We start from the raw sequence: 106,306 nt of genomic DNA, 5'->3' as shown, positions 1-106,306 counted from the left end.
CGGGTTGTTGCGACGCCTGTTAATCGAAGCTCGACAGACATTACTATTGGGCCGTGTGGCGTTGTCGGCGGGCTGCAGGCATACGGTAGACCATGGTAACCAGGCAAGGACGAGACGATTTCTAGTGCGTAACTTTCACTGTTTACTCAAGAGTTGGTGAAAGATGAGAAGAAGAGAATGAAGTGAAAAGGTACAATCTGGAATTGGCATTTTCTCTCCCGCTCTAAACTGGTCATTTGCAATCAGGATTCCGGACTTTTATTCCGTATTTTTGGCTGAATTTCTAGCTGTGGTCCTAGCCTTACGCAAACTAAATTTGTCAACATCGGCGGTAGTAATTATAACAGATTCTTTATCCTTATGTTCCTCGCTCACAGCAAATGGTGTCTCTAACCTTTTACGTACATTTCATTTTCTAGTGCCTGCCCACATAAATTTAATTAGATTGCTTTGGGTGCCTGGGCATAAAGGATTAGTCATGAACGAAATGGCTGACAGTCTAGCGAGAGCGGCCCTCAGTGGCCCTGTATTACCATTACTTCCTACAATAGCTTACCTGACGACTACTAGATTCAGGAGATATACAATTACTCAAGACTTTTTGAACCCAGCTGTAGCAAATTTTTCAGAATATCGACACCTCCTATTCCCTTGGCCTAAAAATTCTTTTCACACCAGAAAAACTGAAGTCATCTTTACCCGATTACGTTGTCGAATACCAAAATTAAACTTCTATCGTCACAGGGCTGGTCTGGTGCCCTCCCCTCTGTGCCCAGTCTGCGGAGAAGATGAAACAATAGAGCATTTTTTCTTATTCTGCCGCCGTTTCACTTCTTTAAGAAAAAATCTAGAATCAAGATTTACACAGCTTGGTTTGAGCTTTTCAATTATAAATATCCTTTCTCTAGGAGCCTCCTCTCTTGGACAGTGCCACAGGGATATTTGCTCAACCGTGGAGGATTTTATAATTGCTACAAAGAGGTTGTCTTGAATTCTTAAACATTTTATTTTTATTCATTTCCTCCAGTCAGCTTTACCATTTTCAGTTTTTAATAAAGATAGCCTAATTTCATCCAAATCTTGGGCAATCCCCCTCAGTGGGTGTGCGCCATCGCATAAGGAATACCATACCATACCATACCATTGCGGGGCCCTTTAAAGGGACACTAAAGGTTACCAGAAACTCAAGTTCAAGTGGTAGAGCAATGTTCTAGAACGTCTAAGGCGTCAATATAATCGTGAACAGAGCTTTAGTAACCGAGAAATTGAGGTAAATGCATGACACGATTTGAGACCCCCCAGCGACATTCCGGTACTAGCCCGATGACGAAAGGACTCCTCATAATTTGCGTTACTAATACTCAACTACTCGTATTAAAAATATCATTTCATTCGATTATAAGACGGAAAAAAATGCTACTTGTCTAAGTCTATTCGATTCTAAGAAAAAATAACATTTTGACGTTGCCCTTCAGTAATATGGGTATTCGAAAGGTTTCGTTTTCGCTCGACTCTGCGCGCTCGACTCTGCGCCGCGCACGCTTTGGAGTTTCAGTAGTTTCGTTATCGAGGGTTCTGCTGGCTCGCGAAACTTTCATTTGGAACAAGCAGCGAGAATGCCACGTCCATGTGATGTCGTGGGAAGCCCTCGTTGCTTTCCCGCTCCGGAGACCCGGTGTCGAGGCCGCCGTCGTAGTACGCAACGACGCCGGCAGCGCGAGCCCTCAGCAGCAGGTCGCGCTCGTCGGTGCTCAAATCGCTGAAGTTGAGCCCACCATCGCGAGCCAATCTGTCGGTGTCAGGGTCCATTGCGACGAGCGTCGAAGTTAGCGTCATAGAATGAAGTACCAGCTTATGGGCGTCTTGCGCGGGAGGATGGATGGATGGATGTTATGAGCGTCCCCTTTGGAACGGGGCGGTGGCTTGCGCCACCAAGCTCTTGCTACTATGCTGCCTAATATCCTACCTAGGTTAACCAATTAGAAACAAAAAAAAAAGACACTATGAACTACCACGTCCAAATTTTCTGATCCCCTATTGCGAACTGTGCTTTTGTACGTCTCCGTCTTTTGTCGTTTCCCTACTTTTCTTCCACCAATCCTCCAATCGCCTCTTACTGATGTCTATTGCGGACCTGTTTGCTTTACCATTGCTCCCGCTGAACCCAAGGGCTTCAAGGAGGCCAGTGGTGCCTAAATCGACCGCTGGATAGACGTCTTCACATTCTAATAAAATATGCTCCGTCGTTTCCCTAGCTTTACCGCAGCAAGCACATGCTTCTTCTTCCTTCTTATATCTCGCTTTATAGGTGCGTGTTCTAAGGCATCCCGATCTCGCTTCGAAAAGTAATGAGCTTCCCTTTGAGTTATCATAAATGGTTTCTTTCCTAATTTCGTTTTTTCCCCTTAAGTAGTTACTCATGGCAGGTTTCTTTTCCATTGCCGCCACCCATGAGATTAATTCAGCCTCTCTGACTTTCCGCTTGACCTTCTTTGTTGTTGTGTTGCCCACCCCACAGGCCGCATACTTGCTGGTAAGCTTCCTAGTTCTTTTCCTCCACTGTGAATCAATGTTTTGCCTGTACAGATACCTGAACACTCTCCCAGCCCATTTACTTTCCTCCATATTCCTCAGCCGTCCTTCATACTCAATTTTACTGCGAGCTTCCCTCACTTCAAAACTAGTCCAGCCCATATCCCCTTGCACAGCTTCATTTGTAGTCTTCCCGTGAGCGCCCAATGCGAGGCGACCCACTGACCTTTGGTTCCCGTCGAGTCCTGATTGTACCCCTGATTTAAAGCAAACAACCGCATTTCCAAAAGTGAGTCCTGGAACCATTACCCCTTTCCACATACCTCGGAGGACCTCGTACCTATTGTATCCCCATAGCGCTCTGTGCTTCATTATGGCTGCATTTCTCTTCCCCTTGACTGTTATGGTTTTTTCCTGTGTTTCCATATATCCGTTGCCTTCGTTTATCCACATACCAAGGTACTTATATTCTGTTACCCGAGGTATTTCTTGGCCCTGTATCTCCACTGTCTGTTCACTGTTTTCATTGAATACAATAACACCTGATTTTCTAACACTAAATTTCAAACCTAAATTGTTGCCTTCCTGTCCACAGATATTAGCCAGACGTTGCAAATCACTTTGCTTGTTTGCGAGCAACACAATGTCGTCCGCATAAAATAAACCTGGGAGTTGCTGCTCTATTACTGTACCTGCCTGTTTGTATGATAGATTAAACCCGATATTACTTCCTTCTAGCGCCCTCTCCATCCTCACCATGTACATCATAAACAGCAGCGGGGATAAAGGGCACCCCTGCCTCAGTCCCTTGTTGATATGAACTTTCTCCGCGCTCCTCATCCCTTCCCATTCAACGCAAACAGTATTTTCTAGGTAAATCTCTCTCAAAAGCTGTATACAATCGTTACCTAAGCCTTCCCCTTCCAGAATATCCCACAAAATGCTGCGGTCTACGTTGTCGTATGCTCCTGTAATGTCCAAAAAGGCCACATACAACGGTCTGCTTTCTGCTTTTGATATTTCAATACACTGAGTAAGAACAAACAAGTTATCATCCAAACGCCTACCTATTCTAAAGCCATTCTGAAGCTCTCCCAAAATGCCATTATTTTCTGCCCATGCTTGAAGCTTTAATTTGATTGCCTGCATTGCTAGCCTGTATATTACCGATGTAATGGTCAACGGTCTATACGAGTGAATTCTGTCTTTCTCCCCCTTACCTTTATAAATTAAATTCATTCTACTTTGTCGCCAACTGTCTGGTATTCGTCTATCTTTTAAAGTTTTTTCAACTGCTTTCACGAGAGCTTCCTTACTTTTTGGTCCCAGTTCATTTATCAGCCTAACGGGAACCTCGTCTAGCCCTGTGGCTGTGCGCTTAGGAATTTTCTCTTCCGCTTTCTTCCAGTTTAAATTTGTAAGCACTAGCTCCTTTCCCCCATGGGTCTCTTTCATGCTCTTTTTTTTCTTCAAATACAACCTCGTCCTTGCCTTTGAAAGATTCGGCTGTTACTTTTTGGATGTAATTTATTGCTGCTTCTCCTTCCAGTCTGTTTTCATCTTCGTCTAGGATATGTTGTTGTATTGTTGTTGACTTCCTGCCTAATAATTTTATGTGATTCCAAAATATTCTAGGTGCGGCCTTCTTTTTCTCACGTATTTCTGACAACCAACTTTCACTTTCACCTTTTAATTTTGCTTGCACCAGTATTTGAACCACAGACTTTTTCTCCCGGTATATTTCCCATTTACTGGTTACTTCATCCTGTGGCAACTGCGCCTTCTTTGCCTGCCTGTGCTCTCGAGATGCCTTCTGTCGTTCGGCGATCGCTTCTCGTATCTCCTTGTTCCACCAGCTTTTCGGTTTCTTTTTTCCTTTCCAATGAACATGTTTCTCTTTCCGTATTTCTGTCGTTACTACACTTAGAAGCTCACCATATTCACACCCCTTACTTGGCAACTTGCCAATTTCTTCCTCCACTCTAGTGACTATATTTGCTATTTGTTCAGCGTTCAAATTTGGACTGGCCATTTTGCTTTCGTTGCTCTCTTTCCCAACTACATATCCCATTTTCAAAATGATGCGTTTATGGTCACTCCCTATGCTACTAAACCCTTCCTCATCGATGACCATTTCTCTCAACTTATCATGAATTCCTTCTGTCATCAGACAGTAATCAATGGTCGATTGCCGGTTTCCCACTTCCCACGTTATCTGTCCTTCACACTTAGGCCCTGTATTCACGATCACGAGGTTATGTTGCTCGCGAAGGTCTAGCATTGATTTCCCGTTATTGTCGGTATAGCCATCTAAATCCTGTATGTGGGCATTCATGTCACCTAATAGGACTATCTCAGCACCATTCCCGAAACCCCTAATATCAGCGCTTATGCATTCCACTAACTCTTTATTCTTCTCTGTGCAATTTATTCCGGTCCACAAATACGTAACTCCAAGCCAAGTTTCTTTCCCACTCATTGTACCTGATAACCAAAGATGCTCTTGACATTGTGAATTTACTCTTTTCCATTTGGCTCCCTGATGGATGAGCGTTCCGACTCCCCCTCCCTTTCTTTCCGAGTTAGTTCTATTGCACCCTTCCCATACATAATTCTCAATAACTGGCGGCTCTTCTGAGTCTCTAAGGTGCGTTTCTGTAACCGCATACACCCCTATTTGTTCTCTATGTAACTGCTCCTCAATCTCTGCCCACTTTTCCTTTCTTCTACCGCCCTGCATGTTTATGTAGCCTATTGCATGGCGAGCTCTTGTTCTTGCTTTCCTCCTTTTTCTGTTTTCGACGGCGATGCTCTTCTGATGTTCCCCTAGGGGACCTTCTTTATTACTACCTACTCTGACCTCCTGAGCGCCCGCGGGCCGCCTAAAAAAGCAACAGCGCGACCCCCAAGTCGCCAGCCCACTTCTCGTGCTAGCCTGTAATTGAAGTGGATCCCATCTCGTTTAAAACCACCACAACTTCTCACTTCCCTGTTTACTTCGACAACCTCGAAGCCTTTCTCTCGGCTCATTTTCCATATTGTCTCATTGGCAGCCATTACGGCTCTTTGTACGTTACTGTCACGCACAGGCACCTCCGGCACCGTGCACACCACGATCTGCACCTGAGGGGATAGCTCGCGCAAGTCGTCCACCCCCTTCGCCAAGCGCTGGGCTAGTCCTGGCCCTTTCCTGTTCAGGACGTCATTTAGCCCACCTGCTACTACGACAAGGTTGCGCACGTGGGCATTTTCCGTGAGCTTTTCTTTTGCTCGCTCCATGACAGAACCCAGTGTCTGTCCTGGAAATGTCCCTACCGCCACTCTTTTGTCGCCTTTCACCCTCTCCACAATTGCTTTTGAGCACCCAGCCATGTTTGAGTCGCCAGCGATAATCACCCTTTCGCTCTCTCCTACCTCTCCCTGCTTCCCGGCTTCCTGTGGCTGCAGCGTCGCCTCACTCGGGGCGTGTTGCGCTGCTTCGCTATAGCTACGCCGATTCACCGGCGGCGAGCTGGCGACCGCTTGCTTTGGCTCCCTGCCTCCCACTTCGCCCTCGCTTTGGTGTCCTGACCCGACATCCGCTGCCCGAGTCTCAAGAGCGTCGAGCCGCCTTTACAGTTCGGCGCTCCTTTCCTTCGCCTCCCCAAGCTCGGCCACAGTCCTCACCAACTGCGCGGCCTGGGCCGCCTCCACCTTGACGAAATTTTCAACCTTCGCCTGCAGTGCTACCCGCTTCTCCTGCTCCTCCCTCAGGTTTGCCTTAAGCTCTTCAAACTTAGCCGCCCAATTCTCTTCCAGTTTTTGGACGGCTTCCCTGACGCCCTCGCACGACCTGCACGTGAAGCTAGACCCCACCGCGTCTGCTAAATTCTGAAATTTAGTCTCGTCGAGGAAGCACCAGCGCAGGCACTCGTCGCACTGCACTTGCTCCCCGTCCCCCGCGGCCTTCACGTTTTTCGATTTCATCGCTAGGCCTACGTCCCTAGGCCCAACGAGCAAGTTCGCCAAATCACTAACGCAAACCCGACCTCGACCGCTATCCCAAACAAAAACAAAGAATTATCACTCCCTACTCCATGTGAGAATCCGAAGAGCTAGCTGAAAGAACTACCCCCTATAGGCCTAACGGGGGAGCCGCCAGACCTAGACAAAGCCGGTACGTTTCCTACTCCTACCAAAAATTCAAAATTTGCGCCCCTACTCCATGCAAAAGAAAACACTTCAAAACACTAGCTAATAAAGATAAAAGAGTACTTAGCTACGAACGAAGTCGCTGAAGCCTCGTCCACAGGAGCGTCCGCGAGCCACGACCGTTCCCAACGCGCACCAAGACCAACCCAACCAAGACCAAGACCAAGAAGAGTTTGAGGTATAGTAGCGGCGCCTGGTGGCGGTGCGGGAAACGACATCTGGGTCGTGCCAGCTTGGGTCGTATTGAGCCCTGGCTGTGGCGAAGCACGTTTCTAGGCCGAGTTTTGCGTCGATTCGCACATTTTTATGCCCTGTTGCGAGTGCGAAAAGGCTCGTCGCTTCTCATAGACCACGCCGACCACGCTGCGAGCTCGCCGCAGCCTATAGTTTAACGAAAACGGACTCTCCGTGTGCCGTGGGAAGTAATGTGGGACGTAATTCGTTTCTCCTTCCGCTAGCCACCATACTCCCGCTTTCGCTCTGCTGTCGGCTCTGTCTTGGCTCTGTTTCTGGCCGCGCGTTCGCGTTTTGCGCAGAAAAGCCGTAGCGTCTGCGGACGCCGTTCTACTCACCGATGGCGCAACGTCACTATGAGACGATGATGTCAGTACTCCTCGATCGGAGGGCGGGCGATTTGAACTGCACTAGAGGTACGCGGACGCTTCAGAACGCATTTTCTCTTAAAATAAGTCTCTCCTTGGCACGAAACAAGCGTTTCGAGGTTTCTGTGATGGTATTTCAACAGTCCACGTTGACTTAATAGTAACCTTTAGTGTCCCTTTAAAATAGGCCCGCTAAAGTCGTAGGCGGAATCTTGCTCACGTCAACGTCACGTGATATGCACTGAGTTCCACGGTGCTTGGCGACGGCACCCACTTACCCGGCGACCTTTCACGAGCCCGCCTCTGCAGGTGGCAAACAGCAGGTCCGGGATCGTAGGCGCTTGTCCTTTCTTCTAGGCGACGTTGGTTCACGGAAGTTCTCCTGTGAGCTTGACAGTTCGTGGAAAGGGCGTCTGGTTGTGGATAGGCAGCTGATCCATTGTCCCAGTTGACGTCCTCGTAAGCGTGCCTCCGCTGGCGGCAGCCCGGGGGCCCTGCCTCGTTCGCGGAAAGGGTTTTCACGCACACACACAAAGGGGCCTGTGAACACTGCGGGGCGTCCGCCAGACCGGTCATCCATTCGAGACAACCACGGCAAATTAGGAATCCATCCTTCGTTTCGATGAGGCATGGTGGTAGAGCATCCTCTTTGCCCGGGGTGTTACACGCCAACTGTAACAGCATCTCCGGCGGGGGAGGAAGATCCCGACGCGTAGGAGCCAGCAACCACTGTGCGAGGGATCGGCGTTTCAGTCGCAGAATTCCCCTCAGGGCTGACAAACCCTTGGTTCGTGGCTGGTAGATTCCCGGGAGTCATGCATCAGTCCTCGTGGGGCTCTTGTGTCTTTTCTCCCTGGTCCGGTGCGGTGAAACTGGACTTGTAAACAGGTCTCGCAACTTTTTGTCTCCTGTTTGGGCAAGCAATCACCCTAGAACAGTGCCGGACCCACAACCACAAAGCAGCGAGCACAAGGCCACCCTCACCCAAAACACACCAGGCTTTACAATAAAAAAAAAAAGAAGAAAACCCGCGACGGCTTTCCCATTCCTCTCGCGCGTCCCCCCTCCCCAACACCCCCCCCCCCCCGAACACTAAAACAGCCGTTTCTTGAAAGCGTTAAGACGTGGTTACTAAAATCAGCTAACAATCGACTACAACTTCGCGATAATAAAAAAAACGTACGAAAAAAATACAAACGAAAACATGCCACCGAAACCCGAGTGAGCATGAGGCTTTCGTTACTCTAGGGGCAACGACTCAGACCGTCGGCATTGCAGTTAAGCTTACCCTTCTTGTAGCGAATATCGAAGGTGGACTGTTGAGCCAAGTTCCAGCGCAAAAGACGACCGTTTTTCGTAGACATGGACGGCAGCCATGTGAGGGGACAGTGGTCAGTCTCTATTGTGAACCTTGAACCAGCGATATAGCAAGCTAGCTTCTGCACCGCCCATACTACGCAGGCGCATTCCTTTTCTGATGCACTGTATGCTTCCTCCCTAACTGAAACTCTCTACTGGCGTACAGTACAGGGTGTTCGTTTTCGTCATCTCTCTTTGACAAAGCACGACCACCGTACCCCTGTCGCTGGCATCACACTGAAGAATGAATGGCTTAGAGTAGTCGGGCGCGTTCAACACTGGCTGACTCGTTAGTGCTTTCTTCAGGATACTAAAAGCCTTTTCTTTTTGCGTCGTACCACTTTACCGTTTGCGGTTCTGTTTTTCGGAGAGCATCTGTTAAAGAACTTGCAATCTCAGAATAACGCGGGATGTATCTTTGCCAAGCCAAGGAATGGCCTGATGTCCCGCTTGGTGCGTGGTTGCGGGAAGTTGTCTATTGCGGTCAGTTTAACCTCGGAAGTCCGACGATGGCCTTGTCCTAATACGTGACCTAGATAAGCTACCTCCGCGCGCCCTAATTGGCATTTGGGAGCCTTGACAGTTAAGTTGACCTCTCGTAGACGACACAACACGGTTCGCAAGTGTTGCATATGGTCCGTCCATGATGAAGAAAAGATTGCTATGTCATCGAGATACGGAAATGCAAAGTCCTCCATCCCTTGTAGCACCGGGTCCGTAAGGCTAGAGAAACAATAGGGAGCATTCTTCTATCCAAAGCTCAGGACTTTCGGCCGGAAGGTTAACATCGGGGAAATAAACGCCGCAGGCCTGCTTGCCCTCTCGGTCAACGGAACATTTATTTATTTATTTATTTATTTATTTATTTATTTATTTATTTATTTATTCAAAATACCCCCAAAGGCCCTCATTACGAGGGTATTACATGGGGGGGGGGGGGGAGGACAACGAGCTACCAGCCAGTACCCTCTGACTAAATCGAGCGTGGAGATGAAATTAGCACTGCTAATTACCTCTCTCAAGCCTTTCCTCGCGATATGCGGTATTGGGTAAGTCTGATTCTTCGTGATTAAGTTGAGCCTGCGGTAGTCGATACACGGTCGCGGCTCCTTTCCTGGGACCTCAACCAAGATAAGAGGCGAGGTATAATCACTCTCTCCTGGCTCGATTACACCTAGCTCTAACATCTTGTTTATTTCAGCGGCCATGACCTGACGTTGACGAGGTGAAACGCGATAAGCTTTCGAACTGGGTCCGGCGAGGTTAACTCGATATCGTGAACAATCGCAGTGGTCCTGCCAGGTGTGTCTGAAAATGTTTTTAAATTCAAACACGAGTTCCCTCAGTTCGGCCCTTTGATTGGGATTCAACTCCGCCTGCTCTACTAGCCTGTCACTGGTCTCGTGAATGTCTTTTGCCCCCGTTACTGATGTTAACTCCAGGAAGTCAACAGGCATCTCCTCAGGTTGGTTAAGGGACATGTTCACACTGGCCTCCCTCTGCCGGTAGGGTTTAAGTAGATTGCTGTGGTGCACTTATGGTGTCCTTCGTTTCCCCGGTACCGTGATTACGTAGTTTGTTTCAAATAATTTCTGAATTATGTCAGCCGGTCCTTCCCATTGAAACTGTAGTTTGTTTTTTAATCAGGGTTTCAGGATCATTACCTTTTCCACAACTTCAAAGCGTCGCGTCCGACACTGTCATAGTAATGCTTAGCATTGCTATTGGCCTTGCGCATTTCCTGCTCAGCAATCATTGTGGCAGGGCTTACAGTCAACTTTTTTCTGCATTCTGCCTCTCGAGACATTTCAGGCTCCGGTGCTTTCCTAGCCTCATTAGATGTAGTGTACCTACCGCAATATCCCCTATAGGGCTGTCCTGTTTAGTGCTGGTTGACGAATCCTCCGTCAAACCTGCTTCCTCCACCACTGGCCATTCGTACACTGTCTTAGCCGCGAGCTCCCTTGCCTTGGAACGGGTTAGAGCTTGCACTATTCTCTCACTAAACCCGATTTCCTTGCGTCGTAGCAAATCCTCGGATTTGTTAGAAAACAAATGTGGATACTGCGGCGGGAGATGTGCTGAGACGGCGGCTTCAGTGTCCAGTACTCTAAAAGGGCCTTCGATGCGAATCTTTGCCACCGGGACATTAACACTGGAGGCCTCTACGGCTTGCCTTATCGAAGCACATTCTCCCACGAACTGGCCTGCATCTACGTACGACGGGTGCACCACGTCAATTGTGGCTGCCGAGTCGCGAAGCACCCGACACGGTTTGCCATTTACCATAAGGTCTCGAATGTGCGGTTCTAGCAAGTTTAGATTTTCCTCGTTACTACTTAGTGACATCAGCACTAGTTTGGGATTGCTGCACCCCACGGAGATATGCCCCGTTTGCTGGCAGTTGTAGCAAACTACTGGTTTCTTTGCCTCGAAAGTTCTTTTCTTTTGCCTTTCTGCCCTCTGCTCAGGTGACTGCTCCCTTCCTTTACTGTTCTCATCACTAATTTCCACTGAATCTGACCTTTCCTTGGATTTATACTGACTCGACTTTGACCATCGCTCTGGCCTGCCGGGTCTGTATTTATTCATCTCCTTCTTAGGAGCTTCGTTGCCTTCGAGCGCACGGCGAGTTACGTACTCCTCAGCGAGATTGGCCGCTCTCGTGATAGTGCCTACGCCTGGCCTATCCTGAACCCAATACATGTTTCCTGACAGCCGGCGGTAGAACTGTCCTAAAGCAACGCACTGCATTGTCTTTTCGGCGTCGCCGAGTACACCTTCTTCTCTGAGCCATTCCTTCAGGTTTACCTCCAAGGTGTATGCAAAATCTGAGTATGACTCACTTTTGGTCTTCTCGACCTCCCTGAATTTTCGCCTGAATGCTTCTGCTGATAATCTATATTTTTTAAGCGGACTCGCTTTGACTTCTTCGAAGTCCTCTGCTTCTTCATTTTCCATGCGAGCAATGATATCAGCTACTTCCCGTGGCAGTAACGTAAACAAGCGTAGCGCCCACGTGTTTGTCGCGAACACACACGCGCTCACACACGCGCTCAAACTGCAAATAAAAAAATAAAGACCTATGTACCCTCTTATTGCGTAGGGTGCGATCAAGTCTGTCATTCTGCGCTCGCTTTCACGTGCCTCTGTGCTAGGTCTTTCAGTATTTTGAGTTTTCAGAAGCTCAATCTCTAGGCGCTTCATTTCGAGTGCATTGCGTGCAACACGCTCGCGCCCTTCTTTTTCTCCTATGCGCTTACGCTCTTCTTTTTCTTCTTTTCTTCTAGGCGCTTACGCTCTTCCGCCTTATCCGCAATGCTCTATAGGCATTCCTTCAGTTCATCTTCGTCTGCCCCGGTCGCTTCGATCGCCACCATGATCTCCGGCTTCCTCATTGATTTGGCAATTTGGAGGCCTAACTCTCTGGCCAAGCTAAACAATGCCGGCTTCTTTAGTGTCTTCAAGTTCATGGCTGCCCTTAGTGCTACTAAACCTTCACTCTATACAACCTTGACGTACTCAATCTTCCGTCAACGGATTAAAGAAAAATCACTGCTATGTACTTTCCAAAAAATACGTAAAAGCCAAGTGATATCTCAGTGAAGAAAAGCCGTGCACTCACCATATGCAGTCATGATCCGGACACCTTCTTTCCGAACGTTGTTGCCAGGACGAAGAGGCTACGATCTCGTAGTTGTCGTCCAAGTTCCAGGATTCCGTATCCCAATTGCTGCCAACCAGTTGTTGCGTTCTCCAGGGTAGCGCACCCCACCGCTGCCGAGTTGTTGCGACGCCTGTTTATCGAAGTTCGACCAACGTTACTATTGGGTAGCGTGGCTTTGGCGGGCTGCAGGCATACGGTAGACCATGGCGACCAGGCAAGGACGAGACGATTTCTATATATATAGCGAACCTTGCACGGTTTATTCAAGGGTTGGTGAAAGATGAGAAGAGAATGAAGCGAAAAGGCACATTGCGGGGCCCTTTAAATAGGCCCACTAAAGTCGTACGCATAGTTGCCTATGACTTGCTCACGTCAACGTCACGTGATATGCACTGAGTTCCACAGTGCTTGGCGGCGGCACCCACTCATCCGGCGACCTTTCACGAGCCCGCCTCCGCAGGTGGCAAACAGCAGGTCCGCGATCGTAGGCGCTTATCCTTTCTTCTAGGCGACGTTGGTTCGCGGAGGTTCTCCTGCAGAGCTTGACAGTTCGTTGAAAGGCGTCTGGTTGTGGATAGGCGCGTGATCTATTGTCGCAGTTGACGTCTAGCTTCGCGAGCATGCCTCTGCTGGCGGCAGCCCGGGGGCCGTCTGGTTCGCGAAAGGGTTTTCACGCACACACACAAAGCGGCCTGTGAACACTGCGGGGCGTCCGCCAGACCGGCATCTACTCGAGACAATTACTGCAAATTAGGCGTCCATCCGTCGTTCCGCTTAGGCATGCACACACACGAAGGGGCCTGTAAGCACTGCGGGGCCCTGCCAGACCAGTCATCCACTCGAGACAACCATGGCAAATTAGGAATCCATCCTTCGTTTCGATGAGGCGTGGTGGTGGAGCATCCTTTTTGCCCGGGGTTTTACACGCCAAGCGTAACAGATGGCACAGACTGGAGGCCGCTGGGCTTCTCAAATCGCCTCAAACCTACAAAGCTCGCTACAGCACCTTCGGGAGGGAGATGTTGGCCATCTATTGTGCACTTCCTTTTTTTTTTTCTTGAAGGCTGTAGCTTTTATATTCTGACCGACCACAAGCCGTTAACGTTCTTTTCAAGAACAACAGTTCCTCGTACTCTAGACGTGGCTTCGGCAACTTTCCTATATCTCCGAATTTTCTACGGAGATCCGCTATTTCTCCAGGACCGAAAATAAGCAACTGACGAACTGTCGCGGATCGGCGCTGTGCCTGCTGGCCCTGTGGATTTCCAAGCTCTAGCCTCCGCCCAGAAAAACGACGTACCACGAGCTGCACCAATTGCGGGAAAAAAATTGGAGGACGCTTAAGCTTCGCCTTCAAGAGTGGAACGCGACAGCGTTCCCGTCGACCCGCCAAGGGGTGTAAGACAACGGGCTACGGCGCAGCGACTACGCGCCCCGCATCAGACGCGGTGGGCGTCGAGCAACGCAGCATTCGGCGCGACAACGAAATGTGCGCCTGAGCAAGCGACGCACGCCTGAGCCTTAGAAACAGCTCGTTTCTAAGGCAACACCGCGTTCACTAGAGGCGCTTTTGTACCGCTTTGAAGCATCGAAAAAAAAAAACTCGTGGCTCAGTGGTAACGTCTCCGTCTCACACTCCGGAGACCCTGATTCGATTCCCACCCAGCCCATCTTGGAAGTTGCTTTTTATTTATGAAGTGCCTGCCGTGATTTATCGCTCACGGCCAACGCCGCGGACGCTGACACCGACGCCGACGACAGCGGCTTTTCTGCGACACGAGCTCCTTAACGCTATCGCGTTAAAAGGCTCGTCGCTCCAGCTTGCGGAGGTGCCGCTTTCCTACACAACATTGATCACGTTCAACCCATAGCAGGCAGCCGGCAGCTCCTCGCCGGTTCGTTCCCCGTCAGATTCGGCGGCCAATATTCGGCACACGCCCGGCACAAGCGTTCTGTGGTGCTGACCATCAGAGACCTGTTTCGATCACATTTATTTAGACTTGTTGGGGCCTCTTCCACCCTGCACACATTTCAGGGACCTCCTCATGTGTGTCGACCGGTACTTTAGGTAGTGTGAAGTGACGTCGCCATAAGACATCAAGGCCGAAACAGCGGCGGAAGCATTTGCTGTTACGTGGGTGTCGCAGTACGGTTGCCCTTCGCGCACAACTACTGACCGCGGCCGACAATTCCAAAGTTCGCTTTTTCCCACCCTGGCGAGACTGCTTGGCACACGCCTCCATAACGCCAGGGCTTACCATCCACAGAGCAACGGCATGGTCAAGCGTCTCCAGCGACAACTGAAGACGTCATTGACGGCCACGCTCGACAGACAGCACTGCGTGGAAAGGCTACCCCTACTACTACTGGGGCTGCGAACAATCAAGGATGACTTCGGAGTCGGCACAGCCGAGATGCTCTATGAGTCAGCAATCCGCGTTCCAGGCGTTTTTCGGCAACCATCAAGGCACTTCGCCAGCGGCCGCGCAGCACTTAATTAGGCTACATTCGATCCTGGCTCGACCAGCTTCGACCTACATCCCCACGTATCGCCCGCGGGTAGCCTGCGTTTCCCCGACAATGGACATAACCATGCACGTCTTTCTGCGGCGAGACTATCATGCCACCATTGACTCCTTCCTATGAAGGCCGCCTTCGAGTGGTTTCGCGTTCAGAGAAAACCTTGAAGATTGACGTTCGCGGCAAAGAAGAGACAGTGTCGTGCGACCACGTGAAACCAGTTGCCTATCTTGAACATAACTCTTAATTCCTTCCGCCATTCACACCTAAGCCTCAGGAATTCTAGGGGGGGCGGGTGGCGGTGCCCTTGTAGCGCCCGTCCGTCAATTGGTAGTCCCCGCCGTGGGGGTCATTACAAACGAGTTTTGCGCCAAAACCACACATACAAGAAAGGAGACAACACGGGGTCATTGCCTCTTGCTCTTTCTTAGAACCGAAGAGCGTCTGCCCGACTGGGGTGCCACCACTGCCACTCAGCAAACCTGGTTTTACTTTTGAATAAAGCCAGTCGAATCTCTGTTCTGAAGCTGTCAAAACGTTTATTCTTTGCCTCCGCGAAACCGAACTCCCAACGCTCGCAATTTTACACAATACGGTTCTTTCAGTATCTACCTGCAGGTGACCATCTCTGCCGCAGTAGCTACACGGTATTCTACGCATTCTATACTTCTGGTGGCCCGAAAACATTTCTTTGTTACAAATACAGTTGACGTGCATTCAAAAGACAGCAACCTTTAGATAGAGCTAGCTTCTTAATTAATCGTTGAGGAGCTAGTTAACCCCTTAGTTTCAGAGCGCAGCTCACAGGCGCCCGTTCCTGTGGCATGCGTCGGCATTGTGTCTCGTAAACGAGCGAACGAGCACAGCGAAGGATGAAAGAGCGGACGCGGAGCGCAGACGAAAGATGGCGAGACCAAAGGGAGCGCGAGGAGGAAAGCGGTGGCGGAAGGGGTAGCCGAAGCATGAGGAGGAGTGTGGCGAAAGGATGAGGAGGAAAGCGGAGTGCCGGCGGCGAGCGCGAAACAAAGCGCTATAGTGGCTTTGGACCTACTGCGCATGTGCTACTTCACCTGCGGAGTTCTGCGCTCCGGCGAATGCGCTCCGCGCAAGCCACGCATTCCTAAAGCCCCTAAATAAAGATCATTTAGGGGCTTTACGCGTTCTCGTGTTCATGCTTTCCTTCTGAACAATGAGTGACGCAACCGGTGGAAATGCTTCTTCTGCCGCTGCTGCTAAACGAACTGCCAGAGCAGAGGCTCAGCGCCGCCGCTGAGAGGGCCCTGTCGTTCAGTATCAAATTCCTTGCCACAATATATCGCGAATTCAAAACACCTAAACAGGTGCGCTGGAATCCATAAGAAAGCACAATTGTAATTTTTAGCCCTACAACAAGCCACACGACTCCTCCTGCTTGAGAAACACATGCGGACGCCTTCACATTTACAAAGACATCGCAATTTGCATCATCGATGGCTGCAGAACTCGCCGCCCTCCGTGCTACTCTAGAATTCGTAATTGAAGAACGGTCCCAGACATGGTCAGTCTTCTCCGACTCCAAAGCCGCTCTCTAGTTCCTTACGTCGCCATTTCGTCATGGACCGAATGAACCATTAGTCGCTGACATAAGACTTCTTCACCACCACGCAATAGAGAAAAACACAACATAGTTTATTAGTGGATACTGGGCCATTGCGGTATCTATGGGAACGACCGTGCCGATGAGGTGGACCTATCTGCTCATGATGGCCTCCACTGCATAGCTATACCGTTATCCAGAACAGACGCAGCTACAGGGCTTCGTTCGCTCGCACGTGAACTAACACTTGCACAGTGAAACTCGACGGAATTTACCAATGCTCGTCTCCACAACTTGGATCCGAATCTACGGCTATAAGTCTTCTGTCAGGACTGTAGAGCTGAGGGGACGCTTCTTTGCCGCTTGTGGCTTGTCGTGGCCTTCACGACTGCTTACTGATTTCGGATCGGAATGGCCAACAGCCCTACATGCGATAACTGTAAGTGAGAGGAAACAATCGCCCCTCTTCTCTGCAGTGTCCCCGCTTCAGCGCGCCCGCAGAACTTTCAAGAGTGTTAGATAGTCTTGACAAATGCCCTTTGTCGGAGGAAAGGGTCTTGGCCTCTGGGACACTGGCCAAGACCGTTCTCAGCGCAGAAAGCTTTGAAAGCGTTGTTGCGCTCCTTGCGGAGAGACAGACTTTAAGTAATGACATATTCCCCTTTCCTTTTCACCTTTCTTTATTGCTCTTAATTCCTTTTTTTTTTGCAACATGCATCTCTTTTCTGTTATCTTTATTTCCCTCCTTACCTCCTTTCCCAAGCACAGGGTAGCCAGCCGGTCTGGGAACTGGCTAACCTTCCTGTCTTTCCGTCTATTGCTGCTTGCTCCTGCTCCTAATGCATACTTTTCTGGATGCTTTATTTCGTAATATAGCAGATTCCCATATGCAGCTGCTATCAAGAAGGGTGTTTGGGTCAGTGCGCTTTTTTCTCACTGTTACTGCGTATATTTAGTTATGAAATTTATCTAACATGCTAGCGCTATTTAACAATAGTGCTGTCCTGTGTCTGTCACGTCCCTGTTGAAGGAAAAAAACCAGTCAAAAACACAAAGGACAAGAGAAGAGGTTCCCACCACAACAACCGGTTCACACGACGAGTCGTTGTGGTGTGAATCTCTCCTCTTGTCCTTTGTGTTTTTTTACTGTTTTTTTTCCTTCAACTACGTACCAACTGGCCTGGATTTCAACCCTTCTGCAAGTCCCTGTCTTTTTGATATGTGCTAAACGCTTTGCCTTATGAGGCTAAAGGCCATTATGAGGCTGAAGTAAGCGAAAACCTGCTTTCAAATTTCGATAATAATTACTTACTTCCGGAAGAAGCCGTCTATCGCCTGCTCGTGCACGCTCGGCCACAGCCACCCGTATAGGAATTAAACTTTGGCCACCCTGCTAATTTCGACTGGTTTTGTACACTCAACTATAGCCTCGAACCAGTCAGACCACACACACGCTGGCCGGCGTGCGCTCACTCCTGGCCAAGCCTGGTCAGACGCTTCGGCAGACTTATTGATAGCTGCTTCAAAATCGCAAGTTGGATGTGGCTACCAGCCGTCGCTCAAGCTGATGAAGGACAAAGCCGGTCCGCACCACACAGCATGGCCAGACTGGAGCATATGAGCGCGAGCACGCACTCAAGCTCTATCGTGAACAAAGCAAACATTGTGCATACACACTTAGTTCCATGTAGCTGCGGTCTGCTAAGCGTAGATGCCGCGACGAGTCCACGGGCTAGGCGCACTGCGGCTCACTGAGGACAACCGCGTTTGGTGTACATTTGGCGCGTCGTATAGGCGCCAAAATCAAAAGTATAGTGGCGTCTGCTTTAACATTCAAAATCAAACTTGAGCTGCACACCCCGGTGGCCTTCAGTCCTGCATTAAGTAGATGTAAAGCCCCTCCATCGAAAGTTCTTAGATAAAACAAGCTTACAAGGTGGTGGCCACGAGTCCACGACCAACATGGTAGCAACACTCACTGTTCTTTGCGTGTTCTCCTCGCTCTCGCGCTTACTCTTTTTTGCTTCATTCGAGTCTGTGATAGCTGAACTCCTTGTATGTGATGTCCTAAATGGCTAGAAGTGATATTTATTATACTGCAGACGGTTCAAAACTAGTGTGCATGCGCCAATGCTCTGGTCGGTTTTTTGCCAGAAGGCGTAGTCGTAGCCAAGACATAGGACGGGGTTACAGTGTACTGTAAGGGTGTTTTATAATTTATCACGGCAGCTGGCATGAAAAAAATAAGGCCTCGGCGAGCCCCAACCCACGGACCAGTCCGGGTTCCAGCTTTGGTGTCTCCGCTGCCACTTTGGTGTCCTGGAGGCGCCGCGAATAATGCGAAATAATGACACGTTGTTTTAGTTAGTGAAAAACACGATTGAATAAATATAGTTACGTCCTACCATCAACTAGCGACGCTAAGTTCAGCACTACCGCGCCCCGTGACTTCTGCCGGCACGCCTATGGATAAACACCTACAACATGAGCTAAGAAACTCCTCCGTAACGCCTGGGCAGAGTCGTATATTCAAGGAGCTAACGTCCCCATATTTCCTCTCTCGCACCCGCTCTTCCTCGCGCATGCGCACACACATCCGGCGTCTCTGCAATAGCCACGCCCCGCTGTACCTACTAGCAATTGTAAATACGTTTCCCGGTCTCTATGGCATCAGCGCCAAACTACTTAACTTAACCTGCCATAATTCAGCTAACCTGCTCGCATCAATCTTCCATTAATCCCTTGATTCTGACTGTATACCGGACGACTGGAAATCTGCTTATGTGGCATCTATATTCAAATCTGGCAGCAGCAATCATCCTAAGAACAACAGGCCGATTTAACTTACGGGCATTTCGTGTAAAATACTAGAGCACATTATATATTCACAGGTGATGGGTCATCTCAGCCGTAACAATTTACTTCTTAACACCTAGCATGGTTTTCGTGAAAAATTATCATGTCAGACACAACTTTTCGAACTTGTGACAGATCTGCACACAACACTACATATGCCCGTCTACCTCAATGCCATTTTCATTGATTTTGCAAAAGCTTTGGACCGTGTTCCACATAATCGACTAATGTTAAAAATACGTAATCTGCGTCTCAACCTGAGAACGGCTACTTGGATCGAAGAATTTCTAAACAGTCAGTGTTGGTCAGTTAAACTTAACGATTACGTATCTAATCCGAAACATGTAACATCTGGGGTAGCTCAAGGGTGTATGCTGGGTCCTCTTCATTTTTTAGTACACATTACTGACATAGCATCTAACATAAGTTCGTCGATCCGTCTTTTCGCTGGCGATTGTGTTATTTATAAAAAAATAACTTGCATGGCCGACGTCGCAGAACTACAATCTTATCTCTCAAGGTTAAAGGAATGGTGCAATAATTGGCAAATGGAAATTAATCTCGAAACAACCAAGCACTTATAATTTACTAATATTTCTCCTGCATGCTAAATCTCTTATAAAAGAACTGTCGGAAGCAGTAAAGAAAGCCTTGGGAGCTATGCAAAGGGGGAAGGCCGCTGGGGAGGATCAGGTAACAGCAGATTTGTTGAAGGATGGTGGGCAGATTGTTCTAGAAGAACTGGCCACCCTGTACACGCAATGCCTCATGACTTTGCGCGTACCGGAATCTTGGAAGATTGCTAACATAATCCTAATCCATAAGAAAGGGGACGCCAAAGACTTGAAAAATTATAGACCGATCAGCTTACTGTCCGTTGCCTACAAAGTATTTACTACGGTAATCGCAAATAATCAGGAACACCTTAGACTTCTCTACACCAAAGGACCAGGCAGGATTCCATAAAGGCTGCTCAACAATAGACCATATTTACACTATCAATCAGGTGATAGAGAATTGTGCCGAATATAACCAACCCTTATATATAACTTTCATTGATTACGAGAAAGCGTTTGATTCAGTCGAAACCTCAGGAGTCACGGAGGCATTACGGAATCAGGGTGTAGACGAGCCGTATGTAAAAATACTGAAAGATATCTATAGCGGCTCCACAGCCACCGTAGTCCTCCATAAAGAAAGCAACAAAATACCAATAAAGAAAGGTGTCAAGCAGGGAGATACAATCTCTCCAATGCTATTCACAGCGTGCTTACAGATATTCAGAGACCTGGATTGGGAAGAATTGGGGATAAGAGTTAATGGAGAATACCTTAGTAACTTGCGATTCGCTGATGATATTGCCTTGTTTAGTAACTCAGAGGACCAACTGCAATGCATGCTCACGGACCTGGAGAGGCAAAGCAGAAGGGTGGGTCCAAAAATTAATCTGCAGAAAATTAGAGTAATGTTTAACAGTATCGGAAGAGAATGGCAGTTTACGATAGGTAGCGAGGCACTGGAAGTGGTAAGCGAATACATCTACTTAGGACAGGCAGTGACCACGGATTTGGATCATGAGACTGAAATAATCAGAAGAATAAGAATGGGCTAGGGTGCGTTTGGCAGGCATTCTCATGTCATGAAGAGCAGGTTGCCATTACCCCTCAAGAGAAAAATGTATAACAGCTGTGTCTTACCAGTACTCACGTACGGGGCAGAAAACCTGGAGGCTTACAAAAAGGGTTCTACTTAAATTGAGGACGACGCAACGAGCTATGGAAAGAAGAATGATGGGGGTAATATTAAGGGATAAGAAAAGTGCAGATTGGGTGAGGGAGCAAACGCGAGGTAATGACATCTTAGTTGAAATCAAGAAAAAGAAATGGGGGCACAGGCAGAACATGTAATGAGGAGGGAAGATAACCGATAGCCATTAAGGGTTATGGACTGGATTCCAAGGGAAGGGAAGCGTAGCAGGAGGCGACGTAGCAAGGGGCGGCAAGTTAGGCGGGCGGATGTGATTAAGAAGTTTGCAGGGACAACATGGCCACAATTAGTACATGACCGGGGTAGTTGGAGAAGTATGGGAGAAGCCTTTGCCCTGCAGTGGGCGTAACCAGGCTGATGGTGATGAAGACATGTCGTATGTGCGAGTGAAAACATGCGAGGGTGAGCCAGCGAAGGCAGTTCAATCTTGCGTGCACGAGCGAGGAATATGGGCCGGCAGCGTGCCCTCTCTATCACATGGGAGGTATGGCGGTCGGGCGAGGGAAGGCATTCTTCTCTGGCAGCTGCTGGGGTGTCTCGATGTCCTCCTCGCCTGGCACTCCGTACAGAGTGGAGACATCCGTGGTGTTTACTACAGCATTGGGCATGCGAATGGTGGACACCATAGTAGACACCTTTGGTGGACGCTGCAGGGACGTGTTGCCAGCACTTGTGTGTCTTGAAAGTGATTTGCGACATGGCAGAAGTGGGCACCCGTGTGGGCCTCACCTTCAAAGTGATCTGCGATGTTTGCAGAGTGCACTTAGTGCCGGAAGCTTCGTATGCGCTCTGCTTTCAACATTTAGTTCGCGTTGAAGTGAGAGATGCATGAAGGTCAATTTGCTTGCTGCTGCCGCGATTCCTCACTCCAGGATTTTCACAGGGAGTTTCCACACTCATCAAGCGACATGTGTTCATGTTTACCTGTGCACATGTGACACCGTGCTGGTTAATTTAGTTAAAACACATTGGCGGGCTGGTTGGTTAGAATACATAATAGAATGCGTAAGCGTGACTGAACAAGGACGCAGAAAGAAGCAGACACACAGACATCGCTGTCTCAGTGTGTCTGTTTCTTTCTGCATCTTCGTTCGTTCATGCTTACACATTCTATCATTGTCAATTTGGTTAGCAAGCGAATGTTTACAAGTTTATATGGTTTATAGTTTATAGTTATATGGTTTATAGTTTTATATTATACTACTATCCTTACTTCGTACAGCTATCTACTACTTTGCTATCGTAATCAGTGCTTCGCCTTCCACACAGAACTGCACATTTTTTAATGAAAGAAGAGTCTAGGTGCGCACAAATGCAAATGGTTTATTCATGCACTAAAAAATGTGCAAAAGAGCACTTGGATGATCTAAAAAAAAAATGGGCCCAAAAGGAGCCTCCACTTGCTTCTTTGAAGTACAATTGTGCTGCACGATTTTAGACAACCAACTTAGCTCGCTGCTCTCATGAGTACTGACCAATATGGTCGACTCAATGAATCTGCTTCTGGTTCCTTGAAGTAATATGGTATGTAAAGCATCCACAAAATTCAATTAAAATAGTGCCTAACCGGGAAACAACGTTAGCACAAGATATCAACAACAAGCAGTCAGTGAATATCCAACTCAGTCAATCTCTAGCTCCTTCAGTGACAAAAGACCAGTAAATTCCTTCTCCTTGAGCAGGCTGTCCAGCAGCTTCAGAACTTTGGCAGTTGAGTTATCCGAGAACTCCTGGTATATTCTTGCAACATTATCACGGGATTTGTTTAAGAGCTCTGAAAACAAAACAAAACAAATTAAATGGAACCTGCAAATTGGATGGGATGCACCTTTGCAGCCTATCTATCAACAGCTGTAGTAACAGTTATGTATCTAAAAAAAAAAGCAATTACCTTCTTATACCATAAAAAATTAATGCATATTCTACACATTGTGGTGGGAATCTTTGTTAAGCAAAGCTTTGGTTAGCCAACAAGATTATAAGGCACAGCACAATAAGAGACACAGTGTTGTTTTGTCATATCTCGTACAGCATATATATTTCATCAACAAAAGCATCCAGCAACTGCCTTCAGCTGCGGCAGTAGACTCTACAGATGCTTTTGAAGAAACGAAACTCAATGCCACACACAGCAAGTAAACCTTTGGATGCCAAAATGAAGACTTAACTAAACAAAGCCTCCTAATCGCAGAAAGTTTTGTTCCGCTGAAACGATAGAGTTCTGGTTCAGCAAATGTAGTTGCAAATGAATGATGGTGTGCCTGCATAGGCTTTTTTTTTCAGGAGCAAAATTTTCTATCTTTATAGTCAGCTAACAGAGTGCTGACTAGCTATTGCTTGCTAGCAGTGGAACGACCCCACGCTGAGCCTATCGGACAATACAAAGATGAAAAGCCAAACCCATATATAAGTAAAAAAAGCTTCACTTTAAACAAAAGCATCAACTGCATCCAGTCTGAACAGTTTAACACAATGAGTCAACAGGAACTATCCAAATGTGGCCATGCCATCCTGGCAACCTGAGGTGGAGGTGACCTGTGTGACAGCTAAAGCACACATTCTTTGAGTGAAGCTTCAAGAGCTTGGCTGACGGGGTCTGACATCTCAAAGAGCCATCTGGAGCATGAGAGATGCTGCCGTGAAGGGCTTTGGATTAATTTTAACCAGCTGCTGTTCTTTACAGCAAACTGTAATGCAAGCACAAAAGTCGTTTTGTATTCTACTTGCAATAAAATATTATTGCCAAGTTATTGAGCCTTTTTTTACAAAATCTTGCATGGTATATTGAACGCATACTGGTAGCAAAAATATTTTGCTTACTGCTGCTGAAATGGCTGAAAATGGTGCCACTTTACATTCTCTGGGGGCTTGCTTGGATTTATGGCATGACAGAAACGCTTGTGTCTTTCATTTAAAATGAAAAAGTGGTTAGGTATTTATGCTCTAATTTTCATCCTAAGAATGTAGGAAAAAAAATTTTCACACTTACCGTATTTACTAGATTGTAACGCGACGTTTTTTCACAAATTTCGTTGCCTGAACTCGACCTTCATATTACATTCGAATAATGGCAAAATTTAAGATTTTAAAACAAGTATTCCAACTTCTGCCGATTTCAATGTTTTGTTGACAACCAGTACGCTTACGTCCCGACTCCATCGATAAAGTCAACCAAAATCAAAACTTTGTTTGAATTGACACCATTTTCACTATACTTGTGACTGGTGTTATGGTTACAGTGCTGCATTACCCTGTGGCCTTTCACGCTTTTACTACGTTCATTCACAATGTTATGGCAATGCAGAGCGTTCAGTAAGACAGTTGCTTTGACAGACGAGTAAGTTTGATGGCCAAGGAGCTGAGAAACTCCGCCATGGCTTGGCGGCTCAATGTCAATGAGTCGAAGATTCTTGGATGGTAGCACCAATGGGAGGCCCTTTGTAAATGCGCAGCCAGTTGAAAGGGCTTCGTAGTGGCCTGGTACTTTCCCTGAATAAAATGGTTTTGCGGTCTTTTAAGAAGTATTTAATCTCAAACGAGCTCGACCGCACGGATAACTTGATTCTCAGGCGATCACTATCGGTAATAGTTTCACTTTTGCAGGACATGACTCGCTTCAGCACCGAACCCCACAATGTATACGGCCAACAGCGCTCTTGGCACTGATAAGAAGCTTGGCAAAGCGCCAAAAACACATGTCGGGGACACTTTCAGTGCTGAGTGGCGTAATATTTTGCGAAAGTAAAACTATTTCCCAATGTGACCACCTAAGAGTACCATCCAAGGAAGGCTTCATCCCCTTCTCAGATAACGACGACAAGTGAAGAGAACTCGTGTCCGAATTGACTCCTTAAATAAAGGTACCATTTCTCTTTCTGTTCATCCCATGTTACACTCGCAGTTTTATTTTTTTCTATTTCGCGGACTGAAAAGTTGACCCTTGCGTTACAATCATGGTTGCGTTACATTCAAGCAAATACGGTAACTGCAGATGAATTTTAAGGCAGGTAAAGCACAAATAAAACACGGACAGTGGAAAGAACAACATACAGAGCACTGTGAAGATGAATGTCTAGAGAATAATGACTTTGGATATTAACTTAAATACGAATATATATACTGTATATATATTTTTCAATTTCTAATATGTAGAAGAAACTTGGCAAAAACAGTTAACCAGTATAGAGATTGGAAGTGCATGGTTGGAAAGGCAAACTGAAGTTAACACACTATACATTATGCGAGTGATGAAAACACATTGTTCAGCTCTGTGAAGAAAACACTCATTTCGGTCGAGTTCCAGAAAATCCCATTCTCAATAACACTGCAAAGCATATTCTGGCATTGAAGATACCATCATGTAGTACAAGTGCCTCTTGCTACCTGCCATGTATGCGGGACTGTGGGCCCTGTAAAGCCCACTTGAAGCTTTTCATCCATGGTCCTCAACACAATTGATGTTAGTTAAATATAAAACATGTGCTTTGGACCTATATTAAATACAGTGGCATTATAAGCAATAAAGGGGCTTCTGGTGGAATACATCATTCAGTATCTACTAAGGGGTACCAGATATTGAAATTGCCATAAAAAAAGATGCAAAAAGTGTGTGCGCTGTTCACTGACATGAACATGTCAATCAGTTCACCAGTCCAAGCTAGGACAGAAATGTAGTAAGGGATCAATACAGATAACTACCATTACTATAATCAGTTCCCAATCAAAAAATATAATTCTTCAAAGAGATATAGGTGATGCTTCAACCTATCGAGGCCACTTCACAGGTTAAAAAGAATGCCTTCAGAGGCACTTTTAAGGGACATTAAATGAGGGCACTCAATCAAGCTAGACTGGTAGATTACAATTATATAACAGTATTTTTGTTACTTTCAGGAGATAGTGGCGTGATAAATAAAATAAAATGATATAGATAAGACAGGTGAATATTTAAAAAAAAATTTTAGGGCAGTTTCCTTTGGCACAAAGGCTGTAAAAATTATTGGTTGAGACTAGACAATTGTCAGTTGCAATAAAATAAAATAATAATAATAGATATCACTACATTCGAAAACAAAAGAGTTTGGCCTGGCAACCACTGTAGACTTTTCAAGCACAAAAGACTCCCCCCAAACAGAAGTAAAGATAAAGACAACATCTGCGCCATCAAAACGACTTCATATGTGCTATGGTTTGTGAATGACAGATATGAACAATGATAGGTCTAACTTTCAAACGAAGTTTTCTTTCCTGATGAAGTCATTTACATCTTTCAGGCAAATGCTCAGAAAATCGCAAGAGGATCAACTACCGCTTTAACAACAATTGAATGTTTGGCTTCAACCTGCATGCAGTAATAGTGCTGTCGCAAGGAGCCTACCTAGAAGTGATGACTTTCCTTGTGTCCTCTTAAAGGCACTGGATATATTGCACTCATGTTCCAATGCAGCCCGTGCCATATCGGTTAGATCTTCAGATTTTGCCAGGGACAGGAGGTGGCATATTGTGGCACACAACTAGAAAGAATAAATAAAGAATGGCTGGCTGAAGATGCACACACGCACAAAATTTTAACTGCAATGACCACCTTCACCTGAACCCCCCCCCTCTTCCCCCCTCCGCCAGCCCCCTCTCAAGAAAAAGAAGCAGGAAAAAAAAAAGGAAAAGAAGAAAGAGGGAGGGGACATCTGAAATAGCACATTTGTTACAACTGAAAATGAAAGCATCTGAAGGCTGCTTTTTCTTAAAATCCTAAATTTAGTGTGCACATTACAATCCTGGGCTAACATCAGATTTTAACTAATATGAAATATTCTCCTGCCTCCGTATAATGTACCACAAAGAAATGGGATTCGCAATGTAGTTATCCTCTTATGTTTCAATTTTGTTTACAATGAATACCATGGTGGGAACACAAATTCAACTGTGGATAGTACTCATTAATTCCAATGTGCAGCAGTTCCTATGCATATGGGTTTGCAGCCACTCCTTTGTACGACAACCACTTGATAATCACATAGAAAATGTTTATCCTAAATCAATATTGGCTTCGAAATCAAGATCGACTAATCACACAATGCCTAGTGAATGCCCATATGTAAAACGATTCCAATGACATCACGAATCAGAAGTTCAGTTTCCACATGTGGGGCTTGTGAAACACTTAGCATCCGCAATGACAATTTGAAGGCCCACAACGCCTAGCAATAAGGCAAGATTGTAGTGCATGCACAAAAACAGAAAAACAAACTAAAGAAGAAATAATTAGCCCAAATGAAAGAAGACACTCAGTCAGTGCTTCGATTTACGCACATTGGCAAGAAAATGCAGAAAGATGGGAACACAGGGCAGACTCAAAATACAACAACCTGTATTTTTCGTCCTTTTTATATTAAACGTGAGAGCATTCCTTTGGCTACCCCACCCCACCTTGGTTGGTATACGTTGCCTTGATGCAATTATTGTGTAAAAAAAAAAACAAAACAAAAAAAAAAAAACAGCCCCTATGAGGAATCAAACCCAGGCCTGCTGCATGGCAAGCGAGTAATTATCCTTGGTGCCATGCCAACAGTTGAGAAGGGGTGCACAATACATACTGCAGTACAGCAGAAGAGCACAGCCACTGATGTGCTGCCACAATAGCAACGTGCATGCATGGCTCATTGCGTGGAGGGTTAGCAGGTCTCCAGAGTTGTGGAATGCATTTGGCAGCAAAGGTTACAAAGCCAAACGGGTGCATCGTCACACTCCACTCAATTTGCCGCAATGAAAGTTGAATAAAGTATGTGTGTAGTGCAAACGCTCTCGCATAATTTAGACAATCATTGCAGGTGGGTTCCGACAGAATATTTTTGTTGTGGAATCCCAGACATACGAGTGCCCAAGTGCTCAGGAATTGAGTTGGGAACCCGCACCACATATGAGTGCTCAGGTGTTCAGGAATTGAGTTGGGAACCTGTATCCCACAGGAAAAACTCACCTGCTCCCTCAGTTGTTCCTGGTGCTGCAGTTCTCGATAGTCAACTGATTGCTTGGTGCCTTCGAGAGCGGTCAGTGTACCACACCACACAGTTTGCATGTGGTCGCCATAGGTGTTGCGTACTTTCGGCACTTGCAGAGCTGCTGCCGCTTGTATGCGCACCTTGAAATTGCTACAGGTGTTGAGGCTTGAAAGTAGGGCCCCGAATACAGAAGCCTGGAAGACACACATAAGCAGCAAAATGCTACATGCTATTTTCTTTTATCTCACAAGAGGTCTGGGCACCAGAACAAAGATTCAGTATTTTTCATGACGAGCTTGAAGCAGCACCTTGGACCTGGAGAAGACTTTAAACAGTACACTCTTAAGAAAAATTGGCACCCTTTGGGGTTTATCTTGTTCCCAAACAATTATTATCATCTATCTTGTCTACATTTGATGAAGATAGTCACAAATGACAGTCACAAATTGATGAATGTCAGAAATGTCTATAAAACTAACTGTCAATGAAGGATTTAAAAAGAGTGCTGCTTGAAATGTCCTAAGGGTTACTCTACACAAGTGTGGCTCATTATTAGCTTTGAAATCTCAACAACAATCTAATACAGTGTATTAGTGTTAAAAATTGTGACCTCTTTATGCTATTTCTTTAAAATATTTGAACTACTGACTCTTGTTTGTGGGAACAAATAGGCAGTAAGTTAGGTAATCTGCAAAGGCACCTCAAAACATTGCCCATAAGCACATTGTTCTAGGAACAAATAGGCAGTAGGGTTACATGACATGTAAAGGCACCCCAAAACAATGCCCATAAGCACATTGTTCTAGGAAGTTCTGAGGTCTATTTAGCTTACGTTAAAATTTTCTAAAATGCTATATTTGACTAGAGCCCTAACAAAGCCGTGGATATAGATACTTGTGGAATTTAAGTGTTCCAAAGCTGTAGACATGGAAAGGCAGAGCTACTTCCAAGAGTCATAGCATTTAATCTCTTGCACCGGCTTTGCCAAGAGATATGGTGACAGCTCTCGAAGGTTGCACAACGACTTCATAATTTTCATTTGCGCATTTGCCTTTTGTTACCTGGGATTTTTGACACAATCGAGTAAGAAGTAAAAACACTGTGGCATTCTGATGTGGATGGAATGCAATATAATGTCGAAGCAGTGAGGTTTTTGTACACATTATAAGCCAGAGTTACCAAAATTAATCTATGAGTCTCCTACATTCATATAGCTGAAGCCTAGTTTGAGGACCTGAAACGCCCATCAATACGTACCACATCAACATGGTCTGCAGAGACAATGTCAGTGCTTCCCAACAGACAGCCCAAAGAGTAGCAAGCGTTCCAGCGTACTTTCATTAGGCCTGCGTTGAGGCTCTGGATCAAACATGATGTTGAACTAATGGCAAGATTTCTGATGCTTTCGTTTTCTGAATGGGAAGGTTTGGAAGAAAGAAAAGGATAATCAACAAGGTGAATGCTCGCAGCAAGTCACCCCAGTGAGACAGCCATCAACAAAGTATTGACTCTTGCAATTCCACAATTTCACAGATGAGGCAACTTCACATGTACATCGTAATTCTCCCAGCATTAACAAAAAATTTTGTTCTCCTATTTTTTTAAGCGTGTGTAACGCAGTGTCCTTCCATATACAGTGAAACCTCATTAAACCGTAGTTGGCCGGAGCTCAGAAAAGGTAGGTACTAAATGGCAATACTGCTTAACTGAAATAGCATAAGATTGCCCATTTACCTGTCTAAAACAGAACTCATAGAGTATGATGAAAGGGCAAAAGTATGGCAGTATTTATTCACTTCGTGCGACAAAAGTGTTCTTTTCGTTTGATGCTGCAGTGGCCTAGCAGCGACAACAGCGACCTCAAACTTACTGAAGCTACGAGCCAGCTTTTTAGTTAGCCCCCATTTCTTGGCAAACACTCGCATGGCAGATTCCTCGTTGGCATTGCATATTCTCCGTGCACGGGCACAGTAGCGCTGCTAAAGTTGCGGGGCGCCTTTCTCATTGCGGATTGCTGGTCTCATCGTGACAAATGCATTCATTAGGCTAACGTAATGCGCAGCTTCTGCCACTGTCGGGCCTGGATCACCTGTACTGCCGCTTTCCATGCTGTCCTCATCACTGTCGTTAGGTGACACTCTGGCAACAACAGAGGCAATGATGGCAAAAAGTTGAACCTCGTAGCTGACATCTCTTCGAGGTTGTAGCAGCATTGCCGAGCAACTTCTTCCGATTCCAAATGCCACACACCGTAGTCAACAGTAGATCTCCAGCTGTCGCATGCCAGAACCGACTTCTTTGTGCCACGTTCGATAGCATGAACGATGTCCAATTTTTCTTCTATGCTGAGCACCTGGTGTCTTTCATCCGAGCTTCGGCATGACACCACAATGCTCTCTGGCATGGCGCCCAACGCAAGGTATATGTAAACTGGTAGCAAAGCTTCCACAAAAGCCCACTTGTCAAGAAAATGGCGACTCATTGCAACCGTCACCCCCTATGTATTGCAGGGACAACTAACAGCAAGCAAAAAATAAAAAAGTCATGTCACAACTGGAAATGGCAATGCCGTCATTATCCTATACTGCTTGGCACGAATGTTTGAATTTCTTCAGCGTCTGGCATTTCGACCGCTATGCCAGCACTTATTTTTCTTTAGAGGCAGAGGCAAGCTTGTGACTCGCCTCAGCTGAAACGCCTTTAACTATACTGAAACCTTTAACTAAAAACCTTTAACTAAAAACCTTTAACTATAGGACTGGCATATGCCTTAATGTGAACATAATTAGGCTGTTATTGGTGGCAATTGCTCCAGTAGCTTCCTTAGGAATGTGAGTGAATAGGATGGAAATAAATGACATTGCCACCGAGGTTTCAAAAGAAACTTCACTTTTATTGGTCTAGAATAATGCAACCAATATAACTGACCAAACAAAACATGTTTCAATGGATGAAAAGTACGATGGCCAGCAGACAGCCGTAATGTAAAGCAACATATGAGGATTCTTTTCCCAGAATCATCCGTAATTCCTTGTGACACAATGTATTCATATGCAACAGTTATCAGACAAGACAACATTGCCCCACATGATCATTTAGAAAACATTCAATTTACTAATTTTGCTGCCCGTCATACAATCAGAGCTTGTGTTATGGAAAGTGAGCGAACATAGCGCGGCGTTTCTTCACAGAGCGTTCCGCATTTATCGTCACGAGACGAGCACGTCAGATTCCACAGTGTGAGCCTGCACGATAACAAAAAACTTGCACACACACCTTTGGCCAATGAATGGCATGCTCTAGGTCACACAAAATTTGAACTGAAGCGCACGCCACACTTTGAACAAACACGCAAGGAAATAAAAAAAAAATGCAAATGAAACTGCTGCTTTCAAGTGAGCAACGCCACTCTGCACGACATAATAGCTTGCTTACACAGCCTTGCCAAGTCTTGCGCCATAATCACTGGTTAGTAGGGGTCATCAAGAAAAAACTAATAAATTGTGAAATAGAAAAAAAATTAACATTTGTTGTTTTAGTACAGCAGGAATATTTGAAAAGGAATATTTCCTCGTATAATAGTATTCTGGTTAAAAGGTTGCGAACATATTTTTTCACATAAATTTTCTAGTTTCAGTGTTTGTCCCCCCTCACATAGTCACACTTAAATCATGCACCACTAACTGTTATCTTTGGCAATAAGTTTTGGCACACTTTTCGTTCCAAGCTTTGCAACCTATTTAGATGGACCTTGCACAATGTTCTTAAACATACTTCAGTCTCACAACTCCACTTGCGAGGTGGCTGAAGTGGTGGTCACGTGAATGAGTGGTGCTGCGATAGCGTCTTTCATCACTTGTACCACTTCTGGTTTCACTTGTTTTCATTTTGGTGGTGCTGCTTTGTCTGTCGCTACTGTGGTCATGTTTTTGGTGTCACGTGATGTGCAGCAATTTCTTCCAGTGAAAAGTTTCACGCAGACACGTGTCGCTCTCTCATCACAGGAAGAAGCTTCTTGTGCAATTCTGCTTTTCCCACAGCTGCGTAAGTGGCCAGATGCAACGTGATGCTGATGGTCACTATACTTTTCGCACCGCGATGACGATAGAGAGTCTTATATATGGAAACACATGCTGCGCCGAGATAAAAAATGTCCCACAGATAACTCCTACACGTGTGAATGTCATGTTGAGGACAACAATCTATATTTTAATTCTTGGGAACAAATATATATTGATTGTTCACTGGAAACATAGATGCTTGTTCACGGCGCGATTCCACAACTTAGTTATTCCCGGTCTTCACGAACACATCTTGAAGCCAAGAAATGTGATGCAAAAGCGAACTTCACCAACAGAAGTAGCTCGAGAGTTGACAGGCACTTCGACGGAAGCTTGCAGAGATGCACTTCATGCAGGGTTCAAACAAAATGTGCTTGGAATATTGTTGTGCATGGCTTCGAAATATGCACTAATGACTGCAATCTGCATCAATGCATCAAATATGCATCAATGACTGCAAGGGGACGACGCACAGCCGTGATTGCGCGACAAAAAGTGGAAACACTACGTGTTAATCGATATGTATGCAATAAGCTAGTACAGTTTATCCGGATACACAATGCGTTATGTTCAATGGCTGCTGAGTCAGGGATTTGACTTCAGTACTTCCAAAAAGAAACTACGGTTTGAGTGAGTACAGTTTAATGAGGTTTTACTGTATTTTAGAAACATGTCTAGCCCTTACATGTATAACGGCTAGACTACAAATACAACTACACATAGTTACCACAAACATTTGTCACAGCTCTAAATAGGCCTATAGTCAGATACAACTTAAGTCTGCAGTGAAGCCCCGCCCATGCCCTCATAACCACCAGCCATTATTCCTCCGCGATGCTGCAAATAGTTCGTACTTCAAACTTTCCCCGCTATGCAAAAAAATGCCTTAGCCACAAAAATAAAATTACAAGCAGTTGATTTTATATGGTTTCACTCATCTATTATAGTGGAACGGCAGAAGCCTAATTCTTCATTGAACTGAAATAAAATGCTTGCTCTGCTGCAAGTTATTGTCAAGTTTCACTTCAGTTGGCAGTGTAGTTTCACGAGCTAAATGGGCTTAGCAGTGAAATGAACTGTACCGCGAACTTTTGAAGAGTGAAATTCTCAGACTCCGTAAACTTCGTCCATGTCTGTTGCACACCTCATCGCTTCTGCCGATGAGGTATCAAGTACAACGCCATTTTGAAAAGGTCGCATGACGATGATTTCGTTTGCTTCTGTGATTGGCTGGCAAATTAACACAATCCCGCTCGGTCTGTATGCCTTGGATGCCAATGCTGTTTAAGTTGTATCCCACTATAAATTAAAGCATCTTTCCCAGGTTCAAGCAAAAAAAAGCTCAATCAAGGAGCACTAATCTGAAAAGCTTGTGAGGCATAGAATTTTATGCAGCAATAGTGGATAGCTGTAAATTACCTATCGAGGTTCAGCTGGAAATAATGCAGTGCAAGAGGTCACTGTAGAGCGACAGTTTAGGCTATCTGCACTAAAAAGACAGTTACCTAAATTCTTCACTGAGACGAACTGTAGTAGGCAACCGAGTGCTCTGACCGCATTTGCCTGCATTTGGTTTTTGTCTGGCCGGACATGGATTGCTGCATTCCCGAGAAGACAGATGAAAGTATCTGGCACTTCAGATGCAACCTCTGACTCGCTCTTCCTGCAGCCAAAGGCACAAATGCACATATTACAGTCAGTCATGGTGGAAGTAAGGCCGAGTTGGTCATAGCACTGAAAGACAAGGACAGACATAGGAAATACAGTGCAGAACCTCAGTTTCTGTCAAGATGGATGAGCCAGGGCAGCTCATGGAACCGTGAGTCATTTCTTAAGTTTTTGTTGTTCAGCAGTAAAGATACTGAAGTCACAATCGGACCAGGGGATGATGGACAGCCACGAGTTATCAAACATATTTCCATTTTTTCTTTCACTTCTTTGTCACTGCCATACTTTCCCTCTCCTGCTGACTGTTATTACTAATTTGATTATGTTTTGAATACGTCCTACCTGGTCAAACCTATGAACAGGTTTGTGCATTAAGAACTGCCTATAACGAACTTACATAAACACATGTGATGCATTTGTTAAATATATGAATTTGTTATCTTCGTTGGAAAAAAGAAGCAAGAAAGAAGTCCACTTATTGAAAACAATATACAAATAGTAGGCAGTAATTATTGCCACTGTCTTAACCTCAGTGTCAATAGGAATGGTGTTCTCAATGAGTGAGATTGTCTATGCACTACTGGTGCAGCACACCCACCGCAAAAGTGTATCATGAAGTGCTGAGGGGAGGTGGCTCCTCAACTGGCAGAGGTTGCCCAGAGTTCGATATATCCAATGCCCAATTCTTTATGAGGGAGTTATTTCACATGAATATCGATCAGTAAGATTAGCGTGTTAAAGAGACATTCGTTTTATCTGGGTTCATTATATTTGAATTCGATCGTATTACTTTTTTCCACATTCCTGCAGAGTGGACCATATTCATGACATTTGTTACTTTGTAGTTTTCATACATGCCAAATTATTTAATGTATTATTGCTCCATGCATATTGCTGACATTCTGTACACTACTGAAACTCTTAATTTACAATTTTCACTGATGTGTACCACATGCGTTTCATTAGATATTTGTACTTTGCAACATAACCCTTTCTTTGTACATGCTTCATGTAAAGTTTAGCATATGGGGCATTCAAGTTTCAAGTTTATTCATCAAAAATGTCAGTTTCATATAGCATTGTACACAAAATTAGTACTACACAAGGAGCCCCAAAGTTAGAAACTGCCAGGGGGACTCCCACACATGAAAAAAATCGAAAATACGAGATATACATCAAGAGTGGTTACGGTAACTTTACAGACAATTTGAAAAAGTAAAGAACAATGCAAAAAACAAGAAAATATAAAGCTCTTTAGTAAGAGAAAATTGGCAAAGAAAGCTTCTGTAATAAACAAGCAATGACAGTTAACAATACAATAAAATGGGAGCCATATAACATGTAGTATTATTACATCAATTAATATTATTACAGTCACATAAGTCAGTTGTTAGGAGGAACAGAGATGTTGCATAAACTACTTCTTAAATTGGTTCTTGAATACATGCTCTGTGGGTGATAATTTAATGGTATGTGAAACAGATTTCCAAAGTTTGATTTCTGCATACAGTATGTGGTAGTGAACTTACTATAGTTTGCGTGCACTTTAGGTAAAAAGATGGTTATTGAGTTAGGAGAACCTAGTAGTGATGTTAGGATTTACAAAAACTTCAACGACAAACATATGTATATGTGCAATGTTACGAAATAACTTATATATCCCAATTGATAACTTAAACTGAAAGAGCTGATGAAGAGGATGAATGTTTAAATTGCAATAAAGTGGCATTGCATTGGATGAGAAATGGCTGAAAGTCATGAGACGAAGCGCTTGATGTTGCAGGCGTTGAAGTTGGCTGAGGTGTGTGAATATAAAGATAAAAGAGAAGAAAGGGGGTTATCATATGATTATTAAAAATAGAGCCCCTCAGTTAACCCCCTTTCTTCTTGTTTATTGTATAATGGAGTGATATGATTATTAAAAATTGGGATCCTTGGTTAACCCACCTTCTTCTCGTTTATTACATAATGAGGGTCTCGAATCCGGCAACATTGATGTCTTCCGATAGCCTATGTGGGTTTATTGACCAGCTGCCTTCACCCCCCCCGCGCCCCCCCCGCACGCGTAATGTGAAGATGTGGGATTGTTCCCCAACTGCAGCAAGGTGTTTTTTTCATCCACTTTCATTTCCATTAATTTATCCATTCTTCAATTCAATAACTAGGTACAAGTAATTTCTTCTATGTTTTCCTTGGTGTAATTGTCTGTTGGCCTGTTATTATATGATTATTAAAAATTGGGCCCCTCGGTTAACCCGCTTTCTCTTCAGCACTAGTAGGTCACAAGTAGAAAGAATGAAGATGACGGGGCAATGTCGGTAATGGCAGATCTACTTGAAAATCACAAGTACTATTACAATGTACTAGAATAGGGGCAGTGTGTTCACAAAGCACTCTCTGCTGAGGCGCTTCATGTAGATAGCATGAGATGGCGCTGTAGGAACATGGGCTGTACGGAACCGATGGCGCAGTGTCAGTGCTGCATGTTAATATTTTGATAATCATTTTCTGTCGCAGTCAAATAGACGTGCAAATGCTCGGCGGATGTTAACATGCATGCCTGAAACTCACTTCATATAAGAGATGAATTATATGTGCACTCCTAGCGCATCTCAACGCCCATTAGATGCGGATTTATTAACCTGACAGCAAAGGTTTTGCGGACACCGAAGTATTGGTGTAAAGCCGTTAGAAATCTGTTTTGAGCCACGCTGCCACGTAACCAGAAATTATTCGGAAGAAAAAAGAAAACTGATTGATTAATGGGTTTAATATCCACAAGCAACACTCGGCTGGAAATAACACCGTAGTAAAGGACATCGAATTGATTTAAAACAACTTGGATTCCACGTGCGCACATTTTCTTTTGCGGTTCGCATTCATAAATAAGTGCCCCCGGCATCCACAACCCAACGTCAAGCACTTAGTTCCTCAGCCACTGTTGTAGAAGAGAAGGCAAAACAATATGTACATACATAGCCCAAAGCCAAAGACATTCCCTGCTTGGCATTTGCCTTCTTTCGCGATAAACATTTATCCCTCGTTCTTTCATTCTGTTTTGTGAATCCCCCGCAACTACATTGGCACAGTTTATTCATTAATTATTTTTATTTACATAATGAAGTGCTCCCGAACGTCAGGCTCATGTGCGAGTATGAGACAACTTTTTCTGCTGCATTCAAAAAGCTAATTTTATTAATATAGTTAAGAAATGAATTAAGGAGGCCACTTACACATATTAATTCTGCTATAGGTCTCAATTGCTTGGGATGGAATGTACCCGTACTGTTTTTCTGTGTTTTGGCATACTGTATGCAGTTTTGCAGAGATCCCTTTTACTTGGCGTCTTTCTTACCTGTTTTGTTCCTTTCATAGAAATGTAGGATGTCGGTGTAAACCGACATCCCACACTGATATGTAGGACTCTATAATATGGCTAAACTCTATGATATGGATAAGCGAAGGCAATAGGTATATGGAATAAAACAGGTACGACAGATGCCAAGTAAAAGGGATCTCTGCAAAACTACACACAGTATGCCAAAACACAGAAAAACAGTATGAGTACATTCCATACCAAACAACTGAGAACTATGGTGGAATTAATATGAGCAAGTGGATTCCTTAATTCATTTCTCCATTATATTCACAAAATTAGCTTTTTGAACGCACCTGAAAAAGTTGTGCATTTAGATAAAAAACAAGAAGGGTCAGTATACATATGTTGTGCCAGCCTGTTAAGAACAGCAGCTAACCTTAAAGTGCAATTTCCTTTTCGTCATGCTTCTGTTCACTGATTAAGACCTTTAACATAAAGTGCAGCCTTGTTAGGACATAAGAATGCACAACTGCTGATGTGAAATCATCAGCATTTAATTTGCAGCCTATGAAATAGCCAAATTTAAAGCTTTAATTAGAACCATGACATCGACTATGCTGTCGCTGCAAAGCTCCTCTTTGCTTGAAGGTTGTAAATATATTCCCTCAAGTTTCTTTACTGCTTCAAAAAGCAACTTGGAGGGATATAGCAATCCTCCCCTGTCACAAATTCCATGAATTTTGGGACTCTGCTACTGACACTAGAGTTCTGCAAAAGAAAAGAGCGGCAGCTCTCACATTTGTTGCAAGTAAAAAATGTCTGCGCAACATACCCTGTTATAAAATGAACAAGGCGGTCATTGCTCCTTTCCTCCACATAAGTCCGGTGCTATACTGGAGTACTGTTTAGCCTTTGCTGTACCAGCGTCAGATTTCCAGCTTCAAATAACTCATCAAGTGATGCAACGTCCCCTTCCTAGTCCGAATTATCAGGTAAGTAGCGATACCGAATCTTCACTGACCTCTGTGTTCCCTGTTTTCATTGCCTTCGCCAAGTTATAAAAAGACAGGCAATTCACAACATTAAAAAATTGAGACGACGTTTGGTGATCAATGGATCCGCATGACTACCTCACAAGAAGTACTCCAACTTATATTGGCTTAGTCTAGATGTCAATATGTATTTAAAACCCTCCCCTTCCAAGTATTCTAACAGAACCAAAGTGTATTCTAACAGAACCAAAGTGCTGCACAATGTCGCACGGAGCCCATCTGCCGTCGACTCGCTCAAAAAGCCGTAAAGCCCTTTTGCATGTGACTCCCAATGAGATTAAAAGACAGAAACTCAAGGGATTCCTCCACAGTCCTTAAGAGCAAGCACGCTGCAACCGGCCACAATACATGGAGAACGCGTCTGTACAGCCTGTGTGACTGCGGCGCCGCCGCATACATCCGGGACCTGCCTACGCTCCCGGCTTCAAAGCGGTGCGTGGCACGCTCCACCGTCTGAACATACTGCCCCTATTCTAGTGCACCGTAGTACTACTAAACTACTCACTGAAGGAATTTGCGATATCAGTTGGATAGCAGTATGTTTGTGTCTCAGTTGTTATTATTTTACTATATTTGTTAAATGCTCATGACATTTGTTATTTAAAGATTTGTTGATAACCTGCCAGTTGTGCCTCGTATTATTGCCATTATTCAAAATGTTGTTCTGAAAGTAATCTCGTTTGGCACACTCAAGTGTGACTGCAAGTGTGTTGGAATATTTCTTGAAATGAGCTTTAAGTTTACAGTTAAGTGGCTCACAAATGACAAAATTACCCTTTGTGGAGCTGATTTGTTTTAAAGATACATAGAAATAGCTCCCTCGTGATCCAAGGTTTTCTAGGTGAACTAAAGATACGAGTTATGATAAATGCAGTTGTGCATTCATGAATGCAGTGTGTAACTTCAGCCAAAAACAACTTACAAGCCTTTTCAGCCCAGAATTCATGTACTACGAAGGTTCAGCCAGTTGACTATCATAGAAATAAACCTTTGAGAGTCAAAATATAACTTCTCTTTGTTTTCAGTAGATTTAGAATTTCTGTACCTCAGGTCAGGAATATAGGTTGGTGGTCTGTTATGCTGTGCTCAATGACTCCAGCTGTATTATCTGTGGTAAAGTTGGTTAATATGTGATGCATTAACGAATTAGATCCTGCCATCACACATCTAGCTGGAGTGGTGATTAAAGAAGCAAGGTCGTAGCTAAGAAAACACCCAGGATAATCAGAACATGACTGATAATTAGAGTCAATATTGTTAATGTTGATGTTTCCACAGATAATGACATTTTTGTTTTTGTTCGTAACAGTGTGCAACAACTTTTCAAACTGTAGACGATGATCATGAACGATAAATGCATGCTAACACTGCATTCCGGCTATGAATTGAAAAAAAAAAAAAAATGTTCTGATTAACTTCTAACCATGTAGACTGGCAGAGCAAATAAGAAAAGGCAAGGTCGTTGCAGTGTTTGTATAACAATGACGGTTTCATAAATATGGCAGATCTTCCGCAAGGTAGTGTAGCACGATAGCAGTACTCTGCATTCTACTCAGATAGTGCATACAAATTTCTATTGTTCGGTGACAACCGTGTCTCAGATGGAAAGAAAAAAGAGAAGTGATTAATTACAGAAATAAATGCAATGAGGCTGTCGTAGTAATCTAATTGGAGTGGTGACTAAAGAAGCAAGGCCGTAGCTAAGAAAACACCCGAGATAATTAGAACATGACTGATTATTCAGGTCGATAATGTTTGTTTATGTAATTTGAGCTATATGATTGTGAATCTATTGTAAGTAAGCAAACAAACAAATGAGCAAATAAATAAATAAATAAATAAATAAATAGAAAGAATAAATAAACAAATAAAGTAAGCCCCACACACTTTTATACTCTTCCCTTCATTGGCAAAACAGTTTTCATAGAAATATTCATACATTGATGTCAATTACCAACACACAATAACAAGCAGTAATAGAAACACTTTGAGCGCAAAACAAACAGGAACGAAGAAAAGGAGCAACACAAGGACGAGTGGATGAGGAAAGCGCTGATCCTTGTGTTGCTCCTTTTCTTCATCCCTCTTTGTTTTGGACTTGAAGTGTTTTTAAAAATGAATTTGTTCCAGCTAGGCCGACTCGCAGTTAAGCAGTAATAACTATAGAAATCATCATCAATGAAGAAAATGGAAGCGTCACCCACAATTTTATGCTATGTACAATTATTTCACAAGCACTTGAAGAACAATATGGGCAGCAGTCATGACACGTAGAGAAGTAAGGCATGGATCCCTAAAAAGCTTAAAGGAGCTCTGAACCACTTTTTACCAAAGTTGAGAAGTGCATTTAAAGTTAAATTAGACTATTTCAGAAATATCTTGCTGCAAAAAGTGCTTCAATGTGTTCAGTAGAAGCGGAGTTATTGGCAATCAAAGATTGCATTAGTGGTGCTTCCATTCCTTCTTCAATGACTTGCACTGTGAAAGCTATGGCGGAGTGGGGTGTGCCCACAGTGCTCTGCATTGTGATCTGGAAAGGCGGTGGTCCCTGGTTCGAGTCCCGGACCAGGATGAATTTTTTCAGCTATGAGGCTTTTCTTTCGAGGAACCCCCATTGGTTTCCTTTGTAGCAATTGCTATGAACGCGTGGATGTCTGACTTTCTCTTTATTAAATGCTCTGCATACTGAACGCCACCATGGCGCGCAATTCAAATTTTATTCTGGATGTTCCTGTAGATGCCACTATTTTCAATTTTGGTGTCTATGATGTGCCAAACGCAGTGGTCCTCAGCAAGCCTCGGTGCACTCAGCCAGTGAACTTATCGCGGCACCCTGTGGCAGCCACAGTATCTAAGCTACGTGGTAAACCACAGCTACATGCAACTGCAGTGCGCATGCGCAGCATTTGCTTTGTGCATGACAGGGCTCGAGTGCCAGCTTGTGCTCATATTTTCCAGTCTGGACATGCTACACGGTGCAGATTGACTTCATCCTGCATCAGCTTGACTGATGGATAGTAGCCACATCAAACTTGCTCATTTTGAAGCGCTATCAATAGCTCAATATGAAGCGAAGTCTGCCAAGGCGTCTAACCAGGAGCGATCAGGAATGAATGTGTGCTGGCGAGCGTGCGTGTGGTCTGACCTTAAGGTTCCTGTGGTTATAGGCTAGTTGAGTGCTGAAAACTAGTCGAAATTAGCAAGACTTGATGGCTACGACAACAATGAGCAGGGTGGCCAAAGTTTAATTCCCACGCGGGTGGCCACGGCCAAGGGTGAGCAGATGATAGTTGACTTCTTCCGGAAGTGCGTAATCATTACCAAACTTCAAAAGCAGATTTTCACTTACTTCAGCTTGTTTATTAAACTGCGTCAAAAAATATACAGAGTAGCAGTAAGAAGAAGCGCACTGATCCAAACACCTCCTTGACTGATGTCAGCTATTGGCCAATAGCAGCTGCGTATGGGAATACGCTATATTACGAAATAAAGCCTCCAGAAAAAAGTGTGTAGTAGGCTTCTGTTGGAAAGAGAGCATTTGAGAGAAAGGTGACTTTGCACTCTGCTTGCGAGCTCTGTGCAAAGTGCATGACAGCAAAGCTTGGCTGAGATCTTCACAGCAGTGTACGCTATCCACACACTGTGTTTTTTCGCCAAGACCAAGGGTTGTTAGGACCCCGTTAAAAACAAACATTGCCTGACATCTTAGAATTTCTTGGACACAATACTAAAATGTTAAGGCGGTTATGAAGTACACAACCACCTTACAGTGGTGCTAGCGACATAGCAAAAAGTAAAATGCTGTCTTCCCACACTGCCATGCCATTGTAAGAATGTGTGATAATGCAGTGTTTGCAGAAGGTGGCTTAATTTTTAATGCTTACCTTAACTCTGAGAGCATTTCAGTCACGTTGCTGAGAGCCCATGATGCATTCATTCGAACACTGACATCTTCAAGTGCTTCTACAGCAATTTCACCAACATCCATCAGGAACAAAAGATCCTATGATTGGAAGACAAAACATGCAAAAACGCAACAGCTATGAGTCTTGTAACTCATGTATGACTCCTAACTCAGTTTCATACATAGCGGGCAACGCTGCGAAGGCTAGCGAGGCTTTTACACTGCAGAAAAAGAGTGCATCAGATTAGAAAGAAATACATACACTTGAACTTCGTTACAATGAAATGGAATATAAGGAAATAACGGATATAACAAAACAAGTGAATTTGCCCTTGAAATCTCCATAGAGATTCACGTATTGAAAACCTTGATTTAACAAAGCGAAATTTTTCTGCCAATTTAATGAACTAGATTTGTCTCCAAAAAGAAAAAATACCCAAATGTTGCATGCTGAGTATATCTCTTTCCACGGGGTTCGGCATGCGTTAGCCATGGCAGTCCCGCATCAAATACGTTGTTGAGCAACAGTGGTCTTTCTTACAGTCGCACGTAGCTGCACACCTGCGCACCTGTGCACAAGCAGCAGCTCACTATCACACTTCTCCACTGATCTCTCGCTCTTGTGCATGCCTGGCTGCACGAGAGACACAGCAGTGCAAAAGATTAGTGCATTCACTTCTACTGCACGGCGCACAGCGCAGGCAGGTGCAGCTCTGAATGGCCTTTGAGATCGCACTGGGGCGATCTCGAGGGATCCTGCCCAGGCCATGCATTCACTTATCCCTCTCCCTGCGGTGCGTCGTGCGGGCTGGCAGCTGGGCATGGCGTCTGAGGTCGCATTGGCATCAGTGCGATCTCAAAGGCCATGAGCCAACAGAGTCAAGGCGGTGCGGCGAAGTTCACTTGCATCCTCGATCGCACAGCACAGCACTGTGTTGATTGCCACGTGCTGCTCGACCACAACGAGCCAAGTGGAAAGCGGATGCAAAAGACCATCACAATGAAACAGAAGGCCAGTATCTAAAGCCTGTTTTGTCAGTAGCTAAGTTGCATGTTGCACACGCTGAAGATTGTTTTGTTTATTCAAATTTCATTGCATGCTTGGCTGTGTAGTGATTTCGCGGGCTGTAAAGCAGACTCCTTATTTCTATGTTTACAATTGTGCACCCATTGGGCATATATGGCATTACATGGCAATAATGGATATAATGAAATAATATATATAATGAAGTAATTTCAACTCCCCCTTCAACTTTGTTAAAACGAGGTTCAAGTCTATAGGTATAAATCATGCAACTCGATGTGACATTAAGTCTCATATTTTTAGTGGCAAAATGTGATGTAATTGTCACATGGACAGCGTCACGGATGTAAACCTACCTGCATTTCCACCTAGCGAGTGGAGTGACACATTTCTGTTAGCAGCGGCGACCATTTGCTCTCACGACCAAAACACAGTACTGCACCACATGTTGACAGCACAAAGGTGCACAAATAATAAGCGATGTGACATAACCTTATATCCCCAAGTTGTAGTCGTAACATATGAAGTAGTTGTTTCGTGAAACTACTTCAACAGTGAAATGCGTGGAGGGAGACTTCTACGCCGACACTACTTTTTCTCTTAATTTTTTAAAATTCGGTGAACATATGTACTTGGCAAGGCATATGTACCCCCCCCCCCCCAAAAAAAAAAAAGGAAAGAAGAGAGAGCGGAAGGGGTCAAATAAATGCATACAGCCGAGCCATGTTTGATGCAGGCATTGGATGGCACTACTTGCATGTCTTTCACAGTGTTGCCTTCTAAGTATGAAATGGAGTACAGGGGTGTATTCCCCAAGTGTCCACCTAGTGTACTGTCCATTTTGGCTGCTTCCGAAGTGCTTATTGGCTGGGCTAGGGTATGGTGACAAGGAGGCAGGCACCCTCAGCCTGTATCCTTCTCGTTCATACAACTTCAGCCAATCAGCGCCAGCCAAAATGGACAGTCCTCTAGGTGGACACTGTGGGGTTTCTGGCTCTCGCGGAGTTTTTCGGGCTCTCGCGGTGGTTGTGTGGAGCCATTGCGTTGTGTTGCCGGGGGCTCCGTGTCCCTCCCCTCCTTGCCTGGACGGGGTGGCAGCGGGTCATAAAACACTGTCACTCTGCTGTCATCCCGCCCACGGGAAGGTCAACAGGCTTTCCCCATTGGCCGACATTTTGGCGGGATTCAGGCCCTGCTTGCGTGCACTCCGGGTAAGCGCGCGCAAGACAGGCGCCCGGGGAGACCACATCGGGGCGTCTGAAGGTGCGTATGTGTTCCTCTCTGCCGGCGGCGGACAAAGGGGGCCGCCGCCGGCCGATGCTTACTTTGGCTCGTCGGGGTCCCGGCCTCGGCGCGCGCGCGCGCACTATTCCATCGTCTCGATGTCCTGAGGCAGCGTCTGCCGATCATGCCCCCGTCTGTTCGTCTGTCGTTTCTTTCTATTTGCCTTTTCTCTGCTGCGGGGCGCGCGATGGCAGGCACTGACCGAAGGATAGGCAGCCTCTCTTACTGCTGGGGTTCTTTGTTCTCTCTCTGTCGCGGTGTGCCATTAGCGGCCACCGGCGACCATTCGGCCATGTTTTGTGTAATTAGCTTCAGATTCGGACGTAATCGTAAAACGTGTGTCTGTATTGAGTCCGGGGTTCTTTGTTCTTTGTTCCTCGTTTCTTTGTTCTCTCTCCGTCGCGGTGCGCCGTTAGCGGCCACCGGCGACCATTTGGCCATGTTTTGTGTATTAATTAGCTTCAGATTCGGACGGGATGTTAAAACGTGTGTCTGTATTGAGTCCCAGTTTAATAAATGTCCTTTGTGGCTTCTCGAGAGCTTTGCCTAGGGTCTCCCTTGCTGCGCGCGCGGTCTCGCCTTCCCCTAAGCTGGGGCCGGTGGGGCGCGCACGCGCGCAGCTGTGCGTCGGCACACGGAGCGGACCGGAGCAGGCGCGGATGTGGTGCCCTGCACGCAGGGCGGCTCGGAGTGCTCGAACCCGTGGTGGTCGTCCGGAGCGCGCGGAATCGGAGCGTGCGCGCCGCGTGAGCGTCGCGGAGGAGACCACAACACTTACAGAATACTCCCCCAGATACATTGCTTCTGTTGAGTAATAATAAGTGCAGTCATTTTCATCCTATCCTGTTTGAGTGCTATAATCATGTCTCGGCTGCCATTTTGTGTTTCACCTTGATAATTGTGAAACTATCCAAGAAAACAGACAACAACGTGGAACCAAATTGGCATGGTGAATTTTCTGGGGCTAAATTATTATAAGGGCTGGACTTATTTATGCTTTAGGAAGAATTTGATTAACAGCACTGCTGCAGACATGGTCTCTTGTTAAATTTTTGAAGAGAGCTTTATCTAGGGTCATTATATATGACTGTGGGGATTTGTAGGCTGGAAGGCATGGCCTGCCTGGGAGCAGCTCTGTGACAGGCAGCTGTTGACAACACCACACTGGGCTCTACTAGGTACAAGCTACTTTCTCTTATTTTAGGATAGCTGCGTATATACATATACAATTGATCCCAGATATATCAAGCTTGAATATATGGAATTATTGTCTATACCGAACAGTTGTAAAATCTCTTTGAATATCCCACGCAAAAGTGTAGCAATTACCTACGCATACGTAGAACTTGCACTCACCACCACATTCATTACATCAAATGCCACGCCTCATCCCTGCAAGTGCACTTCTCCTAATTGAAGATGCAATTGCTTTTTAATGACGACAAATTAGAAACGGCACTATTTTGACAGACGCTGTCAAACAAGATATCGAATCTGAAGGGCAGTGCAGGCCATGGAGAAAGAATGAGCAGGGTGCTTTCAGTTTTGCTTGCTGTGCATTTGGATGGCTTGCACAAACTGTGGCACGAGCCAAATTTTAGCATTTTGGAAGCAGCTACAATAAATTCAACGCCAACTTCCACTAGGACGAATCTTTACATTACAGTTTGAATTTAACAAAACTAACGCATGCCACATCTGCAATTCGCGGAAAGAACTGCCTATGCAGCAGCGGCACACAGGACTTATCACTGCGATTCATAGGTCCGCCCTGAAGGCATTTCATTTGTGCTCACATGGTTACATGTGAGTGGGAATGGACTCGGACATTCTGCAAGTTGAAAGTCGCTTTCGAAATTAATAGCATTTGTGTAGTGTTGGCGGTCACTAATGCAGGAGCTAAAGGGGAAGGGTCGACAATGAAGGGATGTAGCAGCTGCGAGGTGTCGGAATGCTAAGTGGCATGCAAAAAGAGGTGCGTAGACTTCTTGGGGCAGTTTAGAAGCGAGGGCGACTGGTCCCAACAAAAAGTCAGTTCCAAAGCCAGGCACAACATCTGTCTGCCTTGTTGCCCACGTATGACAATCAGCCGTTTAAACAGTAAAATGTTGGTATTGTAATGAACATATGGCCGGGCACGTTCACATGTAATTCGCAGTACAAATGCGCGGCTGGTGGCATGACACATATCTATACAGGTTAGTTGGCTTCCGCGGTGTGTCCCCCCATTTCTACCTTATCTTCAATAAAAATATGCAACATGCACTTCGATGTGCGTGAGGCACACCACGATCTCATGCACGGGCTAAGCGGGATTTTAGGGTTAGCGTTGCAATCAGTATACCAAATACCATGCCACGGCATGAGTGAGTTGCAGCATTCGTAAGCCAAAAATAAGTCAAGTTTTGTTTATTCGAAATCGCCTTGGAGAAGTAAATAGTTAAGTTCGCGCTTTCCATGATCTCGGAAAACTGTTCTGGACATGGGAAGGACTCGGTTGAGCTTCAAATAGGCATATTTTATATTTCGAATTATCGATATATCAAACTATTTCAAAATCCTCTTTGAGTTTGACATATCCAGGATCAATGTATGTACAAAACACAGGGGTGTCACCATAGTGCAATAATGGTGACAGCAACAGTTTAATGACTAAGCACTTGAAGTACAGTCAAACCAGGATATATCCAACCCACACAGAACAAATTATTGTGTATAACAAATAGCTGTAAAATCCCCTTAAAAATCTTTGTGTAGAATTGTTATTTTATATATTGAATTAGTAATTTATTGAACTTTTTTTGTGATCCCCTTCAGATTCACTATAGCTGGGTTCGACTGTATCACTGTTCACTGGAGAGTAACTTAAGTTATCTGAATCATAGGCGCTGACTACGGTGGGGGGAGGGGGGAGGGGCTCCATGGCCCGAGCCACCTCTAGAGTTTTCCGAGGGGGGGGGGGGGGCTGAGCCTCCCCTGGCAATGCTGAAGCCTACTTCCCCCCCACCTAACATGTAATTGCCAGAGTTTTGTTACCCCCATCATTTGAGGTTTCTTTTGTCTTGCCTCGACTTTCTCATTTAAAATTGTATTGTGGCTAATAGCTTACTGCATCATTGTTCACGTGGATGTGCACGGATTTTAATTCATACCTTGCTTTATTTCTGCAAATCCTGACAATAGAAGAAGTGCATTAGAAGTACCAGTGCTGGCTGCCTCATATGTATTTTCTCACTTCAGCATTGTTTTAAATTTACACTGTAAACACCATGCACATACAAAATATATTTAAATGTATACACAGGTCAAAGTTCATTATATTTTTAAAAAGGAGGAGGTAGCCAATTAAGAATTAGTTCTAAAGCTATGTATAGCTTATGCCTAGAGAATGACAATGTTGCTGTATTTTCACCTCGCTTCAAAATGCTTTGCATGCTTTTTTGATGCTGAAAAAGCCTGTAGACTTTAGTGACCTCTTCGGCAGAGTCTTTTATCAATGGCGTGTGAAATGCACATGAATGATATGTGTCTCATTATCGCTTCTATTTCCACTAAGCAAAGCTAACGACTCATTAAAAAACACTTCTAATAATTTACAACATTTTTCAGGGATGGAAACATCGTCACTTGCATGCAGAGGTCATAAATATATGACGGGTGTCTTAATTAACTATCATGCACAAAGATTTAAAAGAAAAGCAATGAATGACTCGAAGGAAATCTAATGCGTATTGTTTCCAGTACAGTGGAGTAGCTGGCAGTAATCTTTTTCATTACTGAGATTTAATTAAACAATTGCAATTAATTACCTAACTTGAGATGAACTATCATAATTATCAAAGTGTCAATGAGGCATTTGTAGGCACAGCCAAGGGACATCTAGCTGTGGTATTTTCAGCAAGGTACTAATTGCATACAAATTTTTTCCAATTGAAAAATAAACACTGCGAAATGTGGCAAATATCACATGACTGCGCTCCCACCCGCATCATAAAGCAGTGCCCTCGAACAGGCTCTTTCTGAGTTAGCCAGAACGAAATGAAGGAAATAAAGAAAGAAATCACCGCCCAAGTACTCTGTACAGATGGTTAACCAGCGATGCTACAACGCAGACCCGGTGTTTATAACTGGGTTAATCCCGATGGTTCATTAAATGGCGGCTTGGTAGGTTGCCGGATCCTCAGTACGCAGTTGCTGCTTACGCTCGGCTGCACAAGCCTGTTCTTGCGCCCGGGCTGCAGCATCGGGACGGTGTAGAAGAGCTCATTCCTGGTTCTGCTTGTGGCGTTGCTGATTGAAAGCTGCCTGCTCCTCAGGAGTACGTATGATGCATAGCCTACCTATTTGGGAGCCGGAGAGAAACTGATTGTATGCGACTTTTCATGCGCAACAGATTGGAAGGCACAGACCTGTAAATTGGCCGGCTAGTTCACCTGACCACACTCCACTCAATTTCTTTCTTTGGGGTTATATGAAAGATTGTGCTTACATGATCGAGACAGACGTCAGTTTAGCTGAAGACAAGGATGACAGATGGCTGCCGTAAAATTCGAGCGTCGGTCATCAAGAAAGCGACTGAGGATGTGATAAAGCAGACTCAGTACTACATAGCTGCAGAAGGAGACTTATACGAACACGACCTCTAGGCAGCAGCTGGTGTTCAACGGCGCTTATGAATTCATGGATAATAAGCGCACACTGAAATCTGATGTATTTTTCTTTTTTGTGCAAGCATCCCAATTGCCAATTTGGCTCATTTAGAAGTGGTTATTTACTTTCTTGAATGCATCGGTTATGCCTTTTCTGAACACATAGGTCGCTTCCCGGTGTGTTTATTTCACTTTTATTTTATGCCATGAACTTATTTTTGCAGGACGTATACACTCTCATGAAAACTAAGACCGTCACTTTAATTTGGCTTTGGTCTGAAGCAAGTTTTTTCCACGAAATATTGCTGCGCGCGAAACATGCTACAGTCGAACCCAATTATAGTAATCTTCAGGTGCCACGAAAATTCCACTGTTAAAACTGGGTTGCATGAAAAAAATCTAAATATAGGGATGGCAGAGCTGTTGTGAGAAAACTATAATGGCGGGTAGGCCAGTGCCCTTCCCCACCACCTTCCTCCATCCAGCTGCTGATTGTGTTCACTCGTTTAACTGCTTCCTGGGCGCTCCGATTGTGTGTAACAAGCCGCGGCTGTTGGCATTAAAGAATGACACTGCTATAACAACTGCAAAGAGGTGTCACGGGTGACAAGCGATATGCGACTACCGCCGAGGCATTGCTTTGGTGGCCCCAAAAGGGGCCTTCTAAAAATTGCGAGAATGCTGCCGCAGCAGCCTGTCAGCTTGAGAAATCCAGAAGAAATGTTGAGATGGGATCGCCACAAGCATCTCGACAGGTACTTCTCACTGGCTTGCACGAGAAAACTCTATGTCCCACACTCTTGCATGCTTTACGCGAAGCTTGCCGACATCCTCCTCCAAGGCATCCAGGTGTTCCACGTAGTGCAGCGGAAGGTTCCTCGCAAAAACGAAGCTCCGGAGTGACTGAATAATCTGCCGGGCCTCCTGTGAGGACAACGTTGAGGCAGCCTGCCCTACCGCGTCATCGCTGTCATTGTTGCTATCTGATGCAAGCACGCTCGCGACAATTGCCTCATCGGGTAGCCTGCCCTACCGCGTGATGGTTGCCGTTGCTATCTGATGCAAGCACGGTGGCGACGATCGCCTCGTTGATTAGAAGCACTCAGTTTCTAAACCTACAGCCGTGTGCTCTCTTTTCACCGGCAACGTCGTGCATTGTCGATGATCAGCGTGCGAATCAGCCATCTTCCATTTCGGCGGCAAGCAACCGCGTGGCCAGGAACTATTTCGACGCAAACAACGAAGACCAACACGAGCGATTAAGCTGTTTGCAGAACTACGCTGAATGAAGAGCCAGCGAGCAACCTGCGAACAGCGTGGCTGGCGTGGTCCATTCGTGTTTCGGAGGGTGGGGCAGCATAGAGCTGTGGGCGCAGCTAAGCTGAGCGTGCAGCCCATTCGTGTTAAGAGGGGGGGGGAGGGGTGAGGAGAAGGGCGACGGGAGAGAGGCGGCGGGGATAGCTAGAAAATGAGTGTGTGATGGCTGTTGGAGCAGCGGCCCATTGTGCAGAGGTTCGAATTTCTCTTCTTTTTTTCTTTTCAAGGATTTCGCATTTCACTACTGTTCGGCTCGGACACCCAACAGTCAAACTTCATCGTTATAGCAGGTAATGCGGCAACAGGGCATTGTAGTAAGCGGGTTATTTCACCATGGAAAACATACAAAAGTTGATGGTGCAGCAGCTTCTCATTGTTATAACCGATATATTGTTAAAACCAGTATCGTTATAAGTGGGTTTGACTGTATGCCTATTACATCGTTTTTCGTATTTCGTGCGTAGTGAGAGTGATGCTTTGGCCGCGCTCTCAAGGGGCTTTTGTTATTGTGATCAGTCGACCTTGAGAGACAGTGGTAATAATTGTGAAGTAGTGAGGAAGGAATAGCTGCAAAGCCGCGAAACGTGCTGGTGGTGCTCCATCCGTACCATTATCAAGGCGATGCGCTGTCTCTTCGGGTTTGGGACAGGCAATGCAGTCTTTCAATCAGCTTATTTGAGGGCGCTGCTGTATGATGCGGATGGGAGCGCAGACACGTGGTATTTTTCATATTTCGTGAGGTTTGTTTGCCACACGGAAAAAAATTGCACGTAATTAGTACATCGCTAAAAACACAGCAGTTAGATGTCATTTGGGGGTGCCTGGGGGTGCCTACAAATGCCTCACTGACAGTTTGATAATTAGGACAGTACTTCTCGAATTAGATAATTAATTGGAATTGTCGAATTAAATTTCAGGAACGAAATAATTACCAGCAGCTACTCCACTGTACTCGAAACAACATGCACTAGGTTTTCTTCGAGTAATGCAAATGCTCCTTTTTAAAGTCTTGGTGCATGATAGTTAGGGCACCTTGAATAATTCACTCAGTAACTGAAATGAGGCCAAGCTGGATTCACTCAAAATCAGAACCAACAGCAGTCATGCACAGGGGTACTTATACTCGGACTCACAGAAAAATAAAAGACAGAGAGAGGCTGCTGTTTTGCCGAAAAGGCAAAGCAGTATTAGTGATAGCAAGGTATACGACAATTACACGAAGGAATTTTGCACCACCGAGAGACACCAGATTCTTAGTGGTGGGAGAGGATTCAGGCTGTGAAACTGAGCTGTCTCCTACTTACGAGGTCTTGTAAATTCTCATATAAGGCCAACACTTCAGTGAACAATTCTTCGAGGTCACACGAAGTTTCTTCAAGTGCAAGAAACCACACACACACACACACACACAAACATGCGCGCACGCACGCACGCACACACACACACACGCACACACACACACATGGGGTTTGGAAAGCCGGTTGGGCCCGAACCTGCCCCCCCCCCCCTCCCGGAAAAATGAAAACTATCTGCCTATGATCAAAACATACTTAGTGCCAATTGCTCACACACTTACAGTTGCTCGCACACAAATTACAGTTAACAACTCGAGTTCCCATTCTTGGGTGTGCCTACTGTGCCCCTTCGTTGAGCCCTGATTGTACGGATGCACTGTACCCATATGTGCGACGTCTTGCATCTAGTGCCAGAGTTAATCTAGTGGGGGATGTTGATCTGCCTGATTTGAACTGGGAATCGATGCAGTACCACAGCGCCAGCTCATAAGTCATTTTCGACCTAATGCTTTCCTTTAACGTTATTTATATAGTGACCCAGCCTACAGGCATACGGGACACAGCTTGAGTATGCTTGATTTACTATTTCTCACTGATAACTTTCCGATACCTGATGCAAAGATAGAAATACTGGATGGCATATCAGATAGATAGATAGATAGGTAAATAAATAAATAAATAATGTCCTCCTCACCTCCCGTAGTGATGTGTACATACAGAAGATGCTGAGGCACCTGATGGCAGCATTACGCACAAAGGCATCTTCTGTCCGTTCCACAACATTACCATTGCTGTCGGGTGACCGTGCAAGTCCAAGTAGCACCGTGATGCACAGCACTTTACGGTCATCCTGAGGAGAGGAGTATAAAAAGTTAGGCTGAAAATGGCTGCTGGATTGTGCCCAAAGACAAGCTTTCGAGCGGGCGGGGGGGGGGGGGGGGGGACGTAGTTGGTTCCATAAACTGCTGACTAAGGTGCAAGGGAGTACACTATAAAGCATTATGGGGAATTATAGCAGCGGTATATTGACAGACATAATACTTGGAGCACACTTTGTATAAAAGCATAGAACCGGTGCATACAGCTGTACTTAGTGTTACTCGTGATAACAAGCAATGAACCAACAATGAAGGTGCAATTCTGCTAGAAATATCTAGGGCTGAGTCCTTTATGTACAGTACGGTACACTGCTAAAGAAAACAAATAACTGGTAATAAAGCCAACATTTGGGTTTTCTAATGTCAATAATTGTTGCTGTCATGGTATCTTTGATTGTGCCTATAATTGCGGTGTTTTTTGTGCTACTGTCTTTACACACATTGCATTTTTTCTTGTTTTATTGTTGTGTAATGCATTTTAAGTGCTTCAAGGCCCCCTTAAAGCCCCATTGGGTCTTTCAGAGCAAATAAATTGTGATTATGATGATAACTAGGAACATTGCTGTTACTAGAAGGAAGTGGCTGATCAGATTCATAGTGTACACTTTAACATAAGATATTGGTACATGTACTTTTATGTCATATCTTAGAGATAATCAAAAGCAGTATACTAAGTGCATGTTTCCTTTAACAGTGGGCCATACTGTACTATCAGTATGTATAAACTACTACTACACTGTGTTCCATTTCCAGGTTCACATGCACATTTAACAGTGGCTTAATCCAGTTATTCAGCAATGTATAAGCCTCACCAGTTCTTCTAATCTCACTAAGGCCGATTATATCCCAAACAATGTCTGATAGTTTCTCAAAGAGTTCTGCTAAGCTAGCCTCACTTGACAAAGTTTGGCAATTAAAGGTTGACAGGGTCAGTTTCCATTGGCAGCCTATCTGGACCCAGAGATTGAGTACTTACAGGCAAAGAATCCCACATAACCGTCCCAATTGTGGAGAGGCAATTGCAACTCTCTGTTTGTAGCATTGGTTCAGAAAAATCTTGTAGAAAAGACTGTAGTGTTCCGTTCAGCAGGCAGTCCAACCAAAGATGGCGCCCCTGAAAAAAAAAAAAGAAGAAATACATATAGAAGTGTACCAAATACTGATTGTACCAAGTACTCATTGCCCGAGGCAATGCTCGAAAGATGAATTATACAAGCATAAAAAGAACCTTATGGTATTCTAAACAGAGCTGTCCCAAGTCAAGCAAGCATTGGAAAGTGACAGCTTCTCCAAAACTTTATTGTGCTTGAAACTATGATTTTCACAAGATTTGCTAAGTTCTATGCACATTTATATATAGGCAGAAAAAGGAGAAGTAATATTGCTTATACCTGATACGTGTAGTCACAGCTGAACAAATGATTGCACGGCTGAATCAGAGTGCAAGAGAATAAAATCTACTTAAGGCTATGTACACACTTCGTCTCGGAGCAGGCGGAAGCAGCAAAAACTTGACAAAATCCACCTGCGTAGGCAGCGAAACAGACAGAAAACCAGGCAGCGAGCCCGATCACTCTCGGACTGTTTTTTCCGTCACAGAGAAGTGGAAAGCTGTTCTGCTTCACCAGAAGCTGCACTATCACGTAAACTTCTGGTAGTAAACCTCTCCCATTTTTTATTGTCCATATTTAGGAAAAACAACTAGCTAAAGGTATTAAAATTAAACTTTTTCTGCTTCCATGGTAGACGAAAGTAAAAGACGACATGTACAGTTGGGCGAAAGGATAGCTTTTAATAACGGATGGGCCAATAAATGAACATACTGCTTGAAATGGTGTGATGAACAGCACCAGCACGTGGACAAACGTACGCAGACTAGATGGATGTGGGCGAAAGTGGATGTGGTTTCTGCTGCAGTGGGAAAACAGATGTGAACATCTTGGTCATGCGTGGAAAAGATTTTCCACCTGATTTGGCCTTTCCGGCCGCTTGCCGCATCCCAAGTGTGAACGTAGCCTAAAAGCTTATTTTACGCAGCCTCTAGTGCAAACAATAAGCTTTTTGGCGTGTCTTAATGTGGCAGTTAGAAAATGATAACCAAGTGTTTTTCAAACTGTGGTTCACAACCATCAGGGTAGTTATACAGGCTCAACAGAGGGCCACGCAGTGGCTCAGAGCTTTATTCATGAGAAGGAAAATTAGTAGAGGCTGCTGTTCGTCAAACATGGAAAGGGAGTACCACACATTCTTTAGTACCAAACCCACATGTCTTCGTCATTATTATCACTATGTACTGTAGCGTAAACCTGGCTCTTCAGTACAGTGCCATGAAAATACAGTTTGCCGTTCAACACACAGAAAGGACTTATGGTGCTGTCAAGAACTATGCCCTCTTTTTGGGTAGCTGCGGCATAATGAACAAGATCACTTCAGCCATTTCTGCTAAATTTTTTTTTTCTGTCTTTTCTAGCACAGTGACCCAACCCTGACCATATTAACCTTCAGTAGAAATATCAATTTTATATATTGCAGATCCGGCACAGAAACCTTGAAGCTTGCTGTCTTGCGGAAAACCAAAGGGGACAAAAGGCATCAGAAACAGGACAAAAGAACACAGATGACACACATGTTTGCCGCCTCTATCATGATATACCAAGCCCAAAGTGCAACATTAACCAAAGGGGAGGTAAAGTGCCTCAATATTATTTTTGCACATCACAAAGTACATAGCTGCAACATTAAAATTCATAAAGCTTAGCCGAGAGATAGAGAGAGATAGACAAACTTCAATGAAGAAAACAAAACTTGAGGTCCTGTGATTGGGGCCCCTAGTCCAGGGCTTCATTGGCACGAGTGGCTTGCTGGGCTTGGTCCATAAGAGCCAGTTTGCTATCATAATTTTCATCCACAAGCCGCACTTCCCATTGCTTGTAAAAATCTTGTGTTCTTAGTTTTGTAGAATTGATATGGGTCAGTCTTTTTGGGCACATCCGTGTGATGTGCAATAATATTGGCATGTACTTGCACTACGAGCATTCGTCAGTGTGTCGTGTGTGGTGAATGCGGCTAAGTGTATGTATGTAGGTTTGGGTACGCTTGTGTTTAAAGTCGGCGCCAAATTCTTGCCTGTTTAACTTTGGTTGCAGCGTCCAAATTGTCTCTGCTCCTCTCTTTCGTGTTCGAGGATGTCATGCACTGTAGAGGGGGAGGGGGGGGTCATCACTTCGTTGGTCCGCAGCTAATATGCTTAGTACACGAGCTAGCCGGTCCACCCTTGTGTTACCCTCCATGCCCTTGAGCACGGGGCACCAAGTGAGATTGCAAAATCTGGTCATTTGGTTCCCTAGAATTTTGAGTATACTAAGCGCAGCGCTAACCCGGAGAGATGCAGGTGACAGGTGATTTGTGAGTCCATGAGTATGGCTGCAGATGTGTCTCTATTCTCCACGTTCCTAATAGCAAGTGCAATCGCTGTGGCTTCTGCCGTGATGACAGATTTTGCCCTGACAGATGCCCCTATCACGAGAGTTAGGTTTGTGGCTATCACCGCATACTTGTCCTTGCCAGTCTGACTAGCGTCCGTGGAGTACATGTCCGCTTGTGCTCTAAATGTCTTGTGCAAGACTCTTGCTCAGCCTTTCGGCGCCCCACGCAATACCTTGGACTTATATTTTTTGGCATTGAATACACCACTATGTGCTGTCTGACTTCTCGGGTGATCTGCACTGTCTCTTCTGCAGTGAACTGCAGAGTGCAAAGCCGAGTTTGTTTAGTATGGCCCCACCCTGCGTTGTTGCGCACAGCCATTCCCTTTGCGTGATGAGGGTGGCCACCACACACCGAAGGGTATTGTGGATTCCCAATCCCTCAAAGCATTCTGTACTAGTATATTCAGGGAGCCCTAGAGCAGCTTTAAAAACCCTCAGAATGATGACTTCAATCTGTTTGAGCTTCTGATTGGTAATGCTTTGGAAGGGGAGTCCGTATGTTATCCTACTGATGACGGAGGTGTGTACGAGTCAGATAGTTAACCCTTCCAAGAAGCCTTCGCAGGTTCACGTAACACTACGAATCAGCTCAGCTATGTATTGGGTGGTACCTTTGAGGTGGCGGATTGTGTGTGCTACTTTGGCCATGTTGGATCCATAAGCACAGAATGCAATGTTTATCTACCTCCCTTATGCACTCCCTATACAAGAATGTAGTCCGAAACTCTGGCAATTTTCTCATCTCGCATACTTTGCCCTTGTTCGAATAAGCTCAGACTTCTCTGGGGCACATGTCATGCCAGCTCCTTGCGTGAAGGTCTCGACCTGTTGGATTGCACACTGGAGAAGCTCCTGCTTATCTTCCTAGGATCCCCAATTTGTCCAAGGCGTAAATCATCAGCGTAAATGGCGCTCCCTAGGGTTTGCTTTGCCCCTAGTTACAATGCGGGTTTACACATTCCAACATTAAATAGGAGCAAGGCACGTATAGACCCTTGTGGGGTTTCTCGATCAGGAACTACAAAGGGTTTCTACCTAGTTGAGCCTGGACCGATGGTGGCCGTACGGTTTTTCAGATAGCTGCATACGTACTGGTAAATGCATGTCCCGCAGCCTACCGCTTCTAGTCCTCCCAGTATTGCATTGCAGACATGACAAAGAGGAAGGGGGGGGGGGGGGTAGCAACACACATTTTTTACAATGTTTGTCCTATGAACACAACTTTTGTGGGATAAATACACTCTTTATTAATGATTTACCTTTAAACGCAGCTGTCAAGCAGCAGCAAACTTGGAACAACAGAGACTGACAAGCAACCATGTGTTTGAGATAAAAGTGGCTGTCACCAAGTTTGCTGTTGATGAATTGGCCTGCTCTAAAAACTTGTGAAAATAAATTTGTTCAAGCCAACCAGCCTTCGGGCATAATGGCGGCTTGAGTTGCCGCGAAAATGACGGTGCAGGTATCATCACAATTTCTCTTTTGCACACAATTTTTCCAATATTGCACTACCGCATTTTCAACAAGTCATCTTTTGCAAAATTGGACATAATGATCGTAAAATTGTAGAAGTAGCCTAAATTTGTTAATTACTGCAGAGCCGGCAGGTGTGATAGTACTATCTTGGAGAACACTGCCACAATAAATGCAAGAATCAAGCTGCTTACTCGAGGCACAAGAAATAATTAACACAAAAAATTACATGAGTGCCTTTGCTGTGACTGCCAGTTCAATATCTAATTTGGGCCTGAGGTTGACATGTACCAGCCGAGTACGTGTCAATCAAAACAAGATTAGACACTGAGCCTTACCAAGTCTAAGCAGCGTTGTACGTCAGCATTATCCTCATCCTGCTTCACGCTGACAGCTTCCCCCAATTTCTTACTGAATGCGCCAAGAAGCTGTAAACAATAGAATAGAGCGCACAGTAAGCAAAGTTTCTTTAACATGATGGAATGACTGTGAACATTGTAATCAACATGATGTGACTATGAAGAAAGATGACAAGGTTTTATTAATTTATTCATATAGCCTAATAACACAAGATACTGCTGGAATAAAAGAGAAACAGCATGACACAGGCTGAGCAAGTAAAGAGCACAGGACAGAGTGCTGAGACTAACAACCAAATGCTTTAGTTGCAGAAGCAGCATATAAAGACATCATTGAAGATGACATAAAAGAAAGAAAATGAAGGATAAGCGTTAGCCACAGAGATAATCCAGTTCTTTTGTCGATAGTGTGAGGGACGCAGAACTGACGCATGCGTCGCCACTTATGAATATGCAAAAGGCCTCAAAGATTTCCTGCGTGCACTGTTCACTATATCTTCCAACTATTTAGCACTATTGTAACATGTAGTCAACAGTGCGTGCAGGAAATCTTTGAGGCCTTTTGCATATTCACAGGCGGTGTCACCTTCAGTGGTGTCTCTATATACTGCTTCTGCAAATAAAGCATCTGGTTGCTGGTCAGTGCTCTGTCCTGTGCTCTTTACTCCCTCATCTTGTGTCATGCTGTTTCTGTTTTATTCCAATGATGAACCAACTAGCCCCTTTGAACACAGTGCTAACAAGATACTGTGCCAAAGCCCTTGCAGGTATTGTGCAAAACATAAAGGAGTAACAACAAAATAAAGGTACCTATGCACAGCAGTTAATTTCACAAGGCAAAAGAAGACACATACAAAACCGGTGATAAATTCAGAAAGCAGTTTTCTCAAACTGAACTTTGTGGGGTTTCCGGTTCTCGCGGGGGTTGTGTAAAGCCGTTGCGTTGTGTTGCCGGGGGCTCCGTGTCCCTCTCCTCCTTGCCTGGACGGGGTGGCAGCGGGTCATAAAACACTGTCACTCTGCTGTCATCCCGCCCACGGGAAGGTCAACAGGCTTTCCCCATTGGCCGACATTTTGGCGGGATTCGGGCCCTGCTTGCGTGCGCTCCGGGTAAGCGCGCGCAAGACGGGACCCGAGGGACCACATCGGGGCGTCGGAAGGTGCGTACGTGTTCCTCTCTGCCGGCGGCGGCCCCCTTTGTCCGCCGCCGGCCGATGGTTACTTCGGCTCGTCGGGGTCCCGGCCTCGGCGGGCGCACGGGCACTCTTCCGTCGTCTCGATGTCCTGAGGCAGCGTCTGCCGATCGTGCCCCCGTCTGTTCGTCTGTCGTTTCTCTCTATTTCCCTTTTCTCTGCTGGGGGGGCGCACGATGGCAGGCGCTGACCGAAGGATAGGCAAATTCTTACTGGTCGGGTTCTTTGTTCTTTGTTCCTCGTTTCTCTATTCTCTCTTTGTCGCGGTGCGCCATTAGCGGCCACTGGCGACCATTCGGGCATGTTTTGTGTAATTAGATTCATATTCGGACGTTGACGTTAAAACGCGTGTTTGTATTGACTCCCAGCTCAATAAATGTTCTTTGTTTCTTCTCGAGAGATTTGCTTAGGGTCTCCCTTGCTGCGCGCGCGGTCTCGCCTTCCCCTAAGCTGTGGGGCCGGCGGAGCGCATACGCGCGCAGCTGCGCGTCGGCACACGGAGCGGACCGGAGCGTGCGCGGACGCGCGGTGCCCTGCACGCATGGCGGCTCGGAGTGCTCGAACCCGCGGTGGTCGTCCGGCGCGCGCGGAATCGGAGCGTGCGCGCCGTGAGCGTTGCTAGTGAAGACCACAACTTCAAAGTATGTACATTAGTTTTTGAATGAATGAGCGAAGTACATTGTGCATACATGTTGCGAGCAAAAAGAAAAGCCTCAATGAGAAAATGTTCTCGTGCAGAAATGCTTTCTCATGTAAAAGAAATAGGCACAATAAAGCTTGTTGTTGGGTGAGTTGGTTCATAATGCTTAAGGAAAGATACTGCGCCAAACACAGACAAGCACAAAAGGATATCGACACAGACAAGTGCTAGTTTGTGTTGATACCTATAGTGCTTGTTCGACTTTGGTGCAGTATCTCTTCTTAACCCTTTGAGGGTCAATGACGTAAATATACAGCGCCACGAACAAACTCCAAAATGGTCGATGTCGTATATTTACGGTGCCATTTGTATATTTAAAAAGCGCGCCAATTTCCTAACTTCTTCTTTTCTGTCATGTGCTGCCACTACGTGGGAATACAGAAAATTTTTTTCACGCGCCTCCCTCACTCGGTTTTCGTTGCGTGGTTTGTTTTAGCGCTAGTTCCCTCCTGCACGTCTATATAGTACCGCTCACGCATTGGTGCGCGCGGGCGAGCGGCGGCATGTGTTTTGTTCCACGGTCGGTTTCGGCGTCTTATGCTTGCAAAATTGATGGCTATCTCGTTACTAATCGTTCAAAAGGCTTGTTTCTTTCTTGCTTGTTTAGTGCTTACAGGTGCGCGCATAGGAAGGATGCCGCCATGCATGCGTTTCCGCTACTTTTTTTTTACTCGTGAAAACTAATTGCCTCTGGTTGGCGATAAGATGAAGATTAGCGGAAGTTTGTCACACATTTTGCTTTTTCGACGGGCACATAGCCACGCAGTTTTCTTGAGTGCACGCTCCTACGCAGTTCGCTTACGCTATGGATGTACACATTAGTGTAAGAGCAGGAACATTTGAGTCTTGCGAAATATTCTTGTGTGCGCGTTTTCAAAGCCTTGAACTATAAAAATGCATAAAATTTTCAATTCTTACAAGTTTATTTAATTTTTTATTGTTGTTATTCATGAATGAAGAGTACATATATGCCAATGCAAAATATTTTTTTTTTTCACTTTATGGTCATCCTAGAAAAATTACGGTAAATTTTTTGCGAAATAACTTCCTAAGAAGAATTGGAATCTGCAATAAAAAAAAAATTGACCCTGGGCGGTCACACCTGGCAAAAAAAATCGACCCTCTAAGAGTTAAGCAGAACTAGGTCCATCATCATAGAAATTTTGCAGAATAATTTAGTACTAGACTCACCTTCAATGTGTGCATTTTGATGGTTGAATTGGTGTCCTGAAGGCATGCTTCTACTGCCGATACCACACAATCTGATGACTTCCTGAAAAAGAAGACAAGCTAAATTACACAGTCAAGATACAAAGTTTTTCTAAGAGTGGCAAAGTTACAAGCGCGCAACCTTCTCTACTGTGGTTCATAAAGCTTCCTGCTTTTCAAAGTATACAGTATCGTTAAATAATCTTTGCGTGACAACAACCTCTGCTACTGCATTTTTACACCGAGACTGTACCTGTCATGACAGATGACATAACATGGAGTTTTACATACCAGTACAATTTGCGAAGAGCCATTTTTAAATCATCCTACAATGTGAAATCATACATTGAGAACGTCCTCCTGCCATTAGCCTAGGGACAGACATTCAAAATAATTGAGTGGTTAACATGCTTTTACATTATACAAAGCAAACTGTCACTTAAAAAAAAAGAGGGTAAAAAGAATACTCTACTCTTACTGGAATAAAGATCTTTTTACTACATACTCATAACGTATCAAGTGAACAGATGTTATTTGTGTTAGTCGTTTATATAAGCATAACCTGTATTGTAGCAACATACATGAGCTGTGCAAAGTATCCCTGGCACATGTTGGTCAGGACCTGGAGTGCTTCAACACGCACGGCTGTTGTAGCTATCCGAACAGACTCGGTCATGTCGGCCAGCAGCTTGTCAGCACAAGCTGCAGCAAGCCAGCAAGAGCCAGGAAAGTTGCTGCTGCTCTCTGTGCTCTCAGTGCCATTGCTTCTCAACCCAGGAGTGCTGCTCGGCTCCAGTGCTACAGCAACTTCCTTTGGCCACGGAGTTACATTCACTACTGCACCCAGCACAGTCAAGGCAGCGACCTGCACCTGGACACCTGTGGAATGCAAGCAGAATGAGGGCTCAACATTCCTTACATCATGCTGAAACCGAACATATGTGAACCTAAATTATTTTTAATAAACATTGTTAATACTACACTCACTGCTAGCTGAGCAGTTCAAGGCACCTCATAAACAAGAGCAGTGTGTAAAAAATTAGCATGAAGGCCAAATTCCTGCCACGGTGGATCAGTAGCTATGGCTTAAGAAGAACTTGTTGTTCGCCTAGTTGGTATTCGTTGTGAGAAATAATAGCAGTTTTTTTTTTTAAAGGATGTGCACAAATTACAGACACAAAAGAGAACAATCATGAAAGAATTACAGACATGAAAGTGAACAGCTGCCCATGTGGTCGTAATTGTTTTTGTGTGCTTCTTAGAGGCAAGCATGTCTCACAGTCACTATGACACTCTCCCCAGAACACGAGGTAACAGGTCTGGTTGTTGGCTGTGGCAGCTGCATTCTTATTAAAGAAGAATGCTAAAACGCCTGTGTACCAAGCTTTGAGTGTTCACTACAGGACCCTGGGTGGTTTGAACAAATTTGGTGACAACCACTGTGGCATGTCTCACAGCTAAATTGTGACTTCAGTTTATATAAGATCCCATCATAATTTATTTTATTGTATTATAGGGACCAAATATTATTGTCCAACACAGTGCAAGGTCCACAGATCTTTCAGAAGAAAGTCAGTGCTCTCTCTTCAGCAGTGGGGCTCGATTAATCCTCTGTCGCATAAGGACGTGTGGGACAAACGCAGCCTGTAATGATGGCATACACAACTGCAGACTGCAAGAGTAAAGGCGTTTTTATAGTCGCTCGATGCCGGGCGTGTCGGAGTGCGTTGGCCGTGTCCGGTTATGTTGGCTGCGCCAGTGCGTGGAACCATCGGTCGAACTATACAGTCGAACACGGATATATTGAACCCGCATATTTCGAATTATTGGCTATATCGAACACACAGATTACCCCGTTGAAAATACTATGTAAAAGTATAGGACAATTGTGTAGTATATCGAATTCCATTTTCGTCGCACATTCGATATATAGAACGCCGCGCCCCTGGAAGTTGCGCTTTTCCCAAAGACATTCGTGTCCGGTCCTCAGGACAAAACATTTCCGCAGAGACAGTCAGCAGGCTCCTCCTCTGCACATGCGCAGCCGTCGCCTAGCGACGGAGACGCAGAGCCTTTCCTCCGTTCTTGCGCCCCACCCGCGCTAGCTCTCTCGCTCCTCCTCTACCGCCGGCGTCTGCATTGGGCAAGGGCATAGGAGCTCAGCGAAGAGAGTGCGCGGCATGGAGACGCGGCGACGTTTCCAAGCCACGCTTCCTGGGAAAAGGGAGAGAGAGAGTGAGGGGTCGGCACGGTCGCTCATGGGCCAGGGGAGACAAGAGAGCCAGAGAGGGCTCAAAAAACGAACACAGCGCCTTCGACGGCATATTCCACCGATCTTTTTCCCCGCTCTCTTCTTTCTTTTCCCTTTGTCGTTCCTTTGTAGCCCCGTTGACTGCCGCTCGAACAGGCTTCGCTGAGACTGCTCCATCTGCGCATCGCGTATTTTGTTGTGCGTACCTCTGTTTCAACGTGCCGTGTGTAGCGTGTGTGATTGCGGTCATCTGGTGAGCTATGGCATCTGCGGACATAAAAAGAGGAAGAATCTGGACTTTGCAAGAAAGCTTGAAGTAATCTGGCGTGTTGAGAATGGAGAAAAGAAGTCCTCCGTGGCAGACGCATTTGACATTCCGCAGAGTACTTTAAGTACGTTGTTAAAAAAACAAGCAGGACATCAAGCTTAAAGCAGGTGAGAAAAGTCGCTCGGGAGCGTGTTGTGTGCGCCCTGCTGCTTTTGACAAAGTGGAGAAGGCACTCTATACATGGTTTCTTGAAATCCGAGCGAAAAATATTCCCGTGGATGGCCCGATGTTAATCGAAAAGGCCAAATGGTTTGCTATGGCTCTTGGCGAAGAGAACTTTTGCGGTGGCACTGGATGGCTGCAACGGTTTAAAAACCGCCACGGTATTGTAGGAAAGGCCATTTCAGGCGAAAGTGGGGCTGTCAGCAGCCAGGAGATGCAGCATTGGCTTTCTGAGGAGTGGCCGAAGATCACTGAGAAATTTTTGCCTGCAGAAATCTTCAATGCAGACGAAACTGGTCTCTTTTGGCAAATGTTGCCGAATAAGACACTTGCTCCTCGTGGAACCTCATGCCATGGCGGTAAAATGAGCAAAATGCGTGCGTCGGTGCTGCTTGCAGCCAACATGGACGGCTCGTGCAAGCTACGGCCATTCGTGATTGGGAAGAGCAAGTCACTGCGCTGCTTCAAGAACTGTAAACAGCTTCCCGTCTGCTACAGCTGTAATAGGAAGGCCTAGATGACACGTCAACTTTTTGCTGAATGGCTGCAGGCTTGGGACGCTGAGTTGGACAAGTCGGGCCGCCGAGTTTGCCTTCTGGTAGACAACTGTTCAGCCCATCAAACGACTTGCAAGCTGCAGCACATCGAATTGAAGTTTCTCCCGCCGAACACCACAGCGAGACTGCAGCCCCTCGACCAGGGTATCATAAAGGCATTCAAGGTAGGCTATCACCAGCCCTCATTCACCAGCTCCTCATATTCACCAGCTCCTCATAAACCTCCGCATGGGAACCGATCTCAATATTGACCTGCTCGGCGCGATCCAGATGATTGCCCGCGTTTGGGGCGATGTGAAGCAGGCCACAGTAGCCAACTGTTTCGGCAAAGCAGGCCTTGAAGTGGCCGGAGATGAATGTCCGGAAGCTTTAGATGACGATGAGTGCTTGGAGGACGCGTTCCAGGACTTGTCCAATTTTCCCGGTGCCGTCCCCTCCGAAGTTACTGTTGATGACTTCATTAATGCTGAAAGCGAAGTTCAAGCGGTAGCCGACCTCGCTGATGAGGATATTGCGGCCGGAATATGTAGGCTGGCGTTCAAGACGGCGATTCCAGCGACGACGAAGGCAACTGTGTTTTCGAAGAAACGCGTCCGTGCACAGCCACTGAACTGGCGCCAGCGTTTAGCCTGATTCGGCGCTGTTGCGGCGAAATGGAAGGCACTGGGCTCTCGCACCTGGACAGTCTCGAGAAGATTGAGACTAGTGTTTTAAACTTCTTTCTCAGAGGAAAAAGCAGCCCAAAATTAGTGATTTTTTTTCCGTGAAATAAAGCGCTTTCATATTGTGTGCACATACTATGTGATTCGCGGCTGTTCCAATCGGTAAGCCACAATTTTTTATGATCGTGAGTGCTTTTTTGGCCTATATCTGTATATCGAATTTTCGCTATATCTAACTATTTTCCGATCCCCGTCGAATTCGATATATCCAGGTTCGACTGTAGGCGCTGTCGCTCTCGCTAACGTGAAGTAACATGTGCGCATGCTCACGCTAAGTCAGACTATGTTTAGCCCTTAAGGTGTGCCACAATATAGTATTATAGATTATATGTAACGACGTTAAGAAGATGCAGTGCTTCTATGGTTTTCACATTCTTCAAACTTTTGCACTTGATAGCACAATCAGAAAAAAAAAATCTTTATTTGCATCAATCAATGCACTAGGCATAGCCTCAGTTTAAAGAACTGCACCTCAAATGGCACTGGAATACATGCTTATGGACAGCCCCAAAAGCCAGACAATGGATTCAGCACAACAAACCTTTGTTGTCCATAAAGGCAGCCACGTCATTAATGACGCGACTAAGAAGTCCTTGTTGTAAACGATGATATGGAGATCCTGTGACTACAGCTGCTAGGCACTGTTTCAGCAATAGGGATTGGGGGAAGTTGTGAGAGAAAAAGAGGGAAGGACAAGTTTGAGGTCAACAAACTATTCTGTTCACTTTATGGTACACTCTCATACACACAAAAGGCTTTAGTGAATGCTACGTTACTTGACTTGTGCAAGTTCTTCATAACAGATGATGTAAATAAAAAATATGCTAAAAGCAACTAAGTATGACATCAAATGATATGTACACCCACTCAAACTTCATGCAGTTGATTCACAAAACCAGAACATAGTAGCTGAGTGCTGCAAATGACATAATTTGGCCAGCAACTCATAATATCCCAGTCAGACGAGGAATTTTCGATTGCAAGCTAGCCCAATCCAGATCGAATTTCTCAATCCTGATTGGCCACCCTCTACATCTTGTGCAAAGGCACTATTTGGGATTGAGAAATTATATCCTGATCAGGGGGGGCTCAATCATGATTGAAAGTGTCCCCTGTGACATCAGTACAGTACAGTGGCTTGGCGCTCTTTGGCCATACCTGGCCCTTGCGCCAATAAAAACCAAACATTCATTCATTCATTCATCAGTACAAGACTGCACGGGGTGTTGATATCCTCTGAAGGTGTGGTGAAATGTAATGCCATGCTGTATTGAAGAGAGTTCTTTCATGGAGTGCAGTATTTGTTTTGATTTCCTATTTTGTTTGTTTCTTTGTTTCTTTGTTCAAAACATGTACAATCCTTTCTTCAAAGTGTGTTGTAAGGTTACTTAGAAGAAATGGTTCAGACTGCGCAGGTCACATTTACATGATTTCCTAATAAATCAAGCCATTTACCAAGGATATCTTGACAAGACTGAAATTAGTTTCATTCAACTTCAACTCTATTATGGAGGTACTTCTTGGAAAATAGAAAAATTGCCTGCTTCTAGAAATTCTTCATGTAAAATGTAGTCCACTTATCATCAAAATACATAGTCAAGATCAGGCAGCCAACAACATTTATGGAACTAGTCACACACGCTTGCTTAGGTATGCAAAATGTACTGAGCACTCAGCAGGGTATACAGACCTTGAGAAGCTGGATAATCTGAGCTGGATTGTTCTCTGCAATAATGGCTAGATGAAGGCACCGATGCACTTCTCCTAGGATAGCAGCCACAGTTTCGGACAAAGTCGTGAATGCTGTTCTCTTTGAGCCGCTACGATAAATCAGAAGAAAATAAATATTAGCATCATCAACACAGACACTGGAGTCATTTCCCATGCGAAGTAAAAAAAAAAAAATTTAACCAGGCAGTTAGGTAAGTAGTGGCAAAATTTGCAGGTTAATTTTTTGCGTCAACTGTCCATGATGGTACTGCCCCTGAATATGTTTCTTATGAGTTATCATTTATTTTATATACAACTCCTAAACAGGCTGCTAATGTGGGTTTCTATTTATGTAATGCATGTCTTAAGAAAATTAAATGGCATTCAAATCATATGAAAAGTAGCCAACATTTAAAAGTAAAGTGCAGAAAAAAAAGGTCAGTGCAATATCAAAATGAAGTCTATTTATTTACTGGTTATTCAAAGGTGCAGATGTTTCTACATCTAGAGGATGTATAGCGGATGAATGAATAGATGCAAAACATTAATGAAGGTCCTGAGGTACGCGACTCAGCGCGCTACGGGCCGCTCCCACATTGGGACAGTCAGGACAATACAGAAATAAAGCCACCAAGTTCGACAATGACCTAAATCAACAAAGTCCAGTACATCAAAGTTGTCATTGCCTATAAGGGGAGACACGCGTCTTAGAGACCGAAAAATCGGGGAAAAATAACTGTTTTGAAGAGTTATTTATGGATTTTGCAGTATCTGATGCATTATCTCAGAAATTTTCACCCATCTTGGACCAATATTATGGTCGTAATGGCGCTTTATATCACATCGGCAAGCTGTATTTTTATTGATGAACGCACAAAAATAGGTCTTTTTCCGTGACGCGCAGTTGCCGTTCTAATTTTCCGATCGCAGCCATCTTAGTCTTGTTTGAAACAGGCACACTTCTCATTTAGTTTTTGGGCCACCGCTACTCCATGCGATGAATGGTTATGAAGAAAAAGCCCACAAAAGAAAGTCCCGCTGCGCAATTCCGTTCGTCGACTGAGGCACGTGACCGCAAGCACACCATGCCATTGGCAGATTTTCGCCGCCGTCTGCTCGGACGTGCGAAACTCGGCATGAAACAATGTCAAATTCAGCTTGCTACAAGCCATAAACTCAGCGACTAGAAGAAGAAATGAGGGGCATTAAATTTTCAAAGTGCGCATTTAAAAAGATGCCAGCAATAGCTTGCTACCCATGACAAGTGCCGCCGAAGCCTCCCCCCACGACAGCGGAATAGGCTTAGCAGATGAAAGCGGTTCGGGCAGCGACCGGTGTTCATGCAGCATTCCAGCAAGACTACTGCAACCCGATGATTTGGAGAAAGTGAAGAAGGCTCAAGAAAAACTGCAAGACTTTTTGTTTCCGCATCAGCTACCAAGCGAAAATGGGATTTTCTCACTCACCCTGATAGAGCCGCGGCTGGCATGGATGCGATAGAGACACACTTCATTATTGTAAGCTGTGATTCTATGAATGCTCTGCTGTCTTGTGGGAAAAGGTGAACGTGACTGCAGTCTTTCCACAGAGATAGTCATCTCGTGTGCAATCTGCGGCGATGTCGCGTCGGCGCAGAGTTCGCTATGCGTGCATGGCGGCCAAACGTGCACTCTGTTGCTCGTGAATAATCTTTTTTTGCACGAAATTCAGAGCACTGGTAATTGGCAAATGGCATTAAATGATATTTTTTACGATTAAAGATATTCATCTTGCGCGCAATCTGCGGTAATGCAGCATCGACAGGACGTGCAACCCATTCCTTGTGAACGATCTCGCTATGCTCGAAATGCGGAGCACCGGCATCTGCAAACGACACAATATATATATTTTTTTCAATAAGAAGCGTTTCAGGCTGCATGTTTCAGGCTGCAGTATACATGCTGGGCATGTGCCAGGGCCTGTTACAGCTTGTAGCCTGTTACAACTTGTAACATGTAAACACTTGATATATTTGCTAATAAATCCAGTTGTTCGTTTTTCTCAAGACAAACTTTTCACTCAGCATACTTGTTTGTGGCAACAATATCTCAAGATCTAGGACAGTTACAACTGTAACTTTCCTTGCCCTATGAAGCTAAATGCATAAAGCTTGAAGTGCTGAAATAAGATTACTGCAGGGCTTACTAGTCAATTCCGTATATAAATATGTAAATAGCTTCTACTGTATAACACTGAGTAACGTTTACTTTCTCTAATTTTTCTCAAAACATGATTTTTAGTCACCTTGCTTGTTTGCTGCATAAGTATCTTTGGACCTACAAAAGCTACAGCTATTATTTTTTGTAGCACAAGGCTAAATGTGTTGGGAAGGCAATGCGGAGAGCACATTTTTTATTTCCACCTTCAAAATCTTTTTATTTACATCTACATTTGCTCTTATTATTGACACTGTGGACACAGAACTTCAGTGGGCTGTAAAATGACAAATAATTGTCCAATTTCGAATCTGTTTCTAGTATTGCAATCCTTATGCACGGTAGTATCGAACTATATGTTGTTTGCAACTTTCCCTTTAGCAGGTAAATTTTAATTGTTTCAGCAAATAATAGAAGGTAATTATTAGTTATCTCGGCAACTACTATGTATATGCAATATATAATTGGATATTTAAAGTAAGCAGTAAACACTAAATGTGCATGTGCAGTTTTATCAGATTTGATCAAGAAACAACAAGGTTATCTCAATAACCCACGTCCCCCCATTGAGGCAATTCAAAATACCCAAAGGAGAAACATGTCCTACATTACCTATAGGCTGCAAGCCCTAGGAACGGCTTGTACTTCGTCACAAAGCCAGTCAACAAATCGAGCGCTGCTACCCGAACCTACAAAAAAAAAAAAAAAAAAAAAGTCAGCTGCACATTAAGCCCAGTCAAATATCTGTGCTGTGATGAATCGCTGAAAATTTTAAATCTCTACTTGCTAGCAAGGAGCTCCAGAGGAGATGTAATCTCTGCTATATAATACTGATTACATAGAGCGTAACGTGCAAGGACAATGGCAAGATGCAAATGATACACACATGGCACTAACTCAACTACTAACAAGGAAGGGTAAAAAGCACTGCATGTGTCACCTGTGTCTTGCTGGTATCCTTGTCTATTATGGGCTACGGAATTTGTACTAATGGCACACCAGCAGGCCAAAATAGCAACCTTTATATAAAGTACTCACGGACAGTGTCAGAATGCAAATCGAGTTTGCAAAGGACAATATGTAATTCTATGTGATACCACTTCAGTAAATGAACACAAAATGAAGACTATGAAGACTCCTTGCAATTATCTAGACTATTAATAAAGTGTTTTCAAGCCATAACTTAGACTAATTGTGAGAATGTCAAGCACTGGAAGTGTACACATAACTGCACCTGTGGGTTTGGGTCCTTGAGAATGGTCAAAAGAACTGTCTGTGTCTGAGGTGCACCAATGGTAACCGGTATATCAGGAAGGAAGTGAAGCCAGTAGCCAAACATCTCTCGGCTATCAACGACCTGAAATGCCAAATATAGCATTGTGCCAGAAGAGACTTCACCCATTTACCCAGACGGCATGATGTACTGTAGCTTAAACATGACTTGGTGAACGTGTTGGACAATACAAATATGTGATCAACCATGTTATCAGTAATTTGGTGGTGTGTGCGATGCCTGCTACAAACTGTACATGAAGGCTACTGCAGAATTTGCCTAGCAAGGGAGCGTAACAAAGCAAACAACTTTCCTCCCAACTTTTCTTCTTCAGACGTATGTGTATAAATAAGAAGCAGATCACACACACAATTTATTTAGATTGGAATACTATGAGCAAACAATTTGAAGGAATAAAAATTAAATTCTGCCTATCGCTTTAGGCACTTCAGAATAAGGAGTTAATTAACAGAGATGAAGATGTTAATTATCCAGCTTTCCAAGAAAAATTATTTACTAAATAAGTCTACTACATTAAGGTTCCCTCAAATTTCTTTTTTGGGGGCCCCAGCATCAATACAAGATAATGTACAACCTGCTGGACAATCTTCCTGTCAAAAAGGACAGCTAATAAAAACTCATCAACACATAAGTTAAGAAAATATGTTACTAAAGAAATAGAGGTGGAGGGAGACGACGGAGAAAGAAAAGTTATGGACACAATTCTCACCTTTGTAATGTAAGCGAGAGTGAAGTAGACATTGCGACGGACACTTGCTTGCAAATGCCGTTGCCTCATCACCTGACTTCCTTCAGAATCAGAAAACTCAGACTCTGAACTTGATGTCTTTTTCCAAAACTGAAGAGGAGTCTTCATGCCCTCTGCAGAAATTACAGCAATATAGGATGCAGGTATGGAAAATTAAGAATCCCTCTTAACACACACAAAAAAGAAGAGTAACATTGCAAATGCCAGAAATACTGCCACATTCTGAGTCAAATGGCAAATAAAGAGATAGCCATCCTCGCTGCCATGACAACAGATCAGCACATTACAGCAGTCTTACATTCTGCCTCATGAGATGCCACTCGCCCATATTTCCACCTGTGTGTCTTTGGGTCTTTTTTTTTTCATTTCTTTTTATGTGGCTCCCAGTTGCCCACTTACTCTGAAGCCAATGCATTTTCTTTTTCTAAATTTTCCTTTCTCCAGATGCACAGCCCACAAGTCTCACTACAGAGTAGTTCTACCACTTTGCTGGAGTATTAAAATGGGGTCCTAACTAGCAACATAAATGTCACTATCATGTGACACTGTGTTCAATCAGAAAGTGCTGGAGCATTCTTCAGTTGTCTGACACTTCTTTGCAAGATGATGCACAACATGAGGAAGCCTATATTGCTGCAGAAACCTTTATGCTAGCATACAAGAGAAAACAGCTGCATTATGCATCAATCTACATGGTTAACTGAACCAATTGCCACAAGATGTTGCCACTACTGTTGTCCTACATGGCTCTCTTTAGGTATTCTGGTAAAATTGCACTATTAATATGTATAGACTAAGGCAGGGCTGCACAATATACAACCCAAAGGTTGCATGTGGCCTGTGATCAGACTTTTAGCAAGCCACAGCCATGTTTAGACTTCTATAATATGCTGGTGCTGCAACCAGAGCACGGCCATATGACGAGGAAAACAATTTCGTCACCAAACATAATGCACAACGTGAATTGTTGGCAGCATCAGAAACATTAAAACAAAAGGAGTGTGGAAGCAAGGATCTCTAGTTGGGAGGAGATATAAAAGATGCACAATCACCGAACGTATTCGTTAAGTTACTAACATCAAGACCACATTATTGGCACAGACTTTTCTGAAATAATTCCTAACATGCGCTTTTCCAATATGTTTTGACTGAATGACAATAACCAGACTGCCTTTTTGCAAACAAAAGACACACCGTTTCCTGCTAAAGTGCAGCCTGTGTGGCTCCCATAAAAGTTGGTATTGGTCCTTGCTGGTTTGGAGTTGTGCAGCCCTGCATTAACTGACTGATGCATTTTTTATATTTTGCAGGGGTCATACCTGAATAAGTTGGAAAATGCATACAGCATCAATAATTGATTAGCACAAATATGGATCCATGACTTTATCAGTTTCTATAGCTCCAATGTACGATGGCCTGTCAAACACATGGCCATGATATCGGCAGTTTAACATACCTTCTTCAGACTGCTCTGGAGTGTCCTCCTTCAGACATCCATTCCCTTTCTTGACCTTCTTCTTACGATTCCTTCGCCTCGGTGTTGCTAGCTTCAAGTGGAGTAACAACAGATGACCAGGAATGAAAGTGTGAACAAAGCAAGCTCCCAGCAAATCCATCAGAAATCGCATATAAACAAAATATTCTTGCATAAAAGGAATCACCCTTAATTTAAGTGTTTTTTACCGCTCCATGAGTGATGCTGAAAGTGAATGCAGATGAAGACATACTTATACACGAACACAGAGACATGAAATTAACAAGATTCATCTTCAGAATATTCAGCATGATGTAAGAAAGAAATAAAGAAAGGAGGCTTCTCAAGGCCGTTGTTTTTTGTCCTGCTGGGTCTTCTAGAGATGAGTAGGTGCCAATTCACCTAACACTTAGCTTAGTGAATGTTCAATTAATTTCGAATGAGTCGACACGCTTCTGTGCTTTAGTTCAAAGACTAGTCAGTGAAATTCAGTGGTTTTTTGATGAGAAAGAAAAAGATATGTTGAACTTATGTGTGCTCCAATGCCTCATGCCAAGCAATTTTTGCTTTTTTCTTATTTGCTTCTGTTTTGCCTGTAGCTGCACAATGAAAATGAGAAGTGGGGACCATATGCAGAGGGGTTCAGGGATACATGGTGCAGGCTTTTGCAGTTCTTGCACTGCGGCAACTACCACCACTGTGGTGGATCAAATGGGCAAGCTCACTAACAATAAAGCGAGGTCATATCTACTTCGTCATTTCTTTTTTTGCTAATTATTTGTAGAAGCTCTGTACCTGCATAATATTATAAGTAAGGTATCATTCTATTTGTGCTTGAATGCGAAATGCATTTCCTGCGTATAGACACGTCACCATATGGATCCAGTTACATCCTTGCTATTTAGACAGCTTCTCGAAAGCTTGTGTACTGGACGCAACTACGGCGTTGAGAAAGATGTGCAGTTATACAGATTGTTTCAGTATGCACAAAATTAGTGAACCAGATATTTACTAGAAGAACAAACCAAAACTAAGCAGTAAGCTTAAAGCAAAAAATTTTCCATTAAAAGAGTTGGTTAAAGTTCAACTAGAAAAATATATCCAGCGAAAAACGCCCAATTTTGGGGCGGAAATAAAAACCGAGAAGAGTGTGCCCAATTTTTAGAAAAAAAAAAACCAAGAATGCTGAAACCTAATCACACCCTCTTATGTTATTAGCAGACATCAAACAAGGGATGTCTCAAAGTGGAGCCAATATTTTGAGAACGGGACTTGTCTGTTAGTACCCTTGTTGAAACGTTGGTTCTACTTCGAAGCATCTCTTCTTTAACTACTGTTTCACAATTCAAGTATCTCTCTTGGCATGAACCTCTGTCTTGTGTTGATTTATGCCCCCTTATGCCCCCCACAGCATCGGGAACGTTATTATTTGATCAGCTAACAAAAGAAAAAGAACTCTTCACAGATTTATGCCAATCTGACAACTGATAACTCAAAGACAGCGAAGCTGTATAAGCAAGTTGTCACATCCTTTGGAAGTACTAGGGGTCTGTTTGCTGGCTTATAGCCATGCTCGAACGCAGCAGTTGCTGCGCTCGAGCACGACTGTGGCTGACTGTTCTTAGTGACAGTTCCCATGCAGGCTGCATCGCAGCATGACGGTGTCTGCTTTTACCGCCACAGCTGTACAAACTCATGGTTGACCTCCAATGTGGAGGTAACATGAGAAATAAAATTGTGTATTACTGGCCAAAAAAAGAGCGCATATCAGTTATAGATTCAAATGAGATATATGAAAGGTAACTTTAATTTTATAATCATTAATTGTTCCCTTTGAAAGCAAATTCGGGGCTCCGCCACACGTTGTGTTGCATCTACATTTGATATCAGCCACACCGGCAACGCCCCTGCATGGGAACTGTTGTGGAACTCCCCTTTACAGCTTCGTTGTAATGAACAACGAAGCAGCAGTAAAGCTACAGTCACACATTGCCATTATGTAAAGGAGTCGAGCACAGAAACGTTGGTAGGAATAATTTAACGATTCTATTTCAATTTTTTTTCACACTTCATAAGCAAGCATCTTTTGGAGCACAGATAAATGAAACGAAAGATTTGTTAAGAAAATAACATGCACAAGTCATCAATGATGATTATCTAAGTAAGTGAATAGGCTAGCCTGCCATCGATAAGCATTCATCACATTTGTTTGCTGTAGACAATGTTCTCTTTCTTCAGCATTCTGTGCAGTGTTGTGTAGGAAAAAACGGCACGTTTCAACAAAAGACACAATGAACTACAGTGACGATAATGCTCAGCAAGGCCAGGTGGCACAGAAACGCAACACAGCACTACCACTAACCACAGCATGCATCTAAACCTTTGGACAGTACAAAGCACACGAGACACATTTGCCCTCAAGGAGCTAAGTACAGTTGGCGTTTGGCAAGAAATGTGCCCTGCAACCCTCTTGCTTTCTCACCGCTTCCCTCTCCCACCTCCAACTCTGGTGCCCACTTTTCTGAGTGTGACAGTGCATAGGGACAATCAGCGAGCACTCTCTCCTCTTCCGACCTCTAGCGCTCACATGTGCTGACCTTTCCCTCTGCCAAAGATGACGGGGCACCGGCACTCTACCATGCAAAACGGTAGCCAAAGAAAGCTATTTACTCTAAATCATCAAGTTCCAACGTATCACTGCGGCCCCTATTTGGCAGCTTTATTTATAATGATGTCTAGCTTACATTTTGAAGGAGCTTTGTAGACTTACCTTTGATGGACTCTGAGATTCATCACTGGTTGCAACTGATGGCAAATGTGTGCACAATGGGCTTGGATTAAGGATGAGGTACTGCCTGTTTTTTTGTCCAGGGAAACCGAAAAAGGAGAGGCTCTAGCAAAAAAAAAAAAGAAGAAAAGAAAGGGAAGGAAAGAACAGATTAGTTTATTTATCGGAGAGAGCAGAATAAAAAAAATTAAAATAGTGGATATGCACTGTGAGTATTTACTCAAATTTAAAAAATACATGGCTATGCAGTCCAATTCACTTATATTTATAATCAGGAAAACCCCAAGAATCTGGTTGCTATGACTGGTCATCCTTATTTCAAGACTGATTTAGCTGAAAAGCACTGCCCAGCGTTAAGGAATATCTCTACCATTATGAGTAATGTGAGGGGGAACACACGAGCTCAGCATGAATGGCCTCAAAGAAAACTTTGCGGTCATATGCAGGCAAAAGGGCAGCACAACTAGGTTAACTGGTGGCCTTCACACTGCACCTACGTTTCTACAATGTGGGGTATCCCACCGCATCTGGAACTTCATATATATTCAGGTATCACAATGACTGGAAATACACTTGAGTGTAGCAGTGAATACCACTACTGTGATAATGGCCAATTCCTATGACAAGGTGAGTGCTATATACAAGGGGGCAAGAGGAGGTTTGACTGGAGCGGCTTTATCACTATCAGCACAGACCTGCCAATATTATAATTTGAAAAACACTTCACTGCAAGCCTAAAAATAATAAAATGTGGAGGATAACACTAACTCGGCTCTATATGATCGTAGCAACAATCCCTGCTCTAAACAAGCAGAGATGACTATGAAGTTTAAAAATGAAATATTCATGGAACGGCTGTCAATGATTCAGTTGCCCTTATAGCGAAAGAACTGGTGCCCCAGACGTGAAGGAGAGACGTTTATTTTGCCAACATGGAGGCAAACTTCCCGATCCTCGCACGCATGTGAGCCCTTGTGCCTCGATTTAGCCTTAGCTGTCTCTTCCCCCAGTGACGCTGGCATGGTCTTTGTTGCTATGTTGCATTTTTTTTTCCTCTAGAGCCCTTATACATTGGTTTTGCCTGTTTATGCCACTACCATGTGGGCTTGTCTGTATAATTGACAGGTCTGAAAAAATGGGCCATAAGATATCACCCATCGACTGCTTTGGTTATCGTTTAAAATTAGTTTTGCCTTAACAATCAGCACATAAAAATCAGAAAATATTTTTGGCAATAGGACAATTGTAGACAAGTGCTAAAAATCAAGCATTTTATAATACAATCATAAAAGTTGGCAGGCATGAGTGCAGAAGCTGTAGAACGTGCCTTTGTACTCGCACGTAAAAGTCCAGAGCACAGGTGCTCTCCTCCTTTCCAACACACCTTCCTTCCCCTCATTTAACATTTAACAATAATTAATACTTGTAAATGTAAATAATACAAGGAGTAATTAATAGTGAATAAAAGTACCAACTAATACGATCAATATAGCAACAGTAGATAAAGTGATGTGGATCAACTTCGTTAAAGGGACACTAAAGCGAAACAATAAATAAGTTTAGGCTAATGAAGCATTGCTTGAGAACCCTGCAGGCAGTCATTTCAAAAAAATAGTTTGATTATTAGATGAGAAAATGAAGGTCCAAGTATCCGTATTTGAATTTCGCGCCCAGCGCCGGTACGTCAACGTGACGTCACGGATTCCAAAGTATGTTTTCGCATTTGGGCCGCGTTGGCTGAATAAAGGTTCCCAAAACTTGCCATATTTAATAGTTGGTTCCTTTAGAACACAATGCAGTAAATCTGTACCGCTATATATAATTAGTAGGTCCTAGAAGATGCCATAAAAATCCAAGATGTCACAGCCCCCAGGTGCGGTAACTTAAGTAGGCGTTGCCACCAGTATTTCGTTCTTGCGCTTTTTCTGGCTTACCAAACGTCTTATTGTTGTAAGAGTGGTGTTTTTGGTATTGTAGAACGGTAATTTACTTATGCAGAAGAAATCATTTTTCACTTTGGTGTCCCTTTAAACAACGCTGATGCAATAACCTGCCAAATAAGCATGCAAACCAGAGACCAGCAATAAATAGCAGTTAAAATTGAAGATTCCAAAGAGAAACACAACTGTGTGTCATAATGCTGCTGTAGCTTACACTTAAACCCTATACTTAATGTTGGTTATAAGTCCTGTTTTTGAGACCGAATCAAATACGAATCGATTAGTGCCAGAAGCAAACCACATCAAATGGAATATCGGACAGCTTTTGACTAGTTTTCAAATAATGAATAGTCGTTATCACAATTATTAAATACAAAATGATGTTCACATCCCGGTATTCTTAAAGTTAGTAAGTTTCTTTCATTACATAGTACATTATGAAGCGTGTTTATTAAAAGTACAAATGGAGCATTAGGAGCAAACAAATAGTTTCTTTGCATGCGCAGGGCTCTTCAGAGAGTGTGAATCATCACTGTACAACCTGTAAGTATGGCGATCTAAGTGACGCAACTGGCTCTACTACGCAAGATCTCATGTTTTATCTCTATACTATGCCCTCGGGGGTAAAAATTTACCGTACTTTTGCTCAAATTTTATGTTTATCTGGGCACAGTTGACGCTTCGGGGTATTTGAAAAGTATGCGAAAGGTATTCACATTTTAGAACAGTGACAATTCGATTCGAAGACCAAATCGAATAGGACGCTATCTTTAAAATTTTGTATGTCTGTATAAAAGGCCACCATAATCACCATAATCGTGGCAACTTCATCACTTGACAAATGCAAATAACATGCAAGGTTTTTTACACCTGTTCCGACCAACTGTGTACAACTCACTTTGAGAATGCCCAAAAGATTTCCTAGGTGCTCACTGGGAAAATTCCATTTTGTAGAAAAAATATTCTGCAAACACCTCAGGGCACTGATCACCAAAGTCTGTGAAGAAATCAGGAGAAAAAAAAGTGCATAGACACCAATGATAGACTATGCACACAATACGAAAACACTGAAAATTTTTCAGCTCTCAAGAAAAAGCTTTAAAAAACAAAATAAAGAGGTTAATGTTGCATGAAAAGGGTTAAAGATCTGAGTCCATTTACCACCGAATGCATAGAGTGAGAAGTCTTAGCTACCAGTGGCCACAGTGCTATGTTTGATAACGTGACCAAAGCAAAGCACATTGAGTATTAGAGGCACAAAGGTGCACAAATAATGTGATGTTATGCAATCTTACGTAAACAAGTTTTCGTTGTACTATATGAAGTAGTTATACAGTAAGAAGTGCTGCAAATAAAATTCATGTAGAATCTCGTCTGGGAGTTTATGTATGCATAGGCATTGTGCCACTAGCTCACCTCCACACAGCCAGGTATCATTATCAATCTTACCAAATTTGACTCGACCAGTATAAGCACTTATCAACGCTTATCGGTTGTCATCAACCTAAGTGGACTACATCCAATCCTTATGAACTTTTATCGATTGCTATCAACCTTATCAGACTTGATCTGACCCTTATCGAACTTATTGTTCATTATCAACTTTATCGAAATTGATGCGATCATTATCATCCCAAATCTATCCTTAAAAACCTTATCAAACATTATACAACCCTTATCAACTCTTAGCGGACTTGATCCGACCCTTGTCAACTTTCATCGGCCCTTGTCAAACTTATCAGAATTGCTTCAACCATTATAAGGCTTATCACTCTTTCGCACCTTATCCATCCACGTTCGACCATTACCAACCATGATGAGACCCATTAACCCTTCATTACTCCTTATAGTACTTATCAAACAGACATAAACCACATCACTAGTAATGCTAACCGCACGCTTGCTTACCTCCGTCGCAATTTCTCTATGGCCCCCGCTAACTTAGAGCTACTTCAGTACAAAACACTAATACGTCCTAAGCTTGAATATGCCTCTTTCTGTCTGGGACCCCGACTCAGATTACTTAACAAATGCAATAGAATCTACACAAAATCGCAGCATACGTTTCATTCTTACAAATTATTCTCGGACGTCAAGCGCAACATCTATGAAGGCTGCTTTAAACCTCCCTCTCCTCTCATGCCATAAGAAGTTAGCACGCTTATCACTGCTGCACAAAATTTATTACTACAATCTGGAATTAAACAGTGAACTTTTGTCCGAACCTGCATACATATCATCTTGTACTGACCATCGCCATAAATTGAGTGTTCAGCATGGTCGCATGAACCTATATTTTATTCATTTATTCCTAAAACTACCTATGAATGGAATCATCTGCCAGCCTCAATTGTTAACATAACTGATACATCTGCTTTTAGAACTAGTATTGAAGAATGCTTTTGTTAATCTGCATTTTTAAATTTTATTATTATAACCTGCCATCTGTACATGCTCTGCATTTCGTTCCACTTGCTTCTGTAAAGCCTTCGGGCCTTGAAGGTGCAATAAATAAATAAATAAATAAATAAATAAATAAATAAATAAATAAATAAATAAATAAACTCCTTGACTGCTTATCTGTCTGTGTTGTGTAACACAAAGTGCGTGAGTCCTTAGAGATCAGTGGTATTTCGGTCAGTGAAGGAACACCCCAAAGGAAAACGCATCCTGCGATCACCGAAATGCATTGGAGATGTGGCATGTTTGACATTAAATTTTCACAAAATTAGAATTTTCCTGATGTCTACAAGGCTCCAAGTCAGCTCTACAAATGGTCCCAGAGATTGCTTTTATTCCACAATCACCAAATCTTTCAACAAAGACTTCATAGAGACTGTTATCCTTTTACTTTTGTTTTGTACCGCAAGTACAACGCATTCATATGGTTCAGATACATTCACCTTCAGCGATTCTAGGTGTTCAGCCCAGTGGGTAAGACACTTGGCTTCCGAGCGTGGGTCGTAGGTTTGAAACTCCCCACCACCAACGTTTCTCCTTTCGAATTTATTTTGTTTTATACATTAATTTATTTATAGCAATTCATCTCACATGACAGATGGATTGACAGTCGGACAGGTTTCCTCCTTGGGTACACACAGATATGCTTATGCATTTGAAGAACAACTGCCTTGCAAAACACATGGAGCGATACCTTTATGACCAGACTACCTGTGTAGCTTCCATAGTACTTCCTGCTCAGTATAAAATGAAGTAATAGTGTTTCTACTAAACTTATGCTTCTTTCTTTGATGTGAACATATTCAGCAATGGCAAATAAGTGAGAAATCAGAATGTGAGAAGGACTATAATACAGCATTGCAGTACTGCAGAGTAAAAAAAGGGAAAATATGAAGAAAAAGAAAGAAAGATGGGATTGCACTTGCCTGTGCTTGCACTGTGCTGTCATTAAAGCATGGTCCACTGAGCACACCTAGAAGTATTTCCACCATTCGAATGACGTAAGCATCTGGCATGTATGGTTCTCCAGGATTCCTGTTTTGAATAAAGTGCATAAGCAATCAGCTCACTGAAAATACTGAAGTTTTTTTAAAGCTATCAGAGAGTTTGAGGTTCTCCGTAAACTGTCGGCCCCTGCGTGGGAGACACATGCTGTGTGCTGACGTGCGTCCTGCAGGACCTTTATTCAAGTTTGCCTAATCCAATCTAATCCGTAAACTTATTACCATTTACGGAATACTGGAATAGCGGAGACACAGATGCATGACAGAAAAGCGCCATCTTGTGACACAGAGTTTAACCAGAGGTTGGTAACCTGTTGGTATGAAGTGTTGGTAGCAGCATAATCGTTGACGTGCAGTTTTTTTTATTATTTTACCTCGACAAGAACACTCATGCAATATGAGAACGTTTCAAATGCATTAAAGTTGGACAAAGCATCACAAGATGTTTCTACAAGCTTTGCTAATTCTGTCTACAGTTTCTCGAACTCAATAATCTGCAAATGGTCAGAAGTTCGGAAAAACTATAACTGAGACTATTTATACATTGAATGTGTATAAAACATTTCTTCAACCTATTTTGGAATATGTTTGCGTGGTATGAAGTCCAGACCAAAAATTTCTGTAAGGTAAAATAGAGAAAAATTCAGAGGCAGGCGTCCAGTTTTATATGCTCTAAATACTGACGAACTTGTCCAGCTACAGATATGCTAAGTGAACGTGCTCTAGAGCTGTCGGAGTGCCGCAAGAAGAAGCATCGATTAAAGTTTATTTTCCGGATTTTGCAACAAGTGGTTGGGATAAATAGAGACAAGTATATTTGACAGCCAGAAAAGAGAAGTGTGAGAACAAATATTAGGATAGCCATTGAGCCTTATTTATTGCATACTCATGGGTTTAATTACTCATTTTTATTCAACATAATGGAAATGTGGTCAGCACTACCTAACTCTGTTGTTGATAAAGACTATATCCACAAATGCATTAGGTGTGCATTTTAGTACTGCGTAACTTGATGTGTTTCTGTACTTGAATGTGTACTTGGACTGTGTATGATTGAGCATGGTTTTAACTTTCCCTGTAATGGCCTTACACAGGTGTTGACACTACCAATAAAATAAGTATAAAAATAACTGTAGACATTTAAACTTCAGGGAATACCGACAAAAAATACAAACAAGGAGGTGGTGACGCCAGAATATTTTCAGGAAAACAGAGATGTGAGGGGAGGGGATGAGCGGAAAAAGCTATTCCTTGGCAAAAAAAAAAAAAAAAAAAAAACATTACTCAGACGCAGTTCTTTTTTTCTTGTAGAAACTTTCTGAGTAAATCTCGGAAAGACTTTCTGCTTGCACTTTCTCACTGGGTGTGGCGAAGGAAGGGCACTCAGAGGGAGGAATGCACTGTAGTCTGTTAACGAAAGTGATGATCCAGTCAAGTATCAGATATGCTAACCTCCTGGTGCCACAGGCAGTGATGACAGCTAGATGCGGAGAAACAATGTCCCCAGTTATTTACTTAACAGAGTTGCGTCCTCGTGACCGACATCATGTGGCTGGTTGAAGGGCCACTAAAGCAAAACATTAGATCAGTTTAGATGGATAAAGTGTTCTTTGAAAACTCTGTTTTTCGAAATTTCATTTTTTGAATTTCATGCCGAATCTCCAATGCTGGTATATCACTGTGACATCAAGAACTTCAAAGTATTTTCTCGTATTTAGGCTACAATGGCTTAGCAAAGGTTCCTGAAACACGGGATGTTCAATCTTTGGCTACTCTAGAACTCAATGTAGACTATCTGTGCGGCTAAAAAATTAACTAGGCCCTAGAAGACATCAAAATCTATGACGTCACAGCGAGCTCTTGTATGAATTGCAAGAAGGTGTCACCACCTGTCTTTTCTTATTGCACCTTTTCTGGTTTACCAAGCGTTTTATTGTGGTAAGAGTGGTGTTTTTGTAGAAGAGTAATTTACTGATACAGAAAAAATATTTTTTATTCTCTTTATCGTCCCTTTAAACATGATGTGGTATGTGGGAGAGTGGTGCACCTTGGGTGCGACCGCAATGTGCCACTGCTGCTGGCAGGGCACATTGCCTCTTTGGAACAAGGGTGATGAAAGCACTTAGCATAGTGTTACTAGCATAGCTGCTAAACAGGAGACCGTCTATGCTGAGAAACACAAACTCAAAACAAGCGGAGGCGATGCGGGAGGAACCTTTGATAGGCGTAAACTCCCATGCCAGTCTCCGTCCATCACCGGCATTATGAATGGTTCATTTGCCTGAAGTGGGACTGACTGCACTTTGATGCACTTGTACACTTTATTTTCTCTTAAAGTGATGTGCTCCTTGTGCCCATTTATCCGTATTGCGACGGCAACAAGATTCTATAGAAAACCATCTAAGAGGGAGGGGGGGGGCGACACCTCCGCCCTTCCATAGGTGAGCCCCCTGGTACTGCCACTTATGTGGCCACTCATGCAAATGCATCAGATAGCCCTGTATTGCGTAAACTGCAATACGTTTATGAAAACGCTCTATCATGGCAAGGGTAACGACTATTGTGGTGCCATGACAAGACAAAGTAGAATAGAAGCAGAATGACTGCCTCGATTGGAGGTGCTTGGTATGCAGTGGTGCAGCTTGAGTGAGCCAGAGTGTCTGCAGGAAAAGTAGTGCTGCAAAATGGGAGGTGAATGCTTCCCACTGTCCACTGCCACATGTTAAATGCCACTGCAAGTTATTATATCATGGCATGTAAAGTAATATTCTCAATGCCATACGACTACAAATGCAGACACGAACAAGTTATTAACAGGCTGACAATTTTGGCTGTTTCCACCATATGTATGCTGGAGGTCTTTCCAAAGTGACGAAGTTCAATTTTTGTAAGTAACATTTGTGCAAGTAACACATTAGCAGGCTTTAAATTCAAATGGTATTTATTCATAATATGCTACTAAACCTCCTACCATATTTTTTCACGTATAACCCAGTCCCCCTTGTAACAACAGCCTGGAAAGAAATGAAAAAATCCACATGTATATAGCATGCAAATAACTGCATAGAACTGCTAAAATCCTTGCAAAAAGACTCCACTCGTGGACGCACGACTCGTCCACATCGTATATCCGGCCAGTCAGCAACTCTTCCCCCCACCCTCTTTGGCGATGCTGATAAAGTTGGATTCATAGAACGGACGTGATCACAGACAAACCTGTCATGTGACATGCAGTGGCATAGCCAGAAATTTCATTCGGGAGGGGCTCAAGTTGCAACTCGGCCTCCTCCTTAAGAGGAAGCTTTAGCTCGGGTGCTCCTATCTAAATGCATGTAGAAGGTGAATTCGTTTTTCTCGGCAACCACTGCACCAAATTTGACGAGGTTTGTTGCATTTAAAAGGAAAACTTAAGATATACTCACTTCTGGTCCCAAATCATTCATTTAGTTGGGTAATTCTTTATTAAAAATTAGCAAAAAATCGGAAATTTTTAGAAAACGAAACTAGCACGTTTAAAACTTATCGTCGGTTCCGCGGTCCTCTCAACGGGACGCACGCGATGCGAAGTAACTCAACAATGAAAAATAATGTCACAATTCTGTGAATCGCATCTAATAGTACATCTACAGCGGAGAAAATTGATATGTTACAAATGAACCTAAAAAAATCTAGTATTATTGAAATACGGCTTTTGCAGAACCCTTGTACACCACGTAACCAAATCACGTAAGGTACAAATTGACATACCAAATTTGTCCGCTTTGACTCTTATAATAAATGCCGTTTGAAGAACCGCGATATCTGTTCTTGATGCAAAGCTATTAGTTTGCAAACGTCGTGCTTCTATTTTTTTTCGCACTTTCGAATTTTTCAAAATATTTTAAACGAAACTCAGGCCCTAAATCGAAATTCCGCTTCCAACACATACTAGAATTTAACTTTCTCTCTCTAATGCAACAAATTTCATTAAACGCGATCCAGGGGTTATCTCAGAAAAGTGTTTCTGCGTTTTGCATGTATTTGAATAGGCCGCGTCAGAGTTGGGCCCGAGCTAACCCTTCCTCTTAAACAATTTGTCGAGGGATCAAATACATCAATAATAACTGCATTGCCATTGCTAAAGATGCTGCAAACGATTTCTTGAACGCTATGCACTGTGAAAACAAGTAATATATGTACTTTTTTCATAAAAAGATACTCGTATGTGCCAAAAATTGTGCCCAACATAACTGCACATCAATGCTTCCATGTTTTTGTCTATTTAGTAAGTAAAGAAAATATCTCACGATCGTTAGACCTATATCAGTTCGAAACCAGCAAAGCAGTGCATGCCACAGATATGAAAAATGTAAAGGCCATGAAATGGACAAGTTGAGGACAAATATGTTAATGAAGCTTTGTCATTGAGGAACCTTGTTTACATTTTTGTACAAATGCATGACGCTGTCATTTATTTCAATGTATTACGCAGGAGCAGCTGACACCGGTTGTGTATCGTAACTGCACCAAAATTATTGTCCCAACAGAGAGCACGTATATAAAGCCGTTCTGCAAAATATACGAGGGCGAGTCAAATGAAAGTGAGCCAATGTGAATGTACGACGAAGGGGCACTTTATTTAATAGTAGTCTCCATGATCATTTAGACATTTGTCCTATTGACTAACGAGTCAGGTGATTCCCATCTTATTAAACTCCTTGGGTTGCTGCTTCAAAAGACCTGCAACTGACTCTTTCACGTCATCGTCCGACACGAATCTGTTTCCCTTGAGCTGTTTTTTTTTTTTTCATTTGTCCCAAAATGTGGAAGTCGCAAGGCAACATGTCTCAGCTGTATGGGGGATGTTGCAGCGTTTCTCACTTGCACTTTGCCAGTTTTGTATTAACCACATCAGCGACGTGGGGACGGGCATTTTTGTGGAACAATTAAAAATTAAATTATGTAGTTTTACATGGCAAAACCACTTTCTGATCATGAGGCACGCCGTAGTGGAGGACTCCGGAAATTTCGACCACCTGGATTTCTTTAACGTGCATCTAAATCTAAGTACATGGGCCTTTTCGTCTTTCACCCCCATCGAAATGCGGCCGCCGTAGCCGGGATTCGATTCCGCGACCTCGTGCTCAGCGCCCCAACCCCATAGCCAGGTCGTGGAACAAGATGACCCCATTTGTCAATTTTCCACGTCGTTTGTTCTTGATTGTGACATGCAGCCGATCCGGCGTTTCAAAATATCGGAAACGATTGATAGTCTCTCCGGGTTTAGCAAATTCTATCAGTAATGGCTTCTGACGATCGAAAAAAGAAAAGTCAACAACATCTTTCCGGCGGAAATGACGGCCTTTGCTTTCTTTAGGGGTGGTGAATTCGAATGTTTCCACTGTAAGCTTTGCCGTCGTGTTTCAGGCTTGTAATAAATAGTGGCACCATGGTTCGTGCCCGATCACAATTGCAGAGAAGTCGTCACCCTCAATGTGATACCGGGTCAGATGACTCAAGGCAGCGCAGAACCTTTTTCTGGCGGTGGTTCAAAATCTTGGGCATCCATTGCGCACACAAGAGCCGATAACCGAGACGTTCATTAATTATGGTGTGAACCAAACCGTGACTGATATTCACATGCTCTGCCAGTTCATCGATGCTTATCCTCCGTTCTTGTCTCATCAGCTCATCATTTTTTGCACTTGCGTTGGGGGTGATTGCACGATGGCTTTGGCCCGGTCTTGGATCGTCTTTCCAACTTTCACATCCTTTCTTTAACAGTTTGCTCCGACGCTTCACAGTGGCCAATGAAATACAATGTTCAACGTACACGGCAGCCATACGGTGACTAATTTCTTTTTGGGAAACACCTTCAGCTGTCAAAAACATCACGGCACCACGCTGCTCAACTTCGGAAGCATCCATTAGGTGACACAACCTTGTCCAACCCAGTGTATGAGAGCACAGAAGAACATTTACCCTCACACCTGCGTGTCACTTTTGTAAATGAGAAATGCCTGTGTGCTACGCGCATGCCTTACAGATAATGAACCGAACCCTTATTGCGCGGGGTGGGTAGGCTCACTTTCACTTGACTCGCCCTCGTTTATTAAAAATTCGAAGATACAATGGAATATACAAATGATTGATAAAGGGTAAAAAAGTGTCACCGGAAAGAAAGTTCACTGCACGTATACACAAAACCTCGCAACAAGATATTTAAATATACGTATAAGTCTCCAATACATCTACATATCCAAGAAAAAGTCAATGTATATAATGCGTCAAACAAGGCAAATAAACATGTTGTGCAATCACAGATTCACAGAATCCTAGATAGCGCCCCAATTCCATCCACTCCACCCGAGTGTCGTGCGCAACAAAAGGCGGCGCGCTTGCTTCTCCCTCTTTTGCATGTGCACACAAGACTGAGCCACCATCGTCGGCTCACCCATTCCCTACGCTTTCACTCGCACATACAGCATGCGGCACGCGGTCACGACGTTATCGCCTTGGACTTCATACGAAACATGAGGGCGACGGCGACAGCAGGAATGCGTCTGGAGTGTCCCCACCCCCATATAATTGCTATCGTAATAATATAATAATGGTATCCGGCAACTGAAGCGTGCCATGGCCAATTACTTTCTGCAAAAGGAGAAGTAACAAACTATCACCATGCGACAATTCGCTGCGTCGCAACAATGTATTTTCTTTTTCTTATTGTTGAGCGAGGGCCGAAATGAAAAAAAAAAAAAACGCAAAGGAGAGTATGTTGGCCACAATCCAATGCCTACTTTGGGCACCTAATGCGGCTACCGAATGAATATCGAAGAAAACATGAGATGCTTGGTCCACCGAGAACCATACGCATAGTGCTCAGTATCCTACAGCGGAGAGACAAGACTTTCCGGAGAGGTTGCGCTCAAGCGAACGCGGTGCAATCCATCGAGTCTTCACAGTGATGACGGCGAGCGACCATTGTTTCTTTCTCTCGACTGCTAGCCAGAAGGCGCCCAAAAATCTGCCAGGTGAAAACCCACTCGGCCAGAGAAAACCAAACGTGCCGAAGTGCGCCGCACGGTGGTCGGGGCAACATGAGAAAAACGCATGCGCTCTGGCTGACTCTGGCACCCCGCGGGTAGGGTTGCAAGAATAAAAAAATTAAGAGGCTCGATGTGTCCTTCTGAATAAAAGTCAAAGTAGAAAAAATAAACAAGAAGGTAGTTACCCTGGCTGGCTTTAGTGTCTTGACATAGATGCTTTGGCATAGGTGAAAAAAAATGTTATTTTTTTATGCGACATGACGGCACAAATGAACCACAACGCCTCGCCTCAACGGATCTCGCTGCGTGTTTTGTCAACTTGTCTGATGGTGTGTTGATTTGGCTTGTCTCGTTGTATGTTTCGATGTAAGACTTTAGATAAGTCAATCCACCTTTGACGTCAAATGTTTATAACAACACTAAACCCACAAACTTCTGCAATTGAATAGCTGAAGCACAACTTCGAAAATGTCAATGCACGTTTCGCATGAAAAGTTTGAGAACTTTATGCCCATAAAGTTTCGAAATTGAAATCCATGGGCTCCGTAGATTCTGCGGCCTCCGCAAAATGCCGCGGCGAGCCCGTTCGCCATCAAAACGCCCTGGAAACTTTTTGCTCGGATGGGGCTGATTGCGTTATGTGACTCCCGGTGCATGAGCGCTGCCGCAAAATCCAGCCCGAGTTCGCAATGTTCGCGGTGAAATGCCTTTTCGAGCGTGAAAAAAAACATTCTAGACAAAATCCAGAATGATTTCCGGTGCCAGGGGTTGCTTTGGTCGACAGTGGATGGACAAGACGAAAAAATTTCGGGGGGGGGGGGGGGCTAGAGCCCCTTAAGCCCCTCCCCCCCCCGCCGGCTACACCCCTGGTGACGTGAATCAGATAACTTCACAGCTAGCATTCGCACGACAAAGGATGACAATGCGGACGGAGCCGGCCTCGCATAAGCAGCAGCAACAGAGCAAACAAGCCGTACTGCAAAGCGCTTCACGCAGACCGAGGGAGCACCCCAGCCATGGCTGACATATGTACGATCACATGATACGTAATCTGTAAGCTCAAATCGCAATTTGCTTCATTGTGTGAAAGCTTTATCACCAGTTTCTGCCGTGCTAGGACGGCGGTTGCGCACAGGGCATCGTGATCTGAGTTCTTGTTTGCCGGCGCCTCATACACTATTCGCTAACTACTCAACGCAAAATGACGATCCATAAAGAGGGGAGAATGGGCAACCATGGAGGGGAGAGGGGAGCTTCAACATGCAAGGATGGGAAGAGGGTGGGATTCCCTATGAGATAATGAAACAATCGTAAAACCCATCCTTAGGGTGTAGCTTCACAGCAGCATGCGCTATGCTGCCGCGAAGCCAACGCTTCAAGGCGAAAGTTGCACATATTTTGCACCCCGACTTTACGGTTAAATTTGTTGCATTTTTGTTGCGGATTATATGCGCAAAAAATACGGTATATATACTGTTTCTTGATCTGAATATTCCAATAAATGTTAATAATTATACCAATGAATGATTTGGCCTCTCTGTCACTATCATCGTAAACAGAATGCACTTTGTACTCAATGTCAAAGGCCTCTGAATAAGAATTCACAAGAAGCTTCCAATTTCTTCTACATTCAAAAGCCACGTGCACGCCTTGTGTGAGCCCGTCGTGACGGGAGAACAAGAGACAAAAGTCACATGAGCATGGAGGCTGATGTGAGCAACATCTATAGATAAGCTATATAGCACCACCTGCTATATGCAAACAAAAGCTGTCATGCAATTTCAGTTTAATCGAATTCTGCATAGATGGTGAAACTAGTATATAAGGGTAACACGTTCACGAGCGTTCTCAGCAAAGACAGGGACTGAGAGGAAAAAGTGATATGGCAGTTGTGACGAGAAGGAATTGCATGTGTCCTCTGTTCATTTCTTGTGTGGTTTCCACGTTTGCGCTAACTTACTGTATCAAGTCAAGCGACCCAGTTTTACTTGGATGGACTAGGACTAGCATAGTGCACATGCACCCAGACTGGTCCATTTTGGGCATGGCATTTAAAAGGATGAAAATGATTGTTTCCTTCAGTTTTCTTTATCTCAAGATATTTATCTTCTTGGAAATTTATGCCTTCCACAGTCTGCATTCTTACTTTTAGTGCATAAAAAAAAAAATTAGAAGGACATGCATCACAAAAATTAAAAGAAAAACAAATTTATGCATGTAGAGAGGGTCTCAAAAGCAAAAAAACAAGCATACATTGAAGTCATAAGGTTTATATGACTCACCTAACTGTCATTGCTCTTAGAGCTTTAAGTGTTGCCAGCTTTGCATTGATGTCAAGCTCCAGTGAGGAAAGCAGGGTTTCAAATGCACACCCTCGGCCGAGCAGTTGCTCCCAGAACTAAAATAGGAAAGCAATGAGATATACTATTAAAAGCACTATAACATGCCAAAGCTACACACATTAAGAAACTTGACGAGTGAGTATAAAAATAGCAATATAAAGAACATGAATAAAGAATTTAAATATGAACCTGAAGAGTACAAAAATTGCTGTCATTTCATGGAAGCAGTAAATGAGTATATATTTATGCTTTAAGGCTATTTAAGAGTATTTATTGTGCTTGACTACACAAGGAAGCGAAATTTTGAGCTGCTAACACAATTTTAATAAAAACTGGAAGGTGTTGATGGTCACAATATAAGGGCGGGTACGAAGCTTTATTATTTCAGAATAATTTGTTAAAGAGTTACTGCTATTAAAAGGTTTACGTGATTGTGGTTAGTCATAAAAGCTATCTTTTCAAATTATGAGAAAGCATAGCAATCTCTTTTTCCCTTATTTAATAATAGGAAAGCCTAAACTATGTTAAGGGGCTTCATTTTTATGTTTCAGTAGTTTTCATACAAAGGAAATATTATATAATTGACACCACTATCATTGCACTTCCATTCTGCATTCAAAATAGCAATTTTTTCTATTATAAGGGAGGTAAAATTAAAGAAATCTGAGCTGACAGTAGCATTCTGCATAATATTTAACCACCGTAATAGCCTCTACAACTAAATCAGACTAATGTAATGCTGAAGCAATAACTTTTGAAAACTCAGGCATTGCTAAAGAATGCAAAATGCAAAAAAAAAGAGAGTGCTTTCAAAGAGTTAGAATTGTGATATTTTATTTTCACATCACATCTCCACCCCCCAGCCCCCCTGGAAATATATGCTGGGCTTTCTGTATTCTGTGTCCTTTCATGAGAATGGCTTCGAGCTGAGACTTCCTTTTGACCACTTTTACAATTCTGTAACATCAACTTTTGCCTTGAATGCACATTCTTCGAAGCTCTTTTCCAAATGGTATGCTGCGTGCATGCCACTGTTACAAACAGTGCCCGAGTTCTCAAGTAATCCCTTATGGGCAAGTAATTTTTATGAGTGACAGGGTTGTAATTACAGAGGTTGCCAAACAAGTGGATCCAGGATCAGGGAAGATGCTGCATCAGTCTCACAGTGGCCTGAAAAGCTCAGAGCATGAACTACTTTTGCATGCAGTCACTCGTCCATCACAGGCTGTGCCCCTTGGCCTCACGAAACAACATTGTGTTCTAAAGCTGTGGTTTGTGCCAAACTACAGGGCCATTTTACAAATGCAAATGTGCACACTACAAACGGCGAATGACCGCACAGCAATTCACGCACCGAAAACTGTAATAAAGAACGATTTTAAGGCATTAAGCCGCATGTCTCAGGAAATCAGGTTACAGTTCAAAGCCTCATGTGGCGGTAAATTGCACTCAAGTGTCGATAGTGTATTGAATATTGCTTCCTTTGCAGCCACTGCCCAAAAATTGGTTGCTTTTTGACTTCACTTGTCAGCCTCTGCACACGCCTTATCGCACCTTTGATGCCACTACTTGAGCTTATAGAAAAGAGAGAACTACTTTACAATGAAGGCAGCCATTTCGTGTTAAGCGTTTTCTTCATGTTACGTAAAAATGTACTTTAAGAATGGTGGTCACAGGCACATTTCCTTTATCCAAGGTGTCACCAGCTTATCTAAAAATACTAACTCCTGCTTTACTACCATACAGATGTGGCTGAAATTCTGCTGGCACCTTCTTGAACAATTGAGGAACCATAAGCAGCAACAAAGTCGAAACAAGCTTTTCGGCTGAAAATTAGAGTATTTTTTTCACTGTGACCCTACTTCATACATTTAAGTTCATGCACTTAGTGCCACAATCTTATTAAAGAATGGACCTCAGTAAAGAATTCGAAGGAACAAGATTTAGCAAAGCAGGCCTAAATGTTGGGCTCACAGTGTCACAGTAACTGTTGCAAAAAATAAAACATGCAGCAATGACTACGCATGCAGTAGTGTGGGTTAGAAACAGGTGTTCTGTGTGGTGCACAGCTACAGGATGTTCACATATCTTCAACTACAAGTTATAGTAGAGATGGCATCACGCTCTACAAGCATGACGCAGAGTACTTTACTTCGTGAACTTGAGTAATTAAACAAAATTTGGAGTCTAGTAAGGATATGGTTCAGAAAAGGCTGTGATGACATCCACACACACTGTTCCAGTTGCTATTCTCTGATAGAGATGAAGGAAAGACTGGAGCAATAAGTGAAAGATAGACAGAAGCAAATGTTTTAACAAAAGCAGACATGTTGTGGCTTGCCTGCTCCAGCCGCGGCACATTTGAGTAGAGGAGTGCACCGCAGGCACTGATGCAGCTTGTCAGCACCCAAAAGCTACAGAAAGACAATGCCTTGAGGAAGTACTCCATTGCTTTGTGTAGAGTCCTTGTCTCCAATGTGACCTGAAATCATGAAGAGCAATGTAGAGATAGCAGGCAATGGCAAGTCATATCTCGTGAGCGCTGCCATATTTCTTGGCAAGTGATCTTTCATGAACACATGACGAAATCATCTGTATAATGCTTACACGAAATCTTTTAAAAGGAGAGAGCTTATTTTGCTCCAAAACTTGTAGCAGCGGACTACATAGTGGGCACGTACTAAGGAAAGGCTTTTCATTTTAAAGGGAAAGTAAAGAGAACCACTTTTTAATCTGATAAAATATTATTTCAAAATTTAATTTTCATTCATTTTTCAGTGGGAGCGTAATTACTAGATAAGAAAATGAAGGCCAACTTATAAATCTGAATTTTGCATCGAAGACCCGCCATGGTTGATTTATTTATTTATTTATACATACTGCAGCGTAATTTGCGCTATAGCAGGAGTGGGTTAAGAAAAGGTACAGAAAATGCATTGGAGTATATAGCGGTAACACAAGTGAACACTTTGAAAGAGCATTGATGAAAGGAAAATACACAAATAAACACAAGTGAACACTTTTACAAAAGAGCACTGATGAAAGAAAACTACACAAGAAGTTATACAAATGCTGCCAGGCATGGGTGAGCACGATTATGCATCTGGGTTGGCGGTTGCAAAAGTTTGGGATGAGCATGAGCGAATGGACCCAGGTAATGAATTCCAGTCTTCGATTGAGCGGGGAAAAAAGCTGAATTTGAACATGTTAGTATGTGCGTAGTAGGGTATCAAGTTTAGGTCATGATGTCTTCTCACTGATGACCCCGGCGCGAAGTTAATGTAATTATCATTTGAGAGCCTAACTAAAGAATTGACAATGCAATGCAAGAGTTTTAATGATTCGACATGGCGACAAGAAGAGAGCATGTTTAGGTTCAAGGAAGAAAGTGTTGAAGAGGGCGAAAAGTCGCGATCGTAACGATGACATATAAATCGCACAGCTTTTTTCTGTATAGCCTCTAGTTTATTGATCTCTAACTGCTTATGCGGGCTCCAAACTACAGATGCATAATCAAGAACAGGGCGGATTAGAGATGTATACATTAGTAACTTTGTGTCTTTAGGAGATTGGGTTAGCGTTCGCCTCAAGTAACCTAATTTTTTTAGTGCTTTACTGCATATGTAATCAATGTGTTTGGACCATGACATGTTATGCGTAAAAATGACACCAAGATACTTATACTCAGAAACCTTATCTACAGTAGGGCCATTGAACGAGTAACTGAAAAGGGAGGGGGAAGATTTGTTGCAGAAAGACATCAGAACGGTTTTATTGAAATTAATGTTCATTTGCCAAGTGTTACACCAATCGCAAAACCTAGAAAACGACTCTTGAAGGCGATAATGATCATTGGAAGATTTAATCACTTCATATAGAACGCAGTCATCAGCATAGAGACAGATGTTAGAAGAGCAGTGAAGTGACAAATCGTTTATGTATATTAAAAAAAGAAGCGGCCCAAGGACGGAGCCTTGGGGCACACCTGATGTCACATCAACAGTAGCGGAGTCAGTCGAACTGTAAGAGACGAACTGGGAGCGAAATGAGAGAAAGCTTAAAATCCAGTTAACCAAATGAGGATTATTCAGTACAGCATTAGGTTAAGCAATAAGTTTAGAATGTAAAACGGTGTCAAATGCCCTCGAGAAATCTATAAAAATGGCATCAACCTGGTTGCCTACGTCAAGGTTAAATGAAATGTCATGCGTGAACTCAACTAGCTGCGTTAACGTGCTAAAACCGCGCCTAAACCCATGTTGCATGTTAGACAGTAAATTATTTGATTCCAGAAAGAGCGTGATGTGCTTATGAATGATGTGTTCCAACATTTTGCATGACTGTGACGTCAGTGAAATTGGTCTGTAGTTCGGCAAACACTGCTTATCACCAGATTTATACAGAGGGAGCACTTTGGCTAACTTCCATGAAGAAGGTACAGTAGAGGATGATAAGGACTTTCTGAATATGACTGACAGGTATTTTGATGACCACAATGAATAACGAACAAGGAACGCATTGTGTATCCCGTCCGGACCGGTGCATTTCTTAACATCCAGGTTTAATATAGTTTATCTCAACGTCACCGATTGCTTCAGAAGAAACTATATTGGTAAGTGTCGGGATAAAGTTGTTATCGGAAACAAACACGGATTGGAAATACTTGTTGAATGCATCGGATATCACCGCCGGGTCGTTGGTGACGTCATTATCTATTCTGAAAGAAGTGGATGAAGCATCGCGAGGTAATATGGAAGACCAAAATTTTCTTGGTTTAGTTCTTAACAAATCGTGCAGGCGAACGCGAAAAAAGAAATGCTTGGCATTTTGCAACTTAAGATTGAGTTCTTTCTTTGCCTTAACAAATCTATCCAACGCCATGGGATCAGTACCTCTTCTGGAACGCCTTAACCTTCGAACGCGACGGGACAAATGCAAGATATCACGACTCATCCATGGAATGTTACAATTTTTTTTCTTAGTTTTAATGGGCACAAAACGTTCAATACATGATTTGACAAGACGCTCAAAGTAATTAGCAATTAGTAATTAGTGGCTGCGCTGTTGGGCTGCTAAGCACGAGGTCACAAGACCGAATCCCAGCCGCAGCGGTTGCACTTTGATGGAGGTGAAATACAAAAACATCTGTATACTTAGATTTATGTGCATGTTAAAGAACCCCTGGTGGTCTAAAATATTCCGGAGTTCTCCATTGTGGTGCCCCTCATAATCAAATTGTGGTTTTTGCACGTAAAACCCCATAATATAATTTTGCATCAAAACCTCAGTGCAGGTTTGTTACTGCTACATCAAGGATTTCAAAATGTTCTTCTGTGCTATTTGGCTTGTGCCGCTATAATTGTTCTCAAGACTTACCAAGTTCAGTCCTTGATTCCTTTAGAATACAATGAAGACTGTGTTTACCACTAGACAACTGACTAGGCACGAGCGGAAGCCCTCAAAATCCATGACATTATGGCAAGCTGATGAGGTAACTTCAAGGCAGCGCTGGCACCTGTCTTTGATTTTTGCATACTTTTTGGCTAACCAAGCCTTCGTTCACGGTAAGAGTAGCTTGTTTGGTACTGCCCAACCGTAATTTACTAATACAGCCAAACCTACTTTTCTGTGTAGTATCTCTTTAAGACCAAATGTGCCCCTGCAGACATTAAATCAGATGCTGCATAGACAATACAGTACTCTAGGGAACTTACAGTATTCTATTACAGTAAGAATTTGAATCTGTGAGTGCATGTGCACATATATACATACAGGCATGCCACAAAATTATCATGTCTGTTCTGTTTATAAAGGCAGGGAGGTGATTTCATTTCGATATTTTTGTTTCATTAATTTCAGTTTTGCTCATTGGCTCGATACTTGACACACCAGTGTTGATCATTCAAATGGCACAGTCGATAGGAACAAAGAAAACAAAGGTAAGAAACCATCATACTCTGTCAGGGCAGTTCTCTAGATATTTTCAATTTAATTCACACCTTCAACAGACTATTCAAATGAAATCGTCACACGCTACATATGGGTACAGCCATACGCACATGCAGGATTTCAGATGTTCATATCAAGGCAGGAACTACGCTCAAGTTCCATGGCACATGCAAAACAAATTTCATACCTTCTGTTTCGTGCAGATGTCAAAAACGAGCTGACCGAAATTTGAAATAAGGTCGTCATCATGTAAAACATTCAGTGTGTCGACGAGAAGTACAATTATCACGTCAGCATCCTGAAAAAAAAAGAAAGAGAGAGAGAGAGATAGAATCGGTCATATCAGGCTTGGGGACATAAACAGGGTAATGCTCAACATCCGATCGTAACTCTGACGAACCTACATCTGTGCTTACTCCACCTTTCACTTTGCACGAACACTGCGCCTCTCAAGACACTACGCGTTATTTTCACAGAGGGTCGCTGAAACGTACCGAGGTCAAGGCACAAATCGCAGTAACATCTGCACGATGAGCAAAACGAGAACAAGGTAAAAGCGGGAGCAAAGGTTTAGACAACTGGACTTGTCTTTTTCAGTAACATCTGCAGTAATATCTGTAGTAATATCCTGTATGGCGAAAAATTGCCCAAAGCCTAAACAAGTGAGGCAAAATCAAGACGTTCTCACCCGACTACTAATGAATTGAAAACTATAGTTGCACTCATTCAGCTTTCGTAAGTTCTGTTTGAGCTCCACACAGTCTTGGATTTCTTGCTTTCGAAGCAAAGTATCGTAGCACTCTTTGAGGCATATCTGCTGTCTCAATACGATGTCCATCGTCGGTATTCAGCAGCAAAACACCTCAGCATTGGCTTTCAGCGTGATTCGAGGCGCGTTTCAGTTGTACACCAGTTCAACCTGCGCCGAAATGGACGTATTTAAAACATGAGTTCATGACAAAGCAGACACATACGTCAGCGTTAGATCGCGATGACCTGACCGCTCGCTCTAACCATACTCAAAAGTACACGTGAAAGGGTCACAATGCTACAATATCCACATATGCCGATGGCATAAGGGCTCATTGCAGACAGCTCCTCAGAAGGCGGCCATGATTAACACATGGGCGCCACCTAGAATAAAATAACTTCAATGAGCAACTGCCGGCTACTTTCGGTTTTAGAATCGTTTTAGAATGCTAGGTTTTAGAATACTTTCGATTCCTCGTATTCCCTTGGTGTCGAACCGTGAAGTACGCAAAATTATGGCCTTCGAGATCGGTTAGATTGGTCTCGCCCTAGTTTACTCACGAGTGCAATGTGAACAGCACTTCGTGCAGGCTCATGTTATAGTGTGGCTTGCTCATTGCACTTATTGCATTTCGTATGGCAACGGCCTTGTTCACGGCACACGTTTTTGTGCGGCGTCAAATAATCTCAAAGGCCCTACCTTTCTCATTTTGTACCGTCATAGGCGTCACCGCTTGTCACCAAACAAGCGCAACGTCCTGTGCACAAGTGTATACCCATGGACACGATCCATTTAATAGTATTGGCTCCGATGTCGCACCTTTCGGAGCCAAGAACGGAAGATTTTCTCTAGTCGAATTATCTAGTTTAGATCACAGACTCCGTGGTTGCGCTCGCAGGCAGTGCCAGCACGCGAAATCTCGGAGGACGTGTCTGGACCTTTTGGACGTTTGCTAATTCCTCCATATTGTCAAATTTGGTAACAACTGCATTTTCAGCCCATCAGAGGGAGCCAGAGAGCTGCTACGGGCCTTCTGATCCTCAAAATGCCGCGATTATTAACTCAGCATGGCGGAATTTGACAGTGTCCAGAACTGGTCCAGAAATCCCGAGCCGACATTTCCAAGGTCATGACGGGGTCAACTTAGTTATATCCCCCTTCCCCACATTCCCCAAAAGTTTTCTTTTGTGCAGTTATTTGCCGCGCACACTACCGCACTGTTGCACACATTCTGAAAGGATGTCGATCTAGATCGATATTACGAATTCCGGAGAAATCCTCGGGATATGCGTGGTCCTGGAAAATCAGGTCGCTAACTCCACGTAAAGTGTGCACATTTCTAAGGTATCACCACCATTTCAAAGTTAGCGACAAACCTTGATCCAGTCATTAAGCGCGACATTGGATGATCCATACGGGGCCTATGCCAGTCGTTCTTCCTCTATTTTACCATCTTGATGTGGGTAGTGCAGCATTTTACACGTGCACTATAGCTCCTAAACGTAGTTTTTGTTAAGCTTTGTTGTCACCGAGCTCAAATATGTGACTGCATTCTGAATTCTTTTGAGAACTCAGCGCAGAACTGAAATGCGATTGAAATGCTCACATATATCACTATAAGTATTCGCAATGCAGACCTTATGGGTGGTCCTAAGGCTCACATCCTTGTCTACTATAGCAATGCTAGTTCACACAAATCCCAAGGGACGATTATGCAAGCAATATCAGGCTTATGGTATATCTAGACATGTTTCGAAATTAGCTCGTGTATGCGTTATTAAAACGCTGAAGTGCGCCTGCTGTCAAAGTTGGCTTCTCCACAATAAGAGGTTGTGTGCGGAGAAGTACACTCCACTAATCTCTTTTGATAACTTGAACGGAGGAAACTTGAAGCACAGAAAGCTAGGTGTTCTAGTCCTCTAATTCTAGCAGAACATTAACTCTGTGGTACCCTGATATCTGCTAGCATTTTGGCTCGCTTGAGTGGTAGCACGGTAGGGTGTAATTAGAAGCGTTAGATTCGAAGACCATGGCGGATTTTTCTTTAACTAGGCAGCTTTCTTACCAAGAAACGCTTCGTGGTCTTATGCTACGACTAGCTGCAAACTTCTTTCACTGACGGGATTTCCGCAGAGATCACGTCGTTAATCCAGACCAAGCTGCGAGCTGCTTTCATGGTACATAAATATTCTGTAGTCAACAAATTTTAGAAAATGTAACAGATTTCCACAATTATCAGCGACTCAGGATAATATTTATCTGTGTCTGAAACACAATAAAATTGCTAATATTAAGGTTCTCATCACCGTGACGCGCTCGATCGTGCTAGGCCTCCGGCGCGGCGCCAACATGAGCTGAGTGTCTCCCTGTTAACGAACTTGTCCGAGCAACCTTCGCTGCTTCAAGAGCATATTAAACTTTTAGGAAGCTTAACCTTTCCCATTACTCACGCTGCGTGCGCTCAGCAGCACATAAGTACGGCGAGAGCGCGCGGGAGAACTACGGCGCGTGACGTCAAGGCACGACCTGTGTTGAACGCGCTTCTCTTGGAACGAAAAGTCCGCCTTCTCCCCCTTACCCTCTCGATGCGCGCGGAGAAGCTTGCGGACACTGAAGTCAACCGCAAGACGTAATCCGCTTATCAGAAAACCTTCGCTGGACCCCCTGGGCATGCTTTTGTACGACGCGGCCACAGAAGCCAATGGACAGGTCCAGAAAGAAATTTTCACCCGCAAAAGGCAACGTGAAGCGCTGAGCCTTACTTAATCTGAAGATGGCTAGCGAAGATCATCTAGTCGATCTTTTCAGCGGTGTGTGGAATTCACGAGGCAAATAGAAGCCAGAAAAAAAAGCAAGAAGAAAAGAAGGAAAGAAGAATTGGCTAACGATACAAAAGATACAGTTAGATTAGGGAGAAGGAATTATTATAACTCACTATAATATTGCATTAATAAAGAGCGGGTGACCACCGGAGGCCTCAGCCGGGAGAAAACGTTTCGACAACTACAACTAGTCTTCGTCAGGGCGAAGGACGTCAGGTCCCTAAGAAGGACAAGTTCCCTTGTCGATCGAAACATTAGCTCCGGGCGGAGACCTTCCTTGGTCGTAATTCGAACGCCTCCATTTTTCTGTGACTCCTTTGTTTTCTTTAAATGTAACACTACATAAGCAGCCCAGCTACTAATGCTGTCAAATATTGCCCCGTCAGGCGCGCTTCAACTATGTCGACGTCGTGCAGAAGCACGAGATGTGCAATCGCCACCACAACAAGCAACCGAACAAACCGAGTGCAAAAGTTGCCATCTACAGAGGTGTCTGCATCCATCGAACATGTTAAAACTCATGCGCATGGTCATCTCACGACAAGACCTGCACTAAAACACGGCGGTTTCACAATGGACCGCTGTCGAAGCAAGAGCCGAGGGCGACGTTTATGCACATAGCATACCAAGGCCTACCAGAGCATTGCCGCGGTTTCTAAAAAAAATAAAGAACCGAACTGTGCAGCCATCTATTAATGCGTGCTTAACGCTCACGTGCGTGCACGCGCGCCCTTCATCCTGTCACTTGTTTTTATCATACCGTCGTCTTTATCACACAGTTTTATCATACCGTTCCCCTCCCCCAGTGTGTAGGGTAACAAATCGGGTGCAATATGCACAACCTCTTTTTTCTCTTATTCACTCTATCTGCACGGAGACTCTGCTTGCTTGAGTTTCAATGCACTAATTTGCCTTTGTGTCATCGTACTTACCAACTTTAACTGAACAGGAGACATACACTCAAGAGCCGATCCTCATGGCGACATTGGAAAATGTGTGTCGCGTTATATTAAAAATAATGATAATAAGTCAACTAAATACCTGCAAAGGGTTGTGCATCGCGCTTGATTGCGCTGCGAGGTCAAGTGACGTTGTGTCGACATTATAAAGCGGCGTTGCGGATGTGGGTCTACCCGTACACGATTTACACATCTCTGAACAATGCATGCGTAAGATGCGAGCGCTTTGTTCAATGTCACGTCAGGATTGTTATTAATTCGCTTTCGAACACGAGAGCTATAGCCGAACAATGGTGACGCGCACGAAGATGGAAAAAGATAAAATTTTATGGTTGGAAGCTGCCATCAGGAGGCACGCCACGCCTGATTTTTTTTACAGCCCAGGGATAGACAGAACGCGGGGATGAACTAGTCTCGTCTCGTCTCCCAAACAGTGGCGCATACCCACTGTGGGGGATTGGCCAAGGAGAAGGCGGTCTTCCGTATGGTTAGAATTAAAGCAAAACTAGATTTGGACAATGGAGCGTGGGACTAAAGAACTGTAATTTAGAAGTGTAATGAAAATATTGTTAAGACTTTTGATAAAGTAAGTTAAATAAAAAAATGAAATAATAGAAATAACTGATGATTTTAGAAATTCAGCAAGGTAATCTTTCTGTCTCTAATAAAATTGTGCACTGCAAGAAAAGCATCCCTGTGGCAGGATCCCAGTGAAGTCGCCCCAAAAGAAAGAATGATTGGTGAGGTGAGCGAAAGTGCTAGTTTGCTTAATGAGCCTTCTCAGAGTTTTCGTTGTCTTAGAAAGTGGCGGCACGAGAGAAAGCAATGTTTGATAGATTCAGGTGCACTGCAAAAAGAACATAGAGGGGACATAGCAAGACCATACCTGTGTAGGTAAAAATTTAGAGGTGATATACGGCATCTCAATTTTCTAAAAAAAACTTCCAGTTGCTTTGATGGACACCAGTTATTATTCCATGGGAAGCCGAGATGGTGGAATTCAGAAGAATTTGTTAGCATAGATATTGCAGAGTTTTGTGATATAGAGAAATTTCTGTACCTAACCGCGGTGACATAAGCTGATGTCGGCAAGACAGATATGATAGGACCATTGGGGGATGCTCGTGCGAGTGAATCGGCCATTTCGTTCAAGTGCAGCCCAGCATGTCCCAGTACCCACTGCAAACATACTTTCCGTAAGTACGGAGGTACCACCGAACGAAATGTTCGTTGAATTCTTGAATTTAAAGATGCAGTTAGTGCTATGCATACAGATGGCCAGACGGTCACGATAACAGCTAATGGGTCATTTAGGGGGAGTTTTCGTAGTGCTAATATAATCGCTAATAATTCTGCCTGAAATATGGGTGTGAAGTCGGGAAGGCGAACGGAGTAAGATCATTGAAGAGATTCAGAGAAGATCCCCACTCCTGCCTTTTCATTGCACACAGAAACGTCAGTAGCTATTACATTGTCAATGGTTAGCTGGTGTAGGCGGCCGCGTAAGATATTAATTAAATGTCTGCTTAGTAATAGTTTAGAATGATTTGGAACTATGTCGTCGAACTCAATTTTAAGGTCTGGTAATGCATCATTTGAATGGCGAACTTGGCGTATGGACACATCCAGTTTTTGTAACTGTGCTTGCACACATATTATATAAGGACTGTGTAATCTCGACCACGATACTTAAGAAAACTCAGACGGTTCAGTGATAAATAGATATTGCGTACATCTCTTTTAAAAGTCATAAATTTTTCAAATGTCTGAACCGTAACCACGTGGAATCTGCAATCTAGGGTGGGTATATGAGCTTCCTGATATAAAACAGTGTTGGCAACAAATCTAGGTAGCCCGAGGCATAATGGTAGAGCTTCCCTTTCTAAGAGTATGAGAGGTTTAATTTTGCAGGCGGAACCACCGGAAAATATTACGCAGCCGAATTTTAATATAGGTCGAACATACATCTTATATATCATCAGTAAGGTATCCCTGCATAGCCCAAAGCGACAGTGGCTGAGCCGGCGGAGCATAGGTATACGGCACGTTCTGCCTTTGTTGTAATATGATCAGTGTGCCTGCGCCAGGTGAGTTTGCCATCGTAAATAACACCAAGATACTTGACTGCGTTCACTTGAGGAATAATTTCATGTCCGTATTGTAAAGATATATGCACCTGTGCAGTCAACGGGAATACTCATACCGTACTTTTGCTAATTTTTAACGACATACATAACCCCTCTAGCCATGTCTCCAGCATTCCTAAGTAATTCTGCAACGACTGGTGCATTGAATGTATATTATTTACAGATGTGAAAAACGTGACATCGTCCGCATAAACATAAACATGTACTTCCGGAGGCAAAGTAATTGTGCTTAGCAAAATGTTAAATATTATAGTCGAAAGAACGGAACCTCGTGGTACACATCTTGTCTGCTTGTGTTGTTAGGCGTAGAAATACCGTGTTGGTAACAATAAAACTCTCTATCCCTTATAAATTCATACATAACAGCGGTTATATACTTCGGGAAATTAGTAGACTGGAGCCTAACGAATAGAATCCAGCATTCTACAGAGTCGTATGCTTTTGCTACATCTAGAGTCACCAAAGCTGCGTACTCACGTTTTCGGCGAGCAAATTTAATGCGGCTCTCTAAATCTACATGAGCGCACCATATGGAGTGGCCGGGATGAAATCCAATCTGACAAGGACTGAGAATGGTATCATCCTGCATAAAATTTGTTATACGGCCGTGAACAACGCTTTCTATTACTTTGACGACATTGGAAGTAAGAGAAATTGGTCTTATGTTGTCTAAATCAAGTCCAGCTGCTTTTTTCTTCAATAGTAGAATAATTTTAGCTACTCTCCATTCTCTTGGAACCCATGAATTTTTGAGAGATAAATTTATTATATTGAGCAGGTCCTGAGGCGCATAATCAAACAAAACTTTTAGCATTCCTGTTCTAATGCTATCTGGATCTGGGGCTGACGCCGCGGTAACGAACTAATAATGCCCTCAAGCTCTGTCGCTGTTACTTTTACAAAGTCGTCTCCCAAGGGAGCATTCTTTAGTCCTATCGGCAATTTATGCTTGAAACGCCGCGAAATTCCTTGAGTTGAGCAATTTTCTCAAGTGATTCTGATACTTCTTTTGTTGATAGAACGACAGAGTCGATATTCACGGGCGCCGGTATAACATTACGGGATCGAAGAAACTTAAACAGGGTTTTTTTATCGCTAGACTTCGAAAGATATGTGTAGTGCTTGAAATCATAATCTTCCTTAGCTTTTGAGACTGTTCGTTTAAACGTAGTAGCTATATATGTATAATCAGCCCAATTAACAGGGCATTGGTTACATAAAAGTTTTTTCCACGCAGCTTTTCTGTGTCTGAAATCTCGCTCGCAGTCAGAATTCCACCAGGGACAATATGATCCACCCTTAGTACCTTGCACAACAAATTGAGCTTTTTTTGATGATTGTTTTAGAATTGAACATCCCATTGCTTTAATATCCCTCTCCATGCCCTCCTAAACGTGTTAAGCTGATATTAACGCATTTTTAAAATTTTGTGTAATTAACAAAAGTGCGCACGTGACTATCTAAAATATTTAACGGGGTAAACAGTTCAAAAATTATAGGGAGGTGATCACTGTTATTTCCGGAATCAACAGTCTTCCAGGAGGTGACAGACATGCTCGAGGTCGAGGTAGCAAAAGTAAGATCTAGAGCACATCGCAGCTGACGCGGAACAAAAGTATGTGCTCTCGAATTTAAGCAAGAGGATTGATTTGATAAGACCCAATTCCACAAGCGTTTGCCACAAGTGTCCATTCGGAAACCCAACAATACATGATGAGAATTAAAATTGCCCATATAGTATGATGTTCCTCTGACTGCAAGCAATAGAGGTACCGAGATAACGGGCACCTTGCACTCCAGCGGGCAAGTACGTGTTAATTATAGAAAAAGGCGTGCAACCAAGAAGTACTATATCCAGCACTAAGATTTCAGTCTGGGGACATTCTCTGGTATGCTACAGTAGCTCTCTACAGTAGCCACCGCCTCGGGATAGGTGATCCAATCGAAAACGTCGGAAATTTTTTAGATGAAAAGTTTGACCAGCAGCAAGCTAAGTTTCCTGTAAAATAATAATATCTGGAGAATATTTAGAAGTAAGATATAATAAATCTGTTGCAGCGGAAAGTATGGAACGACAGTTCCACTGAATTACTGATAAAGTTCCTATGGTGAATAAATCCGAGCAGCAGAAGATTTCTTGGTCTAAAACGCTTTCTTTTAAGGAATCCTTAGTCGGAATCTCTCTAACGTACTATTTTGCCTTGGAGTTGGTGAGAGAGCTAGAATTTCTCTCTATCGGTGACCCTGTTCGTTTAAGAGATCTGGGGTCCATATCTACATCTTGATTTTCCCTTCCATCTATGTCGGAGAGACAGATGTGGTCAACTTTCTCAGAAGTTGGTGGCTTTGTTGAATCGTTAGTAGTGAATGGCTGCGCGGTCGACATTTCAATAGGTGGATTCCGCGGTAGACCCGACACCTGACCTGCAATGTTGGCTTTTTTGGTTAGTTGAAGCCACGGAGCTAGTTGTGAGGACAGACCTGAACAAGGGAGTCGGTGAGATTTGTCACAATGCGCTCCATTGCTTTCTCCAACGCCTTTTCTACGGAAGCTGCCACAGCCTGAGAGATTTTTTCCATGCACGGTATTTGACGGGCCGTTATACCAGCATACCCTTGAGTCGTGCTCTGAATTTCTCCAATGGAATCACGACGAGGGCATCGACGTCTGTCAATTACTTAACGAGGATTTGCACTTCTTTTGACCTTGCACGGCAGTTAGGCTCATCTGCAGGGTGAGGACCACTGCAAATGCAGCAGGACTCATTTCGGGAAGAACAGTCATTTGAATTATGGATTTCTCCAAAAATTCGGCATCGTGTGTTGGACTTGCAACCTTTTATGGAGTGCCCAAACCGCCAGCACTTTAGACACTGAAGGATGCGTGGTGATAGAAAATCAACTCGGTATATAAATGGCCATGCCTTGATTACCGATGGGCGGTTCAATCCAGCAAATGTAGCAATGACTGTTTTTGTGCGCATGCGCTTATTATCAACGATACGGCTGCTACGATACACAGAAATCACGCCTGCAGCTGAAAGCATTTCCGAAATTTTGGCGGGACATAGACTTATGTCGACACCGCGGACTAGGCCTTTGGTACATGCAAGGTGATGAGGAATGAAACTGCTCACCGGATGTGTCGCAAAAACACCGCACTTCAGCAAATCTTGAACACAAGCCTGGTCTGACGAGCAGCAAAGAATGCCCCCTCGGCCAAACTGTCGAACCTCGGTGATTTGTTGAAAATTGGCCGAGGCCATTCGGAGTTCGGTTTGAATTGCCTTGGGATTCTTCGTGCAAATCACTCCGCTACCACTTGGAATCAAAGCCACAGGTACGCTGCTCGTCCCACTGCGTAAGAGAAGCTCCACCGGCAAATCAGAGGGAGGAATAGAAGCCGACTAGGCGGAAGCCTCCTGGCCTGGCGATGAGAGAGACATTGCAGAGAAACAGGAAATTACTCTGGGAAGTTAACAGATATTGCAACTAAAGGCTCTAAAACAATTAGGTAAAAGACACAGATCAAAACAAAACAGCCAGCTGCACACACACACACACACACACACACACACACACACACACACACACACACACACACACACACACACACACACACACACACACACGCATATATATTTATTTGCATCGTCACAATGCGGGAATGCTCGGGCAAAAAGTGGAAATCAATTCAAAGGCGAATGAGAGAATATATACATATATATATATAT

General features: G+C 43.8%; 1 protein-coding gene across 2 annotated transcripts; it reads right to left on the bottom strand.

Moving 5' to 3' along the window:
- Positions 1–22,375: 22,375 nt before the first annotated feature.
- LOC142575268 (HEAT repeat-containing protein 6) lies at positions 22,376–97,008 on the bottom strand. 2 transcript variants are annotated; one of them, XM_075684483.1, is made up of 25 exons: positions 96,868–97,004; positions 96,582–96,812; positions 96,081–96,191; positions 92,286–92,426; positions 89,885–90,000; positions 80,497–80,605; positions 78,009–78,107; positions 75,153–75,275; positions 72,365–72,455; positions 70,870–71,021; positions 70,101–70,223; positions 69,479–69,555; positions 66,652–66,781; positions 65,503–65,602; positions 61,523–61,820; positions 60,924–61,005; positions 57,819–57,908; positions 53,496–53,633; positions 52,336–52,491; positions 42,053–42,171; positions 33,635–33,792; positions 29,326–29,480; positions 28,047–28,262; positions 26,448–26,583; positions 22,376–22,844 (listed from the first exon to the last, which is right to left on the bottom strand). In XM_075684483.1, the coding sequence occupies exons 2-25, from the start codon at positions 96,729–96,731 to the stop codon at positions 22,693–22,695; spliced, it is 3,222 nt and encodes a 1,073-aa protein (XP_075540598.1). In that variant the 5' UTR covers positions 96,732–96,812; positions 96,868–97,004; the 3' UTR covers positions 22,376–22,692. The 2 variants fall into 2 exon arrangements, with proteins under 2 accessions (XP_075540598.1, XP_075540596.1); XM_075684481.1 differs by having other exon boundaries at positions 96,582–97,008.
- Positions 97,009–106,306: the final 9,298 nt, after the last annotated feature.

Source organism: Dermacentor variabilis, chromosome 3 (assembly GCF_050947875.1).
Source record: "Dermacentor variabilis isolate Ectoservices chromosome 3, ASM5094787v1, whole genome shotgun sequence".
Taxonomy (NCBI): Eukaryota; Metazoa; Arthropoda; class Arachnida; order Ixodida; family Ixodidae; genus Dermacentor; species Dermacentor variabilis.
The sequence above is the reverse complement of the archived record's forward strand: the minus strand, read 5'-3'. Positions and strand labels throughout refer to the sequence as shown.

Excerpts from the sequence above, each read along its gene's own strand:
- LOC142575268 (XM_075684481.1), bottom strand. The coding sequence starts at position 96,731 with ATGGACATCGTATTGAGACAGCAGATATGCCTCAAAGAGTGCTACGAT. Across the intron at positions 90,001-92,285 it reads ATGTGCCGCGGCTGGAGCAG|TTCTGGGAGCAACTGCTCGG; the intron begins GCAAGCCACAAC and ends TTCCTATTTTAG. Across the intron at positions 53,634-57,818 it reads TACAACGCTGCTTAGACTTG|GGGCGCCATCTTTGGTTGGA; the intron begins GTAAGGCTCAGT and ends TTTTTTTTTCAG.